Here is a 144,179-nt window from a genome sequence, read left to right on the forward strand (position 1 = left end):
CTCTGTTCTGGCCACTGGCCTTGTTAGCAATGTGATGCACTTTGCCCCTCACTTGTGCTGCTTCTGATGTACCAGCTCTGTTCTGGCCACTGGCCCTGTTAGCAATGTGATGCACTTTGCCCCTCACTTGTGCTGCCTCAGATTTAACTGATCTGTTCTGGCCACAGGCTCTATGGTAACTGTACTGCTTGTTGCCCCCTGGTTGTGCAGCTTCTCATGGACATGCTCTGCACTCTCTCATTAGCCTGCCTGGAACTGTGCTGCTTGTTGCCCCTTGGTTGTGCAGCTTCTCCTGGACATGCTCTGCACTCTCTCATTGGCCTGCCTGGAACTGTGCTGCTTGTTGCCCCTTGGTTGTGCAGCTTCACGTGGACATGCTCTGCACTCTCTCATTGGCCTGCCTGGAACTGCGCTGCGTGTTGCCCCTTGGTTGTGCAGCTTCTCATGGACATGCCCTGCACTCTCTCATTGGCCTGCCTGGAACTGTGCTGCTTGTTGCCCCTTGGTTGTGCAGCTTCTCATGGACATGCTCTGCACTCTCTCATTGGCCTGCCTGGAACTGTGCTGCTTGTTGCCTCTTGGTTGTGCAGCTTCTCATGGACATGCTCTGCACTCTCTCATTGGCCTGCCTGGAACTGTGCTGCTTGTTGCCCCTTGGTTGTGCAGCTTCTCATGGACATGCTCTGCACTCTCTCATTGGCCTGCCTGGACCTGTGCTGCTTGTTGCTCCTTGGTTGTGCAGCTTCCCGTGGACATGCTCTGCACTCTCTCATTGGCCTGCCTGCAACTGTGCTGCTTGTTGCCCCTTGGTTGTACAGCTTCTCATGGACATGCTCTGCAATGTGTACTGGCCACTGGGCTGGCTCCTGGGTACATCAGAGTGCTATCTTTGTGATGTTTAATAAAGGCAGTTACTCATGTTGTGTACTTTGTCAGTGTCCGTGCTTGTTGTGTACTTGCATTGTGGATTTCTTGTGTTTACAACATGCCCTGTCTACCACGGATTAGTTCACAATGGTGATGCACCTGACAACTAGTGAGTCGAGTTTTGATCATGTCCCCTGCACCGCTCAATATACATATATTACTGGTCCGGCCCAGCAAGAGTAAGGGAGTGACACCTCTGATGGGAGGGTGGCAATGAACGCACATTTACTTACAGGAAGGCCTTTCAGGCACCCACTGGGCCGCTGGCGGTCATTTACAAATGCAGGGACTGCCCGGATCGGTCCACCACAGCTGCCCACAACAGCAGCCCTCAGCTGGGACTGGACACCGGCCCCTCGGCCAGTGCCCTAGTGCCCTGGTTGCTAATCCTACGCTGCTGGTGTGAACAGGTATGTTGTGGCGTGGTATGTGTGTATTGCCTACTTGCGTACCTGCGGCGGCGTCCACGATGGTGCATGACTTGCTGGAAGTGAAGTACGAACAGGGCCAGGAGGGCATGTAGGGCTGGGTCTATGGTGGCGTGGTCCGTGCGGTGGGTCTCGAGGGTGATGGTGGTTTTTCCGCTGCGTTGTTCTGGTTTGTTTGTGACTATGTAATATGGAAGACGGTCGGGACGTCATTCCGCACGGCGGTCAGGCTGGATTGGCTCCGTCCGCCGTGGTGTCTGGTGTATTCTCGCGGCGGTTCACGGTTTTCCGCGGCGAACGGTAAATGTGTCCAGTTCGCCTTCCTAATATGATAGACGGAAGGCCCGCTGCTGGCGGACGGTGAGGTGCATTTTCCGCCGCCTCCAGCACTGCGATCATGCATCCGTCCGCCATCCTAATGGACCTCATAGTTTCTGATCTGTTTCCTCATGTGTGGCCACCAGTATCTCTGTTTTAATAATGGCACTGTGGCGGAAACACCTGCGTGTGCAGAGGTGAGCCCTTTATGTGCTGCTAAGATTACTCCTAATCTATGTTCCATGTTTGGAATTACTCTATCCCCCACTCCAGGGATTTGAGCAAAAAGAACATTATTTGCATCAGTTATATATGAGTATTTGAGTGGAAAGCCTTTTGGCAATGTTTTACCACTGTCTTTGCTTGTTGAATTGACAGCTAGCATTATTTCGCCGTCTATTTTCGTTTTTGAATGAGTGATTGCAGCTATGGAAGCCGTTTGCACAGCTACCTTCGCGGCTTCATCAGCCAATGAATTCCCTGCAACTTGAACGCTATCACGTTGATGACTCAGTGTATGTATCATGTGAGCGTTTTGTAGTCCTTGTCGTAACTGAACTACTTGTTCCCAAAGCAATTTATGCTTAAATGTGCCACCTTTTGCATCTTTGTAACCGTTTTGAATCCAGTTCTGCAAGTATTCATTGTAAGATTAAACACAATAATACGAATCGCACACTATGAGTGTGGGGAATTCGCGATCAGTATTTTTAAGCACCATCTTGAATGCTTGTAGTTCAGCTCGCTAAAGTAGTTCTTGGAGAAATCAATATTCAAGCAAGGGCTTAAGCTGATTTTCCAAGAAATCGTTGTGACGTTTGGTGAACGGATGGAAGTAGTCATGCCTGTATTTGGGTAGCATGGGCTATGCCTAAATAAGGGCTGGATTTCTATGCCTATATAAGGGCAACGTGAATTGTACCTTTATAAGGGCATGAATCAGGAAAATTAAATCGGAGCCTAAAACGCCACACAACAGTAGGCCAGCTTGGAGCTGATGGCCCTTGTAAAAAGGTGTTAGAGCGCTAACCACCCGCATCCAGTGGCAGTACTAAAGGAAAGATTCAACATAAGAATAATACCAAACCAAATTAGGAACACAGTATACATTTTTATAAATAAAATTAAACCAAAGCATCAAAAATCCAATCAGTAGAACTAGTGATATAGAATTTCAAAGTTTTAGGTAATCAAAGTGCCTAAAAGCACAAAACGGCTGGTGGTCATATGGTCGTGCTAGACCAGGTGAATTCACAAGTTCAGGTCGATCACGACAGAGCGTGTGTAAGATACAAGGATCAGGTTAGTCCAGCTGAAACATGTATCTTCTCAAAGTCAGGCACAAGCAGTACAGAACTTCAGCATTTGTACTTTTCTTGTAGAAGCATGCCCTCGGATGCAGCCAAGGGACAACGGACAGGGGATGCACCTCCTGGGGATCAGGGACTCACTCGGGTAGAGGCCTGAACCCTGCTTAGGGGGCTATTTAAGTGCGTGGCATAATAAGTGCCACAGGCTCACTAGTAGCATTTAATTTGCAGGTCCTGGGCACATGTAGTTCCATTTGACTAGGGACTTACAAGTAAATTAAAGGCACCACTTGGGTATAAGACAATATTGCCATGTTTTAAGGAGTGAGCACATGCCCTTTAGCCAGGTAAAGTGTGCCGAATCCTCTGGCCAGCAAAAACAAGATCAGCAAAAATGGAGGAGAAAGGCAAAATGTTTGCGCACTGCTGACAGTTACATTTATTCTGAACAAGAACACAAAAGAAAACAAAAGATTAATGTGTTTCGTATTTTCATCCATTTCATTCAACATTTAAAACCCTCTTCAGACTAAGGGCCAGATGTAGGTCGGCAAATACCGGTCGGTAACGGCCGATTTCGGCCGTTACCGACCGGTATTTGCAAATGGAGATGTAGGGGGCCTTAAAATTTACAGATTTGGTATATTTACCGAATCGGTAAAGTTACCGATTCGGTAATATACCGATTCTGTAAATTTACCGAATCTGTAAATCAACATATAGGTGGCCTGCACGCATCGTGGTGCGCATGCGCGTTGTATCAGACGCGCGTAGACTAGCATTCCCAATTGCAGAGCAGCTGTCGGGGATGATGAAAATTGCTCCAATCAGAGCAGGTATTTAACCTCGCGCCTTGCCTCTCGTCGTCGCCTCCCCTTCGGCTTCACATTCAGCCAAGAGGTACCGACGGAGAGGTAAGCAGGAGCGTCGCGCTGCGCTAGAATTGGTGTGGGAGCCTTGTTTAGCAACTAAGCTTTGATGAGTTCGACCTGTTTTAATAACTAGAATTTATAAATGAGTAAGGACCTATAATATGCCTAAACATTGCAAAGAAGTCGTAGTTGCAGACATTGGCTATGGCTGTTTCCTACAGCCCAAAAACCTGTAATTGTATGGTGGATCAGACATCCCACGGTACATTTCCATATGACAATTGTCACTTATGAAGAATATGTCTTCACATAGGATTTTTTCAGTCAGTCTAGTTTTTTGTTATATTAGTCTATTAATTCACCAGCCTTACATTGCTCTCCATGGGACCCATGATCTTGGTGGGCAATTTAACAACCAGTTGTATATATGCACAAACCCTTCAAAACATGTTTTTGACTCAGGACACTATCTTAGCCCTCTGAGTCATCTAGACTTATATATTGATATATGTTTTTTGTGCTTAGAGCGGGGCCTCATTCTCCGAGCCGTTGCCGGGTGAGGTGAGGTTTGACTCCCACATACTGATGGGTAAGTCGTGTTTACATTATTTGTGAATTACATGTAGCAGTGGCTATGGTTTACTCTTCTGGCAACCTAAATAAATGACTGCTCTAATAGGGACTAGTCTTGCTGAGCCCCTTTGGTCCTTATGACACTTAGAATTTGCATAGTGTAATGAACACAAAATAGTTTTGTCTTTTTCTGTTTTCTTTACAGGAGTGTATCCACCTTCGAGATATTGGCACAAGGGGATACGGTAGGATGGTCAATGTGACCACACGAGTAGTTTTGACAGTCTTTTTAGGATTCTAGGTCTGTGTTTTTCACTTTACAAAGAAAAATTAGCGTGTTTTTCATGCAGTAGCAAGAGCTTATCTATAAGGCCCTGAAGAATGCCGGTGGAGTCACACCAGTTGGCAGAAACATGTTGGCCGCCTCTACAACATAGCTAAGCAACAGTGATTTTTTCACACTGTTCTACACTTGTTCTTAATCTGACGTCCTGGTGAATACTAATAAAACTTTTTTTGCCAGGAACGCCATTTTAACATCACTCACTCACTATTTTTATTTGCACTGCACACGACCAGTACCATGTAGTGGCATGGACACTCTCACCGTTCGAACCAGAAGTATGGGCTCTATGGCCAATTCACCTGGGCCTTGACGCACTACCCTGGTTCCAGTTGTCCTATATGACGAAGCTCCGCCTAGTGGGTGGTCGGATAGGATATCGACTACACAGCTAGTGTCATGTGACCACTTGGACTGATCTTGTGCAATCCAATAAGTTTGGCATCTTAGTAAGGATCTTACGGACTCAGCCTCTGGTCTTGTAGACCCTCCAGTTTTTCGTGTTACTTCATAGTCTTAATAGGGGTGTTTGAATTTGGAGGGTCTATAAATATTAATCCCCTTGACCCTTCCCAACTTGTTGTTGTTTTTCGGCACTGAAAGCAGTGCCACAGGCCCTTACCGATTCGTTATTTACCATGTAATACTATTGCATGGTAAATAACGAATACCTGTGTACATGCACATCTGTGCATGTACACCTGTGCATGTACACCTGTGCCCTAAGGCATGTCACATGGCACACAAGCCACAAACAGGGGTGCAACAGGGTGTCAAAGTGACTCCCCGTCCCCCTTGGCAATTCGGTAATTTTACCGATTCTGTAATTACCGAATCGGTATTTGCCATTGAATCCTATGGGCTTCAAGGCCCATAGGAATCAATGACAAATACCGATTCTGTAATTACAGAATCGGTAAAACCGAATCCTACTGATTCGGTATTTTTTACCGAAAAATGACCTACATTAGATTTACCGATTCATGAATACCGAATCGGTAAAATTCTGTATTTATGAATCGGTAAATCTAATTTACCTACATCGGGCCCTTGATTCCCATAGTCTAGCCCATGCACCTTCTGCATGTAGGCTCCTAATCTTCAGTCATCACTAATCATAAACAAGGCCAAGACTTCATAATATTAAGTTAAGAATATTCATGAAAAATAAGCATGCATATAGAAACGTTGTCTGTTTGTTTTATTAATAGTCAAGTCACATATCCAGACAATCCGATCAGATTGCTGTCCTTTGGGCCAGAAGCAAGCATTCTGTACACTTCATTAACAATATCTAATCATTTATATAGTTACAGTCATCACAGAAAAGATCTCTCAATTGCCAAATCTCTTGCACCACTGGTTGCAAACACCGTCATTTTCCTCACAGACTCAACTCATTTTTTTGCTAAACTTTCAACATTAGGACAGCAGCTGCCCAACACAATTCTTGCCACCATTGTCTTTAGTGAACCAGAAACCTAGCTCCTCCACTATTGCTGATAGTGAGAAATGTGATCACTAAGTGCAAACACCACCACAAGTTTACTGTCAAAGACAAACACTTTCTGCACACAGTGTAAAGCATTGTGGGTGCATCCATGGCATCACAATATGTAAACATGTTTATGACTGATACAGGTAAGTAACTTCTAAACAAAAATCTAAATATGTACCAACTCTATAGAGCCTTTAGATAAATAACCACTGCATATAATGTTAATAGTGCAGCACAGGTGCCTACTGCCAGCCAGGTTTACAGGGATAGAAATCCTTATTAGTTTTAATGGACACCACAGAAATATATCAAAATGGTTCTATTGGATATGAACGACTCTAGCCTGATGTTATGAAATAATAAAGGTAGCGATTGGAAAGGAAAAAAGAAATTGGAATATTGGCCCACCCGTCATGGCAGTTAAAGGTACTTTTATGTGGTGGTAAACATGTGATCATGAAAAAGGCCATTATTCACTGTTCAACTGAGCATCTTGCTCAAGTGAAGTGACCCACTTCTCCATGCTGTAGGATCCGATGGGCAGAATTAAATGGTGAGTGACAGTTTAATAAACCAATAGAGAAAGAGGTTGGCAGGACATCTAAAGATGTCTCTATGCAAGACCTAAGCAGGAAACATGAAACATGAAAGCTAGCACCTTCCAGGACCTCTTCAAATTACCGTTTGTCCTTGCCCAGCATTGTATTTGATAGTTTCTCATCTATCAGGTAGACAATCATCAAGTGCATAAAAACTATTTTAAAGCCATATTAGAAACAAAACCTGTTTTAGGATTTAGGGTATTGTCGGGGGATCATGCAGGGTAGTGTTTGAGTGTAGGGAACCGGACTGAGGAAGGGGGAGGGTCATGCTTGGGATAGTGTTATAGGGTTTAGGGTAGTGTTGTGGTGCTTGTGTAGTGTAGGGTAGTGTTTTAGGGTATAGGGTAGTGTTGGGGGTAGTGCCGGGCAGTGTTTGAGTGTAGGGACCGGACTGGGGAAAGCAGGAGGATCGTGCTGGGCTAGTAGTTTAGGGTTTAGGGTAGTGTTGTGGTGTTTGTGTAGTGTAAGGTAGTGTTTTAGCATTTAGGGTAGTGTCGGGGGTGGTGAAGGGTAGTGTTTGAGTGTAGGGACCAGACTGGGGGAAGGGGAGGGTCATGCTGGGGGTAGTGTTTTAGGGTTTGGGGTAGTGTTGTGGTGTTTGTGTACTGTAGGGTAGTGTTTTAGGTATTAGGGTAGTGTTGGGGGTCATGCAGAGTAGTGCTTGAGTGTAGGGACAGGACTGGGGGAAGGGGAAGGGTTTTGCTGGTGGTAGTATTTTAGGGTCGTGTTGTGGTGTTTGTGTAATGGAGCATAGTGTTTTAGGGTTTCTGGTAGTGTCAGGGGGTCGTGCAGGGTAGTGTTTGAGTGTAGGGACCGGACTGGGAAAGGGGGAGGGTCGTGCTTGGGGTAGTGTTTTAGGGTTCAGGGTAGTGTTGTGGTGTTTGTGTAGTGTAGGGTAGTGGTTTAGGGTTTAGGGTAGTGCAGGTTAGTGTTTAAGTGTAGGGACCGGACTGGGGAAAGGGGGAGGGTTGTGCTGGGGTTGTGGTTTAGGGTTTAGGGTAGTGTTGTGGTCTTTGTGTAGTTAGTGTAGGGTAGTGTTTTAGGGTTTAGGGTAGTGTCGGGGGACGCGAAGGGTAGTGTTTGAGTGTAGGGACCGGACTGGGGAAAGGGGGAGGATTATCCTGGGCGTAGGTTTTTAGGGTTTAGGGTAGTGTTGTGGTGTTTGTGTGGTGTAGAGTAGTGGTTTAGGGTAATGTCGGGGGGTCATGCAGGGTAGTGTAGTGTTATTGTAGGGAAAGGACTAGGGGTCAGGGGAGTGTCGTGCAGGGGTACTACATTAGGGTTTAGGGTAGGGCAGGGTAGAGTCACTTACCTAGCAAACTTTTACCTTGAGTATATCTTTACCACGCATGCCTTGCATTGTAATGACATGTGTGGTAAAAAGGCATAGTCACGGTAAAATTTTGCGATGTAATTGCATGTCGTTGTCATTGACATTGTGTAGTAATACCCGTGTTGTAATGGCACACGTGGTATTGGTATGCAATGTAATGAGACATATTCACACCCAAACATCCATGCGCCTGGCACGCAGTGCATGGATATTTACCAAAACATATTTTTTTTAAATTGCGGCTCGTGCTGCAGCCCTTTTCCGGGCCGCAACACAAGCAGCAAATTAAAATGGGATTTTTCTGACCACCTACATGGCGGTCACATCATTATCTGAAGAATCGGACAGCTGACTACTTGTCAGGTGGTCCCAATTCCGATACGATTCGGACGCTCATTTGACCACCATTGTAATGACCCCATACGTTTGTTTTCTCACGCTGCAATGGCGGCTCTCAACATTTTGAACTGCAGGCCATGGCTAGCACAATTTAAGCTGAATCTTAAAAAGTGCCCATTGCACAACACTATGAAAGAAAAACAACCAAAAGACAACAAAATAACTAATTAAACACAACCAACACACAATACGATCAATAAATACATCACTATAAAATAACATGTAAGCAATTAAATCATTGCCAAGAACTTTTTATACACGCCTAAACATTTGTTTAAAATATCTATCTGAGCAGGAAACAAAGCCCTCGTTCGCAGGTCGGGATTAAATCCAGCTTCAGGTGTTTGCGGCAGAATCTGAAATTTGTGGCAATTCTTCATCCCCTGATATTTCCGGTACACATTTACCCAGGTATTTCCTGGAGGAGTTTGTCCTGGGGAATAAAAAGGTCAGAAACGGGGAACACAGAATGTGGCCTTAAGTAGTTTAGTAAACTCTGACTGGGGACGCAGTACGGATATTTATGTTGCCATCTTCTTTGACCTGGTTTAATATTTGATAAACGGACATTTCATTATGCTTTGTTCATGCTATTGTTAGAAATCATTCTTTTTAGTGAGGCAAAATGAGGGTCTTGCGTTCTTCAGCAATACATTGTGGGAAGAAAAACATGAACTTGCAGCTCACTATCTCACATATTGTCAACCATTCTTTAATTTCACTCAGCCTGATTTTTGAAAAATTGTGGATTTGATCTATTCTATCAACAGAAGACGACTTCATGTTTATAAATATTTCGTTTATGATATGTTGTCTTGTGAAATCTGCGCGTAAGAGAATATATTGTCGAACGGTTCTCTTAATTTTCACATAGTTAACAGAAGCATTGCATTTTATTTTCAAAAACGTTGATTTAGACCACTGTTGGTTGTGTAATCCCAATTTACTACCATTGCTTTTTTGCATAATTTATAATCAGCTTGTGGTTCTTGTCTGCAGCTGTTTACTTCAGATGTTTCCAGCCAACACTGGCAACAAAGCTGTGTTTCTCATGTGACAAAGTCACCTGTTACCAGGGTGATTCATAAGAGAAAGCAATACTGACTGCAAGATTTCATCTAAATAAATAATGGTCTTTGTTTCAGTTGCCTCTCAGGTGTCCAAATTGCTAGCTACATCCGGCAGGACAATGATAAATGTCTGCTTCCTTGCATGTTTTTTTGTTTTTACAGTGGGCTGTTCTGCAGGGTCACGTTCATTATCGAAAGAGGCCAGCGGGCTTATTCTGTTCATCTGTTTCACGGTGTCTGGCAGCACAATGGACGTCATTGTTGAATCTGTTTTGCCACAGGACTCAGTTTTTACCACAAAACCACAAATATCTTTGTTTTTACTTCTGAAAATAAAATCAAAGGTCAGCGTTATCTACAAGCAAGTATTCAACTCTACTCTTTATAAAAAAAAGTCTCTAGCAGGCACCAACAGCTTAAATTCCGGTTGTTTCAAGCTCCTTCTCGAAGCTGATTTCTAATGCCATTAACTGTTTGTTATGTTAGATGTTTGTTGGCACCTACTGGTTTGATTTGGCTTAACTTAACCAGCAGAATTTACTTTGTGTGTATGTGTGTGAGAGATATTGTATTGTTTCCTCGTGTAAGTGCGTTTCTCCCTCAAACATGCCCACTGATTAGTCCTTTACTATGAAAACCTTAGCAAAGATTTCATTTACTTACAAAATGCTCAAAAAGTTAATTATACAAACTAACTAATATGAGAAATATGTGAACCCTGGCATGGAAGAATTCAGTGATCTGTGTGTAGGCCATTAATTGGATTCTATGTTGAGTAATAAAAACGTGGGACATTACACAGTTCTGGTCTTCTGAAATCTCATTGGTAAAACAAATGCAAGCCTTTTGGGGAAGTAATCGATATGAGATGTAGTTTAGTTTAGTTTAGTAGAGCTTAGATTGTGAGTGTATAAAGTGTAGCTTGCACGAAATGGGCTCCTGGGCTCATATATATATATATATATATATATATATATATATATATATATATATATATATATATATATATATATATATATATATATATATATATATATATATATATATATATAGGAGCTTGGGAAAGAACACTACCTCGCTCTGCCCTCCGGCTTTTTCATGCAACCTGTTTGCTTTTGTCATGTTGTGGTTCAAGGTGCCTACGCGTTTCAGGGTCAACAACCCCTTCTTCTTGGGCAGTGTAAAATTCACAACAGATTCCTGTTTGCATTATCATTCAAGTGGTTTTATTCCCATCTCTGCCCTACAGGGGCGTGTCTCGATTGCATTGTCCCTTGGTGCATTGTGGGAGATGGGGTCCTTCAAAACAGATAAAATCTCCTTTTAGTAAGTTCTGTCATCAATTTCCAATTGTACAAATGTTCATTACTCTGAGTGAGTCACAATAAAAAGCAGACAGGCTGTCGTTCGCATGTTTGAGCGTGGTGCTGTGAATGTCCAGATTTGTATCTGACTACAGCCTCAGATAGCTGGCAGCTGGCGTTTTTTCCAGGTATCGATGGTTCCTTTCCCCACGGCCGCGGCGGCCGTGTATAAATGTGAAAAGCAAACGCCCAGGAGCTTGGGAAAGAACACGACCTTGCTCTGCCCTCCGGCTTTTTCATGCAACCTGTTTGCTTTTGTCGTGTTGTGGTTCAAGGTGCCTACGCGTTTCAGGGTCAACAGCCCCTTCTTCTTGGGCAGTGTAAAATTCACAACAGATTCCTGTTTGCATTATCATTCAAGTGGTTTTATTCCCATCTCCGCCTTACAGGGGCGTGTCTCGATTGCATTGTCCCTTGGTGCATTGTGGGAGATGGGGTCCTGCAAAACAGATAAAATCTCCTTTTAGAAAGTTCTGTCATCAATTTCCAATTGTACAAATGTTCATTACTCTGAGTGAGTCACGATAAAAAGCAGACAGGCTGTTGTTCGCATGTTTGAGCGTGGTGCTGTGAATGTCCAGATTTGTATCTGACTACAGCCTCAGATAGCTGGCAGCTGGCGTTTTTTCCAGGTATCGATGGTTCCTTTCCCCACGGCCGGGGCGGCCGTGTATAAATGTGAAAAGCAAACGCCCAGGAGCTTGGGAAAGAACACGACCTCGCTCTGCCCTCCGGCTTTTTCATGCAACCTGTTTGCTTTTGTCGTGTTCTGGTTCAAGGTGCCTACGCGTTTCAGGGTCAACAGCCCCTTCTTCTTGGGCAGTGTAAAATTCACAACAGATTCCTGTTTGCATTATCATTCAAGTGGTTTTATTCCCATCTCCGTCCTACAGGGGCGTGTCTCGATTGCATTGTCCCTTGGTGCGTTGTGGGAGATGGGGTCCTGCAAAACAGATAACATCTCCTTTTAGTAAGTTCTGTCACAGAGTCACATGACCTTCCAGACAACACTACCTATTTATAGTGTCCGCTTTTGTCACATTCTGACCCTCTGTATTAGGAGCACCACCGCTGGCTAGCAAGACTGCTTCGTCACCTTGAACCCGCCTTGGAGAGCCGGTAATTGGGGCCACTACCTTTCCTCCAGTTATGTCTCTGCACATGATACCATCACTGTTTTTGCTGCCAGGTTGTGCCATCTTGTCACCGTTAGCTTCACTGTTTATATCCTCACAGGGCTTACATATCTCTCTACTAGCCGTATCATAGTCTTGTGTTACAACTCCGTCTACCATTGCTAACTCCCCCAAATCAATCTGAGGTTGTACTCCAGCGTGCCCCTGTACCTGTCTGCTTGTAGCTGGCCGGTCGCCCAAGGAATCAGTTTCACTCGCTGCCTGGTTCGCTCTCCCAGCCTCCAGTATATCCGTGCTAGTCCCGCTGCTCACCTCTCGGGTATCTTGCATCTTGCGCTCTGTATCCGACACCATCACCTGCGTATCAGCTGTCGGCTCGACACTCGTACTAGCACTGCGTGCTCCGCTATAGTTTCCGGGCGTGCCTGCTGCTTCTGTAACTTCAAGCAGTGGAGGTGAAGAGAGCGGCGGCTGCTGTGCTGGGAGCTGAGAGTGAGCTTGGAACTGCAACTGCCCTGCAACCTCGCTTGTCGTCTTCAGCGACACATTCGAGTCCATGAGGAGATGAGCTGTCGTGTGCAGAAAGGGAAGTTAAGCGGCTTTGGAGGTGAGGCGTCAGTTCCGGTGATGCGATACAGCGTCGAAAAGTTCATGAAGTCGCCCTTGTCGGTCCTTGGCTCTACGATATCTTGATGCTGGCACTGGTGGTGACGGCGATGGTGTGAGCGCTGGCATCGGGAAGGCCAATGACTGCAGGCATCAAAGGGCATCGGAGCTGGGGTGCAGGTGGGGCATGCATCATTCACTTCACGAGCAGTGCCCCCGCCTTGATGTGGGCCACTGCATCACTGGCGGCATCACTGGCAACATGTCTGACAGCATCAGAGTTGTTTTTCTTGCTTTGCAACACCAACCACACAATTCTCATGGCTTAGATACTAGAATTTGCACCCTTTTGAATGCAGGAGTCCACAGGGGAGTCCAGGTGCTAATCAGTGGGTTGCAGATGAAGTCTTTGTGACCCTGAGACTTCAGAACAAGAGGCCAGCACAAACATGCCTTTAGAGATTCTTCTTCAAGCAGGTTCAGAGCAAAGTTCCAGTCTTTGCCCCCTTGGTAGAAGCAGCAACTGCAGGACAACCCAGTAAAGCACACACATCAAAGGGCAGTACTCTTCCTTACAGCTCTCCAGCTCTTATCTTTGACAGAGGTTCCTCTTGAGTCCAGAAGTGATTTAATTCTCTGGGGTTTAAGGTCTAATACTTATACCCTATTTTCTCTTTGTTCTCTCTGTAGTGATGGCAAGGGTCTCTGAGGCCAGACCAAACTAGTTCTGTCCTCAATGGTGCAGCATAACCACAGGAGGTGGAGAGAGCATTGTGCAAAGGAGACACGGCCGTTCAGGTGCAACTCCAAATGCAGCCAAGTTCTATTCTGCTCAGCTAAGAGTTACCCAAGATAGGCAGGACACCACCTTAAACCCCATTGCGGCTGTGTACAGTGAATGCACATCACTCCAAAACCAGACAGTTAATACACAAACAGCAGAGGTACACCGAATGGTTTAACAAGAAAATGCCTACTTTCTAAAAGTGGCATTTTCGAACACACAGGGGCATATTCTCAAGGACGTGTGATAACCATTGCAAAAGTAACTTAACGCAACTTCCAAAATCGCAGTCTATCGCGGGAAAATAACGCTGTGTTAACGAAGCATTCTCAACAGGTCTGCACCATGCGATATTCCCTAGATAACACGTCGACTGACCACATTAAAATCAATGCCAGGCCGCAAAAATGCAAAACACAAACAAAAAAAAAGCTGCGATGAGGCCAATTGCTATACCAAAATCTGTGAAAACCAGCTACAGGCCTGCAATTCACACGCGTCATGTGAGAAAAATCACCATAAAAGTAGAAAAAAAACTGACAAGCAAATGCCAAACAACAGCGAAGCACAATGGATGTTGCCGGAGCAAGTACGGAGGAGGACCAGAACCCGACAAGCCACTCGGAGAACCTGCCTGGGACCTCGGGGTCAGGGAAGGTCAAGGAGAAGAAGAGTAGGAAGAAGCGCTTCAGTTTGCAGGAAAACATGATCCTGATAACGGAGGTGGTCGAACACCATCAACAACTGTTCGTCAACTCCACTGAGTCTTTGGCAACAAAAAATGGAATATGGCAGTCCATCGTGGACAAGGTGAATGCAGTCGTAGTGCTGAAGAGGACAATGGAAGAGGTCAAGAGGCGCTAGAATGATGTCAAGCGCAAAACCAAGCTGAAACTCGCCAACAATCAGAAGGCAGCAATGCAGACTGGAGGTGGGAGTCATGCGCCACAGGAGGACCTGGACGAGATAAAGGAAATGGTGTCCACAGTCATCAGTTGGGAAACTGTGGCAGGAGTTGGGGGTTCTGGACACAGCTCAACATGACCGAACACAACAGCACCAGGGTGAGTAATGACCGAGGACTGGGGGGAAGGGGGAGATGGCCACAATGGCACACATGCACAATTTAGCCGAGCACATCTGTGGACAATCCATCCCCCAGACCCCAACTCAAAACCAAGAGACCAATGTAGCAGAGTATGCAACATTTCAGCACTGAATAAGCACAGAAGTCAAAGGCACTTCGCAGAAAAGGGATGAGGGGCAGCAAAACAGAGCAGCAGGGGCCACGCCCCCAAGATGCAGCACACACACATGCAGAGCACATCAACACTGACAACAATGTGGCACAAACCGGAACACGTCCACAACAGAATACAGGACACAACTGGTGCCAACTGGGTGTAGAAACTGGCCAATCACAGGTGGCATTGCAGGGAAATGTGAGGTGATAATTTACAAGTACAAACACACACACGTCTGTTGTCGAAATGTCCACTGTCCCCCATCAAATAGGCAGCTCCTCCCAAACAGCAACGATGTACAGAGTCATTCAGTCTGTATGTAAACATGCACATTGCGACAACACACATGTGAACACATTGTTAAACTGCATCTCCCCTTCACATTGCAGAGGGACAATCAACACCTCCTGCAGAGCAGTCCGAACCTCTCTTCTTTGATGATGAAGATGACCACCACCGTTTTGACTCCGATGCCCTCCAAGAGTTCATTGACAGTCTCCGCAGCTCACCTCCAGGAACAGAGCAGCCCTGCTGCAATGAGGAAGTTCCACCCCCTGCACAGACCAGAAAGCAGGCAGCCCCCACCACCAGGGCTGCCTCCCAGGACCCCCACGAAGAACACACGGCCTTCCAACGCTGTGCGTTGGGATGCCAGGAGAAGCTGGCTGAACAGGTGTGGGTGGGCTTCATCCGCATGGCAGACAAACTACATGCCATATGTGGGTGTCTAAGTCCCATCAGGGACCACTCACACTGCCTAACAGACACCCACAGTCCACTCCATGCTCTCCAAAGAACCATGGCTGACATCGCCAGAGTCCTGACTCAGAGACAAGAATGACTGTCTAGTCAGAGTGCCTCCAGCGAGCTCGCCCGGGAGATGGGAAACATGCGGAGGCTCATGGAGACATTGGAGCGGGCCAATGCGGAAAGAGCGGCTGCCACAGCTGCACACCAGTGAGTGGTAGCTGGGTTCCTCAATGACCTCAAATCCATCCTCATTGCATTGCAGCCACAAGACCTGGCGCTGATGTATGCTGCTGCTACCACTACATCCACATCTCCACCCCCTGCAGTGTCCGTGCCACACAGTGCGGCAGACATTCCACCTCTAGCCCTTGAGGTGTCACTGTCACACAGTGCTGGAGAAAGGCCAGCACCACCCACACGTGATGCACATGGAACAGCAGAAGATGAATAGGCGGATGAAAGCACCATCGTGGTAAAAAGGACCCACTAGCATTAATCTCTGCCATATGGCCGGTTTCAGCTGGGTTCTGCCCTCTGCATCTTCACCTTCCACTTTCCCCCAATATACTCTGCAACACTCACCTTGGACCTCGCAATGGACTGCCGTATTCTGTTTCATCGCCAATAACACAGCAAACAGACTGCGGACTGAACTCTTCCTCTTCCTTTGGACTTGTCATTCCCTGAAGGACTCTGGCTGGCCCTCCATGGGCCAACATTGTAAAGTGGGTTTGCATGGCCCTGTAATGTTCCAGATGCAACACTCCACTGAATGTGCATTAAGCATTCCGAATCACACAGATGTGTCATGTCTATGGTCTTAAGTGTGGTAGTATTGATGAATGTAGGGTCAGTGATTTCCTCCTACGTCCATGTGGCTCATGTAGTTGGACTTGGGTCACAGGCTGACACATTGCCTAATGTTATCTGGGTGGCGCTGATGCAACAACAGCGACACATGCATTTGTAACTTCCTTTTCCAGCCCCATATGGAACAACACCCAGAGCCCCGGGGTCATTGTTCAAACCCTTACGCTGGACTGCATACGCCAGGCCAGCCCACTATGCTTACGTTCAAGGAGGGGACAACAACGCTACATGTGCAAGGACTTCCCTGTAGTGATCTGCTGCTCACATGTGTAGTTGCCAGCATGCCACAGCCACTCCCTCACAGCTGCTTTACACCCACACCACACCCATACACCACACATGCCACAGCACGTGACCCTGCCAATAAAAAAGGCCGGGAGCACATGCTTGATGCCATTTCCAACCTCACTCGGGGTGTGTTGGACTTGGCCCTTTTTTGCAGGGTCATCCCTGAACTTTTTGCCTTCCTCCTGTATTTTTTCTGACCTATTGTTGGCTGTTTTATGACTCTGGGCACTTTACCACTGCTGATCAGTGATTAAAGTGCATATGCTCTCCCTATTGTAAATTGATGTATGGATTAGTGACTCCATGATTGACTGGTTTGGTTTACTTGTCTGACCCTAGTACAGTGCACTGCGAGTGCCCAGGGCTTGTAAACCAAATGCTGCTGATGGGCTTGCAGCACTGGTTGTGCCACCCACAGAAGCAGCCTGTAAAGTGTGTCTCCCGTCTGTCATTGTAGAGCCTGTGTGCAGTCTGGTACTGCCATGTTGACTGGGCAATTGCACCCACTTGCCAGTCCCTAAACCTTCCCCTTTCTATATTTTAGCCACCCAATTGGTAGGCCCAAGGGTAGGGTGCATTATAGGTAAAAGGTAGGACATGCCCTGAAGTGGGTGGCATGTCCTGATAGTGAATTACAGCCATTTTTGTTTTTTACTATTGCAAGGCTAACTGTTTCGCATAGGCCAGAATGGGCAGTTTGATTATAACATCTTATAATCCTAACTGACTCAGGGAACCAGGTACAAATTCGAGTTTAGTATGCCTGAACTCAGAATGATAACATACATTTTTAGTGAAGGTGGTTTTAACATATTTATTTTTTTTTAACGTCTTTTTATTGAAATTTCAGGTTAAACACATAGTATCAATGGCATCATCACATATAGTCTTTAGTACATATTGGTCACATCTGCACTCATGGTCCTATTAGGCTCAACAGGTTTATGTTACTTATAACAGATCATGGCCGTTATTACTACAACATTTCAAAGGTCAGGCAACCACTCCTAGTACACTTAACAGTTTCTGAATTCCAATGGACCCACATTGCACGTCAATAGTCCGGCTCCCTTCTCATTCCCGACGACACATCTTGTTATGAACAAGTCGGACCTACATGTCATATTCGTTATTTCTTTCCCTTCTTAGGCCCATTTACACTACTTATATCTCTTTCCTGTTATCATTAAGGAGTAGTTATGTTTGCCTGATCTTGGTCTTGTGGGTGTGCTAGTAGGTAACACGTTAAGGGGGCCCAGATATCCCTGGGTCGAGAGGCGCTCGGCAACAGTTCAGCATATGCAGTGAGGCGCTCCTGGCAAGTCTCCAAGTCAGCTATCCAGTCCCTAAATTAGGGTGCCCGCCCCCTCCCCCAGCGGCACGCCACCCGCCTCTTGGCCATCAATAGAGCAAGGGCAACATACTTGCGGTGCACTGCCTGCAGTGGTTTAATATAGCCCAGCAGGGACATCAATGGGGTGGGTTCGACCCATTCATTAATCATTAGTGCCAAGGCGCCAAAAACCTGTCCCCAATATGCGTGCACTCCTGGACATTCCCACGCTACATGCAGAAAACCCACCCCAGAGGCATGACATCTATCACACCTGTCCGATTCCCTTAGGTGGAACCTATGTAGCCTAGCTGGAGTGTAGTACATTCTATGCAGGAATTTATAGTGTATAATACGGAGCCTACTGCTAGCCGACACCCTTTCTGTCTGTAGACAGCAGAATTCCCAGTGACCATCCATTACCTCCTGGTTTTAACATTCTGTGTTTGAAAATACCACTTTTAGAAAGTAGGTATTTTCTTGCCTAACTGTCCACGCCAGCCTCTGCTAGGTTGTGCATTCCTTGTCTGGAGTTTGAGTGACAGGGGCTGGGGGATTCCAGGAGACAGAGGGAGTCAGCACAGGGGTGAATAGAGCTATCTGCATGCAGATGGATGGGAGGAGTTGCACCTGGGACCTGAATATGTCTGTGCCTGCCTTCCACAATGCTGGCTCCACCTCATGTGGTTCATCTGATGCCCCTGGCCCACACTGTCAAAGGAAATAAGAAGTCTTGTCAACAAAGTGCTCTAGGACTGCACAGAACTGGTTTGGACAGGATACATGACCCTCTGCCTTCAGAGGACAAAAGATTTGCTAGTATAAATTTGGGGACCCAGACCCCAGAACTCTAGATCACTTTTGGGAAACAAGGAGAACCTTTGCTGTGGAGAGGAACCAGAGAAAATGAGAAGGAGACTATCCTTAAGCTGAGTGCTGTTTGGGGGATTGGCCTGCAGTGGTTGCCTGACTGCCAAAGAAAGGAGAAAGGACTTTGTGCTAATTTCAAATCAACTTGTGAAGGATCTCCAAGGGCTTGTGATAGAGCCATCTACTGAAGTCTCAGGGACAACATACTTCTCCACCCAGCTTCCCTGTTGATCTGGGCGTTCTGAGAGACGGTGTGTCGATGGGAGCTGGAAGCGCAACTCAAGATGAAGAAGTGTGTCGCTGCTGCAGCCGTTGTCGTCGCATCATCGGAGAAGAGTGTCGCCATCGCAGCAGATGCTGTCGCATCACCAGAGAAGCGTGCTGCAGCTGTCACCATCGCATCACCCGAAGCACCTTGCATCACCGGAGAAGTGTGTCGCCGTTGCAGCAGATGCCGTCGCATCACCTGAGAAGTGTGACGCAGGGCCTGTCACGGCTCAGACGAATCGTTGAGCCGACACACGGCAGTCGGGCGTGCACACATCATTGTTGCATCAAGAAGAAGACGCCATTTTGTTTCATTGCACCGGATCTTCATTGCATCACGGCGCTGCAGGGCACATCGCCATGGAAGCACAGTAAGAAACCGACGCATCACCTCCCCACACGCAGAAGAACCGATGCATCCCCTACGCAGCAGTAGGTACCCGACGCATCACCGTTCTTGCATGTAAGGAACCGTCACATCATCTTCCCTGCAACACTTTTGTTGTATAGCTTTACGCATCTAAAGGTACATTGAACTTAAAATGTCGCATTTTACATCTAAAGAGAACTAAGCTAATTCTACCATTTTTGAAGTACAGTATTGTGGATTTTTGTCATTTGTGGTCTGTGCTAAGTCTATATAAAAATACTTATTTTTATACTACAACTTGTGTGGTGTCCATCTGTAGTGTTGTCACTGGGTTACTGTATGTGTTCACAAATGCTTTACACACTGCCTCTGAGATAAGCCTGCCTGCTTGTGCCAAGCTGCCAAGGGGGTGAGCCGGGGTTATTTTAGGAGTGTACCCCTTTACCCAGACTAGACGCAAGGGTCCCTATTTGGTCAAAGGTACCTACAACTGCCAACTAGAGACCCCCAAACCTAACAGGGTGTATCCGTGTGGTGTGCATGTAGGCGTGGGGGCCCAGGGGCCTGCGACATCACATTCTGCAGGCCCGAAGGTGACATCATGGCGTCCACACGTAGATACCCAATCATAGAGGGTCCATGACTAGCCGGGCATAAACTTGGTGGTACCGGATACACTGCGGCCGGCATAGGCACACCGCTACGGGACGGTGACTCTCGGTGCACTGAAGTAGGGGTACCATAAGTGCTGAACGATGCTGCGGTCTGGACTGCTCAAGCTTTTTGTGCCCTGCTGGACCGCAGTGTAGGCCTGAGACAGCAGACAGTGGGGGCCTACCGCCACGTGGCGTCGCCTCGTGGGTCACAGAGTTAGTGGCACCTCAAGGGCTGAGCGGGTGTGCAGCCTGCGATGATGCCCTGTGCACTGGTATGGCCTCTGCTAAAATGAAATCAAGACCCAGCATCAAAAGTGAGACCTGGTGGCCTGCGGAGTGGAGCTGCATGATGTGGAGGGGGCCATGTCCACGGGCCCAGGGTTGTGGCTTGCAGCAACACGTGGTGGGCCCTCTTTTCTACACGCCAGTGGCGGAAGGTGAGCAGTGAGGCCTGGGTGCGCAGGGGCGGGCATGCACCGCTGGGTGGCGAGAGGGGCTGGGGTGCAGCTGCCTGGGTGTTCAGGGGCAGTCATGTACCACGGGGTGGTGGGAGGGGCTGGGATGCAGCTGCCTGGGTGCTAGGGGCGGACAGGCGATTATGTTGTGTGCAATTGTATGTACTGTGCCATTCATGTATCTGGACTCTGGTTCAGATGACGGGTCTGTCTCAGATGTGGGACCTGGTGAACTGCACTACATACCGGCACATGGTTGGAGACACACCGGTGGCAGCAGGTGAGCAGTGTGGCCTGGGAGCGCAGTGTTGGCATCTCTCTCGCTGTCCCTCTCTTCTTTTCTCTGTGCCTCTCTCCCCCTCTCTGTTCGGCTATGTCTCTCTCCCCCTCTCTGTCCGTCTATCTCTCTCTCCCCCTCTCTGTCCGTCTATCTCTCTCCCCTTCTCTGCCCGACTATCTCTCCCCCACTCTGTCCATCCATCTCTCTCTCCCCCTCTCTCTCGTCTATTTCTCTCTCCCTCTCTTTCTCTCTCTCCCCTTTGCTCTCTCTCTCTCTGTTCCTTGATGCGCAGGACACACTTTCTCATCATGATTTTTGTCTTGCAAGCTGTGACCTACGGATTGTCCCAAGGGGAGCCGCCATGTGTCTTCATTTATTTTCTGTGTTTGTTTTAATACATTTTCATTTGTTCCTTCGAAGGTGAATGTGTGATGCTCATTTTTGTGACAACACATGCACGTAACCAGATGTGATTGTGTGACATCAGGCAGATTATTTTGGTACATGATTCTGTGTAGTTGATGTGGCATGTCTTTGGCCGGGGGGTTGGCCCGAGGAGGGGGGTCCTGTGGGTGGTGGCGGTGGGTGTTGTGGTCATGTTGGGATCTGAGCTGCATGATCAGTGGCTCCATGGCATCTGTTGCCCTTCAGGTGTGGCTCTGGGCTGGGCTCCCTTTTCTGGTGCAGGCTGTGGTCCGACTTTGCACCAGGTCAATGCAGGTGTTAGTTTTCTGCTGCTAACACGCCTTATCGCTTGTTTTGTGGTCGTATTGCTGAACTGGCTGGCCATTAAGAATGTTGCGGAGTGGTGTCGCAGCTTTTTGCTCGGGAACGCCTACTCTGCATCTCATTAGCGATAGTTGCGAGGGTCATCTGTGGCGATTCTTTTTGCGGCTGCTATCATAGGTAAACTGGTGCTATGAGCTGTTAGCACCAGCTTGTGAATGGGGTGATACATTTATCGTGACTTTGGCTGCGGAAAGTGCAATTAACTTGGCGATAGCTCCTTGAGAATATGCCCCACAATTTAAAACCCATTTCCCTAAACAGATTTTTAGTAAATTCTGAGTTCAGAGAGCCTTAACTGCATTTCTCTATTGTGTCCCAATTGAAAGTTATACTTGTAAAGATGTTAAAAAAGGAACTTCCATGTTAGGCTATGGGACAGATAGCCTTTCAATAGTTGTTAGAAATGGGATTTCTGGTTGGCTAGGGCATGCGCCTAAGCCAGGCAGAAACCACCACTCCAGTCAGGGCAAGGGAGTTACACGCTGAAGATAACCCCTGCTCACCCCCTTGGTAGCTTGGCACGAGCAGTAAGGCTTATCCCAGAGGCAATGTGTAAAGCGTTTGCGCAACACACACAGCAGCAACACACTAGGCTCACCACAAAAAGAAACTCCACACAAGGTTATATAAAGAATATTGCCTTTGTATTATCATAAACACATTAGAATCATAATCAAACAATATACACTGTGCCAACTGGCACTAGGCAATATTCACAGGGGATTATATACAGGACCAGGCCAATTGGGCCACGGTCAGAACCATCAGAATGCAGGTAGTAAATATAAAACAAAACCAGTAACTACTGGTACCATAATGACCAAAGCATGATCACATTAGCATTAGACATCATCCTAAAATATCATAGCATGACATATGGCATAAACACATTAGGCCCAAACCTCATTAGCATAAACACATTACGCATTAGGCCTCACCAGCATAAACACATTATGCAATAACATCATAAGCATAAACACTTTATGCAATCAATCAGCAGTGCACCAGAGTACACTGACCAGGTGCATACATGACCTTAGGGCCTTGCGCCCTTTGCCATCACAGAAATGACCACAGGCCAACTAGCCTTTCGCTGGGGCTTAAATGCCCTATTTCCAAAATGTCAGGTCTTTTAGGGCGACCTTCCAAATGGCCCCCTGTCTACCTCGGCAGCCAAACCACAGAGCGCAAATGCGCTGGGGCGTGCGGTGCAACTCACCCCTTCCTAATCAAATGAAATGGCTCGTGCAGGGCAGCTGGAATCAGCACAAACAGGCACTGGCACTCACTGTGCCCAGAGAGCCCCACTGGCACTCTATCAATAATTGACCCCCAAAACAAAAATCAGCATGCAGGTCCAGTCACCGGCAATGTGCCTCAGGGATAACCCTCCCACCGGGGCCCTGCTCGGGACACTATCGGCACAAAGGAAAAGCCTCAATACAACCCCACTTACCAGTGCTCTGCGGCAGGTTCCTTTTGTCTCTGCCACCCTCCTTAGGCACCGCAATGTGCCTCAATAGGGTGCGCCCCCTAGGCCTTTCTGTATGGGCACCCTCGGACGGCAAAGGGTGCCAACACTGCGCTGCTTAGCCCCCCCCCACTCACCGGGACTTCTCTTTTGTGGGGGCGGCTGGAGAATCAAGGAAGATGCAGGCACCAGTCCTCTACTCAGCACGCGGGGCTCTCCTCGAGGTCAAGGGAGCCCAGTCTCCAGCCAGGTGTGAACTTTGCCTGTCTTCCGGCGCCTTCTCCGTTTAGGCTTCCTGGGGCACTACTCTGACCACTGCCAAGCTTCTCCTGGCTTCCGGGGCTCTCCGGACTTCTTCCTTGGGCCCGGTACTCCCTGGGAGGCGAGGTAGGCTCCCGTCCTTCTTCCCGTCTCCAGGCAACGAGAAGGGGGGCAATGACGGAGTGCTTGTCCTGCACCCCAGCACGTCAATCATCAGTAAGCAGAGGGAGAGCATTTCCTTCCTGCAGCTCTCCCCTCCCACTCCCCCTGGACCTTCTTCATGCTGCCCAATGGGCCTCCAACAACTCGCGGGGCTCCCCCTTTGCTCACGGGAGCCCCGCCCACAGTCAGGCACCGACTTGCCTGACTTCTGGTACGCCAGACTCGGCGGCTTCTCCTCTCCTCACCAAAGTGCGGGGTAGGCTCCCACCTTCGAATAAGCGCAATTGCAGGGTGGGCACCCACTTTCCCCACAGGCATCAATGCTCGGATTCCCACGTCGGGATTACCTCTAAACAAGTCATGGCTCCACGCTGCGAAGATCCAGTGCTCTTCTAGGAACAAAATGTCAGCGCTCATGAGGCGCTAGAGTCCTCAGCTTCAACCAACAAAGTTCCTGGGGCACAAGGCTGGGCCAGGGTAGGCCAGCTCACAGGGCCCTTCAGCAGGGAGGCAGTCCCTTGTGGTGGTTCCTCCTGGAGCCCAGCAGCAGCTGGAGAACAGCTCACCAAACATGGGGGTACAGCCCCAGTATTTATACCATATTTCTTTTTGTCTGTAAAGCACAGAGCTTGGGGAAACCAGTTCCAACAGGTTCAGGAGCACTCTGTTTAAAGTGCTCACACCCTTCTTTGGGAGATGGGGGCGCTGCCATTAGACACACAACAGGGGGGCGGAGCCAGTATTGACCTAGGCATGCACAATCCTATTCAGGGTCAGGGGACTACTCTTCCCACTACTCCAAATGCAGATGCCCTATTCAGCCTAGCGCTGACTCACCCTGCCCCTCCTAGAGTGACACACACCTCACCAGCCCCTGTCACTCCATTTTTTTTTTTTGTGATCTCTTGAGAGAGCAAGATGGAATCTACGTGAGCTCTCTGCCGCTCGGCCGTCCACGCCGGAAGCGTAGCACTCGGCCAGCCGCCCTGCGCAGACCTGACAGATGCCAGAGCGATGCGTTGGCAGATTCTGACCCGGCGAGGTCGGACGCGCATTCAACTTTTGAAACTCCTGACTCGAAGGAGGTACTGGATGATAACAATCCCGAACATGACTCTTCATACTTTGAAGACCCTCAGCGCAGCTTTGGAAGCACTACAATCACGAGCAATCCTGCGAGGGATGTTGATAGCCAGCGCTTTCCTCCTCAGCGTTAACCCCGTTGAACCCTTGGCTGGAAGCAGAGATTACTGCGGACCGATTCAGCAGATTTTCCCGCACAGGATAAGTGCCAGAGGGGCGCGGAAAGGCCCCAAAACGAAAACTCCGGTCACTATCACCGACCCACAAAATTCCAAGAGCTCAGCAACGCCGCCACTGCAGGAGGAGCCCCGGGAGGTGCAGCCAGCCACAGAACTGAGGTCAGTGCTGGGTACAAATCACAGGGGAAGACGGTGATCAAACCGGGGGGGGGGAACGGGGGGTAAGGACCCTAAAAACTCTGATTTAACTCAGCCTCCCCCGGCGAAAATATTTCTGGGACTAACAAAGATGGGCAACCCCTCTATAACTGCCAAACCTCGCACAGTGGCTCAGACAGAGGGGGATGTTACAGTAGAGAGTCTCAGGGAAACTCCCGTACTCTGCCTAGAAGAGGCTGCAGGCGGCGCTGCATCCCCAGCTCCGGTTCTAGCACACACATTAGTGGTTCCTGAAGGCACATAAAAACCCTCTTTACTAGAGCAACCCTCCAGCGAGTGTCCCAACGAGCAATCATCCTGTGCTCCTAGTCCAGTGATGGCTAACGACGCTGCAGAGTTTATATATATATATATAAATAACAAGGTTATCCAAAACCTGGTGGCGCCCTCTAGCTCTCAACCCCCCTGGACACCTGAAGCTGGCCTAGAGCACTTTTACTCCGTCTCCGACGGCACCCCCTCCTCTTCAAGCGAGGATGTGACTGAAGGGGCCAGCGAAGGAGACAGCGAGGTCTCGCATAAAGACATAGACACTGTTCAGAGACCCAAAAAGCCCAGTAGTAGGAATAAGCGGCGCAGCCAGCTAAAGTGGGACTACTCTGACTCCCAAATGTCTTATCCAGCTGAGGAGGATGACCACAATTCTACGCCGTGGGGGAGCTCTAAAAACTTACTGGCTGAGCCCTCTGAACCCTCGCTAGCTTCCATATTAGCCTCGATAAAGGAGTTCCACGAGGAGGTTAGGATTGATAACCGTGCGGTAAAAAACGCTGCTAAGAAGCTGCAACGGGGGTTAAGGCGCCTAAATAAAACCTGCTCTGAGATTACCGAACGTGTGACAATGGTTGAGGCTCGTACCGAGCATCTAGAGACAGAAAGCCTGGCCGCTAAGCAGCTTGGAGAGTCTAATACTGCCTGTATGGTAGACCTAATGACCAAGATGGAGGACCAGGAAAATCGCCAGCGTCGCAACAACCTGCGCTTACTGGGTATTCCTGAAGGGAAGGAGGGGGATGACCCCAAGCGCTTCATTGTTAAACTTCTTCAGGAGTCCTTTCCCGATGAGACTGACTGGGACTGGAATCATGAGATACAGAGGGCCCATCGCTTCCCCTTCCATCTGAAGAGACAACTTAATCCTGGAGGGCACCCAAGAGTGTTTCTGGTATACTTCGGAAATTTTCTCCTTAGGGAAATGATCTACGACAAAGCCCGTTTCAATTCTAAAAAAGGCGCCAACGGAATATCTTTCTTTGCCAAGCCAGACTTTTGCCACCAAACAGTGGAACGTAGATGGTGCCTAAGACAGTTAATCCTACCCTTCCAACAGCAAGGTGCAGATGTGAACCTGTTGAACCCCGCTAGGCTCAAAGTCATTCACAAGGGGACCACCAAGATCTTCTTATCTGAAATAAAAGCTGGGGAATACCTGACCGAGATGAAGTCCAAAGGCAGCAACAGATGAATTAAGCTTTGACTGACAATGCCCGTTGTTTTTTCTTTACTACCGGCCGATTAGAGCAAAGATCTAAATTGGGCCTATGTCTTTCTCTTTTTTTTTCCTTTTCTCTTCTCTCTATCTTTTTCTCTCTCACTCTGGCGTGGCTGATGGCTGGGGCTTATGTAGATTACCATCATTCAGGGTTTACCTGATTGCTCAGAAGGGGGGGAGGGAGTGGGGGGGGCTCAATCCTCTTTTTGCCACTGGGAAAATGGGCTCAGACATCCGTCGCAATGTCTCTCTTTGTATCAGTATTTATACATGCTAATTGAATGTATTTTCCTTTTCTTTCTTTTTTGGCACGGAAGGCTACTACAAGCCCTTTTTTTGGCTAATTCTGACATCCTAAGAATTGTCTGTGTGAATGTCTGTGGACTGAATGATCGCTCTAAAAGGCAAAAAGTTTCTCAGGGTCTTAGATCCCTGAGGGGGGACATATATTGCTTACAGGAGACACACATTGAAGGCTCACAGAAACAACTGCTGGACTCCCTAGGGTTTAAAGTCTTGGGAGCAACCACCCAAGGCTCTAAAACTAGAGGAGTTGGCATCTTCTCAGAAAAAAGACTCCCTCTTAATACCCCTCGGTCTAAAGCAGATCCTCTAGGCAGATGGGTTATAACTGAAAGCCTTCTTCCCGGCAGCACTCCGTACACATTATGCTCAATCTACGGCAGTAATACCGACGACCCTGGTGTTATCAACCATGTTTCAGGGGAATTAGCTCACTGGCCCACTCCTATAATTCTCTGTGGCGACCTCAATTTACACCTGCCCCGCAACTGGACAACTGACAACAACTGAAGGTACACTGGCAGGAAACCACTGGTATTTCAGGCCCTGACTAACCTGGCTGAAACGCATGGCTTAAAAGACGCATTGGCTTGCTTAAATCCTTCACTCCCCTGTCACACCTTCTTTTCCGCCCCCCACCGCACCCTCGTCAGGCTAGACTACTTTTTTATCTCTTCTGCTCTCATTAACAATAGCTCTATTGAGACCGCCCCGCGCTTCTTGTCCGACCACAACCCCCTTATTCTTAACATCAAGGGGTTGGGAAACCCAAGAACGCCTTCCTCCTGGAGCTTTGAGAAAGCTTTACTCCAGGATACAGCGTACCAAACACACATGCGGGCCTGGTTACAGGACTTTCTAGATATTAACCTGGGGTCTGCCTCTTCGGCAGTTGTTTGGGACACACTAAAAGCAGGCATTAGGGGGGAGACTCTGGGCTTCTCAGCAGGTAGAAATAAGAAGGAGAGGCTCACTATAACCAATCTTCAGGAAAAGCTTAAGGAGGCTGAAATCAAGCTAACCCAAGCCATTCAAACAGGGCTAAATATCGAGAATATTCAAGAAGAGGTTGTTCTAGCCAGATCCAAAATAGGAGCAATTTTTTCCGAAAAAGCAGCTGCCAAATGGGCAAGCATACGGCAAGAAAACTATGAATGCAGTGATCGTATTGGGCACAATTTGGCAGTTAGGACACGACAACAGGCCGCATATAATGAAATACACACAATTAAGCTCCAATCGGGAGAAGAGACGAATAACTTTGATCGGATAAGAAAGGGCTTCCAGGATTACTATGCCAATCTTTTACTCAGAGAATCAAGACCCGACTGAGACACTTAAAAATGACATCACTAGATATCTTGCCGGGATCAATTTAGAAACACTCTCCATTGATTCCAGCAAGACTCTAGATCTAACCCCTACCTGGGAGGAGATACGGGTATCCCTTAACTCTCTCCCTGACGGGAAAGCGGCTGGGGTGGATTGTATCCCCATAGAATTTTATAAGGTCTTTGCGCCTCAACTCCAAAAAATACTGACAGAATTAGTGACATCTATATTCAGTGGGGCTGCACCACCACCATCCTGGTCGAATGCCAGGATAGCAATCTTCCTTAAAAAAGATAAATCCCCACTAGACATGAGCTCATACAGGCCAATAACACTCATCCATACTGACTCCAAGCTCTTCTCCAAAATACTGGCAAACCGTATCTCCTCGGTAGTTGAATCTCTTGTCTCAAAACATCAGCACGGGTTCATCCCGAAAAAGGGCACAACTGAGCACGTCAGGAGAGCCATCACTCTGTTTGACGCCGCCCAGGTCTCAGGGGATCCCATGTCTTTAATACTACTCGACACCGAAAAGGCCTTCGACCGGGTCTCCTGGAGATATCTATGGGCGGTCATGAAGAGGATGGGCTTTGGGACAAAACTGATACGAGCTGTTCAAACACTCTATATAAAACTCTCCGCTTGTGTCACAATAAATGGACAATTAACCGGGCAATTTGAGATTTCCCGCGGTACAAGGCAGGGGTGTCCCTGCTCCCCTCTGCTATTTTCCCTATACCTGGACCCTTTTATCAAACAGATCGAAAACAACCATCACATCCTACCAGTTAATTTTCTAGGTTGCACCACGAAAATCCTAGCTTACGCGGATGACTTGGCCATAACCTCACCTGATCCCCTAAACGCCATAGCAGGCCTGGAACTAGAAGCAAGTAAATTCAGGAAAATATCTGGCTATGCGCTTAATAAAAACAAGACTCAGATAATAACAAACAACCAAATCTCCTGGGTCGATCATAGAGTAGTTCCTAAAGCTAAATATCTAGGAGTTTACATATCCTCTAATCTTGACGAAGTTGTTCCCAACAACCTACTACCGCTCGCCACACATACTAAAAAAGCACTGAAGCGTATAAACAACCTGCACTTCACTTTAGTTGGCAGATGTAATGTCATAAAAATGACCTTTTTCTCCAAACTTTTATATTTTTTCCGCACAATCCCTCTAGAGTTTAACAAAGCTAGCCTCATGAAATTTCAGCAAATATACACACAATTTATCTGGGCATACTCACAACCCAGGAGGGCACTCAGACAACTATGCCTACCAAAAGACCGGGGTGGTTGGGCCTTCCCCAATATTACTTTTTACTATTGGGCCTCCGTCATGCAATATAGCTCTGAACTATTTAAAGAACCACCCGACTCCTATTCTACAGCACTGCCCTCTCCCTTTCAAATGTTGGTGGGGGAGGACTCCTGGGGATGTCTGCTACGTGAAACTACCTTTGGATACTTTAAACGGGCTAGATTCAAGACCCTCCTTAGCTCATTTAAGGTCTTCCGAAATATCCGTAGAAGCTTTGGGATAGGCAGGTTCAATTATTATTCTCCCATCTTAAATAACTCCAACCTCCCCGACATCTTTGGAAAGGCCTACTTCTCTGACTGGTATAGAGCAGGTATTACAAAACTGGGTGACTTAATTACCAATGAGGGAGTCATTCCCTTCTCTGACCTCTTAGCTAAGTACAGCCTCAAGAGAGAAGATGCTTTTAAATATCTGTCTATTCATAATTTTCTCTCTCGAAAGGTCGGAGGCGCCTCAGGATTCATGGAGGTTGAACTCCTTAATGTATTGCGGAAACCACTGACTCCTCGAATCGGCCTTCTATATAGTATTACAAATAGACAGACCCCGGATGACCTTCAAAACATCGCAGACAAATGGCATGGCAAACTTGGCACATCTGGAAACGTGTTCTTTAACTCACTCACTCTGTCACAAAACATCCTACTCTCTGCAAAATTACAAGCTCAGCACTTTAAAACAATTTTCTTCTTGTACATCACTCCCAACAAAATTTCAAAATGGGGGGCAGGGCAAGGTACTCTATGCCCTAGATGCGCTGAATTTGGGGCTGACTCTGTGTATATCTTTGCCTCCTGTCCAAAGCTTATACCCACTCTGAACAGAATACAGGGGTTCTTAAGAGAAGTCTCCTCTCAACAAATCATCCTGAATCCCACCATCATCATGCTTGGAACGCAAGCAGAAACACCACACTTCCAAAGGGAGGGTCTAATTTTCCTAGCTATGATCGTCTGGAGAATTTGCGTTGCTACAGCTTGGCTAGACCCAAAGCCTCCATCTTACTCTCAATGGCTCGCAAGATACATAGCTACATACCACCTGGAAAAAAAGTCTACTCTAAAAAGGGACTTAAGGGTCGGAAGAAGGGCTTGGATGTCTGGGGCAAACTCACTGACTGGTTTATTCCGTCAGAGTAGAATGTGTATAACTGCTTTTGTTCATTCAATGCCAATGGTCTGAGCACACCATTTACAGGAAGGTACATTTACTCTTGGTTACATCATATATTTCTTTTTCTCCTATTTATTTGATTTTTCTTTTTTATTGCTTATCTGTGCCCTTTTTTCCAATTTCTTAAATGGAATTTCTCTATTGTGGGAGGGGGGGGGGGGTTCATCTCCGGATTTTTTATGCTTAGCTATGTTTGTACGAATTTTGCAATTTGAAAATATATATATTTTTTTTTTAAAAGCCCCTGTCACTCCAAAGCCAGACATACAATCCACATCAGGCAGGCAGACACATAGCACACGGAAATGGCAACTTCTAAAAGTGGCCTTTCTAAAATAGTTATAATAAATCTGCGAACACCATTGCGTATCATTTATTATTACTATTGCAAACATACCAAACCTGACCACGTTGCTCCTCTCATTTCAGGAATTACCACTGAAACACTTATCAGGGAATCCCCAATGCATTCCTATGGAAGGGCAGCTCCATAGCTGTGAGAATCCAAAATGGCTGTTTGTCACTACCAAGACATGTCACACACTTAAGGTGTATGTCCTACCTTTTACCTTCATAGCACCCTGCCCATAGGGCTAGCTAGAGCCTACCTTAGGGGTGACTGACATGCATTAATAGGGGGGGGGCACAGACCTGGCACACACTTTAGGTGCCACGTCACAGCAGCAGTAACACTGTGCGCACAGGCCCTGCAATGGCAGAGGCCTGGGATAGGTTTGAAAGACTACTTTGGTGGGTGGCGCAATCAGCGCTGCAAGCCGACCGGTAGCATTTAATTTACCAACCCTGGATATATGAGATACCATGTTACAAGGGACTAACAGGCAAATTAAATAGGCAAAACAGGTGTAGACCAATCTTACCATGTTCACCACAGAGAGCACATGCAATTTATACTGGACAGCAGTGCTAAAGTGCCCAGAGTCCTACAACCACCAACACCATGTCAGAAAAAAGGTTAGGAGAAAGGCAAAAAGTTTAGGGATGAACCTGCAAAAAGGCCCAAGTACAACAATAGCGATAAACGAAATTGGAAGTATTACATGTAAAACACACCAGCACAGGTCCTACCTTTTACACACACTGCACCCTGCCTATGGGGGTACCGTGGGCCCACCTGAGGGGCACCTTACAAGTAAGAAAAGGGAAGGTTGGGGCCTGGCAAGAGGGTGCACTTGCCATATCGACATTGCAGTTTAAAACTGTGCGCGCAGACACTGCAATGGCAGGTCTGAGATACATTTGCAGGCCTACTCATGTGGGTGGCACAATCAGTGCTGCAGGCCACTAGTCACATTTGATTTACAGGCCCTGGGCACACTCAGTGGACTTTACTAGTGACTCATCAGTAACTCAAATATGGATCACCAATCATAATAACAATTTCCGTAGGGAGCACTTGCACTTTGATACTGATCAGCAGTGGCAAAGTGCCCAAAACATCTAAGCCAGCAAAAATGAAATCCATCACACAGTCAAAAATGCAGGAGGTAGAGGCAAAAAGTCAGGAGAAACCACGCCAAGTATGCCAAGTCTAACACATGGTACAAAAGGGGGTGGTGATGGACGGAGCATCTGAACCAATCAAACACTCACACCCAGTCAACAGATCTGGGTTTAATCCATCACCGTTCTTTAGCCCACTCTGCCACCCCAGTTCAGACATGGCCATATGCAAATCAGTCTGACCCTGTGCCTCATGGGAACAGTCCAGCCCGAACTGCCAAGCCATGCCTTCCCTGGACCGGACACAAGCTTCCGAGGACCGGTTTCTGGCATTTCAGCCATCTTCAGCCCGGCTTGCTTGAATCCAGTGGCAAAGTGAGCAAGGGACTCACGTCCCGGTCCTCTCACAGGATGCTCATACTGCAATTCATAGTGACTGAACCCAAGGATTTCTGTGGTACCTCTCTGTAAGCGAACCAAAGGCATGTAAGAAGGTCCCCCACTTATGCCTCATGGGTTCAGTAAGACCCTTAATCATACCTTTCAGGGTTAGGTTGAATCTCTCAACCAATCCATTTCCTTGGGAGTGGTAAGGAGTGTTGAACATTTGTACATTGCAACACACTGCTCTCATAAAGACATCAAATACCTGAACATGAAGTTGGTACGCCGGTCAGATATCACCTCTCTGGGTACCCCTAAATGGAAAAATATCCCCATCAATGCACAACTCACCACAGGGCCGTGGTTGTCCTGAGAGGGACAGCTGCAAGGTACTGGGTGGCATGGTCCATCAAGACCAAGATATACTTGGCTGTCTTGGGTTCCAGTGGCCCCACAATATCAATTCCCACTTGCTCGAAAGGGGTACTTACCACAGTGAAATTTGGAGGGGAGCCTTCCACTTCCTCCCACTCTTGCCATTTGCCTGGCAAGTCTGACAAGAACTACAATGAGTATCAGTGCACCTTCGCATTTGAGGCCAAAAGAAGTGGGTGACAAGCCTGTAAAAGTTCTTGTTGCACCTCAAATGTCCGGCCAAAGGCACATCATGAGCTAGACCCAGTAGTAAGGTCCTGAAACGCTCAAGTACAATGAGCACACTGGCCGATCCTGGCGCAGCAATCTTAAGCTCATTATAGAGGAAACCATTCTCCCAATAAATCCTATGTGATCCAGACTGATGACCTGCTGCCTGGTCTGCAGCTTGTTGCCGCTAACAAACAAGAGTAGGGCACTCCATCTGTACCTTGCAGAACTCCTTCCTGGTGGGACCACCTTCCTGGTGCCAATGGGTGAGTTCAGGTAGGTCTCCCAGTTTGGCCATTTGCTCCCCTGTAGGTTCCAGAGCAGCCCCCTCAAGGACTGCTTCCTCCTGGACCATTGGAGCTTCGTGGCAGGTTTCCCACACCCCCTGTCCCTCCTCTTTCTGGCAGGCTTCTGGGCCCTGTTTCAGGCTCCAGGTCCTCTTGATTACCCCTACTGGCTGCCATTGACCCAGTAGTCACACACGTCCTCTCAGGCAGACCCAGCATCTCCAAATGAGTCTGGTGTTCCACCTCCTTCCAGGGTGAACTCTCCAGGTCAGTGTGAAGCAGACAGTCGACAGGCATGGATGGACTCGCAACAACCTTCAAGGGATCTGAGACCCCCCCTCTCAAAGGGAGCCCATGCCACCTTACGCAGGTGCTCAGAGTTGTCTGCAGCAACTACAGGGTGAAGTACATTGGGGATTTCTTGCTCTTCAGACACCAACTGACACCTCACAGATTTTGCACTGGCTCCAATGTCTCTCAGAGCTTCCACCCTCCTCCCATTGATGGTCACCGACTGCAGGTACTTCTTAGTGTTGTCAGGCACACATGTTTTCCTTGACCATCTCACTATCTCCTTGCAAGATAAGGGTCATCACAGCTGGCTCCCCCCTTCACTAGGAATCAGCTCCTCCTCCAGCACTACACTTACTAACCCCAGTGACTGTGCACCAGTGGGTGCCTGTGTGGCCTTGTTTTACCTGGGAACCCCTCTCATGTGACCCTCCTGATCACATAGGAAACACATTTGGGTTCCCCTATTGCCTGGCTTACCTCTAGGAGGCCATGGCTTATTGACACTGCTTTTCGTTACCCTTCTCTACCCCATTCATCTGCTGGGGACACTGCCCACCCTTGGCTGGGTTTCCCATATACCCCTTGTGGACCCTGGTTCTCATCCAGCAGTCCGCCTCCAGAGCAAAATTTCTGGGATCAGTGAGCTTCCTATCCATCAGATGATGTAGCAGCTCTGGAACACAAAGACTATACAAGTGCTCACATGCAATTAACTCATACAACCCCTTGTAGTCAGTTACCTTGCTACCCTTTATCCAACTGTCCAGTGCTCTGCAAAAGAAATTTACATATTCAACCCAAGTTTTAGACTCAAACTTCTTAAAAGACTTGAATTTCTCCCAGAAGTGCTCAGGTGTGAGCCCATACCTGAGGCATAAAGCCTCCTTCATATTGGGATAAGTGAGAGTACCCGTCTCTTCTAAATGTGTCAGGGTGTTCCTCCCATTGGCCTCAAAGTGTTTACACAGTCCTGCCCCACAATGTTTCTCTGGGACCTCATTCATGTGAAGTGCTGCCTCATAGGATGCAAACCAAGCATAAGGATCCTCCCCTTCTGGAAATTCTCACTAGATCTTTAAGAATGTAGACCTTTCCCCCATCCTGTACTGGCTGTACACTGCCACCATTTGCACTGGTCTCTGCCTGTTTGGCCTTAATGTTCAGTTCCCATATGCTCAACTCATAGGACAAAAGAAGTTTCTGTTCTTCCAAGGCATGAGCGTTCTCAGTCTCAATTTCTAGTTTCTTCATCTGGAGCTTCATAACCTCCAACTCATGACTCCTGACCCTCTGCCTTTAGTTTTCTCCATCCCTTCTGGAGACAAATTTCAGGAAAACACACTCTTGCCAGACCCAGCGGGTGCTCTTCCTACAGGCAGATCCTGAGTTTCAAACCCCCCTTCTGCATATCCATATCCACATTTGTATCTTCTGTCTGACCAGCTTCTCTGACCTTCTGCAGCTCCTCTTTCTTAGCGGAGCTCCTCATGGTACATCAAATGTTTTTACATAATTGTTTGAATTGATCCACTTTGTATGCATGCAACATTCCAATATCAAACTCCAATTCTGCAACCTCACTTGCTGGTTTACCACTGAGAGACATGGTGCATGGATACTTCAAGGGTTAATCAAAAATAGAAGCAAAAACACAGCATGTGATTGTGTAGTGGTCTACACTAGATTAGTGATGTACACCCACTACTAAGGGTCAAGTATACATACAAGTTCAATCCTCACCGCTGACCCCCAATGTTAGACATGGAGATCTCTAGTTGGCAGAGGTATGCACCTTTGTCCAAGTAAGGACCCTTCCTTGTAGTCAGGGTAAGGGAGTTGCACAATTTAGCTAACCTCTGCTCACTCCCTTGGTAGCTTGGCATGAGCAGACAAGCTTATCCCAAAGGCAATGTGTAAAGTATTTGGAACCAAACACACAGTAACACAGTAAAAACACCACAAATGGACACCACACTAGTTTAAAAAAAGAAGTATCTTTATCTAAACCAAAATGACAAAAATCGGCCAGTAAAGCGCCTCCTGCCTCTACCGGCTCTAGCAAAAACCTGGTTGGTAAAAACTCTTTAGAGGGATTGTTGTGCTTTGTCTAGAGATAAAAAGCAGTAACATATTTACTCAGTTCCTTAATGAAAGAGTCGCCGAACAAAAGATCATCAGCTTAGAGACAAGTTTGGCGAGTTTGAGGTCGAGTTTTAGTTAAAAAAAATCAGAGAGAAGCAACTCTGTGGAATTAGGGTGATGGATGAGTTTGGGATCGAATATGGTGTGACTATCGGTCTCTTAAATTGGTTTGGAATGAAAAGGATCATGAGGAGTTAATGACGTTTTAGATTACTTTGCTGGATGCCCAGGTCAGAAGTCTGAATCATTCAACGCATTGGGATCATTATCAGTATTAAAATCCCCCATGTCGTCATCAGTGTCTTGGATATTCGAAACAGCAGTTTTGGTATTACTGTTCTCTTTTTTTGATACATTTGTATGCTTAACGCCAGTAGCAGAAGAATCCCACTCCTTACAAGGATGCCTTGGAGGAGCATCCTCGAACCCATGGGAGGAATCCTCACCAGTCAATTGCACAGAAAAATCTTTAGAATTGTTCTTAGCTGACTGAGCAGATGTTTGGGTCATCGGGGCCTTGGGCTTTCTGCTTTCCCCCACAGATAGGGCCAAATTGGATTTTGACATCCAATTGCGAGCAGTAATTTCAAGCTTTTTTGTAGTAACTCTAACGGCTTGTGCCACAGATGAATGAATAAAATCATTTAAAGTACGTTGAAACTCCTCTTCATTGTCATTATTTTCCTGAAAGGAGAAATAATTGTTTAAATCCATGGAGAAAAAGAAGTTATATAAATATTTTAAGTTGTCAAGAACACAAAAATGTCAGTATTAACAGTGAAAAAAGCAAGGGAAATGAATGAAGTACGAAAGGTTTCATTCCTTTGTAAATTCTAGTCACAAAAGACCTCCCCGAAGGAGGAAACACAATGTGGCAGAGTCTATCAGAGGCAGAGTAAGGGCAACGCCGTGCCCCCAAGGAGGGTCCTGCAAAGGAGTTTGCTAGAAACAGAGCCTGACTGGCAACGAAGGGCCCCAAATTAACGGAGCGTCACAAGAGAAGGCCGAAGGGAATTTGTGGTGCATCACGAGAACAGCGGTCGCAACCACAAGAACAAGTGGCAAAAAGACACGCAAGAGCGCGCATGTGGAGGAGACGAAAAAATGAATAATAACAGTAGAAGAGGTATCAATGGCACAAGCATTTTAATTGAATTTCAATAATAAATGTCAATGCACATAACAAACAACTGTAAAATGAAGTACTATAAAAGCTAATAGAATTATAATTATCTAGACTGCGAGCAGCAAGAAAAAATAAGTTAGGCATGGTAGTCTGACCCTCATTCCTGATTGGTCTTGGTACTCTAATTTTCTATATCACTATTGGCCTTTTGTTACTTGGCCTCATGGGACATGTACTTTCCTAGTTGTCTTGCCTGTTGCTATTCATTAAAGCAAGTTAGGAGACAGCATAATATGAGTCTCGGGTCTTGCCATAAAATGTCCAGTCTACTCTCTTCTGCTCTTAGACACAATGTCCACTGCGCAGATATTTTTTCATGGACAAGTATCTCCTTCAAACATCACACAGTGCACTGTCATGGGGAAATCTCTTGTGCTCTTGACCCCTGATATTTTCCATGTAGCTGTCATGTCAATGCCAATGTCAACAAATCTCTTTTCCAAAGAAGGAGACTAGGATGAGATCGGAAGCCTGTCTTCCTTTCTAAATTAGCTGAGCATCAGTTCCTCAGGCAAGAAAGAACAAGCTACTGAGGGCCACAACAGCTGCATGTATGTGAAGGGCAAGTTGGCCCTACTGTGTTCGAATGTCTGAGCCCCTCACATGCACAGAAATACGGAAATACTCGGGTTACTTCCCGGTAATCTTCATTAATCCGATTCCTGCTTCCTTGTCCAATTACTTACTGTATGCTTTATGTGGGGCAAGGCGTCACTATTGTCACACCTCCCGAACACACTCTCCCTTTTACTATATAAAACAAGCATTTGCAATGCAATAGGTCTCGCATTTACGCGAGTTTGAGCTATTGGCATTGCAAATAATAATGCCTTTTTTTTAAAACACATAAATAAAAGGTATTGTTATTTACAATGCCAATAGCTGAAAGTTGCATAACTGCGAGACCTATTGCATTGCAAACCAATACAACATTTGTGGAAATGCAAAACAGCAGCTGCGCTGAAGGCCCTTTCAGTCCAGCTGTTTGTTTGTAATTGTAATGGAAGCTTTTACCGGAACGGGCAAAAGCGCAGCATGTGGTCTACGAACCGGGGTCTGCTTTTAGCAGCTAATTGAGTGCGGACAATAGGTGGTGTGGTAGATTAGGGGAAGGGACTTTTCTTGGAGACAGTAAACAGTGCTGCAGGGCATGTGTCTGCTATGAGGAAGTATGTTGTTAGCTAAATGTTTATCAGCTAGTGCATTCGAAATTACGGAGTGCAGTGAAGGGGCTTAAGATGTATTCATTATGGCACAACTTCCTCGGCTGTGGTTTAATTAAAGTACATTAATGGAATGCAAGTGCGCGTAACTGTGCTTGTCTGTATATAGTGACAAGCATTCTATGTAAATGTGTATGCTCATAATACACTACACACAATAATCATGTATGACTACCCACAGCTCAAGGCGAATCGCATGAACCTCTCCTGTTTGTTAGTTCACCTGCTCGACCTCTTTTTTCAACTTCGTTGTACCTCGCTGCTTCCTCCCTTGTTGTTGAGGTTTAGCCCTGCATTGGACCTTGCGGTTTTGCTGACACTTTTGGAATCCAGAGACGAAAGGAGGGGGGCCCACACCGGAAGACAGGGCTGCGGGCCGTGTCGAGGCACTTCCCGCTGGACTCCTGCTTTAATACGGCACTACGTGGGTGAAAAGGGGTAGCACAGGCCGGCGCACTCTCTGCCAGAAGTTACCCAGAGAAGGTGCTCATGCACAATATGTGACTGTGTGTATCATGAAAAACATGTGGAAGACTCCCCCACAGACACCTGCCGAGTGCTGTACACCCCCTCCCTTCCGTACCTCAACTCTTAAAACGAAGGTGTGCCAAATCCTCTGAACTCCTGTTACTATACAAGTAATAAACAAGCATTTAAGAAATCTGTGAGCGAAACCAAAACCTGTTGTGGGGCGGGACTTCCGACTTCTGAAGCCCGCGCCCACGGAGTGGCTGCCCCAGAGAGGACCAGTGTTGACGTGGGGCTCCCATGCCCGAGGGAGAGCCCCGCGGAGGCTGCAGAGTCCGGAGTGGCACCGATGCGGTGAGTGGGGTTAGTTGTACGGAGGGGGGGTGTCTCTGTATGTGTGCGTGTGTGTGCTCGTGTGTCTGCGGGGGCGGCGGCGGTGGGGGGGTGTCTGTCTGAATGTGTGCGTGTATGCGCTGTGTGTGTGTGTGTGCGGGGGCAGCGGTGGCAGGGAGGGTGTCTCTCTGTATGTGTGCATGTATGCGCTCGTGTGTGTGTGGGGGCGGGGCGGCGGTGGCGGCGGGGGGGTGTGGTGTGTGTCTCTGTATGTGTGCGCTCGTGTGTGTGCGTGTAGGTGCGCTCGTGTGTGTGTGTCTCTGTGTGTGTCTGTCTGCGGGTGCATGTGTGAAAGCAGGGGGAGATGTGCCTGTGTGTGTTGCAGGCTTGCAAGGGAGACAGGAGATGGTGAACGGGCGCACAACCTGATCCGATTACGGCATGCTGCGCGTGCCCATCTCTTGTCTCCTCTTCCCTCGTTGTAAGCAAGCGGACAGCTATAGGTCTCGCTGCGACATCGCCTCGCGATGTGTCGCAGGGCGAGACCTAAAAACAAACCAGACACCCCGCCCTGTTTGCTACTAAAAGAAGACAGGGAAAGGTAAAATACCGAACATCCACTGCCACTCCACACTAATTGAAAGTGAGCAAAAGAGGGAACCTAAGTAATCAGAGGAGGAATTGGGAATCGAAGTAATGAAGACTGCCAGTAAGTAATCGAAGCATTACTGCCACATCCATTCCTAGTTCCATTTCTTATGGTACGCAAGCATACCCAAGCATAAACAGAAATCAGAAAAAAGCAGAATTCATACTTGCAAAATCTTTAATAAGCATCAACTCACAAAGAAACATGAATCTGTCAAAGAAAAATAACAACAACTTCATACAGACTTAAATTCTAAAACTGTTGTACCAAAACGCAATTCTGATCCTTGAGCTAGAGTCAGCCTGTGGTGATCCACAAAGGTTGAATGAGAAGCCCAAGTAACAGCTGCACAACAAGCAAGAAGAAGGTAAACAAATATAAATTTATTTAAAAGTACTCTGAAAGTCAGACATAACCTGACAAGTAAAAATACACAGGCCTTGCAGGGTGCCAGTGAGTGTGCAGGGAAGCACACATAAAAATGAATAGGAAGTATATTTTCCTTGTCTACCTTTAGTAGTAAATTGGGGAGGGCTTTGGGGTTTATTTTTTTATATTGTTAAAGGTGGAGTGTGTTTGGGAGTTGTGATAATAGTGAGGCCTTGCCTCGTGAACTGCAGACATTATGAAACAAAACCTGACCAGCCTGATACGTCAATTCTGCATCTGCCTGATAGGCCATAACCAATGAGTGGTGAGTTGCTTTTCCTTGGTAAAACAGCTTTGTTGATTTTATCACTGCTATGTACCACTGTCTTGGTCAATACTTCTACCCTTCAGGATTAAATATTTGGCAGCTTTAACTGATTACGTTTTAATTTGTAACCTGAACAGTTCTTACCAAAACGATCTGTTCTGTGAGACTCTAGTGTGGCATTGGGTATCTTTAGGAGATGAGACTTTTTACTGATCTTCCTTGTGTTACTGGGTGGTGTTTATTTTTTTATTCTTGATTGTTTTTTAATTAATAAGAAACTGCAATTGCTGTGTGTGGAATGTGCTTGTCCGAAGGAAAAAAAACTGCCCGCTGGTTTCTTTGCCTAGTCCACAGACCATATTGATTATTGGTATTTCTAGTGTACTTATTGAAAACCACAAGCATGACTGCTATGTGATGATGGACTTATGGTACATGCAAAGTTTGTTAAGCCAGCACACTAATTTCACTCTGGTTTTACCCATTAAACACATTATATCAATTGTCCACTGAGGAACAATTGCTGAATCAGTGAGTAATTCACAATAGAACATTATCTTCTTCCCTTCACATACAATGAGTGCTTGAATATTCAATTTTAAGGCTTGGCTATAGTTTCATTATTCACTATATTTTTCTTTGTATGACCCTATATTATCTGGGTGATTATGATGCTGGGCTTGGTGAACAAAAGAGGCTGGATGTAGCTTATGGTTTGTATTGTGCTGGCACCAATCTCTCCCTGTGGTGTGCAAGGGATATTTAAAGCCCCCATACTAGAATATGTCTTTTCACAAAAAAAGTTGCAAATTGGCCACATTGTGCAAATTAACAGGGTTGGAATTGGATTGTGAGTCCATGGTAAAAGTAATCAATGTTTGGAATGGAGGACTAGGTAGCCAATAGACCCAGTGGTGGCAGCCACAAATAAAGGATGGTGAGTCGGGGTGGGGGGGTCGCATGGGAGGGGGTAGAAATAATAGACTTAATTTAAAAAACACTTACCTGAAGCCTGAGGACGCCTCCAGTATTGCGTTCACCGCCTCTCCTCTTCCCTTGGAATGACTCCCATCCAATCCCCATGCTGCAGAGCAGTGTGTGGATTGGCTGAGTGGGCTGAAAAGACGCCCTGCTCAAATCAGAGAGTCTGTGGAGTTTCTCCAGCCCAGGTGCTCAATGCAGCTTGGCTGGAGAAAACCTAAGTGCACGTGTGTTTTGGGCCGCCTGAGACAGCTAGCCAAACACACATGAGCACTTAAGAAGTGGAGTGCACTTAGCTCTCCACCTCCCATGCCTAGGCCCCGCCCCTCCCTAAAGCACTGGCTAAGAGCCGGTAAATCCAAAATAAAACGATGTAAGAACATCATTTTACTTTACATTTGCTGGCTCTGAACCAGGCAGTGGGGCCAAGCTCCACCGCCATTGCGGAGGAGCCGTCACTGAATAGACCTCAACCGTAGCATTCCTTTCATGAAAATGACTGCATTGTGACCCACGGTCATACAGGCGGATCACAATGCCACAAACAATGTTATATTGTGAATGTGATGACCACGAGTGCATGAGGTTACCCACCGGATCATTGCCAGTACTTCATGATGTCTGCAGTCTGCAAATGTAGAGTGAATTTGACAGTTGACAGTTTAACTTTTATAGGATGGTTCCCACCTGCCCTCACCAAGAGCTAACTTTTTTATGCTTAGCGGCCACAAAAAGGTCATAAAACATTGTTGCATTCCCATGCAAATCCGGATGGTGGGCCACCACTTGGCCACGCCCTATCTTTTGCCAGCCACGTGTGTCACCATTACAGTTTGTAATGCTCGTTATGAATTGCATTTGCAAAGTCAGTTGCACTGATTTACCAAGTGCAAGGTCTGTTGTGCATCCGGCCTGTTTTTTAAATTCAAGTAAACACTTTTCATCAAAATAATGTAGAAGCTAAAATCCACCTCTTTCATGCCGTATATAATTGCTAAATAAAAAAACACGCCCTATACCCTAACACAGTAAAAAAAAAAATGACCCTACATAGTTCACATCGTGAGAAGCAATAAGCAAACTGGGTGGATGTGTTGGTATACATATGGGGGGACATCCTTTACAATCTCTCCCTGTGGTGTGCAAGGGATATTTAAAGCCCCCATACTAGAATATGTCTTTTCACAAAAAAAGTTGCAAATTGGCCACATTGTGCAAATTAACAGGGTTGGAATTGGATTGTGAGTCCATGGTAAAAGTAATCAATGTTTGGAATGGAGGACTAGGTAGCCAATAGACCCAGTGGTGGCAGCCACAAATAAAGGATGGTGAGTCGGGGTGGGGGGGTCGCATGGGAGGGGGTAGAAATAATAGACTTAATTTAAAAAACACTTACCTGAAGCCTGAGGACGCCTCTAGTATTGCGTTCACCGCCTCTCCTCTTCCCTTGGAATGACTCCCATCCAATCCCCATGCTGCAGAGCAGTGCGAGGATTGGCTGAGCGGGCTGAAAAGACGCCCTGCTCAAATCAGAGAGTCTGTGGAGTTTCTCCAGCCCAGCTGCTCAATGCAGCTTGGCTGGAGAAAACCTAAGTGCACGTGTGTTTTGGGCGGCCTGAGACAGCTAGCCAAACACACATGAGCACTTAAGAAGTGGAGTGCACGTAGCTCTCCACCTCCCATGCCTAGGCCCCGCCCCTCCCTAAAGCACTGGCTAAGAGCCGGTAAATCCAAAATAAAATGATGTAAGAACATCATTTTACTTTACATTTGCTGGCTCTGAACCAGGCAGTGGGGCAACGCTCCTCCGCCATTGCGGAGGAGCCGTCACTGAATAGACCTCAGCCGTAGCATTCCTTTCATGAAAATGACTGCATTGTGACCCACGGTGATACAGGCGGATCACAATGCCACAAACAATGTTATATTGTGAATGTGATGACCACGAGTGCATGAGGTTACCCACGGGATCATTGCCAGTACTTCATGATGTCTGCAGTCTGCAAATGTAGAGTGAATTTGACAGTTGACAGTTTAACTTTTATAGGATGATTCCCACCTGCCCTCACCAAGAGCTAACTTTTTTATGCTTTGCGGCCACAAAAAGGTCACAAAACATTGTTGCCTTCCCATGCAAATCCGGATGGGGGGCCACCACTTGGCCACGCCCTATCTTTTGCCAGCCACGTGTGTCACCATTACAGTTTGTAATGCTCGCTATGAATTGCATTTGCAAAGTCAGTTGCACTGATTTACCGAGGGCAAGGTCTGTTGTGCCTCCGGCCTGTTTTTTAAATTCAAGTAAATTCAAAACACTTTTCATCAAAATAATGTAGAAGCTAAAACCCACCTGTTTCATGCCGTCTATAATTGCTAAATAAAAAAACACGCCCTATACCCTAACACAGTAAAAAAAAGAAATGACCCTACATAGTTCACATCGTGAGAAGCAATAAGCAAACTGGGTGGATGTGTTGGTATACATATGGGGAACATCCTTTACAACGCGGATGTTACCCCACAGTGCAGTTACAACGCATCTTTTACAACGCAAGTCGTAACCACGACTTGCGCTGGAGGGTGCTCGAGGATAAGGAACAGTAGATTTACTATCCAACACCTTCCCTACTGTACGTAGGCTGGTGTTGGAATAGTAAATTTAACTATTCCTAAGTCCAGCACCCCTACAGCGCAAGTCGTGGTAACGACTTGCGTTGTAAAAGACGCGTTGTAATGTACCGCGATGTAATACATCGCGTGGTAACAACGTACATCCATACATATGACTACACATTAATTTTCTAACTATGGCCGAAAACTGTGCTCTCCTCAATGGCTTTATTTTATATCTGATTTTATATATGTCATGTGAGGTGTGCAAGTCAGGCTTCCATTAATGTAAGGATTACAAAGTTCCCTTGAATAGCTTGTAAAATGAAACGTGTGTGGAATGCGTAGGCCCCATATTTTATAGGGAACAGTGTTTTCTCAGTGTTTTATAGAGCGTAAACTATATACATAACTCTGGAGCTTCGGATCCAATTATAGAGGACACAGTGTTCTCCTGAACGGTAATGTATAGATTGGCATGCGGTCTGTCCAAAGTAGCCTGCTTGTTTTTATGGAGAATAGTTTGCTTAACGGTGTCTTAAATATTTTATAAAATGTATGGTTTAATGTGTGAATTGTTAAAGTTAGTCCCTCTAAACGCAACTGTGCAAAATGTTCTTTTAAATGTCTAATTTAGGGTTGATGTGTGAATCGTTAAGGTAGTGCCCATATGTTATCGGAATGTTAACCTAAATACAGACCATATGGTTGAAGTGTGAACTCTTCGCATTAGGGAAATGTATTATGGGAATGTTCTGCTAAATACTGTGTGGGTATGATAGGAGCAGTTGTATGCATTAAAATAGTTTATGAGCTGAACTGCAGCTCCGTTAAACTTCTCTTCTTTCTTGTCTTATATTTATCCTCCATTTTAGAAATCTCTGCGCTTCCATCTTTTCCAGGATGAGAAGAACGGGAAAACGAAATCACTTTTACCTCTCTAGAGACTAAATAAATAATTAGGGCCATGTCAGTGTAGCAACGATGCTTGCCTATAGTAAAAACGGGGATGGTGCAATAAGGAGCATACTTTGTCTGATGCCCGTTAGTCTTTTTCTTAGTGGTCATCAGTTTGTCACTTTCCTTTAGTACCCTGGCCTTCAGTGCCAGTGGCTGCAGAGATGCTCCCTTATCATCTGAACCATGCATTCATACCTCTATGTCACCCTGGGGTCAATTATCAAACACCGGATGCTCCCCACCGGTAGATGGAGGAATCCCAATTGAAGACTGTCACACTAGTTTGGTGAGGGTTCCACTAAATGTGTGACAGACAAAGATAGATGACCACATTCACGAGTGCCTAATTGATAATATATATATATTTTTTTTTGTGCAGATTTATATAGTGTGAACTCGACCCAAAGGTATTGGAGCGCTTTACATGAGCACCAGTTACGTTACACAAGAACACATTTATATTTATTTTGTTGCTAGGCAAGGGGAGATTGAGTGATTTGCCCAGAATCACAGGATGTTAAGTCTACCCCGAGGTTCGTCGAGGCTCGAACCTTGGTTTCCCAGCTCCAAAGTCGGCAGTCTAGCCGTGAGACCACATTCTCTCCCCGTATTCTCCATTTTTAAGTAATAGATAATCCAGACTAGGGGTGGCTGTCACTGGTGGATCTTACTCTGCTCGATTCGGTGGAGTGACCTAAAAACTTCACAAGATTCGGCAAAGTTCTGCGAACTGCGAAATTCTGGTCCATCGCGCTTGTCCCGCACTGTAAAACCAGCACGATTGGCATCACATGGCTTGCTGGTGCTGGTTTTTTTTGCAGCTCGGATAGACTTTCTACTCAAGCGGTAGCTTTTGATCATGGAGTCACAACTTTCTCAACGCAAGTGGTAGCAACCCGGCACAACCGCCTGCATTGAGCTATCTCTCCGGGAGGCAGTCTAGCTCTCGTTTTTTTCCTCGCAAGCGCTCGCCTACTTAACGTTGCTGAGGCACACGTGACAAGCTATGCCACATGGCAGTTGGCAGAGTGTTTTCCGAACTTCGCGCTCCAAGTAGAGCACGGAGTGGGCAAAACTCCACCGGCGGCGCTTAGTTTAGCACCCACCCCTAGTCCAGAGTACTCCAGATGGCCCTATCATCTTCTACAGTGACATAGTGCACCACAGAGGAAATTACTCAAATAACTTTGTCACCACAAACAATTACCACGTAAATAGTCCACTAGATCCAGGCAAGAACGCATTTGAAAATCCCTATTTCGTGTCAGTCAAGTTAAGTGACAAGGGACTCACCTATTAAGTGTTCTTTTAGAAAAACTGAAATAAATGAGGCAATACTGAGAAAACGTATAAAAGTGAGGAGTTGGACACATTTACAATATAGTTGTGCAGTTGAGAAGCATGACATTGACACGCCTCTGATCTAAGATATCTAATTGTGTGTATGTCTTTTCATGTGTGTTTGTCTCTTTCTTTTTACAGGTGCATTTCATTTTTGTGTGGTCTCCAAAACTGCGAGTACCTATCATCGTTTGCACTTCTTTTTGACAGTATTTTTAATTTTTACTTTAACGTCCCTTGGTAGGGTGGGCCTTAGCGCGTCCATACCGCCGGGGTTTATTACACCATAGGTCCTGACGAATTCCAGGTAAATTAACACCGACATTGGCAGAAACATGTTGACCAGCACATAAATCTAGAGGAAACAAGCCACCTAATTTATCTGGCTGAGTTTTCCCACACATATTTTTAATATATCTTATTGATCAGGTAATAAAGATATTTTTGATGCAATTAAGGCATTTTTAATCTCACCACCTACACTTTTTCTAGTCACTCACACAACCACTTAGCCACTCACGACTTCACATTACCCGCTCTGCAGTAATTCTGGCGTTGAAGCACACTGGGGTGGCATTCGGCCACTCCCAGTGGGGCCCGATGATGAAGCATGTCACCGACCAGGTCGGTGAGTGAGGGCTTTCTGTAAACACCAAGAGGGTGTCCCTATTTTCTTGTCTTTGTGCTCTGAAACCCGTCCTTCCCGACGTGCTTGAACACTCTTGTGTTGTTATTTATGATGATTAGTGGGGAATAAGAGTGTTCCCTTATCCCTACCTCTCTCCTTGTTGACACGTTGAGCAGCATGACCCAAGTTCCAATAGGCAGTCTAACCAAACACAAAAGAAAGCTGACCCAGGACCATTTTTCTTCTAACTATGGATATGCATTATAATGTATTTTTTTTTTTTTTAGAAAACACAAATGGCTGTTGCGACAGTAAAATATGTCTCCAGCCCAGACCCACAATAACAGACCCACCCAGTAGCAATCAAGTAGATAATAGTCTAATTACATCACTCGGACTCCACTAAGAAAGAGACAGGAAATGATTTTACACATATGTCATTCAGGTCTCACAGTCCCTGGCACTAAAGGCAGTGGCAGTAATAGTCGTCAGGTTGCACATATTTTCATTAATCTTACAGTTTCAAATATATAAGCGGAGATGTCATGAAACATATTACTCCTAAATGTTGAAATATTTGCTTGTGGAAGCCAAATATACCTTGTGGGTTATTGCAGGATGGCCACCATCCACATGTGGGACACAAACTAAGGGGCTGATTATGATATCGGTTTTTCGGCATCCTCCGGGCCGGCGGAAGCCACCGCCGGCCCGGAGGATGCCGGAAAACCGCTGCGGACTGAAAAAAGACCCCCCGCCAGATTAGGATGGCTGGGGGATCTTTTTTCCGTCCGCAGCTTTTCCGCCGCGGTCGCCTCCCGTCCGCGGCGGAAAAGCACTAACATGGCTGGCGGTGTCTATCAGACACCGCCAGCCATATTAGGATGTCTGGAGTACTATGCCTTTACACGGCGGCATTTCCGCCGTTCAAAGGCCTTCGGATTTTTGTTTGGGGGCCCGTTGCGGGCGCCCCCAGGCGTGAAGGGGGGGTGGGGGGTGCACATGGGGGGTACCTAAGGTACCCCCTGCATTTGCGTGCACAAAGCGGCAGGCACCGCGCAGTGCCTGCTGCTTTGTACATGCAAATGCACAACTTTCATTTTTAACAATGTTAAATATACAGGATGTGACCGCCAGGGTGGCGGTCACATCCTAATTTGCACGGAGGGACCGCCGCTGCCCCTGCGGACGGTCCCTCCTACTCTGGGGTGGCGGACGGACTCAGGTCCATCCGCCATCATAATCGGCCCCTAAGTACATAGGATGAGAAACATTCTAGCTTAGATTGCAGTATTGGAATGTCTAGTATATAAATATGACATTAGGTAAGAGGGTCTAAGTGTGCCTTGAAGCAGCATGGTCCAGATGCCTGTGTTTATATTTAAAACGTGTAAACTGTGGGTTACACGAATCCCAGCTTGTTTTCTTTCCAAGAAAGCCCTGTCCTCCCACACCACCCTAGATTTCCCCTGGTCACTTGGTTTCAGAAATTTCCAGGGTTTGTAGAGGCCTCTGGGCACCAGCTGACCCAGTGTCTGAGTACTGCAGCCATCCCCCATGCCAAGTGTTTTGACATTCACAGGACATTTTGGGTAACTACACGTGCTGGGATCAATGCAAGCCAAATCACTGTGGGTTCCCCCGAGTCTGTAGTTTTCAGAAAAGAACAGGAAAAGTATGGGGTTGTGGGTTTTGCAGCCATCCCCCGTGGATAAAGGGAGAAAATTGGGAGATTTTAGCTCAATTATTATTATATATCAAACGTATTCAGGCTAAGAAATAGTAGTGGGATCCACACTAGACCCACCCATCTGGATTTATGTGGGTGTCTATATTACAGAAATATCTGGGGTTATTAGGTTCTTCTGGTTCCCAGATGACCTTGGGCCCATACACTGCAGTTGCCCACATCCCCAGAAGGATTGAGATTCAAAGGTAAAATCTCTATGTTTCAATGTTTGAGACTTTCTAGTTACACACATTAGATTTACCTACACAAGTGGGGCACTGTTTTCATTGGAAGAAGTGTGGTAGGACCTTTGTCATCCCTGCAGGTTTCAGAGCTTTTCCACAGATGAATGTGAAAACAATCTGTGATGTTTGCAAATTCTGATGTTTCCTAAACATCCTGGGTAAGAAAACATAGTGGGGTCTATGCATGCCCCACCACCCTCGTTTCTGCTGGTTGTCTAGTTTGCAGAAATGCCTTGGTAGGTTTCTCTAGGTTCTTAGACATAGTGCAAAAATGCTGCAACTACCCAGAAACCCAGAGTGATTGAGATTCAAATGAAATATTTAGATAGTTCTATTTTGTTTTCCTTTTTAAAGGTCCACCCACACAACTGGGTACTATTATTATTATTGGAAGAGGTGTAGGAAGACTAGAATGTAGAACGGTTGCCATTTCCTGTAGGTTTCAAAACCATCCGTCACAAAAATGGGAAGAATGTTTGAGATTTTAGTCTGAGTTTTAATTTGCAAGAAAACGTAGTTCAATCCACACAAGAGATGCCATTCTGGAACGCCTCTCTAGCTCTTCAGAAATGGCTGAGGTTGGTATTTTTCCCTGGGTGTTTGCCAAGCAAGGACCTAAACAACCACAGCTATCCACACACAGGAATGATTGAAATTCAGAGGAAATGTTTGAAGTTTCCATGATATCTAACCACAAGTACAAATATTGCAGCTACTCTCATACTAGGATTTAATATAATTCAAATAAAAAATCTTGAAGATGCCATGGTGTTTCTTTGTGCCATTCCTTCCCCACGTGATATGATCACTCATATGCTGGGTGTTATTTTTAAATGTAATTTTGTGTGCAAAATTGTCACATTTTATAACTCACCCTCCGAATCACATGATATCATGGGTAACCCCAAAGTCAGAGTGGCAGCAGTAACCCTCTGTTCTTAAATTCACAGGCAAAGTCCTTCCTGCCAATTTTACATTCATTAGATTTTCCCATATGAATTAACGCATAGTCAGAACAGATTGAAAATTCATTTGAAGCTGCAGCTCAGATGATGGCTTGATGTATTACATGTTTTTGTACAATTGACAAACATTGCCTTTCTATGTGACCAGAAGAGTCTGAGAGATACAATGGAAAGCAAACTAAACCTATTTTTCCTTCCTAGTTTAATTATTTTATGATTTTAACAATTAGCTTATTTGGAACATCAATGAGGGGCACCAATGACTTCTCCCTGAATTCAGCATTGTGTCTACTTGCTAAAAATCTATAGCTTTCATGGTTCACACATGGGTTTCACCCTACCAGCCCCGCACCCCCACCGAACCCAAGCCACCCCCACCCATCCCCCAGCCACCCTGCCACCACTGCAACCTCAAAAATGGGAAATATGGGGCTATATGTATCAAGCCAAATTGCGATTGCAAATGCAGAAATTTGCAGAATTTCAGAGTTTGCGATCGCAATTTAGCAGTGTGCAATGTATCACACAGAAATTCACTCGCAAAATAAGGAATCGCAATATTTGTGATCCCCTATTTCCAAATGCATTTAAGAAATTGCAAACTGAGATTCCTTAAATGCAATGTAGGAAGCACCCAAGTTGTGAGATTTTGGCTTAAGGAATCGCAAATTTTTGGCAATTTCTTTGAACAATGCACTTTTTTGCATTTTCCAAAGTGCCATGTGGCGCACTGCACCCATGCTTATTTCAGGGGTGCAACAGGGTGTCTTTTTGACACCCTTGCATCCTTGAAATTGCACGCGAATTTTGTGAGTACCTAATGGGTACTCGCAAATTGAGACTGTCTCTCCATTCAGTCCTATGGGCCTATAGGCTCATAGGAATGAATGGGGAAGTATTCCTTAATTGCGAATCGCAATTTTCGATTCGCAATTAAAGAATATGCAGGATCCACAAAAGGTTTTACAAATCCTACATACATCGCGTTTTGCAATTCTTAAATTGTGATTCTCAAAAAAACCCTATTTGAGAATCACAGAATAACATTCTAATGCATATGGCCCATGGACCAAAACTTAGAAAATTGTAAAAACGTATTTAAGTTCTCTGGCTGTTCTGAAGGCTTGTAGGAAGGCAATCTGGCTAGAGCAAATATTTTATGGATATCATTGTTAGAAAAATAAACCACATTTTCTTGCACAGAACTTTCATCCAAGTTTATGAAAATAACGACATTTTGCCACATTTTGGCTATTTTCACAGTTTTTTTTAGGGAAAATCACAATTCATGGGTGCATTCTGAATCCCATAATGTAGGGGGAAAGGCAACAAATGACCAGGATATCTTTTTGTGGAAAATAAACATATGAAGGCCTAAGCACAAACCTTTATTTGGAATTAAGTCCAGACCTGGTGCATTTAGGCAATCCAGGTTATAAGTTTCATGCTAATATTAGACATGTCTCACCTGTAAAAGTAGATTGAGATTATTTCACATGTTTGCACCTGAGTGCGCTTAAAGATTAACAAATGACATACACATCTGTTTGGAGCCCTTGTTTCTTCACACATTTTTTACTCATATTGCTCACCTTGGTTCAGCAGCTGCCTGTACAAGAAACTCATACTTAGGCATGAATGGGGAAGAAGATTGTTCCAAATATTTCTGGGGTGATTTGTGCTTCTAAATTGCACTTTGTGGTTGATGCTGTTGTTTCAGCTGAGTTTGCAGCTGTGGCTAATTATGGCAGATGTGGTCATTGCGTCTGTTTGTCCTGATGTGGTAGAAGCCCCTGCTGCCCTGGTGGCAGCTGTGGTGACTGCTCTTGTCCTTGCTGTGGTTCCCACTGTCGCCACTGCTCTGGTTTCTAGCATGGTGGTAGTGTTACCACCATGGTTGCTGCTCTGGGTTTACCCATCACAGCAGTTTTGATCCTTGCTCTTGTGGCAGTTGGTGTTACAGCTATGATCAATGCTGTTGGGCCTATTGTGCTTGCAGAGTGGCAGCTATTGTTGTGCTGTGGTTGTGGCTGATACGGCAGCCGCTATGGTTGCTATGGGGTTTGCTATTTTTTGCTGTTGCTTTCCTTACTGTGGTCACAGCTGTGGTTCATTATGTAGTTTCTATTTGTTTTCCACCTGCAATATATGCTGTTTTCCCTTTGGTTACATCTGTGGTTACAGATTTCATATTTGCCTTGCCAACAGCTATAGTTGCTTTTATCACTGCTATGTTAGCAGCTGTGGTCACTGCTGGGTCACTACTACTCCAGTAGCTTTGAATGCTTCAGTCGTGACAGCTATTGCTGTTACTGTCCTTCCTCTGGTGGCATGCATGGTCCTTGCTGTGGTTACAGCTGTCATTGCCGCCATGGTCCCTGACATTGTGAGTTATTGCTGTTGTGTTGACAGCTGCAATTGCTGATGAGATCCTGGCTATGGTGGCAGCCGTTTCTTTTGTGGTAGCACCACTGAAGTGGCTGTTCTTGTCTCTGTCATTGTATCAGCTGTGGGCACTGCTTTGATCCCTGCTTTGATGCAGCTCTGGTAGAAGCTGGTCACTTCTGTGTTGCTTTTATGTCGGCAGCTTTTATTGCAGCTGCTGTCATTAATGTGGTGGTGGCCATGATCATAAGTGTTGTGGCCACTTCTGGTACGGGTAAGCTCTGTTAAAGAGGCTAGTCGGAATTCTAAAGACCCCTCTCTGTATAAAATTACTACTCTTTAATAAATATAAAGTAAACACTATATATGTGACACCATTTGTCTTAGAAAATACAGCCATGCGTTCCCTCAAATCACTAACCTATGCCCATTTCTATTGAGTTTGCTTAAGCTGATCTTGCCTCAAATACACCATTAAGCTACGTGTTGTTATGTTAAGAAGTAGCTCAGGTGATGCTATTTTATATGCAGCCACACTGCAGAGATTGAGCATGGCATACCCGTGGACTATTTTTTGGGGGCTTCGGGAGATATTTACCAGAATAGTGGCTCAGGGCTGGTAGGGAAAGGCCAGCAATGCAACATATTTATCCAATACAGTGCATTTCTGCCCTTTCCCCCTTCGCTGGCACCTTTCCGCCCCTAGCGCCAACGCAGGCTTCCTTAACGTCATGTTGCAAGGGTGCCTATGTTGTAAGCAGGATTGTTTTTTTGTGCAGGTTTCCACAGAGACATTTTCCTCTTTCTATGTGTTCTGCACAATGTGTCACGTATAGAGGAATAAATGAGGAGAAATTAAGATATTCACGCAATGTGGCTTTGCTTGGCGCTTTGTCTCGTGCATTTACCATGTTGTGAGGTGCAATCATGATGCAAGGCCCTGGTTAATATGCCCCATTGTGTCTGAAAAGCAGCTGTTCCAGGGGGCAGTAGCTTTTGATATGTTCACAGCTGTGGAGAAGAAATATCAGAAGGCAGGCGTAATAATCTAAAAAATACAAACCTATTAAGGATGTTTCCTTTAAAATATCAATAAGAAAAAGTCTGTTCTAGCTATATCACAACGTTCTGGCAATTTGCCTCGCTCGCCAAATATAGCTTGACTTTAGCAAAATAACCTTAATGGCAACTTTGCACAACTGTATGCAATTCAAAAATCATTATTATTTTGTTCATAGTGCATCTATCTTACTTTGCATGTTATAGTCATAAAGGAACCAACCTTTTTCCAAGTTGTTGGGTTGCATTAAAAACGTGCTGTTACATAATCAACCCAAGTAATTGAAACCTTGAGAAGATTCTTGGCTAAACTCTGCCATCTGCTGGGCGATCTAGAGTTCCAAACTTGTGAAATCTTGTTTGAGCAATGGCTTAATATGCATACAGACCATCATCAACTTTAATGTTAGAGTGACTTACAAATCCTTTGGGCCATACTTATGGCATGGTGACAAAATGCAGCACAGCAAGTCACCTTGCTGAGGTAAACATCCTTTACAACGCAACTTTTACCACGCAGTGCCTTTACGACGCAACTTTTACAATGCAAACTATTACAACGCATAGCGCTGGGGGGCGCTCTAGGATAGGGAATAGGTTTAATGTACTATCCAACACCTTCCCTACTATCCACTGGGACTGGAGTTGGAATAGTAAATTAAACTATTCACTAGCCAGCGCCTAAAAGCACTATGCGTTGTAAAGGTATGCGTTGTAAAACTTGCGATGTAAAGGTAGGCGTTGTAAAAGTATGCGTTGTAACGTCATACATCCCCTTGCTGAGCTGCATTTTCAGGGAAAGTGCAGCAGTACGCAGTATTTAAAATTATAGGCTGTTTTCCTATCCTTTCCTGCCGCCCTGCACACGGTGGGCTGCCTATGGCAGACTCAGGCACCTTTGTACCATAGTGCAAGGGTACCTCCGTCACATGCAGGACTGTTTTGTGCAAAAAGGGGTGCCTCCCTCTACAAAGACTATCCCCTGAGGCATAGTCCTCTTTCTGTGTGTGCTGCAGAATGCAACACACATAGAAAAAGAAAGTAACAAGGAGAAATAAAGATATTTCGTCTCGCTATGCCTCCCCTGGGAAGACGTAGCATTTGGTGCATTCCCAGACTTTCCAGTTCTGGTGAATGTGGGTAATGAGTCAAAATCCATGGGAGTTGCATGGGAACACCCATGCAACACCTTCCCAGGGAAGAGTTAGGCAACACAGCGATTTGACCTGCGTTGCGTAACTTCAGATTGTTGAAACCACTCAGGGCCACGCAATATGGCCTTGTGGGACTTCATAAATCTCATTTTTGAGCTGTGTCGTGCATGTACCACGTTGTGTAATGCAAGAGCGACTCATCTAGCTTTATAAATATGGCCCGTTGTTTGTAGATGGGGTAGGAGTAACACCAAGTAAAAGCTAGTATTGGTGTAACCAGGCTAAAACTATGGGGTATATTTATGACATTGTCATGCAGTGCTGCGCAGCAGGTCAACTTGCTGTGCTGTACTGCATGACAGGGAAACAGCAGGAATATGCAGCATTTAAAAGAATGCAGCACATTCCTGCCTTTTCCCTGCATTGCAATGTTTTGACTGCCTAGTGCCAAGGCAGGCACCCTTACACCATAGTACAACAGTGTCTTTGTTGCATGCAGGATTGATTTTGTGCAGAAAGGGGCACCTTTACCTGAGAGGCATATTCCGGTATCTGTGTGCTGCAGAATTCAGCACACATAGAAAAAGGAAGTAACAAGGAAAAATAAAGATATTTATCCTTGTTGCTCATCCCATGGGGAGGCGTAGCATTTTGGGGCCTTCTCAGGTCTACCAGTTTGGTAAATCTGGAAATGCAATGGGAAATAGGTGGGAACACCCATGCAATGCCCATGGAATGCCTCATAGGTAAGAGTAATGCAACACAGCGATTTGCACTGTGTTGTGTTACTGCAGATTTATGAAGCCACTCAGGGCAACGCAACGTGGCTTTAAATTAGGGAGAGGAGTTGGCCTAACGGCTAGGGCAGTTAACCTCAAATCTGGGGAACCGGGTACGAGTCTCGGCAAGGACTCAACATTCTGTGATTCTGAGCAAATCACTTAGGGGCAGATTTATGATGGGAATACGCCACGTTTGCGTCGCGCAACTGCGGCGTAAACGGGGCGCATCCCTACGACCCATTTACAATGTGACGCATCTAGGCAGATGCATCACGCTGTAAAGCCCTGCGCCACTTGTGGGCGTTCCGGCGCAGGGTGGGCGTTCCGGGGCAGGTGCGCCTCGCAAAAGTGGCTGAGTGAAATCTATAAGATTTCACACAGTCACTTTCAGGCCAATGCTGCGTCAAAACCCTGTGCCTGCTTGAAGCAGGCGTAGGTCTTGACGCAGCATTGTATAGATGGGGCATCCCCGAACCTTGCTGGAGCTGCGTCACGCTTGCGACGCAACTCCAGCAATGCGCCACCTTTACGGCACAGATGCGTCACGCATCTGTGCCGTTTTTGCCCCATGGTGCGCCGCATTGTAAATGCGGCGTACCATGGGTGGCGGAGCAGTGGCGCAAAATAACTGGCGCATCCCTGGGGATGTGCCAGTTATCATAAATCTGCCCCTTAATCTCCCTGTGCCGAACAAAAATGAATGTGTCCTCATGTAACACAACTGGTGCTTGTGTAAAGCGCTCTGAAACCCGATACCTTCGGATTAAGTTTGCGCTATATAAAACTCTGTTAAAAAAAGTATGTGATTTTTAAATTGAGTCGCTCTAGCACCACGTTACGTGGTACAAGTGAAACCAACAGGGCTCATAAATATGCCCCTAAGATTACTGGAAAAAGCAATTCGATTAAGATGAATCCCTTTATGCAGTGTACATACGCCTGTCAGAAATACCTCACTGACAACCAAAAGCAGCCCTGGAAATTTGTATCATACCTGCATCATAAAATGTTGACCAAGAAACTGAACTCCACCCATGCAAATGGGCATTTGAAGGGTTCGTCCTCAAAGTAATTTCTGAAAAAAAGTATTTTGCATCATGTGTTTTAGCATTTATTATGCTGATCACTGTGCCGTGAGTCTGTGACAAAATATCAAAAACAGACCTTTTGATTTATTTGTTTGGAGCAGCGAAGTCAGGACATTGAGGTAACAGCATGCATGATATCACCTCAGACAAGACATCACACATTCTAAGAATGTTGTCCCACACTGCAGAAAGGTGATATGCTACCACTAGAAACATGCCCCGGGGGAGTATGGCACGATATCTCCTCATACATAGCCTCACTATCAGATCGAACTATAATTATAAGTCCGGGGCAAGGATAATATATCATTCACTAATGACTGTGACATGGCATCTCCAAGGATAACATATCAGTCACTGGGCAAATGTTGCTTGGTATCCCTGTGACAAGACATTATCCACAGCCATCTCCACTATCTGGCGCGCTTCCTCCACATTATAGGCGCTTTCGGATGCGTCCGGTCGTGACTACTTCAGTTATCACTTGTGCATCAGGAAACGAGAGCTAGCAGTGCTGTGGCACCCTGCTGCGCCTCTGCCTGAGGAGGGAGGGTGGGATGACGCAGCAGCAGGGATTCACTGTGTGCTAATACTGACCACGAGGGGAGAGCAGGAACTCACGGAGGCTCTTACAGAACAGTGAATGAGAAATGATACAGCTGCGGGGAAAACCTGCGTGTCTGCTACAGAGCAGGAGGTGAGGGCTGGTACTTCTACAGAAAGTCCCTGTGTCTTCCTGGGCCTTCTTCAGTTCTGAGTGAAAGATGGCAGCTGTAGTGACCCCCTTGTGCTTCCTACTTCCTACGGGGGGGAGGGTAGAGCTGGGACAGCTGATGGAGGGAGTGATCTTTAGACACCCTGGGCCCGATTCACAGAACTAACTTAAGACAAAATCCTAAACTTACAACCATTTTGGTATTCACAGATGGCACTTACTCATTTTGGTATTCACCAGCAGCGGCCGACGGTGGGAGTACCTACGGGCGGTGACGTGGGGAGGGGGAGGGGCAGGGTGGGGGGTAGTAATGTATGGATTACAGAGTTTAACAGGTAAGTAAACAGATAAATAAATAAAACAAAATTTGTTGAGTGCACTGCATCGCATTTGGTGATGCAGTGCACGCAACGAAATTCCTTTTATTCATATATATGTTAACTTACCTGTTAAACTCCGTAATCCATACATTACTACCCCCCACCCTGCCCCTCCCCCTCCCCATGTCACCGCCCGCAGGTACTCTCATCACCGGCCGCGGCTGGTATTCACAGAAGGCGCTTACTCATTTCTGTATTCACAGAAGTTAGGAGTCCTAACTTTAGGACTCCTAAATGCCTTCTGTGAATAACGAAAGTCTTAAAGTTAGGATGCTCCTCAATTTAGGAGTAGTAAAGTTAAGACTCCTAACTTTAGGTCTCCTAAATGCCTTCTGTGAATACCGAAAGTCTTAAAATTAGGATGCTCCTCAGTTTAGTAGTAGTAAAGTTAGGACTCCTAACTTTAGGACTCCTAAATGCCTTCTGTGAATACCGAAAGTCTTAAAATTAGAATTTTCTCAGTTTAGGAGTCCTAAAGTTAGGAGTCCTAACTTTACTACTCTTAAACTGAGAAAAATCCTAATTTTAAGACTTTCGGTTTTCACAGAAGGCATTTAGGAGTCCTAAAGTTAGGACTCCTAACTTCTGTGTATACCGAAATGAGTAAGTGCCTTCTGTGAATACCAAAATGAGTCAGTGTCTTCTGTGAATACCAAAATGATAGTAAGTTTAGGATTTTGTCTTAAGTTAGTTCTGTGAATCGGGCCCTCTGAGGCTTATTTATTAGCACCCTGCGCTGCAGGGGTGTCACGTTTTGTGACGTTCAGGCAGTGCAGATTACTAAATCATATCTATTTTATTTGATTTGTTTATTTATTTATTTGAAAGGTTTTATATAGCACTGGCAAGACCCGGAGGTATCAGAGAGCTTTACATGAGTATCATACCATAGTTGCAGGTTACATTGTTACAAAGGTTACACAGTAATTAGAGCATAGCTACATAGTTACATGTTAGGTCGAGACAATCAATAAGGACATAAACGTAAGGGAAAAAGCAGGCAAGGGGAGAGATTCAGGGGAGAGGGGTAGGAGCAGGGGAGGTAGAAGTAGACAAGGGAAATAGAAGTAGACAGCGAATGAAGGAGGGAAAGGGGAGGCGGAGGGTGAGAGACACAGCATGAAAGAAGAGGGGGAGGGTGACGGGGGAACAAGTAATTCCTGCATTCAAAGTCCAGTGAGCTGTGATCCCAGGGGAAGTGGTATCATTCCCCCAACTCCATTGCGAGAGGCTCCCTTTAGGCAGGGGACTATCTCAGAGGGGTTTCTGAGACTCCAAGGCCTACCTACTGGATCCTTCCCCAAAAAGGGGAGAGGGAGTGCTTTGGCAAGGGGCGCCTTACCATACCTCAACTGTGAGTGGCTCCCTTAGTGCTGTGGACTCTCTCAGAGGGATCACTGAGACTCCAGAGTATGAATATTGGATCTTTCCCCAACAAGGGGAGAAGCAGTGCTTAGTCAAAGGGCAACAAGGGACAGGGGGCTGGGAGGTGGGTCAGAACTGGCAGGTCAACAGAGGGGGAACAAACGGCAAAAGACAAAAGGAAAAATCTCATTAATTACAGAAAAATAACACATTCAATACCAGAGTAAATTAGTGATCCAGAAAAAGACAGGATCCACTAAAGGCAAGGGTCAGGGAGGACAAAAGGAGGGAGTCATCGAGTTGAAGAGTTCCACAAGGAAGAGATACAGATAGCAGAAAAGGACATGTATACGTTGTAGATTCATTAAGGAGAGAGATGCAAACGGGAAGCTCAGAATCACAAAATAGTGATATTAAGTACAAAGAACTACTACATATACTAGTGGTTAGAGTTGTAACTATGCAAATAGTAAATTCACTGAGATTCCAGAGTATAAATAATTGGATCTTTCCCCATCAAGGGGAGAAGGAGTGCTTAGTTATAGGGCACAAGGGACAGGGAGCTAGGCGGCGTAGCAGGCAAGGGGAGAGATTCAGGGGAGAGAGGATAGGAGCAGAGGAAGTAGACAAAGAATGAAAGAGGGAAAGCGTTGTGGGAGGGTGAGAGACAGAGCATGAAAGAGGGGGGAGGGTGAAGGGGGCACAAACCGGTAAACGGATAAAAGCTGCGTCCAAGGTCCGGTAAACTGTAATCCCAGGGGAAGTGGTGTCATTCCCACATCTCCACTGTGTGAGGTTCCATTTATGCAGTTGACTCTCTCAGAGGGGTGTCTGAGACTCCAAGGCCTACCTACTGGATCTTTTCCCAACAAGGGGAGAGGGAGTGCTTTGGTAAGGGGAGCCATACCATACCTCAACTGTGCGTGGCTTCCTTGACACTGTGGACTCTCTCAGAGGGGTCACTGTGCCTCCAGAGTATGAATATTGGATCTTTCCCCAACAAGGGGAGAAGGAGTGCTTAGTCAAAGGGCAACAAAGGACAGGGAGCTAGGAGGCGGGTCAGAACTGGCAGGTCAACAGAGGGGGAACAAATGGCAAAAAAAATATTCTTTTTAATTACAGAAAGAAAACACATTCAATACCAGGGTAAATTAGCGATCCAGAAAAAGACAGGATCCACTAAAGGCTAGGGTCAGGGAGGACAAAGGGAAGGAGTCAGCGAGTTGAAGAGTACCACAAGGAAGAGATATAAATAGCAGAAAAGGACATGTTTACGTTGTAGATTCTCTCAGGAGAGAGATGCAAACAGGAAAGCTCAGAATCACAAAATAGTGATATTAATTACAAAGAACTACTACATATACTAGTGGTTAGTTGTAACTATGCAAATAGTAAATTCACTCAGGGTTCCACTTTCATAACGATTAGGTCAAAAACTATTATATATTATTTTTCAACAGAGTGAACGGAGAAATACAACATCCAAGAGGGAGGGGAGGGAGTTGAGATAGGTGATAGGAGAGACAGGGGCCTAAGGGGGGGGAAGAGATAAGGCCGTCCAGCCGAGGAGCAATGTCTGAGGGTCAGCAGGATGAGGTCCAACGGACCGAGGGAGAGGACAAGAAACAACAAAATGGTGGCTCTGTTCCCGATCCGCCATTTTGCGCCATCAGTTCCCAGACACATCAAAGTTATCATTATCAGAATTGAGACTTACTGTCTCCACCATCTATTTATGTGCTGTCGCGCAGTGACAATCCCCAAGAAGGACTTGTAAAAATATTTCTTGCCGGCTCAGGCTCCTGAAAAGGCCTGGACCAGGAAGAATCTGGGGCTGCTGCACAGACCGGTGCACTGGGGGCTCCTGGGGCTGCAATGTGGACCTCGATGTTGCCGTGGTCAAATGGTGCATGGGGGCTCACCTCGTTGTCATGGAAGGTCTTCAGGATGGTCCAGCGTCCATGTCTCAGCATCGGCCCTGTCAGGAAAACAAGAGGATCAAACAGAGGGTCCAACTCAGCCAGGCCGGTGGGAGACAGCAACTCAACCTGTGGGCAGCGCCATTGAGAGGCGTACTCATCAAGAGATTCTACGGCAGAGCAGGGTGCAGACCCAAGATCCCAGGAAGCTGGGTGGAAAACATGAAAGGGCCACAAACATGGCCAAAACATTGTTCGACTATAGCCTCACTGAGGAATCGGGAGCAGATTTAGAGTGGCCATCGAGGATGGGGGCTGTGCGGAGGCAGGGAGCGGCACCGGCCCTATATCACAAGAGACCGCTCAGGTGGAAAACAAGGATTGCCTTAGATGTGACCAAAAACAGCGCTGTGGTCTCACCAGGAAGCCGGGTCATCGCCATTTTGTGGAGCCAAAAACCTCCGGAGAACTAGCTGAGCGAGCAGGATAGGCAGCCAGCAAGCCAGCGAGGCCGGGGGCAACCCGCAAATCTGGTCCAGGTGCTCCGGCGGTAAATAAAGCAGATTTAGGGAGGCTCATCGATCAATCAACAACAGGATCACCTGAGGGCGTGGGCAAGGGCTGAGTGGTGGGGGGGCACAGATCCGGCCCCCGATGTCCTGTGACGGCTCAAACCGAAAGGTTTCCCACACGGCAAGCCAGCGAGCAGTCCCATTGGTGGGGGGCCAGGATGAAAACAACAGTTTGGGCTTCCTCAGTGTCTGCGCCAATGAGGAGAAGGCGACGAAGCAGGAACACACCTAATTTAGAGGAAAATTCGTCCAGCAATGGAGTGGCTTGTCCGACGGTAGAACAGCCCTGATTTAATGCAACAACGGCTTGGAAGGCTTGATCCTGTGGAAGAGCGGCGAGGCGGGCAGGGTGAAGAGGAATGTCGAGTCCCTGGTTTTCATCCCTGAAGGTAAGCCACGTTGTTATACCATGTTCGATGCAAAAGGGAGTTACAAGTAAGTAGATTGGCTGTGGATGGACGGGTAAACAAAGAGATTTTTACCGATTTGGTAGTCCCTGACCCAAGAGCTCCCGGGAGGAGCTCCTACCCGGCAGCCATCTTGTTCCATCTTCACTATGAGTGGCTTTAAATGGCCTAATAGATAAGGCAAGGCAGCACAAATCGCTGTGTTTGCGTACTCTGTGCTAGGAAGGCGTTCCATGGACATAGTGGTGGGATTTCACACACAACACCCATGGATTTTGATGCTGCCCCAGATTTACAAGATCATGTAAACCTGGGAAAGCGTCAAATCTTTACGCCTCCCGAAGTGAGGCATAAAAAGGGGAAATATCTTTATTGCTCCTCGTGTTTTCCTCACATAGAAAGAGGAAAATACCTCTTAGGATTGTTTTTGTGCAGAAAGGTACCCTCTTCCAGTACAAAAACAATCTTACCGACAACACATGCACCCTTGCACCAGGGTGCAAAAGTGCCTGCTTTGGCGCCAGGCAGCCAAAATGGTGCCAGCGCTTGGAGAAAGGACAGGAATGCACCATATTGAATAAATACAGTGCATTCCTGCCCTTTCACTTTGGTTATGGCAGCCCAACAAGATGACCTGCTGCACTGCCCTATGCCAAATCCCTATAAATAAGTGCCTCTGTGGGCCTCCCACAACAGAGGATGTCAGAACTGAGACCGCTGAAGAACTTCGCTGAGTGTCTCTAGTGAAGCCAGTGAGAGCTTTCTAGCTGCATGTGGGTCCTGTATGCCTCTGGGCCAGGTTTCAGAGCTGACCCAGATGCAGAATGCGACTTTAGAAGAGGAGCAAAGCTGACTAAGCTGTAGGAATCCCCTTTGTGCCATGGCACCGGGAGTGGGGACTGGCTGTGCTGCAAGAAAACCCTGATGTGGATTGGGAGAAGGCTGGTCTACACTATCCATGGTATGTCTCCACAGCAGGAGTGAACGCTGGCTCAGTTGCAGTAGTTCCCTCTATACCACTCGAGCAGGAGAGCTTGCACCACAACTGCAGGATCCCAGTGTATAGCTTGTAGGCCCCATAGAACGTTCCCAAGCAATGTCTGGTACTAAAAACCCCAAGCAAAGGTTGAGAAGAAAAAACGCTCTTTCGGATCAAAGACAGATGGGCTTCCATTATTAGACTGATAGACAAACTTAACATACTTCTGTACCAGGCCCATTGACTGGCTTTGTAGGCCATGAGAACCATATCATATGGTAGAATACATGGAAGAGTATTTCATATGTCAATAAATTGAATACTGTTGAATAATAGGAGTACAATTCATTTACAGCGCTTAGAAAAGGCAAAAAATGTGACATGAAATACTATACAAAATGCAAGTTATGACTATATGTGGTACAGGGCTGACAGAAAATCCAGGACCTGCTGTCCGTCTTGTATTTGAAACTCCTGCACATAGCTCTGAGAGAGGTTTTATCCCCATTGTGTTAGCAAAAGTGTTAGAAGCCGGCGTTCCCGCGTGCACCGTTGTTGTCAAGTGTGCACCCGCTCCCACGTTAGGCCAAGAAAGGACACTGTCCAAGACAGCCATGCTCACCCCCTTAGTAGCTTGACACGAGCAGCCAGGCTTATCTCCCGGGCACGAGTGTTCAGTATGTGCAACCACGCCCATAGCAATCTCTATGATGTCACCACCAATGGACTCCACACGGGTTTGTATAAAATGAGTACACTTTATATAGAAAGATATACGAAATTACCACACACTACAACTTCCACACATATACAATGGGTAATATTGATTCCGATGGGTTAGGCGGTTCTAATCCCCAACCACTGCTTCTAACCAACAGTTACGCTGACTTTTAACCATTCTCAACTGGTTAGGTACGTCGTATCACTAGAATCACACACGTTGAAAAATACAAGAAATACTGCACTACTTAGCGATGGGTTCCTGTACCGTGCCACAGTGAAACAATCAATGCGTAGCATCACGATCATGTACTGAGTCAACACAAGATAATGCCAGTCAGTTCGCTACCAGCATACCCTGTTTAAGGAAGAAATACAGCAATGCGTCACACTGCAATTACGTACAGTGCGATAGGAAGACAATGCAATGCATATCACCACCAGCATGCCCTGTGCAAGTAAGGAATAAGGTAATGCATCACAGTGCAATTCAGTACAGTGCAGTAAACAACCAATGTAGTGCGCTACGCTAGGATCCTGTATCCTGCAAGAGAAACATACCTTCGTGCGTAGCGCACTAACCCTTGAGTTTGTTAAGCACCACTAGCGTCAGACGTTGTTCAATAGTTCGATAGTTCGTTAGCAGCATAAGACTGTTTTTAGAAGTTATGCGACCAGTTGCCCCCAACATGGATCAATGATGACACCCAAGTTTCACTCTGGCCCTGGCCCCTGTACTACCCTGTCCGGGACCAGCACTGGCCGAGATCTGGGCCGAAGCAACAGGCGCACACAGCTGCCAGCAGCGAGAGGCCGAGAGAGTGTCCCTCCGAGCCCGCACCCCGTCCCAGGCGATGATCCACTTTACCTGGGGGGGGGTGGCAACCCCACTCTCCTCTCCTGCAGCAGCGGGTTGGCCTCACTCCAGAACCTTGTCACTACGGGCAAGGCACGCTCGGGCCGGTAGTTCAGCTCCTGCGGGGCTGCCGGTCCAGGCCGCCAGCATTCAGCAGAAATTCCTTCCACAAAGCCTTCCACACAACGCTGGTTCCACACCACGTTGCCTTTGAGGGCCTGACCACTTGGCCCTTCTCTCCAGCGCTGTTAGGACTTCTTCGCTCCCGGTGCTCACCGATCCCCGGTACTCCTCACCAACATCTCTGGTGGCACCTTCCACAAACGCACCCCCGGCGCAGTTGGAGACTCACTCCTCTTCCGGCCTCCGATGACCAGGCGCACCTCACTATGCCTCGGCTGGTACCTTGACACGCACCCTGCACGTCTGAGTCTCGCTCCGCCTCCGGGTGCACACGATCTTCAAGCACTCTCCTCTAGCGCCGCAACTGCACCCCCAAATGCACCCTACGTGCTGGAGACCCACCTCATTTCTTGGTGCACACGATAATCCAGGCGCTCTCCACTAACACCCTGGTTGCACCACAACACACACACTGCGCACCTGAGTCTCACCTCTCCTCCTGTTGCAGACGAGGTAACAGGCGCTCTCCACTAATGCCCTGGCTGCACCAACACACGCCAACCCGTGTGTCGGAGACTCCCTCCTTCTTAGTGCCCATGATGTCCCGGCACTCTTCACTACTGCCTGGACTGCGGCATGCACCCCCTGCACGTACCGAATCTCAGCTCGCTCCCACAATGCTCACAACGCACAGGTGCTCCAACACCTGTAGCCGCACCAAGATACGCATCCTGCGCGTCAGAGTCTTGATTCGCTCTGGGTGCTCATGATCACCTTAGGCACCCCTTCGGAGGTCTCAGGCTGCCACGACACAGTCCCACCACTGCGCCACTTGAGACTTCCTGGAAACATTTATGTTCCTGTGTTTCTGAACAGGGAGCCAGCTCACCTCGGGCCCTTGGGGTACAGGACGCATCACACAGCAAAGTCCTGCTCAGGAAGAAGGGGGGACACGACCCACTGCAGTGCCTCTTCAGTCTCTCCTTGGTCAATAGCTACAAACTGCCCACAAGCCCCAGATCATGAAGCAAGGGTCAAGTGTCTCCAGCAGCCTATTCAGAAACTCTTCCTGAGGCAGAGGTTTTCTTCCCAATCAAGGACAGGTCAAAGCCGCCAGAGACTCAACCAGTCCATGGCATCTTCAAAGCGCTCTCAGCATTCTCTTAACGATAACGAGACCATTCTCGATGACATCATCAACATAACCAAAGTTTTGAGGTTACAGTTCTTTCAGTTATAACCCTCATTGTCTTTGAAGTTTCCTTGTGCTCAGGGGTCCCAGACCACTCCCTAAAGCAGTCTTGCCTATCACCCCCAGTGTCACAGTCCTCTCTTTGATACTGGGGGCCTAGATCTTTACTCACTCAGAGGGAGATAGGTCTATTGTTTTATGACTCTGACACAGGCCTCTTCACCTCGCAAAGCCTCTCCATCTCCCTGCTCCAGGTGCAGGGCAGCCTGGCGCCGTCTCCACCCCTCCCCTGGGGCACGGCCTCCCTCAGCCTTTCTCACCTCTCCCAGATCGAAGCAGGCAATTCGCATTCTACTGAGACACACAAAAAGGTCTAAAGCACAAACTCGGCCATTTCAGCGGTTTCTGGACACACAGCGACACAATCATCTTCCAAAAAAGATGGTTTATGATGCTGTGAGTTCAGACATACCAAACTTCAAAGTTCTATTTCCAGTTCTTGGGAAACTAGGCTAACAATACTACAACCACCCTCCCCTATTCTGTCCTATGGGCAGAATGGCCTTTCACCAGGGAAAATGAAATGGAGTATTTTCCACTGTCAGGGCCTAGCACCCACACTGGCACCGGTCCTGCCTTTAACCTACACTGCACCCTGCCTAGGGGTTACCCAGCGGTGCCCCATGTGTATGCAAAAGAGAAAGCCATTCCTGACAAGTGGTGGCACTTGTCAGGACAACATGCTAATTTGGCATAATGTGCGCAGGCCCTACACTGAAGACCTATGTTCCCTCTCTGAGCATTTCTTTAGTACTAGCCCTGGCACACACAGTGCACATTACTTAGGGATCTTGCTCGTAAGGCAAACATACCAACCAGAGACAACTAATCACTACTACAATTTATACAGGGAACATCTGTACTTGCACACTGATTAGCAGGGGCAAGTACCTACAGCATCTAACTTCACAGGAGGCAAAGGCAAAAAGTCAGGGGTAATCACGCTAAGCTATGCCAGGTCTAACAAAAAGCCTGTTTCAACAGTTTCAATTCATAAACGCGCTGAAAGCATGATGACCTTGAAAAGTCTGTATACAATAGGTTGTCAAAAAAAGTGCTTTCATGATATGGGTTGGTAAAGATGGGGCCTTTGAGAAAAACTCCCCCTCCCCCTCTCCTGGTCCTGGCATGTGTGAAGTCCTCTTCATCATTGTCTCCTCTAATTCTGCCTCTTTGTATCCAGATCATTGACTGCGGGGCAATGCAGTGGTTTGTTTCTACTGATTTCTTTGAATTGTACATGGCAAGAGTGAAGGATCTGGGCACCTTGCTATCTGTGGGGCTCCACATTTCCATCATTCCCAGGGTTGAATTCGTCCCCAATTGAGGTATGCTTAAGTCACACATCTCTCACTTGATTGTTATGGTAAAAGCAAACTGGGTCAGTCTAAATTTTGCTAAATGTTTTTAAATCATATTGATATTAAGGCAACTTAGTTTCTGTTAGAAATATAGAAGTTGAATCCCACCAATAAAACACCTATATGAGAAAGTGGTCATGCAAGGGTTGGCTCAGGTGTCTACTTCACAGAGATTAATGGCTTTCCCCAGGGCTTTCTTGGATTATATTTTGTAGCTAGTCCAGAACAGCAGAATAGTTTTCAATGGTAATGTGTGAAGTGTTATTTGTAGGGTTATAACCAAAGAAAAGTACCAGAGCAGTGTTACAAGATCTACAAAGGTGTAAGCAAACAGAACAAATATAGAGGGCAAACATAGGTGACTAAGGTGATTGGGTCTAAAAAATTGTGATTTCAAAATGTAAAAATGAGCTGAAAGAGTCCAGAGATATTCAATGGTGCAAATTAGCCCCCCATCCCCCTCCCACAAACACAGCAGTCCTTAGACACCAGTCTTTTGGTTTGGAGGTGACATCTTACTTGCAGCTTATTTTGAGTCAGTTACATGTCTCTTGAGGCGGTTCACTGACAGATTATCGAGGCCACTAACATCGACCTACAAAATTATCGGCAAAAAAATATCGACCACAAAAATATTAACATTCTATAATTAAAATGTAAATGAAAAAAATATTGAAACAAAATTATCAATGTCACTAATATATTTGTCAAAAATATTGTTTTTTATAGATAGAAAAACTTAAATCTTAAACAATAAATATATTTAAATGTAATAGTACTATAATAAAAAGTACATGTATTTTATTCATTTAGGAATTATTAAAAAAACTAACACACATATATCTTAATACATACATTTAATTATATATCTTTAATTTTATAATAATATTAAACTAATAATTTTAATTTAAATGTTAATATAAGATGTTTTTATATAACAATATAACAAATAAAATACATATATACACACACACACACACACACCCACACACACACAGAAACATATATATGTGCACTCCTTAAAGAAAGACCAATGTTAATTGTGGGTATAGTGTAGCAAGAAATGGTCTACTACAGAGGGATTGTGCTATCAGGTTAAACACACCCTACTTTCAAAGGTATGACTTACACACTGGATCCTAGTGGGTGTGATTATGATGTTGGCGAGACTGACACTGACCTGCCTTCGGTGTCAGTCCTACCAACATCTAAAACCGCAGTCAGACCCCTGCATTACGATGCGTCCGGTTGGACCGCATTACCCCAGAGACCGACTGAAACCTTCAGACATGCTCCTCACAATGGAGGTGGTACCTTCTCAGGCACTACCGTGGGGATTATGATCCATCTTTCTGCCAGCCATTTCACGTTGGTTCTTCCGACATGAAAAGGCTGGCGGAAAGGCTTATTTGGGGCCCCTAGCAGGGCACCTGCCCCCCATGGCCCTTCCTTTGCACCCTAGGGAGCACAAAAGGTGTCCCCCTAAACATCCCTTCATCGTGTGGAAGGTATTGCATGATGCCTGCCACAGGGTGCCGGGATGTTTACAAACATGCCCTTTGGCATTGGGGCTTGTGCTGCGGCCCCTTTCCTCAATGCGAAGAGGCATGTTTCAGACAGCCTCCACGGCGGTGGGATTGTAATTTGGCAGACAGGACCACCTACTACTTGTCGACCAGTCCCGATCCTGCAACGATGGTGGTCAGACGCTCGTCAGACCACCATCAGCCGCTATGGATTTAATGTTGCAAAGAGTGGCTGGAGTGGGAATAGTAAATGTTACCCCTCGGTAATCCAACACTTTCTCTACTGTTGCACTGACTGGAGTGAGAATAATACATTTTATTCCTTCACAACCCAAAGCTTTTCCTACTGTTGCATTGACTGGAGTGAGAATAGTAAAATGTACCCCTCTGCAATCCAACACTTTCCCTACTGTTGAACTGACTGGGGTAGGAATAGTACATTTTACCTCTCCACCATCCAACACTTTCCCTACTGTTGTTATGTCTTGAGTGGGAATAGTAACTTTAGCCCCTCCACATTCCAACCTTTTCCCTACTGTTACAATGACTGGAGTGGGAATAGTAAACTTTACCTCTGTATAATCTAACTCTTTCTCTGATGCACTTTTTGGAGTATGAATAGTAAATTTAACCCCTCAGAAGTCCTACTCTTTCCCTACTTTTGCACTGACTGAAGTGGGAATAGTAATTTTTACCCATCCACAATCCATCACTTTCCCCACAGTTACACTGAGTGGAGTGCTAATAGTAAATTGTGTCCATGTGCAATTTAATGCTTTCCCTGCTGTTGCATTTACTGTAGGGGGAATAGTATTTTGTCGTTTTCCTGACTTTTTTGTCCCATTTTATAAATTGTGGCTATACTAAGGCCCTAATTTGGATGTTGGTCAGAGTTGCCTCTGACCGACATCCCTGCGGTTTTGGAACCAACCGACCTCGGGTCGGCGGTGTGAAACTGCAATTAAAATGAGACTGCACATGGTGCAATCGCAGACTTCATTTCTCTATGGGAGCTTATGCGGCAGTCGGACACCGGCTGCAGAACAGGCTCCCAAAGAGAAATGGTAGTCACTGTAAATCCCTGCACCATGTGGCAGGCACCGTGAGGTGCTTGCCACAGAATACAGGGATTTACAGGAGGCCCCTTGTCCCACACCTGGAACCCACAGAAGAAGAGGGACCCTGCGAGGGTCCCCCAAAGTCACTTTCTCACAGGCTTTCAATGTTGGAAAGCCTGAGATGGAAAGCCAATCGGAAACCAACATCGTAATCCCGACTGCGGGAAACACCGTCCTCAGGGATCATGTTTAGGCCTCCGACTGGCCAACGGGCTCCCTGAGCCTGTCAGAATCCAGCTGGAATAAACAGCCTGTTCCATTACAAGGGCCTCCATTGTTATTAGGCGTTCTGAATTAAAAACTGAGATGTCGGTCGGAAAGCCTTTGACCGACATCATAATAGGACCCATAGTAGTTCACTTTAAAAAATGTAAACATTTTAACAACATTATTAAATAACAACATTATTTCAGAATTAAATAGAAAAAATATATATATAATTTGATTTTAAAAATAAACAAATTATATATTGTGCTTGGCTCCACTATTGGGATTATCATGGCGCTTTTTAACAGCCTTTTCATGTCGACCTTTCCGTCATGGAAAGGCTGTCTGAAAGTGTCTTTGGGGCCCCCAGCAGGTGCCCCCCTACATCTCCCTGCGTCGTGTGGCAGGCACTGCCTGGTGCCTGCCACACGGTGCAGGGATGTTTTTAAACATCCATTCTACGGTGGCAGCATTTGCAGCGGCCCTTTTCCACCCACCGCACCAGCTGTCATTTGGGGAATGGGTGTTTCCAACTGCCCATAGAGCAGTCGCACGCAAATCTGGCAGTCTAAATCGCCGACCTATGGTCAGTCGGTTCCAGACCGCAACCAACATCATAATTAGGCCCAAAATGATGGATGGAGTGTTAAAGCTTTTCAAACACTCACCCCCAGTCAAAGATCTGAGCTTAGAAAGATTGTCCAACAGAAGAGATTCTATTATGCTTTACATTTTTCAATGCTTTTGTGCCTATCATGGCATTAACCCCTTCCATGCTGGTGACGGAACCGTTCCGTCATCAGTCACGGCTGAGCTGTGCTGATGACAGAACGGTTCCGTCACGACCGCGCCCTGTTCTGGAATGTCCAGCACAGGGGCGGAATCGGCGCCGCGGTCAAGGTGTTAATATATTCCTTCCTTATATATACCTGTTCTTTATAGCATTGCGCAAAATTATTACATAGTGTGTTGTTTCGACACTGCAACAAAGGTTTTTGTGCTTATATGTATATTAATAGTGTCATTTATGGTTTAGGTTAATGTGCAAAATAATCTATATGCTGTGTACATTTTCGTGTAAGACACCACAGGGTTTGATCTTTTTCATAATAAGTATTTAAGTTTGATGCAAAGGCAACTCAGCTGACAGAAGATCATTTGATTTTCCAGGAAAAATGGGACCACTACATGGTGTAGACACCTAAGCTAAACGCTGCAGCATGGCCTTGTCATATTTATCTGTGCTTTCATAGCACAAAACACCATAACAGAGCCAAGCTATGACCCCGAAGAACGGAAAACAACTTCGATGCATCAGAGGTATGTTTGTTAAAGCCAGTTAAGAAAGTCGTACAGCACTTTGGTGCTGAACAGGTTCAACAAGTTTGTAGCAAAAGAGAGTTCCAACATATTGAATTTCATCAATGTTTCTTGTTCAAATATTTGTATTGATATTTTATTTACACACTTTTTTATTGATATTTTATTTACACACAATAAGACATAGAAGATATATAAACCAGAAAATATTATGTGCTGTAGCATCAAACTAATTACCTGAGAAAATAATTGAAAAACTCACATGGACTTATGAGGATATTAGCAGTGAAATATGCAAAATATAAAATATCAATTAAGTATTATTTTAAATATAATCTTCAAAAGGTTTCTACAACAATATTTGAGAACTAGGAGGTTTCAATATTTTGGGTAAGGATATTTCAAAACCTTTTCTATGACAAACAATCCAGAACCACCATGTACATACCGTTAAATTATTAGCTTGTTTCCAATTTGAGGTAATAATTTCAGCTGCAGGAGAAATAAGGAAATGTAGAATTTTAGATAAACGAGAGGAACTTATCTGTACCTTCCAAATTATCATGGTGTGAGGAATGTCATCAGAAATGGGGACTTAATTACAGTCTAATCCTTGTCTCTAAATTGTGATATAAGGGGACATTCAAACAACATATGAGATAATGAGAAAGTAACTCTGGAACAATGCAAACATCAGGATAAATCAGTCAATTTATATTTATATAGTTTAAGAGATTCAAAAGCCCTTACATAAAATCCAGTTATTGGATTGACAGACAGCCACAAGAAATGTCCTTGCTATGTTATCTAACCATATTTTCTGCCATGTTTTTACAGAAAGGTTAGTAGATAATTCTTCATTCCATCTAGGAAATTCAGATTGTAATAAAAGTAAATGAAGAGAGTACATTTTAATAATACATTTTTGGGTTGCTAGAGGCCCAATGTAAAGGAAACTGTGTGAAAAAGTATGGATTTTAAAATATTATTCTTGGGTGTCCTCAAAGGGAATGTACTTAATACATAATTACTCAAAAGTTCATATTTATATAAATAATTCAAAAAAAGATTATAACGTCACTGAAATTCTTCAAATGAGTAGAGAACATAATTGTGGCAAATTTCATATTGGAAAAAAATACCTGCTTTAATCCATGCTTTCCAAAATAATATATAATTCACAAAGTTAAGATGCTGATTGCGCCAAAGTAAGATTTTGTCACGAAGAAAAAATATTAATATGAATGAGAGAATGTCAAATTGCAAAGAAGCTTTTTTCTTTGTGCTAATAATAGGTGAAGAAAGAATTTTATTCCTGTATTAGAGAAAGAAAATAAATCTGTTAGTGGAAAAGGGACAACCAGACTTCTTTAAAAAGAAAGTCATTTAAGTTCTTACTCATCACCAATATCATGTAATTGAAGAGTGGCTGTAGCAGCAACAAGATACATTATATGTGGAGAAATCTGGTAGGCCCACACCACCATTTATTTTAGCTCTTTGAATTTTTTGGTAACAAACTCTAGGTTTTTATTATTCTGTATACATTTTGAAAGAATTTTATCTAGTTGTGAGAAAACTGTGGTTGAAAATTAAATCAGTAACATAGATAACATATATATCACTTGTGGCATTAGAATCATTTTCATAGCTTCTATTCTACTGCACCATGAAAAAAATAAATGTGACCATATTTTTATCCTATCACTAATCTTTTTCATGATAGCATCTTTTTTTGTCAATAGTATCTTTAATAGTTCAAAAGAAAGTAATAGCCAAACATTTCTATGAATAACTACACCATTTAATAGCAGAGTTGGCAGTCATTTCTGAGGAAAAGAGAACATTTAAGAGGAAGAGTTTTAGAAATCTTAAGTGTATAATCAAATACTAGTGAATACATTTGAATGATTTCTAAAATATATGGTAAGGTGATGGCAGGATGATCAACAAATAATATAACATTGTCGGAATAAGCCAATGCATTTAGATTTAGATTTGCAATAGTGATTCTTTTGCTAAAAGAACATTTATAAATCCGGCATAAAAGAGGTATAATAGCTAGCAAAAATAAAAGTGGAGAAAGAGGGCAACCTTGTTTTGTTCCTGTATACAATTTAAAAGGATCTGGTGTAAACCTGTTTACATATAATCTAGTTCTAGGATCAACATAAAGAACTTTAACCATATTACCAAAATCTAAATATTTTAAGGATTTGAATAAAAATTGCCAATGAACTTTATCAAGGGCTTCTTTACCATCTAAAGTAATAAGCCCAATGGGAAAAGTAGATTTAATAGATTTGAAAGCACATGGCAAATTATCCTAGTGTTATAAAATGATAACCTTCCCTTCCTAAATCTGGTTTAACCTCTATGAATAATTGATGGCAGAATTGTTAAAGTTAATTTGCTAATATTCTTGCATGCATTTTACAATCATAATTAAGAAAAAAATTAGGCCTGTAATTAGTAACATATAAAGGGTCTATCAGGTTTAGGGAGAACAGCTATTAATGCATTCCTAAATGACCTAACAATTGTAGCTGTGTCAGAGAAAATCTTATATTAGGACATCGAAATTGGGATAATAACAGTGGAAACGTCCTTAGAAAATTCTGCTGGAATACCATCAGGACCTGGTGATATGCCAAACTTTAAAAAGTTGAGATAGGTAATAAATTCTTGAATAGAACACAGCACTCATATTGATAATTTATCTTGGTCAAAATTGCAGGTAAACCACAGGATTTTAAAACATTGTCAATGTTTTGATCAAAAGAGGAATTAGTATACAGACAATTGTTTGCAAAATGATAATATTTAATTGGCAATACATTTAGCTAATAAATAGTGTCCCATTGGTGGACCTTATTGCATGAATTTGGCTTTTTGCATGTTTAATACTCAAATAATTAGCCAATAATTTACCTTAGCAAGAGGAGGAGATGCCATCTATTTTTGCAGATTGGTAATATTTAGATTCAGGTATTATGGCAAATTTTGCAATGAAATATAAAGTAAAAGAATCAGGTAAAAAATTCTCAAGGCTTCACAAAATTGTGGTAATTATAGTCAATGGATTCAACATTTTCACACTTGCAAAGTAAAATACCTCAAAACGCTGCAATACGGTTAAAATAGCCTGTTTCTTATAATAGTAAAGTAATATTGCAAGAGAAAGTCTGTGCAGCAGCTATAATGGACTGTAGGTGGTGTTTCAGTGGAGGCCACACCTCACCTCTTGACACATTGTGAAAATAGCAGGGCCAGCTTGCTGTGACAAGATGTCTTCCAGGAGCTGATGAGGTATGTCGTTTTACGTTGGAGTCTACAAATAGACTCGAAAGACCGGAGGCCACCAGACAAGCATTAGGAAGAAAGGACGCCACCTTCCAAAATTGAGATACGTCCCAAGACACTACAGGACCAGTCTCCCTCCAGAATTTAACAATCAATTTTGCAAGTTAGTTTCAACAAAGAGGTGCCGTCTTGGTGCGCTGGTGCTCTTAATCCATATTCCATCAATGTTCCATCATATTGTTTTATCACTTTTTCAAAAATAACCATTATGCCTATTACTGCTACAACATTCACTCATACAATCTGTAGTAGAATAAGGCCTTAATTATCAGTAAAGCTGGGGGCACCAGAGTCTAGGACTGCAAGATGGATTTAGTGAGGCTCTTCCGGTCACAGCCATAATCCTTTCTTGATCCATCTATCAGAGAACATATTGCTTCTTCAATTAGCATATCTGCAAAGGCTGCACTTGGGACAATTGAATGAGCAGTCTTTATTTTCCTGCTTTTGATGTTTTCTGCTGTGACACTGTGCAGGTCAGGGATGCTTGCTGCATTACTGCAGCCTGGTATGCAATTTGCCTGCCAGGAGTGTGATAGTTGAAGCCTGAGGAGAACACGCCGTAAAAGGCGCTTCAAGAACTAGTGCTGGTGACACACTGCTTTCTACGTGACCAATGGCAAAGCCTGGGCATTCAGGGTTTCCCATTTATTGGGCTTGGTTTTTGCACTGCCTGTGGTCCTGGTCTGCAACATTTGCCAACTGAGATTCCTCTTCAGAAGATTGCAGAGGACACAAGGGTGACCTGTAGAGTGGATGAGCAATCCGGACTTACCAAACCATTGTACATGAGAGTGTCAGTGCATGCCCCCCGCTTCTCCTGCCCCCAGGGCTTTGACCAGAGATCTCTTTGGTGGATGCGGGGACCTTACAATATTTTCCTTCAGACTGTTCCAAGCTCCTCTCAGCTGTGGAACAATGCTATGTCAGAGCTTGTGACTGGACTGCGCTTAACATGTATTTGTGGCAATACCTCATGACACCTGTGAGAACCTCCTTGCAAGCTACAATTTGCATTGAGGAGGTCACTCAGATTATTCATAGTTTATAAAGCAAGACCCCTGAGATCAACAGTTCGACTACCCAATTACACAAGCAATATGAATGTCTTATAGCCCTCTCTGTCTTGACACTTTTTACTGCGTTTCTAGCTGTGCTCCACTCCATGGTCAACCAAGACCATAAAATAACAAAGTTGGCATTTGAATATATGAGATCGATGATGCCCACTGGTTAGAAGTCCTCATGTAAGAGCTGCCAAACTGAATCCCCTCAAGACTAATCAGCTTCAACAAAAGCTTTGCATGCTCCTGTTTGACATGAACTACAGCCTGGAAACAATTGATTCTAAAATCCACAGCTCAGCGGATAGACTAGCCAGATTGAAAGAACACCTCAACAAACATGATGATTGCTTAGACCACATTTAGCAGCATGTCTCGATCTCTGCTGGGATGGGAAAAACTTGGAAATAGAGAGAGCACTGATTACTATGGAAGTTAAATATGGACCTGTAAATACTCTATCAAGAAGAAATAACTGTGTATCCTAGCCATCCCAGAATCCACTCCAATGAACAAAATAGATGAGTACGAGGAGGCAATGCTGAAAAGCATATTCAACAGTGCTACTTTCTCTTCTGTGTTTTCTGTGTGTAGTGTAGTTCCTACATTCCCAATAGGCCCTGCGCATTGGAATAATATATCCTGTAGTTTAGACGTAGGACTGAGGTCGACTAGGTCTCTATCGGATATATTAAACTTAATTGTGAGTGCCAGCTAGCTCAGAGGTCAATAGAAACTTTCTCGAATTCACAAGAAGGGATTAGTTTCTGGCAACCGCATAAACATGACAACTTTGTTTCCCAAGAATAAGAAATCAATCTCTAGAGTCGCGGAAACAATAGATAGCTATTTTACTCAGTCAATCTTACATGCTTCGTTTCACCAGAGGTGCTGAGAAATAGAGAGACGGGTGTTTTCAATAAAAAGTATTTATTGAACAGTCTTCTTTCTCAAGCATAAGAAATGTACTGCTACAATCGTAATACTGGTTATAAAGTACAATGCGCCCAGCACGAAGAGTATTATAAAATAATACTGTAAAAGCATGATGTGGTTTCTAAGCCATAAAACACCTAAAATACATAAAATACATACAGTGATAAATAAAGACTAAAAGTACTCAACTGGTGCTTCTAAAATACGCCTACCCCGGTGTACCTAACCTAAGTCTAGTACAAGGGAAGAAGTAAGTGAAGTGTAGCTTAAGTTTAGTATTCTTTGCCAAGAATCTATTCCAAGAATTCTCTAAGGGTCTAATCAGCTCCGTACCTTGGTTTTAGAATGAAGGAGGTCTTGTATCTCTCTCTCAGGACTCTATTTCCCAGCAACCCGCAAGGGTAGCCTGGAAACACTGTAACTGGATTTCTCGGCAAGAGAAAAGACAGCGTCTCTCAGTGCGTCAGCTGGAGGGTCGGCTTCCTTCGGTACTTGCTGCTGCAGGGCGCGTCGGGCAAGTAGATAGTCGAACTGCTCCAAACCACCGTGTGTTTGTCTGGGCAAATGTAGGCATATTTATACCCTGAAGGTGCCAAGTTTGACATATGATTGGACATAATAACGTCATCAAAGACTCAGTTCTTTGAAAACTCCATGATTTTCGATGATAAATTAGTATTCAGGCAAGGGGAAGTCACTTGCTGCTGAAGGCGGGTTTTTCTAAGAAATCGTTGTTGATTCTCGGAACTTAGTGGAAGTAGCCATGCCGTATTTGGGCTGCATAGGCTCAGTCTAAATATGGTAATGATTTCTTTGCCTATATAAGGATCGGGTAATTTATACCTATATATGGGCATAAATCTGGAAAATTACACTAGGGTCCTAGATTCCTACACAACAAGTGGAGCGGGGACATAGATAATTAGGAACATGCTCTCCCCAGGATGATGACCAATTACTGCCAGGCTAATGAACATTAAAGACTGTGATGGAAACAGCATCTCAGTTTATCATGAATTCACTACATCAGTACAGGTGGCAAGATCTACAAAAAGTTAGTATCCAATTGCACATTTTTATTCTGCCAAGCTACAGATCATACTCAAACAACCTGTGTTTACTAACCTAAAGCAGGCCTCCAGCTTCCTCCAAAAGACACTCTGGCAATCGCAAAACCATAAGGATGCCCAGCCAATCTCAGCAAAAATGACTGTGCAACCTAAGCCCTACCTACCATCTATCATAGAGACAAACATTACTTAAGTCATGCTTCACTCTTGCTTTCATATATCACATAAGGTATGCACAAGTTCCACTCACCAAAAATACTACAGAGCATTCTGTCCTACATCAATTGATCCCAGTATTCACTCCGTAATCCATCCACTCTGTGCCGCCCATGTACACAAGTAGGAATTTTCTCAAGCTCCCTTGTCAATATTTTGTATTTTTGATAAATTGATTATGTTGTTTCTTTGACGTCACTATTCTAAGTTAATTTTCCTATGTATCCTTCACACCATTTTCCCTGATATCTGTTATCCCGGAGACGAGGGGGGAGAGGAGGTTTTTCACATCTTTGATGAAGGGGTTGCATCAGAATGGGAAAGGGGAGTGTTTAATGGAGAGTGCTGAAGTGCTGATTCTATTAAATATGCACACATCTCGGTCTATTGGATCTGTATTAATCTAATGATGATGAAACTCTGCCTTTTTGTTGCTTTAGAAAATCAATGAGTGTAATACAACGCTATGAATAGGCTTTTAACATTGAATCTACATGGAATGTATTGGGTATGAATGGCCAATGTAAGTAATAACATTGATAATGGCCTTTTGCAGGAAACACACCACACTAGCCACTCAACAGCCCAGCTTTGTGCCCGGTCAACTTGCTGTAGTAGGGGCCTCCTACTCCTCATATGTCAGGGGCCTCGCCATCATTGCCAAGAAATGTGTTCCTTTGCGACCTCATACACTAATGCAGAATAATGAGGGTAGATACATTATATTGCATCGTAACCTTGTGGGTAAACTCATTACAATAATTCGCACCTACTGACAAAACGTAGATGACTCTAAGATTTTCGATCAAATATGGCTGAATTTAACAAAGAAACATGGAAGCTTTAATTTGGGATGTGGACTTTAATGTGGTAGTGATCTTCCTCTTGATTGCACTAGTACAACCTGTAACCCAGATCCTTATGCTGCGTCTCAAGTACATGAAATTATCATGTGGTGATTAAGATATCCAGAATCCCCATGGGATTGGTGAAGGATTGACTAGTGGTTTAATTGCAAAGATGTGAGTACATGGGTCACAGACAAGAACCCTAGCCAACCATGTCCCAGTTATGCTGGAAATGGCCTATCCAGTCAAGCAGCATATGCATGTATCTGGAAACTAATGCCCCACAGGATTGCAAATTTAAGGTGGAGATAAGTACTGCAACAATAGAATACATTGCACTTAACAAACAGTCCGTAGACAGCACTGGCCTTCTCTGTCATTAGAGGTGCTTGTTTGTTAACACAATCCAGACAACCTAAAGATATTAGAGGTCAACTCACCCAATTAAAAATAGATATACATGATCTAAAAAAGGAAATACTGCATCTCCTGAGATGGTAATGTTCTGACTATTGTACACACCAAGCTCAAGGAGTATAAAGAAGCAGCTGCTCAGGAACTCAATTACTTCAGCAAGAAAGCAAGGGATAGAGTATATGGTGAAGGTGAACAACTGAGTAGATCTCACATCCACGTTCTAAAATAACCACGGGCAGGTTCAGACATTATCAAAATTACTTATGATGACAGCTGTTCAATACACAAGGCTGACTTGATCCTCCAGAAATTTGATACTTTCTACACTGACCTTCATTGCTCCAAAAGAGCTCCTACCAGAGGCTATGTCACCTAATTCTTTGGCACAATAGCGCTCACATGGCTTGACGATGTCCATCGTCAATATTCAGATTAACCCATATCCATTAAGAAGGCCACTCTGAATATTGGTTTAATTGCAAGCAGACAAGCCCCTGATGCCAATGGATTAGTTGCCCAATTCTACAAAAAATAGGTTCAGATACTAGTGTTGAACAAAGTAAGACTCTGGCTTAGGTCTACAAGGTTTGCTTCCTGTACATGGATGCCTGAACTTATTTCAGTCCACCAACACCTAAATGTCAAAGTACAGTTCATTGTAGCCCTACAGAACCCCACTCAGTACATAATTGATGTGGTGCCCTTGCTTTCTGGGACACTAACATTCCCCAAGAAAGGGGTCAGGGACACACTAGTAATTCAAACCCAATTTAGTTAATTAGAATATCACACACAAGTACTGCACTAAGATAAAGACACTTTATGCTTTAAAGTGTTTTCTTTCAATAGTCTCATTCTGTTGCTTTGCACATGTAAAATAATAACACAGAATAATATTAAAAGAGCACTAACCTGTGTTGCTACAACAAAAATACCATGAACATTTCTTCCATGGTGGAAATGTCATCTGGCAACGCAACACCTTAAAGCTTACTTTTAAGAGCTACACTGTGAGATCATGGAGTAGCTTAACTTTCATCTAAAGTTTCTTAGGTGGACTCAGCACACTGCATACCTGTTCCCAGCAAGAAGTTATAATTATCAGTAGAAATGAGAGAGTGCTCCCTCGAAGGGTAAACAAACATCAGCTGGGCTCAGCTTATCTCCTTTCATACTAGGTGTGGTATCAGCTCTGCACATAAAAACAGGATGATGTGTCAAGATCTTCTAACAATACTTTGCCCGATAATGTAGTGCGAAGGTCGTTTCTAATTCAATGGCCACTTGATGAGTCTTTTATACTACTGGTCATCGAACTTATCTTAAACTGGGAATTTTATACGAATTTTTGACATAACTTGTGTGTATCAAGATTATAGTCTAAGACATATTAGTATAAACAAATATGGTAAACGTGTCAATTCATACTACATTGTTTATATTATTATCGTTAGCTGACCTTGAAATATGGATAACAAGGTACCTGCCCCAGACTGATGTTGCGTTAGGTGTTCTTATCGATATCATTGTCTGAATGACTTGACACCCTCACGGTTTCTTAGAAAGATAAGTACACACAGAATTTGTGCTAAAGGTAGATATGCCAATGTTCAAGCAGAAAATTGAGTCTTGGCCTGTTCAAAAGGGGCTCTGGCCTTAGTGTCTTTACGTCACTTACACCCCATTTTCTGGCAATGTATGAAGAGACACTCTACCACTGTCACGTCTTGAGACAACAATTGATACAAACATTAATCATAACATATCGCCCAAATGATTTCACTCATCAATTATAGAAATTGAAATCAAAATACTGACCAAACTTTTGGCAAATAGAATACTACCTCTATTACTCCAATTAATTAAGCGCGATCAATCAGCATTTTTAGCAGAACAATCCATGTCTCACAATCTTCGTACTCTCTTTGCTTTATTCCACCAACTACTTCTAAAGATACATGCTGTCACTGCTTTCTTGATGCCACAAAGGCATTTTAGTTCTTTTGAATAGCATTTTTTGTTCCTGACATTAGAACACATTGGTTTCAGTAATAACTTTATTGGTTGAATTAAACATTTATATGAAAAGCCCACTGCTCATATTCAACAAAATGGCTTGTCCCCCGCACATATATTCAAGGGAACAAACGCATAGCAGTCTCTGCTCTCCTATACTGCTACTATCACAGTGTACCTGTTGCTGCCAGGCTTCAACAACATCACAGACTCGCACTCGAGCACTCGGCGTGAAGACAGAGGACGTGAGACAGGCGCCTGTCATCATAGAATAAGATTTTGGAAGCCTGGCTATTGGCCATTAAATAATATTTCCTGCACCTTTGGGGACTTTTAAAGTTTAAGCTCACGCCACGGGACCATGTGGCCTGGAATTATCGCCATATGAGAGAAGTTGTTAATGATCATACGTACAGCCGCAAACAAGTCGCATGTTCTAAATTGTACAAGATGCGACGAAACACGTGTTGGCTTGGCTTGGAAAAAACGTGAAACCCGAACTTCGGGAAGACTGATTAAAGAGAAGAAAGGAATTGATATAATCCATCAATTGTGTTGTGTAATTTACTAATTTCTGAAAAGATTGTACTTTGATTATCACGTGAGCCAGGGTATCCCAATTGCATTGTTCTATTGGTTTTCCACAGAGTTTTAGGGAGGCAGGTGGTTCTCCCGATCCCTGTAGCACCGTCACAAATAGAACCACTTGCACAAAGAATCTAGAGTGAATATCTATCTACGAAGAAACGTAATTTAGGAGCCACTAAAGTGGGCAGACAATGGTCGAAGCTCCTGAAACAATCTTCTCTCCCCACTCTGCTCTCAGATGGTTTTATGTTGGGTGATAATGTGGATGCCAGCTATGAGTCTCTTACTCAACGAATACTAACATCTTTGGACTCACTGGCTCCCTTACGAAAAACTAGAAACAGGATAAATCATGCAATGCCATGGTTCTCAGATGAACTCCACCAGCTCAAGCACCATTGTAAACGGGCTGAGCGGAACTGGAGGAAGTTATACCTTGAGTCAGACAGAGCTCTTTTTAAACAGGCTCTGGCCACTTACAAAGCCAAAATTAAATAGGCCAAGGCTAGTTTCCTAGAGGAATCACTTCTGGCAGCGGAGAACAAGTCCCAGACCTTATTTAGAATCGTGAAAGATTTGGCATCTCCCGCTAGCACTGGCAAGAACATTCCCGCCACCCAAACATTATGTGATTCACTGGCCTCGGCCTTTGAGGACAAGATTACAACAATCCTGAATAATCTTGCCACGTCGCCAGGCTCCACCGCCCACACCTTGGACCTTTCTATTTTCATGCCTGTTTCTAGGATAGAGGCCAACTCTGTGCAACTGAATAGTTTCCCCTCGCCGTCCTTTTTGTGCACTGGCAGTTGGAGTATCCTCTGGTTCGCCTCTAGACCCCTCCCACCTAAATTCTGGAAACTTTTCCGGGAAGAGCTCTTCCCTCCGCTCTTCTCCATCTGCTGTCAGTCTCTTGAGTCGGCACGGGTTCCGGACTGTTGGAAGCTGGCAGTGGTATCCCCTCTCCTGAAAAAGGACACTCTGGATCCCACTTGTCCAGCTAACTATAGACCCATCTCGTTGCTCCCATTCCCAATTAAAATCTTGGAGAAACTGGTGACTAAACATCTTTCCAGTTTCATGGAGAGCAACGCATGTCTGGACGTGGCCCAGTTTGGTTTTAGACCTGCCCATGGGACGGAGTCTGCATTGGTGATGGTGCTAGATGACCTTCGAACGCGTGCCGACCAAGGTCGAGCTGCTTTTCTAGTACTACTTGACATGTCGACCGCGTTCGACACGGTCAGCCACACGATCCTGATCAGGAGACTGGAGGAAATAGGGGTATCGGGAATGGCCCGGGACTGGCTGGTGTCTTATCTTGACAACCAACACCAAATGGTTGCCCTGCCGCCCTTTAAATCGAACATCAGAAAAGTGGGGCAGGAAGTACCCCAGGGATCGGCCATTAGCCCGATCCTGTTCAATCTCTACCTCCGTCCCCTGATCCAGTTGATAAAATCTTATGGCATAGCAGTCACCAACTATGCTGATGACACCCAACTTGTCTTCGCGTTTGAGGGCAAGGAGGCAGTGTCGCAAGAGACTTTCCATCAGTGCATGTCTACGACGGCGGAATGGTTGAGTCGGAATTCTTTGCAATTCAACGGCTCCAAAACGGAGGTGCTGCATTGCTCCATGGACCGTTCCCCTGAGCCCCTGCCATCGAATTTCTGGCCTCCAACCTTCCAGGATACCAGTATGCCGGCTCAATCAGTCAGAAACTTGGGGATGATGTTCGACTCTAGCCTGCAGCTAGATGTGTCGGTAAATAAAACAGTAGCCACTTCTATGGCTCTCCTGCGAATGTTGCGGAAAATATTACCGATGCTCCCGAGACAATCCAGGCCAGAAGTAGTGAGAAGTATCATCTTAAGTAGACTTGACTACTGTAACTCACTACTTCTAGGGACACCAAAGACCCTGGTGGCAAAATTGCAACGTGTGCAAAACCTCGCCGCCAAGCTGGCTCTCTCACGCAGTCGTTTCGACTCCTCAACAAAAGCACTTAGGGAGCTCCACTGGCTTCCAATCCCTCAGAGGATTGAGTTTTAAGCCCTCTGCTTGGTACATAAGGCCCTTCATGGTCAGGGTCCTTCCTCCTTGCAAAACCTGTTCTCCTGGTATGTACCTTCTAGACCCCTCCGCTCAGCCTCAGCATGTACAGTGACAGTCCCCAAGATTCTGAGGATGAGGTTGGGAGGCCGATCCTTTAGATTCACAGCGGCAAAATTGTGGAACTCGATACCACTTGGCCTACGCCGCACTGATGATTTTATTTCTTTTAAGAAGGCTCTGAAAACGTACTTATTTCCCAAAATCTGTTAAAGCCCCTTCCGCAAGCTATGCAACGGTCTAAGCACTGTGTATGTATTATCTAAGTCTAAGCGCCAGGATACCCGATGGGTGACAGTCATTGCGCTATACAAAAGCACCAATACATACATACATACATACATACAATATCCCACCAGCGCCTATAGACCTATCATCCATACCACCATCCCTTTTCTAAAGATCACAGAGAGGGGCTCAACTTCATGGTCAGGCACCTCATCGTGTCACTGGAAGGGCTCTATCATTTCTCCGATTTTTAAATCTGGGGACGAGTCTCTACCCCAAAATTATAGATTGATTGCCCTTATGGACAACGAGGCAAAGTATTTGGCTGGGATACTTTTAGAGGAACTGCAGGCTTGGGCCGCAGAGAAATCCCTAATTCCGGTTAACCAGACTGGTTTTGCTAAATCGGTTGGGACAACTACCAATATTTTAACCATGGGCCTGCTAATTGACAAGGCCAAAACAACTAAAGTGCCCATCCACTTTAGCTCTATCGATTATAAGGCTGCTTTCTACCACATTAATCGGAACCTTTTAAGGTCCAAATTGAAGAGGTGGGGGATATCGAGGCCACTGTTAGATCTGCTGATTAACTTGCACACTGAGACATGGATTCAGGTAAACCTGGGTGACGGTTCCCACCTGTCAAGGCATATTCCAACCAATAAAGGTCTCAAACAGGGTTGTGTTTTGGCTCCCACGCTTTTCAACTTGTTTTTAGGTGACCATATACCGATCCTCAATAGTTGCAACTCTCACGCACCCAAATTAGGAGGGCTAACATTGCCAAGTCTACTGTATGCGGATGACATAGTCCTAATGAGCCATACAAAAGTAGGGCTGCAACACCTTGTGGATGCTACACAGAGATATTCAGATGCAAATTAACTGACAATAAATCTGGAGAAAACTCAGACAATGTCAATCAACAAGAAAAGGAAAAATTCCTACACCTGGTTTTGGAACCATATCCGTATTGAGGACACGTCAGTGTATAAATACCTTGGAGTCAAAATTGACAATGGCCGCCAGTTTACTATTCAGAAAGCTAGCATTAGAGGTAAAGGCATTGCTGTAGCAATTTCTTTAAAAGCACTAAATATTAAACTTACCAGCCCATCTCTCCTTCCCCTGTCACAAGTAATTCGAGCCAAGCGCCTGCCAACAATTACTTATGGGAGTGAAGTACAGAGAGGCAGAGATGCAATGATTTTGGACAATACAGGTACAGCTGCATATAGGATTATTTTTAGCCTGCCCAAACACACCTCCCCAAATTAGGCTTGAGTTTGGTGGCCAGAAATAGTTCTGGCAAGACAGGGGGCGTACATAACCGTTTGGGACAAAGTCCGAAAAGCCAAAAAGGAACCGTAAATGATTATTTATGGTTGGAACTAGAGCGAAACCCAGCCTCACGATCCTCTAAGTATCTGAAAGACAGCCTGGTGAATCGCGGCTTACAACAGCTCTGGAATACCCCTACCAACCATATAACGGTTAAAAAATTGGTAAAGAAAACAATTAAACATCTCTCGAGGACTGAAGACAAAGCATCTCTTGCGAAAAGGTCTCATGGATGGTTGATCTTAAACTCCTATTCCGCACAAGCACAACAGAGCTATCTTGACTTGGGCTACTCAAAAACTACTAAGTTGAAATTCTTAAAGTATAGATTGGGCCTGTTACCTTGTATCTGCCATTTTCCACACTGGCTTAAGGATAAGGCGGGATCCCTCTGTCGCTTAATGTGGCATGGCGCCTGAGGATATAATGCATCTGTTGTGTTCCTGCGATAAGTTGCTGGAGGAACGAAAACGGTTGCTAAAATCTCAATTTAACCAGCGAGGAATACGCTCACGAAGACAGGCAGTTTTTGCCTGTTTTGCACCCTACGACCCGCATTCGAACTGTAGTTTTGTGAAGTTTATGAGGGTGGTGGAAAAGAAAATGTCAAAACCTGACTCTTAATTGTCTCTCAGATAACATTGTAATATAAGTAATATCTCATTCTAATAATGATCGTCTAAAAAATTGCCATTTTATGACTTTAAAAGAAAAATTTAAACAGAATATATACCATTTTATGTATGCAGATGAAATGTTAATGTTTGTAGTGATATACGTTCTTGCGTGTAGACGTAATTTTAATGGTTGCATTGCAATGGTTTAAATTAACTATGCAAATAAAAATTACCTACTTACTTACTCATCGTGTCACTCTACGTAGACAATATCGTCCATTTTGTCAGACATCCTGATAGCAATAGTTTGCCATTGACTAAAGAGTGCATCAAGTTCGACTTCCTGTTGGTCATATCAAATGATTATCATATTTCTACTTACCGCATCATTACGTGAATGCCATATTGAATATCTTTTGACATGGTGTGTCTCCTTTGCAAATTATCTTGAATCACTGTCAGCAGAGACATTGAGACTCATCTGTGAGAAAACTACAGCTATAACTGTATTAGAAGAATAGGTTTCTAGTTGCCTTTGACATAGCGGGTAGAATTGCCTTAGCGCTTGGCCCTATTTCTATATATTCCCCCATACCTCTCACGAGTCACTTTTTCAATAAGCTCAGAGTCTGGATGGTTAAATTAGTATGATTTGGCAAGCAGCCTATTCTTAAATGGTACTTTCTGGACCTGTGATACTAAAGAAGAAGGACTGTTCTGCTACTCTGCTCCTAGCTGGTTTGCTAATCTGTTGCACTGTTACTCTGATGCCATGCTGCCTGCTGCCTACTTGCTGAGAAGGAAGACTGGACCTGCACGCTTCATCCCAGGCTGAAGTGACTCACACCCACAAGAATATAACAAGCTCCAGAGGCCACCCTGCATCTGCCCAGTTGACCTACTGCTTGGACCTTCATCTGGAACTGCCTGGGCCCTGCTGGTCTCTGCTGGAGAAAGTTCCTGGTCCTCGAGAGGTGGCCCTCAGATCCTGGACCATTGGTGTGGCATTGGTGGAGCTCTCTCCCCAAGAAAAGGAGAAATCCTGAAGTTTTGGGCACTTCATAACAGTCTGGTAAGTTCGCACCAAGAAATGACCTCCCGCGCTGCACACCACCTGGAAGCACCGGTGAACCCAATTCTTCATGCCACTGCAACACCCAGCAACTCCCCACAATACGAGATCTGCACTTTGAGCTACATCATCAACAGCCTGCCGGGATTGCCAACACAAAGCTCCAGCAACAACTGTGTGGGACACTTGACAGGATCTTTGCACTACAGCGACGGCCATCTGCGACACCCGGCTGCTCCTCACACTAAATTGACGGCCATATGCAACGCTCTCTCTGCTCCTCGCAGACCCCTCCACTGCGAACAGAGCTTTTTCCATTGGAATTTTGAAGGAAACTCTTTCAGGAGGACTAACATGATCCCTGTATCCAGTCCACGCTTCATCATGGTCGTCCCGAATTTGTGACTTTCACTCATCACGCATGACCAGATAACGCAGTGCTTTATGCTTTTAGGCACTATACTTACCTTGAATCTTTAAAATTGCATTTCTCCAGTTCTACTGATTGGATTTTTGTCTTTATGGTCTCAAATAATGTATTACATTTTCCTCTATTTTTTTCTAAATTGGTGTGGGATTTTTCTTGTCTTGTGTTTTCACTTTATTACTGTGCTGCATTACATTTTTACACATTACCTCTAAGTTAAGTCTGACACCTTCATGCCGAGCTACCAAAGGGTTAAGGCTAGGTTAATTTGAGGTTTGCTTGTAACTCACCATGACAGACAGGATTTTACCCACAACCAGTTTTAAAAGGTCAAACCTAACTGCTCAATTAGAAATATGCCTGTTCTCATTTCCTATCTTACCAACCATCAGAACATTGACTTTGATGAGGCTAGAAGAATACTTAAAAGGGAATCCTTAATGGGGCTTATCTTCTTTCAATGTTGTCTGTATAGTCACTAGAGTGTCGGCGTCAGCCATATTTTGAGATTGGGTTTGAGCAGGTTTGCACTACTGTCTTTGCAGCTAAATCAATTACATAGTTCCTTTTATCATGAATCCTTTTAGTTTTATGGGTCATTGTATGCTATACATAAACCATTGGTAGCTGATCCTGTAAGATGCCAGTTGTCCACAAAGGTGATTAGCTTCTATTAAATTTCCATTAGTAATTCTGAATCCCATTAAACACTAACGGGTAGGTGTGCATTGTATCCATGTACACATAGTCCTGAATCCAACACGATAATTGTGGTAACCAACGGATCAGCTTTACTTAGGACCAGGAGGAGGGCTTGAATCTCAGCTATTTGTGCAGTTGAATCGCCAAATGTTTTAGTGTGTTTATAGCGCCTTGCAGGCAGTACAAGCCGCTGACTATTTTTATTTAGTAACAACCTCAGGTTGTGCTGAACGCCCTGTAAGGGACCTGCTCTTATTCCCATATATGGATAGGATGTGAGGAGGCTGGGGCATCTCCTATTGATATTGTAACATTTCTTAGGACCTGGATGTGGTATCATTTCAATTTGATACCAAGGCTCATTGTACCCAGCACAACTGTAATGTGCGCCCATTAAAGATGTACTGATGTGTACCTCTGATCCTGAGTATAAATGTGATTTGTGAGGTGTGGACATCATCTGTCTCTTATTGTATATAAGTCAAACCTAAAGGTCTAGAAATAATTCTGACAAAAAGGTTTTTCTTATTGTCCCATGTGTGGAGATATTTTGTTTCAAACATGTAAGCTTGCACGCCATATAGAATAGCTGTATGTGTTTCCGTCCAATTCTTTTAAGAAAACATGAGCATCATTAAATCATAAACAGGCTTCACTCACTCAGCATAATATGGAAAGACAGCTTTTCCAAATTTGAAAAGCCACCTAGGGGCTTGTAATTTTCTACATTTATTTGGAGGCTCTAAGGAAGCACATTTCTATAGGACATCTGGAGCCAATCCTTTACCTTTAAAACTAGATAATGTATATCCCACAGAGACCACATTAAAAAGTGCAATGTTTGATTTGTGAAAATGTATTTTATATCCATGCCAGGTCACAATAATCACTATTCTGTTAACTCTCTCTAAATGCTCATGCGAGTCACTATCAGTAATGATTATGTCATCTATATACAAGAAACCATGAGGATTGTATTGCAGAATTTCCATTATTCATGCTGTGAACAGCCTTGGCCTACTTTATATGCCTGAGATAATCTTGTAAATGCATACTAGATACGACATAAATGTAAAGTAAGTTGAATACTATAATACATGTGGTATATTTTAGATAAGGAAATGTGAGAAAGTGGGTTGTTGGTTGACTGGGATATGAACTCTGGTCAAGCAACAGCCATAATCCCTGGCAGGGTGAATCACTAAAAGTCACTATATTAATCTGTGCATAATTCTGTGTAACATGGCACAAAAAGCAGTCACTGAACTTAGAGGCAATATGTAAATTATTTATGCAGCATACACACATTAGTAAAGTGAAAATACAACACAATAAAAATACCACACCAAGTAAGAGAAATAGAGAATAATTTAATAAATTATTTGACACAAAAATGACATAAATCTAATCAGTAGAACCAGGGTTATGAATTTTTTAAAGATTTAAGTGAAAATAGCACCAAAACCACAAAGCGCTATTCATGTAATCTAATGAACACGGAAGGATTGGTTCTGTGCTCTCTCTGGACTAGACCACTTTTAAATTGTAATAACATACACAGTGTCCCGATACAATGTTTCTTAATGAATCATATAAGACTTTAGTGCTTTGTTCTAAAGCTCGGGTGTGTTTTTATTTAACTTCTTTTTGTACTTTCTTCAAACAAGATTAGACTATTATTCTCATGTCTTCTGGTTGGGCCACACATATTTTTAAAAGAAATATTAAATATTCAAAACATTAACCAGTAATGCAACACCACAAAATGCTAAATTCAAAAACACATTACATATAACATTGCATAAACAGTATAAATGCAAGTAACCAGTCCGTGAGTTTCAAATACATCTGGCGTGTTCTCACGGGATAAACAGCTGAGTGTGCCACAAGGGAATGCATACATCTTTTTGTCCCCCTATAGACAACACCCTTTGAAATAAGTATTGTCTGTGCGTTACACACAGGCTGGACAAAAGGGAGGAGCCTTTACAATTATCTTTGAGGGTCCGCCAGGTGTATTTGAAAAGGGCCCAAAACATATTGAGGAGACATCAAAATGACCTATCAGTCAGTCAAAACTACTTTATTCGGTTATCATTAAAAACCATAAAAGCATTTTACATAAAATCATCCTTGATTAAAATATAATCACAGATCCATATATGCATATATCATTATAAAAAGCATACAATATAAAAACATTTCATATACAAAAGGTCAAAAATACATAAATACATAAAATCCGGTCACATATACCTGCTTCACTCACTATTTCCTTTTTTTCCTTGCTCTAACTGCTGCTACTAGAAAGCTAGCAATGCTGAAATTTTCCCAAGGGTTACTCAACATCTGAAGGTACAAAAGAGCTGGCCTAGCCTGCAGAAAGCCTTTGTTCTTTAAAATTGGAAGGATATAACGCCTGTGTATAGACAGATACAAATCGCAGAACAGGGCAAAATGTATAGTGTCCAGCCTTGAGAAACAATCGCATGAGCAGGGACTCAGGTCGTCAATCTTAACCCAGCCTAAAGGATCAGCTAACAAAAAATGTAAATAATTAAACCTAAATCTCATCAAAAGAGAGCGGTGTTGGGGCTTGGTGACAATATCCAGGTAAGGCTCCATAGAATAAGAGGTTTTTAGGAGCTGGTGAGCCCGGACAGTAGGTTTCAATAATTCCGAAGCCTCCCTTTCTAGTGATGATATGCGCAGAAATGAGGTCATGGCCCACACAAGATCTTTTCTACATATATTTTCTGGGCTGTCGAACAAGGTTGGGTGACCTAACAACTCAGCTGTGCTTTTCAAATGTCTCAACCACTGTATATTACTAGCCCTATCAAGAGCCATGCAATCTTGTATGATCTCTTTGTTTAACCTATCACAAAACAGCCTGATTTTGCAAGGGGAGTCACCTGGGTTTTTGGCCAGGGGCTTGGCGGCCATTCTGGGAAACCTACCAAACGCACACATTTCTGAAAACTAGACACCCGGGGAGTCCAGCGAGGTATGGCTTGTGTGGGTCCTCAAATGTTTTCCTACTCAGAATCCATGAAAAACCTCAAATTTAGCTGAAAAATCACTTTTTTTATCAAATGTCTGTGTGGGAAAGTTCGAAATTTACGAAGATCCACAAATTTCCTACCACCCAGTGTTCCCCCAGGTCTCCTGATACAAATGGTACCTCACTTGTGCGGGTGGGTCAAGTGCCTGCGACAGGCAAGGGCCCAAAACGTATTGAGGAGACATCAAAGTGACCTATCACAAAACAACCTAGTTTTGCAAGGGGAGTGACCTGGGTTTTTGGCCCCGGTTTCGGCGGTCATCTTGGGAAAACTACTAAACTCACACATTTCTGAAAGCTAGGCACCCGGGGGAGTCCAGCGAGGTATGGCTTGCATGGGTCCCCCCACATTTTCCTATCCATAATCCCCAGCAAACCTCAAATTTAGCACAAAATTACACTAGTTTTCCAAAATTTCTCTTAAATAGTTTTGCCTACACTAGTTAGAACGTGCCAAAAGCATCCTCGTGTGAGGAAGCTACGTTCAGGACAAGACTGCCCTCCAGTGGGGATCAACGTAAAAGAGCATGTCTAAATCTCAATCTAAACAAGGGAGCGAGGCAGATTTCATGCATTCGCTCGAGAAAGACGAAGTTGGTGGTGATACACCTAACAGAGTCTATCTGTTTCTAAACAAAAAAGCAAGACCAATCCATTACATTCGCTCACAGGGTGTTAAATATATTTAAAAAATCACATAAAGGGCCAAAGTTGAAGTAGGCCTGTGTGTTCGATGAAAAGCATTGTCTGTATCAGTCGATGATAACGAAGATATTCATGATTGCCATACTACCACAAATTTACAGTGTACCTTTTGCATTTAATCCATATCTTCTGAATTATTACCATTACACATATTGTAATTCATGCGTATAGTGTGTAGTCACATACATGTAATAATTTTCACATTCTTGTGCATAATGGAGTATCTCCTATCGTGAAGTTGTCATAAAAATTATATTTATATGCAGTCCATTTTAATTTGATGTGGGCACATACATATTATATTCAACACATTATATCAAATCATATTCTGCTGTGATGTATCACATATTAGGCAATCTATATACATGTCTCTTGATGTACAATGAAACGCACAGATCCCTGTTATGCATAGAACTGTCATGTGTGTCATGAATAAGACAGACCCCTGTCATATAAATCCATTTTATATGCTTGCTCTATCACTCATAGAGGTAGTATGTGTCTTTATGCACTTGTGGAGATGTTATACATAACATTAGAAGTAACAATCATGTAAATTTGGCGGAACAACAGCTCATTGTTACACATTCAGACTAATCATGCTAAGTAGAGAAATCTGTCTAGATATTTCGTCCTGTTCATTCATACCCCCTTCCACTGAGTTAAGTAAATTAATCCATTTATACTCCCATAGGTTCATGGTAGCTCATAGTGAACCACCTCTGGGATTAGGCATTATTTTCTAAAGTACCCACAACTCCAGGTTGTTACTTGTATGTCTTTTGTCACCAAAGTGTTCGACTAAGGCGGCACTTTGCAGCGCATGCGTGAACAATGTTGCAGAATTATTGTCTTTATTATTTGTTTTGTCTGTCCCACATAGACCTTTCGGCATGGACACCTGATTAGATAAATGACGTCCTGTGTGTCACAGTTAGTATGATGACGTAAACTGTATCTTTTGCCATTGTGTATGAATTCTTTTTGTTCTACAGTAAGCTCACACGCTTTGCAGCATCCCCATTTGAACTGCCCTTGTAGTGGGGGTAACATTAGAAGTGATCCCCACTGGAGGGCAGTCTTGTCTTGAATGTAGCTTCCCCACACGAGGACGCTTTTGACACGTTCTAACTAGTGTAGGGAAAACTATTTAACCCCTCCCCTGCGGGGCTGTTTCCCCCGCTGTGCTAGGGGGTAAGGGGCGGGCGCGTACAGCGCCCCCATGCTCATGACGAGGTCAGCTCGTCATGAGCCAGGGCGCTCCAGTGCTCATGACGAGCTGAGCTCGTCATGGCCACTCCCGTTCCCATGGAACGCTCAGCACAGCAGGGGAATCAGCCCAGCGTGCGAGCGCTCCACGGAACGGGCCCTGTCATGACGAGCTCAGCTCGTCATGAGCACCGGAGCGCCGTGGCTCATGACGAGCCGACCTCGTCATGAGCACCCAAGGAGTTAAGAGGAGGGTTCACTCGTGACGAGAGAATCCTGGATCTCAGAAGGAACATTCACAGGCCGTAGGTAAGATGCTGATTCATTTGGCTCCACCGCGCTAAGATTTTTAAACACACAAGTTATGCAGAGCTTTGAACTAATGGAAGCGTCCATTCTTGATCTATTTTTAGACTATTCAAAGGCAAGTACTTAGCCGTGGATCCTCGTTTGAAGCAGTTTTCTGTAGGCTGAAGGCTCCGAAAAACACGTTTTGTATATATAGAGAGACTCATATTTGGAACCCCGAGCGGCAGACACTGGAGGTTAGTGTTGTTGTTTTTTTCACCAATAGATATTTAAGTCACTTTTCTCATGTGATATAGATGGAGACATGTATTTAACAATTAATCATCATCCCAATGTAGGTATATAAGCACGATGTGCCTTGGACTAATCTCACCTACAGATTGAGAAGATTAACGTTGGATACAGGTACAGTCCCTGTAAGGGCGTGTTATAATGGAGTTTTTGCCAAAGTTTTCCCTCTGAATTTTGGTGGGGACAGGCTTAATTTATTTTTGATAGGTCATCCGTTGTGAACAAGCTGCCATGCTGTCATAGGAGTCAGGGTGTAACTTCCTAGAAGGTGAGCAGAGACAAACTGTCTCTCCACTTCTGACCAATTGTCCAAACCTTGTCCAAACACTAAAGTACCTTCATTTTTCTTAAACAGGCCACACACAGATTCTTTTTTAGTCATAAAGAAGACCCCTCTCAGACGAACACACCTTCACAATATTTCCAGGGGTTGAAACGTCGACGCTAATTATCAAGTGCAAATGATCACCCAGAATAATTGGGAATAACTAGAATAATATCTAAACTGGGATGATACATATTCAAAACACTTCACACTTTGATTTTTGGATTTATATTGATGTGTCATTTGTATATTTTGTTGTGATATATATGTTTATTGTGTTGTGTTTACTTCATGTCATTTAATTTGAATGTAATTGTATAGTGTTTATCTGTGTGTGCATATACTTTTCATTTTGAATACATGATTTACATACATTTTCTAGAAATCTTAAGAAACACAGGATTCCTTTTTTTTTTGTTTGGATGTAATTAAGAGACACAAATATTTTTATTAAATGTTAGTCCTATTAAAAGAGAGGGACACTAATTGATATAAGTTTTATGTTCATTTGAAACTATTAAGTGGCAGAACCACTGTTCCCTTAAAGCACAATAACTGGGTTACTCCATTATCCCATATTGACACGCTGCGTTTTGGGCCGTTTCCTGTTGCGGGCACTAGGCCTAACAACAGAAGTGAGGTACCATTTTTCTCTGAAGACTTTGTGGAATGTGGGGTGGGAGGAATTTGTGGATTCACACAGATTCCAGAACTTTCCACCACAGAAATGTGAGGAAAATGTGTTTTGTTTTTACAAAGTTTGAAGTTTGCAAGGGATTCTGGGTAACAGAACGTGGTGTGAGCCAGACATGTCACCCCATCCTGGATTCCCCTGCCTGTTTGCTTTTCAAAAATGTATAGTTTTTCTTGGTTTCCCTATGTGCCGGCAGAGCTAGGGTTCAAAATCTACAGCTAGGCCCTTTGCAAAAAAGGGTCAGTTTTCACTATGAAAATGTGGTGTGTCACGTTGTATTTTGGTCCATTTCCTGTTGCGGTGCGGGCACTAGGCCTACCCACACAAGTACGGTACCATTTTTCTCGGAAGACTTTGGGAAATGCTGGATGCGTGGAATGTTGTGGATCCACACATATTCCAGAATTTTTCACTACAAAAATGTGAGGAAAAATTGTTTTTTAAACAAAGTTTGAGGTTTTCAAGGGATTCTTGGTAACAGAACCTGGTGAGAGCAGGACAAGTCACCCTATCCTGGATTTCCCTGGGTGTCTAGTTTTCAAAAGGTATAGGATTGCTATGTTTCCCTTGGTGCTGGCAGAGCTAAGGTCCAAAATCTACAGCTAGGCACTTTGCAAAAAAAGGGTCCGTTTTCACTGTGAAAATGTGGTGTGTCCACGTTGCGTTTTGGGCATTTCCTACCGCCTGCATTATGCCTACCCATAGAAGTGAGGTAACAATTTTATCAGAAGACTTTAGGAATTGCGGAGTGGGTGGAATTTTGTGAATCCACGCAGGTTCCAGAACTTTCCACCACAGAAATGTGAGGAAAATGTGGGGGGTTTTTACAACGTTTGAGGTTTGCAAGGGATTCTGGATAACAGAACCTGGTGAGAGGCAGTCAAGTTACCCCATCCTCGATTTCCCTGGGTGTCAAGTTTTCAAAAATGTACAGGTTTGCTAGGTTTCCCTAGGTGCCGGCAGAGCTAGGGTTCAAAATCTACAGCTAGGCACTTTGCAAAAAAGGGTCAGTTATCACTGTGAAAATGTGGTGTGTCCACGTTGAGTTTTGGGCATTTCCTGTTGCTTGCATTACGCCTACCTACAGAAGTGAGGTAACGATTTTATCGGAAGACTTTGGGGAATGCGGAGTAAGTAGAATTTTGTGGACCTACGCAGGTTCCAGAACTTTCCACCACAGAAATGTGAGGGAAATATGTTCGGGGTTTTTACAACGTTTACAAAGTTTGAGGTTTGCAAGGTGTAGTAATGAAGGTCCAAACGTGGTGATATTCAAGAACATTTATTCAGTTCCATTTAACATAGGTGCTCCCAGCTTGACAGGATCGTGAGACTACGCTAACATTCTATCGCTGCCTTCAGGGTGACAGCACGGGCGATACCATGGGGAAAGAGAGGAGAGGGGAAAACGGAAGGGGAAGGAAAGGACCAGGAGGAAAGTCACAACACATCATCCTCCCTAGGGAAACCACGGTAGGTGGGGAAAGAGGGGTAAGAGAGAGAGAGAGGGAGAAAGAGAGAGAGAGAGAGAGAGAGAGAGAGAGAGAGAGAGATAGAGAGAGATAGTGGGAGGGAGGAAAACTGGGGAACAGAGGAAGGGTGGAGACAACACATGCGCAAAGGAAAACAACAGTGAGCCTTGGGAAAAGACTCTAACCATATTCAATACAGGGGTTGACCTAAAGGAAGAGGCCCATAACCAGGACCCAAAGTGGCGAGGAGTCCCCGGATTCCTATTATGCAGACAATGCCAGGACAGTTTAGAGTGACAATGTAACCAGAGTCCTTCCATGGAAAACGAAGGATGAAAAGAGCCACGAAACCAAAAGTGACCTGGGATTATTTTGGGCTGTTTCCTGTCGCGAGCACTAGGTCTACTCACACAAGTGAGGTACCAGTTTTATCGGTAGGCTTAGGGTAACACATAAATGTAGAACAACTGATATTACCTATTGACTTTCGATGCATTTCTTCCTTCCAAATGAAAGATAATGTATAAAAAAGAAGTCACTTTGAAAAATGTCCTTCATTCTCATGCTAGTATGGGTACTCACAATTTCAGAAATGTGCAAATAGCTACTGTTTCTACACTCTACATTATGTTCCAATTTCAGAAATACATAGGTGTCTTTCATACTGATTTTTCCCTGCATATATTTCCCCAAATTAATTGCTATATACCGGGTATATAATAAAAAACCATTGGAAGATGCTTCTCAGTTATTGGCTCTGGGTTCTTCGGGTTCTTTGTGAACCTTCAAGTCCTATATACCCCCACAACCAGAAAGGTCCAGCTGATGTAATGGTATACTGCTTTCAAACAGCTGTCATAATTAGAAGAAGTTACAGGTGAAAACATTTGCACAAATGGCAGTTTATTTCAACTCATTTCCAATTTTTCTAATATGCAACTGTTAGTTTCTATAAAGAAACCTTGAAGGATCCACACAAATGACCCGTTGCTGAGTTCAAAATGTTGTCTACTTTTTAAAAATGTATAGCTTTCCAGGATCCATTATTTATTTCCTACCCATTTATACCATTAACTGGAAGAAGGTTGAAAGCACAAAAAAAGCGAAAATAGGCTATGTCCCAGTAAAATGCCAAAACTGTGTAAAAAATGTTGGTTTTCTGACAAAAGTCTGTCAGTCCCTAAACACTGGGAAGATTGTGATTTCAGCCCCACAAACCCTTTGTTGATACCATTTGCAGGGAAAAAACAGACACTTTCATTTGCAGCACTTTTTTCCCAAACAAAACAAAATGTAGCTGTATTTTGGCTAATTTCTGGGTCCCCTCCAGAGGAATCCACAAACCCTGGGTACCTTTAGAATCCCCATGATGTTGGAAGAAAAGGACACAAATTTGGCGTGAATACCTTATGTGGTCAAAAGGTTACAGGGGCCTAAGTGTGAACCACCCCAAATATCCCAAAAAAGGCTTAGCACAGGGAGAGGCCTAGCAGCGAAGGGGTTAATTATATGTGCTAATATTGTTTGTATAATTGTTAATAATATTTTTTAATATAGTTTGTAATTTTAAGTGATAAGTGATTTATAATTCTTTATTTGATTGCTAATAGTAATTAATAGTGTCTAGTGGGTTGCTAGATTTGTAGAGGTATAGGCTGGGAAGTTAATTAAGCAATAATTAACAATTAATTGTTAACGTGCCTTGACAAGGCAACCCACTGCTGCGCGTAACGCTTTGCATTAAAGCGCTGTGTTGTATTTTAAATGCCCCGTTTTTGTATTTTAGTTAAAATCTTACTTTGATTGTCCGCCCTGTTTTTAATTGACTTCCACTCTCTCGCACCTTAATTGTGCCCACACCGCGGTTTCAGCGGCTCTCCTGCGCGCTCCCCGGCAGTCTACACGCCACCTTGGGGGTCTGAAAGGGACGCCGGACGCCAGTGTAGGTTAGCGCTCTAGCTGTCAGGCTGACTGGCTAGAGGCGAGTGCGAAGTGTATATAAAGGCAGAACGAAGGGTAGGTCAGCCTTGACAAGGCAACCCACTGCTGCGCGTAACGCTTTGCATTAAAGCGCTGTGTTGTATTTTAAATGCCCCGTTTTTGTATTTTAGTTAAAATCTTACTTTGATTGTCCGCCCTGTTTTTAATTGACTTCCACTTTCTTGCACCTTAATTGTGCCCACACCGCGGTTTCAGCGGCTCTCCTGCGTGCTCCCCGGCAGTCTACACACCACCTTGGGGGTCTGAAAGGGATGCCAGACGCCATTGTAGGTTAGCGCTCAAGTAGTCAGGCTGACTGGCTAGAGCCCTACTTAAACATGAGTATGCAAGCGCACGACGCATGCGCACGGCGTGTGTGCCGTTGCAACGCCGGAGTCACGCCAGAGTCCAGCCCGTCTGCGCCCGTCCGCGCTAAGGACGAGCTGGACGAGGGGGCGCTCAGCTCTACAGAGAGTGGACGCAGTTGTATCAGGTACTCCCATCAGGTCCTGTTGGATCTTAAACCTTCTTGGTTACCGTGCCACCACTCGCTTACCCCCGAGGCTCTCCAAAACTCGCCCGTCTGTAGATGTTTCAGGTCATGTTGCACAGGAGTTGCGTTACCTCCTCGACCCTCAAATGTAGGCTCCTTAGATAAATCTTTAACCTGCATAAGTAGAGACCATGGTTTTCTGATGAATGCGAGATCCCTAATTAAGAATAACGTCTCCTTTAAGGACTTCGTTCTGGATAGTAGACCCTCTTGGGTCTTCATCACTGAAACATGGGCTAAAGAATCTTCGGGACCTGATTTGGTAGAGGCAGTGCCAGAGGGTTATACCCTAGTTAGGCAGGATAGAGTGGGACGTATAGGTGGAGGGCTGGGCATTTTGTATAGGGACTCTCACACGTGTCGCATTACCCCTCTATCAGCCCCCCACGATGCCTTTCAGGCCCTACATTTTTCTATCAATGCATCCTATGCTGTCCCATTTATGGGCATTCTTATATACAGACCACCTGGGCCCAGAGTAGATTTTGGACAGCATTTGTTTAGTATCTTAGAACCGTACTTTGGCTTCGAGTATGTTACGGTTTTGGGAGATATGAATTTCCATTTAGAAAATCTAGAGGCAAACAAAACTCTTTCTCTCCTTGATACCCTATCGACCTGCGGCCTGCAGCAATTAGTTAAGGGTGCTACCCACCAGGCGGGCCATACGCTGGATGGGGTCTTCTCGAATGATAGGCGCCTGACCACCGATGCCCCTATCCCGCTCACCTGGTCAGACCACTCGGCAGTCCCGTTGAAATTGGACACTACTCCCATTAACAATATTCCGAAGGGCCCTAGTAAAATGGAATCTAGGCGAAACCTGAGGAGGATAACCAATGATTTATTGGCTCCCCTAATTCCCACCATGGCGATCTCTATGGATGAGGATGTGGTTTCAGCGGTATGTAAGTTTGAAAACGCCACCACAGCTGCCATGGATGAGTTAGCACCTGCCTCCCTACACTACACTGCTAGAAAAAGGCCGTCGCCCCCCTGGTATTCGGAGTCGTTAAGACATCTAAGACAGGGCTGCAGAAAGCAGGAACGACTCTGGAGGGCTAGCTGGAACACACAGGATAGGGAAACCCATAAAATTCTTCTGAGGGAATATAGGGCTGAGGTCATAAGAGCTAAGCAGGAATACTTTTCGAATCTCACTACTGCTCTTACCTCGCCGAAAGAGCTGGATTCATTGACCACCTTGCAGACCCCGGACCCCGTTACCTGCACTCAACAGCTGTGTGACGATATCGCCCTATACTTCCATACCAAAATTGCTGATATTGTTTCGGCCCTAGAGCTACAAAGGTCTTCAATATCTTTTTCCATCTCTCAGGGTTCTCCCTCCCCAGTGTCTGTTAGACCTGCTAATCCGGTCCTTCTGTCTAGTTTTCCCCTTCTTTCCTTGCAGGAATTGGATGTCCTCTTGGCTAAGACCAGGTCGGGCTCTCCCCTCGACCCTTGCCCTCTCAAACTCCTTAAACAATGTAAGGATACTCTTCTACCCCCCTACTCCAGATCATGAACAGGGCCATGAGGAATGGCATTTTTCCTTCCCAATGGAAGAAAGCGGTGGTGAAAACCCTCTTGAAAAAGCCTACCCTAGACCCGGAGGTTCTCAAAAACTTTCGCCCCATTTCGTTGCTCCCAGCCCCAGCAAAGATGATGGAAATCCATCTTAACCAGCATCTTGCATCCTTTCTGGAAACCTCTGGTCTCTTGGATCATTCGCAGCACGGATTTCGAAAGGGTCATAGCACGGAGTCGGCCCTCACTGTGGTGCTTGATAACATCTGCACCACAGTTGATAAGGGTTTGAGTACCCTGCTGATCCTGTTAGATCTCACGGCTGCGTTTGATACCCTGTCTCCCTTCGTCTTAACATCTCGACTGAGGGAGGTAGGGGTGGAGGGGCCTGCTTTAAGTCTGTTGGCCTCCTTCCTGGACCAGAGGGGACAGAGAGTGAAGCTGGGGGAGTTCCTATCTCCATCCCTGCCGGTGAAGTGTGGGGTCCCACAGGGGTCGGCGTTAAGTCCGACCCTGTTTAACATCTATGTGACCCCACTGGCCAGGCTCATTAGATCGTTCGGGATGGAGGTAGTTTCCTACGTCGATGACACCCAGATCTTGCTGTCTCTCGCCCAGCCTGCTAGCTCTTCTGCCTCCAAGTTTAGACACTGTATGGAAGCAGTTGCTCAATGGATGATTGACAATTCATTGAGGCTAAATGGCGAAAAAACGGAGATCCTTGTGTTCAGCGGGAAGGAAGACATCTGGTTGACGGAATGGTGGCCCCTATCTCTGGGGACTTGCCCGGTTCCTTCCCTCTTAGCACGAAACTTGGGGGTCATGATCGATCCGGCCCTTGCTATGGGTCAGCAAGTCAACAGGACCATCTCTACTTGCTGGGGCATTATTAAGATCTTGCGTAAGATTAAGCACTATCTGTCGGTACAAGCCCGGAAGCAAATTGTGGTTGCATTGATAGCCTCTCGGATTGATTATTGCAATGCCCTATATGCTGGAGTAAATAAATGCTTGTTACAAAGACTTCAAACTGTGCAAAATGCCGTGGCGAAGTTTGTACTGGACTTGCTTAGGAGGTCATCAGCAACTCTCGCCAGGAAATCCTTGCACTGGCTTCCAATCAATGCCAGGATTTCTTTTAAAGTTCTCTGTTTGGTTTACGGAGCCTTGAACAGAAAAGAGACAGGAGCAGTAAAAGATCTCTTGATTCTCTATGCCCCCCTAAAAACCTCCGCTCTTCAAAGAAGTTTCTTCTATCAGTCCCCCGAGTTCGAAGAGCCAAGTGGGGAGGTAGAGCCTTTTCCAGCCTTGCTCCTAGATGGTGGAATACTGTTCCCCATGAAATTAGGACTCTGCCTTCGATGCAAACTTTTAGAAAGGCCCTGAAGACATGGCTTTTTGCCAAAGCTTACCCGTAGTTTTCTGGTTTTGCCTTTTATGATTTTTTATAGGCGCCTTGACGCCTCCGGGCAAAGTCGCGCGTTATAAGTTTCATTTTCATTTCATTTCACGTATTATTAATTATGTTATTGGTTATTATTATTTATTTAAATTGTGTAATATATTTTTTTGTTATATATTAGGTGCAGGCTGCAGGGTGTGTAGGAGTTTGAGGTTAATTACATATTATTCAATTAAAATTAATTGTTAAAGTATTTGTAACTAATTGATTATTAGGTGTGTAAATTGTGTAATAACTTTATATATTAGTTATATTTTAGATGTGGGTTTTTAGGGATATAAAGTGGGTAGTCAATCAAGTAGTAATTAATTATCAATAAGGTATTTGTTATAAATTATTTAATTGATTATCAATTATGTACATTATGTACTATTAATTTATTTTAGTGCTACTCAGGTCGCAGGTTGCTTGGTTTGTAGGGGTATAGGGTGGGATGTTAAGTTATAGTTAATTAACAAATAATGAACAGTTAATTAAATATAATTGCGCATCAATTATGCAAATTGTGTCTTACTTTTTCATTGTAGTCACATTCTAAGTGTAGGCTTCTAGGTTTGTAGGGGTATAATGTGGAAAGATACGCAATAACTAAATTAAAAAATGTAATAGATAATGAATTATTAAATTTTTAATAATCATGTCAATTGTTTCATTGTGTTTTCTTTTGTATAGATTACATTTTTTGGGCTAATTAATAATGTTCCTATTAAGAGTTTTAACTTGTTTGAAGTGAAGTACTTTCCCTACTGTTCCACACACTGGAGTGATGAAAAGTAAATGTAACCACTCAAGTCCATGCTTTCCCTACTGTAGCACAGACTGGAGTGGGAATAGTAAGTGTAACCCCTCCAAAGTCCAACGCTTTCCGTACGTTGCACAGACTATAGTGGGAATAGTAAATTGAATCCCTCCGAAGTTCATCACTTTCCCCACTGTTGCACAGACTGGAGAGGGAATAGAAAATCTTACCCTCCGAATTCCAAAGCACAGATTGGGGTGGGAATGGTAAATGCTTTTACTACTGTTGCACAGACTTGAGTGGGAATAGTAAAGTGTAATCCCTCCTAAGTCCAGCGCGTTTCCTACTGTTGCACACACTCGAGTGTGAATAGGAAATTTAACCTCTCTCAAAGTCTATGGGTTCACTACTGTTGCATAAACTGGAGTTGGAATAGTATATATTTTCCCCAGACTTCTATATTTTTCTTATTATTGGTTAAATATATCTATTAATATTATTTGTATATTTTTTACATGTTATATCATACGTATATATCTATATATATATCTCTACCTCTCTCTCTCTCTCTATATATATATATATATATTCACTGAAAAAACCATAGGTTATAGACCATATATAGTTAGGAATTAGCATTTACAAAACCTTATTTTACTCACACAAAACCATTGAAATTCCATATATAGTTAGTTGCACTAACTATATATCGCGCACCCGCAATCCACTGCTGATGATGTCACATATTACATCATTCATGACATGGTCAGTGACATCACTGATGACATCACTGATGACATCTCAAATGACATCACTGATGACATCACTGATGACATCTCAAATGACATCACTGATGACATCACTGATGACAACATCCAGTGACTGTATGTTTCTGTAAAGTTAAAATATGTCTTACATATTGAAGAATGAGTGGATGTATAAGTGTCTGGATGAAGGATTTAGTAGGTGCATGACTGACTGTATAAGTGACTGATTAAATGTGTCTCACTGAGTGCATGGGTTAGTGACTAAACTGTTTTAAATTGTGCATCATTGTGTCTGTTGTTTTGTAATCTGATGCATGTGTTGATCATTAGCTATATGACTAACTATATGGGTTATTGATTAGTTGCCCAAGTATTTGTATGGGAGACTGAGTGTGTGTGTGGGTGTCTGGGAGGTGTATGACTCTGTGCATAGATGTGTGAGCAGTTGATTCACTAGATGTATGGGTTCAAAAGTGCATGTGGAAACAGCTGTATGGGCGGTTGACTGTGTGCATGAGTGTATTGGTGAGTGAATGGATATCTCAGTGCTACATGTCAAAGTAAGTACATATGTAAAACACAGTACATGTGATAGTTGACATATATAAATAACTGTGCATAAGAGCCAGTGAATGTGTGAGTGGCTGTATGGATTATTGTGAACTTGTATCAGGGATTGTATAACAGAGTAAATATGTGTTATTATATGTTCCAATAAGTAAGGTGTGTATAACTATATAGTTGAGGAAATGGAGGTGTGATTGATTCTTTGCAAGACTGACTAGGTGTGTGAGTAACTCCATGGATGAGTGACAGTCTGTGAGTGTCTGTTTACACTGAGTGTATCTAAGGTTATATTAGAGTCTGAAGAGGTTCATCGTATCATCACATGAATGATGTCATCAGTGATGTGATCAGTAATGTCAAATGAGATGTCATCAGTGATGTCATCAGTGATGTCATTTGAGATGTCATCAGTGATGTCATCAGTGATGTCACTGACCATGTCATGAATGATGTAATATGTGACATCATCAGCAGTGGATTGCGGGTGCGCGATATATAGTTAGTGCAACTAACTATATATGGAATTTCAATGGTTTTGTGTGAGTAAAATAAGGTTTTGTAAATGCTAATTCCTAACTATATATGGTCTATAACCTATGGTTTTTTCAGTGAATTTTCAAGGTTTTGTAAATGCTAATTCCTAACTATATATGGTCTATAACCTATGGTTTTTTCAGTGAATTTCATTGGTTTTTTAACAGCTAATATCTGTAGCTGTAAAATGTATTCTTCTTTAAATCCAAAAATATATTTTATATGTTTATTAATAACTTTTTTTTTAAATATTTTTTTTTCTTCGTTCCCACTTCGCGAATCGGGAAGCTTCCCGTTAGCTGACCTTGATGCCGCGAAATAGACCGCGAGCCGGTAAACGTTTCTTTACCGCAACTGCCGCGTTAGAAAACAACATCGTGACGCCTCCCGTCCGCATGACGTTTCGCGTTGTCGCGTGATACGTCATATGACGTGCTACGTTAGCGAACTCGTACGCTTACCGAGTCGCAAAGCACAGGTTTCTGGAAGCAAACCGGGAGGCCCTGCAAAGCGCGTAACGCAAACACAGCAGGTCATGTGACTTGGTAATAACACTTTTCATTGGTTCATTTCACTTTCGGTTTCCTAATGATGTAAGACTAGGTCATATGATCTAAAATGAACACTTTTCATTGGTTGAGAACTATTTTTTTTCCCAAATGGTGAAAATCCCTCCTTCTTTCCTCACTCTGACTTTCATCATTGTGAGAGAAAGACCCTTTGTTACCAGTGAGCAATGGCTTCTTTACTAGCTTCAGCTGGTGCTTCCCCACCACCTCCACCACATCCAAGGAAGAGTGGACCACCTGCTAAAGTTATAGTTCAGCAAGAAGAGGAAGAAGAGGAACAGGACGACCTAGATAATCTCCCTATTATGGCCAGAAGATCTGTTGTACCGGAAGTAACGGGACCAGAGGGCAGGGAGATGGTGCCAAATATACAAACGAGATTTCGTGAAGTAAAACAAGTCTGCGTACATTGCAGTGGATTCATTTGCTACGGAGAAAGTAGCATCACTCTGATCAACAGAGCTATTGACAATCATGCTCATGTTTGTCCGAAACTCCCCAAACAATAAATTCTTTTTTTTTGTTTTCTTGCTCCTGTTGAGCCCTTTACAATGAATCGTTTTCGTTGCCCCCTCCGAAAAAAAAAAAAAAAATATATAAAACTGTTCAGAAAAATTCAAAAAAAGTAAAAAAATGTTCAGAAAAATAATAAAAAAAATATAAAACAAAAACAATTTTAAAAAAAGTTCTTTTCAGAACTACCTCCCCGTTATTAAAAAATTGGTACAATATTTGCAACTGTGCCAACCTCTATTTCTCTTAGTTCGCTTCCCAGTTCGCTCCCCGGTACGCGAACTGTAAGTATAAGGGAAGGAAACAGACAGTTATGTTAAAAGAAAGACAGCTATAGGGGAGTAAACTAGAGATACTATTACCCGTAATCCACTGCTGATGATGTCACATATTACATCATTCATGACATGCTCAGTGACATCATCAGCAGAGGATTGCGGGTAACAGTATCCCCAGTTTATTCCCTATAGCTGTGTTTCTTTTAACATAACTGTCTGTTTCCTTCCCTTATACTTACTGTTCTTTTAAAAAAAAAAAATTTAGATCAGTCAGAAACAGTGAAAGTAATGAAATATAAAAGACTACGTAGAATATGAGCACTGTATGCAACAACTTTGACACTTACAGAAGCCTCACCTTCTCCATGCCTCCTACACAGTTCTACATGTACATCATAAATGCAAACAGAACAGAATTAATTATACATGTTAAATGGTTTATTTTTGCTGTTCTCAGAATGTATCAAATTTCACTAAAACAGTGACTTGAAGGTATTCATCATATAACAGCGGGGAAAAAAAAACACAATCAAAATGATTGTGTTTAAAAAACCCATACAACATTACAAATCAGAATTCAGAACTCCTTAAAGTTAACTTACTTTCCATGACGGCCAAGGATGTCCTATGAACAGCTTACACTCTGTTGTGCTGTTATTACTTTCAACCCGCCACTTTCTGAAAGAAAACCTCCATCGTTTTCAAAAACATGTTACATACAATAAATGACTTCCTGCTCTCTACCACAAGTATCCACAAGGCCAAATCTTGTCAGAGCCATGTATAACTCTTGGATTTCTTGTTAGCCAATCCCGTCTTTTCGCATTTCCGCAACTTTCAGAATTAAAATGTTGAAGATCATTTACACAATCCTGGACTAGTAATATCTTCCCCTTCTTGCTCAATCATGTTCTACATTTCCTATCACACTGATACTGCTTACTATGAAGCAGACTTACACTACCTTTATGACTAGTACAATTATTTAATTCTCTACATCACTTTTAATCACAAAGCAATGTAAAACAGTAGACAGCATTGCAGACTTACATTCCCTCTACTCCATGTTTTGATTGGCTGCTTCAATTAGCTTATAAAAATAAATAGTTTTTCTGAACTCATTCAAAGTGCACGTATTTCTCAATAACGTCCAGTGTTATGGTAAAAAGTTATGTCTCTGTACTACACTTATCCTCAAGGCCAAATAGTGTAGGAGCCATGAGAACTTCTTGAAATTCCTCAGAGCACATCCCGAGATTCTTTCCCTAAAATTTTGGTTTTAAAAACACCAGGTAAGAGTTTTTAAGGTCATATGGCAATTTTGTTTTGAAAATTAAAACAGAATCATTGCAGAATGACCAGCCATTTCTACACTTTAAATAAGCTGTATAATGTCCTGATGTTATTGAAGGACCATCATGATATATAATTGCTACAGTTACAAAAGTCCTTCCTGATATTGACAACTGTGAAGCCACAAAATTTTTAATTAAAGTTGTCAATTTTGTTCCATCAGGCCTACATCGTTGGAACATTAAAATGACATACTGGCCATATGTTCGTATAAATAATGTGGACATCATTTCAGATTTACATTGCCTACACTCCATATTGTGATCAGCTGCTTTTACTAGCTTATTAAAAGAGACTGATTTACTGTCTGGCAAAGTTAAATATATAAATCTTTCTGAGTCTACACTAGTACTACTTGATACCCTACAGTTCTCGCAGTCATGCTGCCATTGATAAGAAAGCCCAAACAGGTGATCTACATCTACACCTTCAGCATGCAATACATCAAGCATATGCATTAACAACTCCTGACAATCTTGCTGACTATTTTGAGAGAATTGTGTTTGGCCTGAACATCTGTCTAACAGATTTCGAATTTCAGACACACTTTCTATGTTTGTTCTATCAGTGCTACATTTCTCTAACACAGAATTTAACAAACTGCAAAATCTTTGATCAGAATTGACCACAATCTCTTCTTTTACATTTTGTAGAGAAAACAAAACATTAACCACTACATTAGCATAGCAGTTGACACCAGAACTGTTTTCAAATTGAAAACCAACAACATCTTCAACAGAATCCTTTTTGTTTCTGCTTATAATTTCAGGTTCATCGACTTTTCGTCTTTTTGCTACAACCTCCCCAGTATTGGTCACATTTCTTCGTTTCCGGCCTACCACACGTTTCTCAAACAAAGGATACTGAGGCAAATGTGGCGCATACTCTCTTCTCAACCTATTGTATTCCTTAACACAATCTAGATCCGCACAAATGTTTGTGACATCACACTCAATCAAGTACAATCCCGATAAAGTCCTAACTCGTGACAATGCCACATATGCCATACCCTCCTTGAACACAGAACTGCCAATATTCACCAATGCACAGTCTACACTTAAACCTTGCGATTTATGGATTGTCACCGCATATGCCAAGCAAACAGGAAACTGCTTACGACGAACATATAAGTCTTTTACAAGCAAAAATCTAGCAGAACAACGAGCAATTAGCTGTACTTCCTCAATGCCATCAAATTTAATTTTTAAAAATTCAATTCCATCTCTATTTCTGTATTTCACAAAATCAACAACATTACCCATTGATCCATTTACCAGACCTCTTTCAACATGTAAATTCCTTCTTAAAATTATACGGCAGTTCAAGCACACATTCAGAGTCTTCTCAAAACCCGCAGTTTTAGATATACTCTTCTCTAATGAATCCAATTTTGTTTTCAGATTCTCAGACAAAATAATTGTTGATCCCATATGCTCTACTCTGTCAATAGCTTCCAATTTCACAATCTCTTGCTTTTCTAAATGCAACATTTTGTTGTTGAATTTGGCACATTCTGCAAGAGTTGGCATCAAACATATTCCAGATTTTTTCTCAGTAACTTTCTGAAAAATATTCTCAGGCACAACATCTTCGTCTGGATATAAATTTGTCAGTAATCGTGCATGTAAAGCTTCTTTCCCATGCTCGATCACTTTTCCAATTCTAACATCTTGTAGAATAGTCTTGTAAACTTCATCCTTTGCCTGACGCATATTTTCATGCAGTTCAGCATAATTGAAGTTTAACCATATATTGACGTTGCCAATACTCCCTAAGCACTTCCTGGTATCTTCATGCGTGAGCATTTTGAACACAGGTTGCCCTTTCACTGGTGTCAGCTGCAGAAGATCTCCGAAAACAATGATGTGTTTGCCACCAAATAACACATCATACTCTGTTTTGAGAACTTCTTGCATTCTCAAATGCACAAAGGCAAGCATGACATTGGAAACCATGCTTACTTCGTCAATGATAAGAAGTTTCATTTTCCTCAAGACTCTTGAAACTTCAAAACAAGCATCTCCAGATAGCTTGTGATATTCTAATTTGTTGTCATGCTCCACTGGCAGCATCAGTAAACGATGTAAAGTAATCCCTTTAATGTTATGTGCTGCCAGTCCAGTTGGAGCGGTGACAACACAAGACAGCGATGACTCTGTCCTTTCCTGCAAATAACATGAAATTGCTTTAATAAGGAAACTTTTTCCAGTTCCCGCTTCTCCACTCACGTACAGTCGGACAGGCTTCAACGACGTACATGAGCACTCTTTCTTGTCATGACTTAATCCATGATCAATTTGCATGGTAAGTTCGTCATATATTTTCCTCTGCTCAACGTTGAGTTGTCTTTCCAACTCTTCTAAGTTAACCGCATCCTCCTGAGCATGTGCCATGGCTCTTTCCACTTCATTCATAGCAGTGGCAGCTTCATTTTCGATAAGAGGTCCTCCTAGTGGATCCTGACTCAATGAAGCAGAACTCTGACTGTCCTGAGAACTGTCTCTGGCAATCTCGGCTGCAATCGTTGCTTCCTGCTCAATTTCCACATTCAACATTTCTACATATTTGGGAAAAGCAGGACATTCTATGGTCTCCTTGGCAGCATTGAATGAGTCTTCGTAACAAAGGAAATCTCCAAGCAGTTCCTCTTCTGCACGCCAAGGCTTAAAAAGTTGCAAAAGTGCTAAATAGAAAAACTCCTTTTTTGCAGGAGATTCGCCACTCAATTTTCGATGGTTTATCAAGTGGCATTTTCTTTGCTTGACCAGACATCCCTCACTTCCTATTACAGCATACACTCCTTTCTCAGTATCTTCTTTGATGTTCCTCTTGAATATGTAATTTTGCAGAACCTCATACAGACAAACATTCTCGAGGTGACTGCTTCGATTTGGATAATATGTATCCAACATGTTGCTCTTCAAAATGTCGGTACTGTTTGGCTCCTTTTCCGCCAAATACTCAATTTCCCGCACAGGTTTCAGAACTCGATTACGCGTTGCAGCAAGACCAACACTCGCCCAAACAATACTCCTGGACTTGGCATAGAGACTTGCTGAAGACAACCGGTCAGAACATTCGTAAGCTCCGATTTCTCGATGCGACAACATCTTCAGACTGAAACTGTACAACTTCTTGCTGAGGCTCTTTTCATGGGAAATGTCCTCCCACATATCCTTCAATTCTGTCTTCTCTTTTTTGGTGATGTAAGATGTCACATACCGAGCCACAGCCATACAGTTATCAGCCACAAACTGTATATCCATGTTAGCATTCCACATGGACAAAATCACCGGGTTGTAGTCGTTGATGTACTTAGACTCTTCGTTCCTCTTCAAATTGTATGTGTTTTTAGGTGATTTCTTCATCACATTATGTCGCAGCGAAGACATCAAACTGTTCACTCTTCCTTTAGAAATCACCGATCGTGGAAAGCCGAAACGACATTTGGTGTAGAACTTGTCTTTGTTCCGGAATTTACGACGACAGTACTTTCCACATCGATGGCTTTGGAAACGTAGAACTTTTTCTCTTAGGCTTTTTTTCTCCTTTGCGTTTGGAACAGCACACGTAGAATACTGTTCTATGAAACTCATCACTGAGTCGTCTGCATCCGTTCCAAATTTAGGTGCATCCTTGATCCACAGCAACATATGTATATGAGGAGCACCTCTTGCTTGGTACTCCTTCCTCCAGAAGAAATCCAACACCTCTCCAAGAGGTGGATTCTTCTTATTCATGATGAAAGACATCATACCTTCAAATCTATGATTGAAGTACCTACATACATTGACTGGATCCAAAGAGCACAGTTCTCCGGGTGTCTTGAATTCGATGTTTTCTACGTTAGCATTTGCCTCTCGTAGAAATTCAAGTAAGTCTTCCCAGCCATACTCAGCACAGCTCAAAGTGAGGAACCATGTGGGAGTTCCTAAGTTCCTCAGCATACATTTTAAATCACCATGACGACGGTACCAGTACTCATTAGTACCACGCTGACACGCCATGAGATTAATCAGGTGAGAATCCAAAATACTGTCTTGGACATTGACTTTATCCATAAAGTCACTTGCCGAGATGTTTTGCATGTGTATACTGATGGAGCGAGATAGAAAACAAAATTTTGTTTAAACTCGCGAAGTCACATTTCCATAACATGAATAAAATTATTAATGATTTGTGATATGTCGTGCTAATACAACTTAGATTAAACTTTACACGTGGGGGGACTAACATGTGTGCTCATAAACGTGCATAAATGTTGCATCTTTTTGTTCGTGCAAAATAATAAAATAATTTATTGTTTTCGTTTTTGTCATTACTAATTGCTGCAAATTTAAAAGAAGCATGTGCTTGTTTTGCTTTTCCTTGTCTGTGTGATGTCATTTCTACTATTCTAGGTGCATATGGGTCTCATAGAAATACGGAGACTGGTAAATATAAACGCTGCTTTATTTGTTTGCAATGGCTAGGTAACATTTTGATTAATCGGGTTGGTTAATTAATTAGTAAACCATGGGGTGGATACAGAATCTACTTTATTTCTTACATTAATACTTTTCTTGTGTTTGTTTTATACTAGAAAACATAAGTTGCCTGCTTTTGGGCCTAGTCATTTGAACCGCAGAAAAAGAGCTGACATATAATTCTGCAGAAAGTCACGAGACGCCCATTCTGAATTAAAACGTTTATTGAAGCTGCATTCACAAAGCAAAAACTGATGAGCTGACATCATTCTGTCGGACATGGCCAAGGTCGAAAGTGAACATTTTGTCAGTCCTTAACTTGGCATCCGCGGAAGTGTAATGAAAGTCTATGGAAGCTGCGAGGATGACTTAATACATAGTTGCAAACGCAGGAAGCTTCTGGCTTCACGTGGAAGAGACAATGGTCTTTATGAAATATGATTTAGTGGAACTTTTTGAGAATCGGGTGACATGTCACTTGTCACTCTCAGCCAATGGGACGTCGAGGATTTCTGAAAACTTTCCTTTGCTAGTTTAGTTAGCGTAGAAAGGTATAAAAAGTCATGCCCTTAGGGTTGGGCTGGCTGCTGCTTTCTGACTTTCCGATGAGGGTGATGTGCTACTGGACTTTGCGTGGAGCACGTAAGAATCCTCAAAGAACTTTACTTTAATTTCTATATATTTAGCTCAGTTAGGGAATTAGGTTTTAGAAATGCTAAACTTTATATATTTTCTTTAAATTTGTTTCAATTGCTTAAATTGTGTTTTTCCATATTTCATTATAATCATGCTTGCTTTATTGCTAATAAACTTCATTTATAAAACTTTCAACTTATATACCATAATTTAGAAAATAAAATCTTACTTTTGACAAACAAGCTGGTCTTGGTTATTCAGAAGTGTAGGTTACTATTAGCTAGATCACATCGCCTATGGTGGTCATTTAAATGGTTGGGTTTTATTCTAATGACAATATTCTTTCTGCAAATGTATAAAAATGTATATAGTTTGTAGATAATGTGTATATAGATTTATTCTGACCACCTGATTCAGTAGGCCCAAAATATATCAGGTTTATAAATGGGTCCATATTTAGTTTAGAATTTTGTTTATAGGTTATGAAGTTGGGTAGCGTTGTTTATGATATATTTTCTATAGCCCGCTGGATCAATTCTCTGGTAGGAGAAATTTATGGTTGCTAAGAGGTAACCAAGGTAATATGTTGGTTGCTAGGGGTTACGTAATGGTATGGAAATAGGATCGATGTTTTAACACATGTTGAGTTCGTTTTTCGTGCTATCTGTAAGCTATACCGGTATAGATTGTGTGGCGAGAAATTAGTCACGCAAGCCATCTGTTCTGTTTGTAGTGATATCGCCGAGTATCACAAGAGGTATCGCCGTGTACCATAGTGTTGTCGCCGAGCAGCACAGTTTTAGGGCTAGGTCTGAATCTTGTATAGTGAGGGTTTTCTAAGAAATCAAAGCAGCATGAGAATAGGGACAAAGCGCCTTCCATAAAACTCACTGTGATGAGAGTATTAGTTATATCCGAGCTTGAGTGAAGGGTAAAATTAACGTCGGTGCATGATTATCTATAAACAGGTTAGAGTCCTGTACGGGTACATGTTTCATATCTATAAACAGGTGAGAGCCCTGTACGGATAACGTCGTTATTTTGCTAACGGTGCATGATTTCTATAAACAGGTGAGAGTCCTGTACGGATTTCATGTGTGTTTGAAATTAGGGAATTTTCCGTGTAAAAGTGCGAGTTTGAATTGTATTTTATGTTCAAGTGGAACTCTTAGAACTTTCACTTCGCGGTGGGTTCAGAGCAAAGCGAGTTCATAATTATACGTGTTAGAAGGGTGGGGTAAGGTTACTCTACTGACAATTGAATATTATCCTTAGTGTGAATAGCGCCGTCTATTCCGAAGTGTGGATACTTGAATGTATGAAAACTATCCTAAATAGTGAAACGAACAGATGTTGTCTTTATAGTCATTGTTAAGAATTAATTTACACTGAAAAGTGTCCTTAAAATGGCGCTGTGAAAAGATTTTGTGAAGGAGGGGTAAGCGCCAGGAGTGAGAAGCGAGAAACCGCAGCTGGTGTGTACGTCACAGAGCCGCGCTGGGATTGGGTGACCTACGTCACAAGCTGTATTCTGATTGGCTCTTAAGTCTCTGACGGCCTGTGAGCTGATTGGTCGTTCGGAAAAATTCTAAAATTATTGGTTGAGCAGAAAAGTGACGTAGCTCAACTGTCATTGGTTTGTTGGTGTGTTTCGCGCACGGATTGGTTGTTTTGCGGAACATCCCGGAAATATTTTACGAACGATTTTGTGAATTAAATTTAACTTTTAAAAATGAGTTATCATTTTAAACATGTTGAGAAAAAGACAACATTATTTCAGAAATTCAAAAATTTATTTTCACCTGACAAGAAAATAGAAACGCGAGGTGGTAAACTACTTCATAAGTATAAAACACCTGCAGCGTACATGGAAGGTGAATACGGATATCATACTGTCTTATGGTTCGACAGTTGGAAACGCTATACTAAAAACGACGGTGTTTTAGCTTGGCCTGATGATGGTTCATTTAATGTAAGAGTTTTAAGAAACTTACGAGAGAAAATGAATGCTCTTGTTCCAAAACCGAGACCAACTCAATTTGAAGCTTTAGTTGAGTGGGAAGACGAGATGTATCAGTTACAAAGAGAAGCTAGTGGAATTAAAAGACCTTCTAAAAATCCATCTTGGAAAAGAGAAACTCATGAAGATAGATTGCGAATGTGGAGACAGGGAAACATGAGTGAAGGATTGTATTTAATTCATGAAATGGTAATGGGTTCTCCTACAGGGAAATCTATGGAAAGTGAATCTGAGGATGCAGTTATGGAAGAAATATATACAACTACTAGAAAGAATCAGCCTAATCAGCCTTTGAGACCTCCTAGATCATGGTCTACTCCGGTGGTTTCTACTGAAACTTCACCGAGTGCACCTCCAATTAGTGAAGCTCCTAAACTTTATCCAAATAATTGTGAAATCACTGAAACTCCTAGAAGATCAGAATTCGAGAATGCTCGAAATGAAGGTAGACATTTTACAATGACTCCAAGAGCAAGGGAACCTCCAAAAGATTATGCAAGAGAAACCAGAAATGTTGAAGACGTTGATTATAACGAATATTTAAGATCTAAAGAAAAATTAATTAAAAGAATGACAAAAGGCATGGAAGCTGTCACAGTTCCAGTAACAATTGGTCCTGTTCAGCCTGTATTTGATCAAAAGAATACAAACAAAAATGGATTAACTATTCCTTTAAATACAGAAATTCAAAAGGCTGCTGAAAAATTTTATTCAGATTTAACGGAATTAAACACTTCTAAATCAAGAATGCCTGATTTAACTTTTAATGAGGATTTATCTCCAAAAACACCAATGGGTGCTATGTCAGATATAGGGAGTCCTGAAGTCAGGGTAACCACACCAAAACTTGATGTGGCCAAATTAAAAGCGAATATCGAAGAATTAATAATTGGAACAATTGGCCCAGATAGTTTAAATTACTATCGGGATGATGAACTACTATTCATTTGCAAAAGCATTCAGTGGAAAACGAAAAATAAATATGATCAATTAGAGGATCTAGCTGCAGAACTTGAAATCGATGTGAGTAAACAAAAGAATTTTGCAAAGCATTACAGATTAGACTTTTCAGAAAGTGACATTGAGAGTTTGAACTCAATGGGAAGAATAGTTCACATTAAAGATTTGATTGTCTATATCAAAAAGCTAGGAGAACTGAATAAATGGAGAGTAAAATGGACGAAAAAGAAGGAAGATGAAAGATTGGATAAATTGTCAAAACAATTTCCAATGAGAGAAGTTGCAGGTGGAGGATATGTTCATATCCCGTGGTCGAGACAGGACATTCTGTTATTTACAAATGACTTTCCAAAATTGAGGGAAAAACCAGTCGAGTGGTACAGGCAAGTTGATAGATTTATCAAAGTGTCAAAAGTTCTATGGATTGATTTAGATGGATTTTTTGACATTGTAGTTCCATCTGATCTTTGGACAGAATGTAAAATATCTATTAGTTGGCCAAAAGCAGAACCTGAAAGAATCAAAGAAACAGGTGCTCCAAATCCACTTGTAATGGATTTTTATGAGAAAGTAATTGTTTGGATGAAAAACAAAATTCCACCCAAAGAAGTTGATTGGGTTAAAATAGAAAGAACAGAACAGGAAACAAAAGAATCAGTTCATTCTTTTTATGAAAGACTATTGTTAATCTTTAAACAATACAGTGGTTATGAAAAATTAGATGAAAAAGACATGAGTCATTTTGTCTATAGATTTGTTTATGGACTAAAACCTGAAATTGGAGAAATGATCAGAACTAATATTGTCGGATGGCAATCACTATCTGTAGATGATATTCTAAGAAAAGCAAAATATTGTAGCGATGAAATAGAAGTAAAACAGAAGAAGCTGAAGGAGAAAGCCATGTGGGCTCAGGTAAAGGTGGCTGAGCAACAGATTGCCAGCATGGGAAATAAGAACACTAATTTTGTTCAAACTGGAAATACAAACCAGATACAAGGAAAGTTTAAAGGTAATAATTTCCCAAAGAAATTTAGCCCAAAGATAGAAGAGCTGAAACAAAGATTACCTTGTTTTAATTGTGGCGAAATTGGACATTGGAGGGACAAGTGTCCTCATCCTCCTAAAAACTTAAAGAATCCCTTATTGAATCCACAGATGCAGAATGGTGTTAACCTGCAGCAACAGCTACAGATGCAACAGGGGTTAAACGAATTTAACATTCAGCGACAGTTACAACAACAGCAACAACAACAGGTGAATAATCGTCAAGACCAATTGCCACAACCACCTTTTCCGAATTGTGGGGGAGTTCAAAAATATAATCCAAACGTGGGATTTCAGGGAAGTGAACAGGTAATAAAACCACAAAAACAGCAAAAGCAGCAAAGGGTTCAAATGCAAAATGCTTCACAACAATTTTTATTAGCAGAAAGTCAAGACAGTGATTCTGATGATTATTGCTGACGGTGCCCGAGAGAGGAGGAAGAGTGTGTTGTTGGAGCCACTCTTGAGGTTGACCAGTCTGGTCCTTATGTAAACGGGAAAGTTAATGATGTAGACATCACTTTTCTAGTGGACACTGGTGCTACCCGTTCTACTGTTAGATCAGTGGAAATTGAAAACCTACCTCTCTCTGGGGATACCATCCAAGTTGTAGGAGTAAGTAATCAGCAAATTAAAACAGACTTAACTGATCCAGTACCAGTTGAAATTGGAAATTACAGAGACAAACACAGATTTGTGGTTTGTAATAGTAGTCCAGTAAATCTATTAGGCAGAGACATCCTATGTAAAATGAATTGCAGAATATATTGTTCTCCTGATGGAGTTGAGTTACAAACTATGGAAGAAGATGGTTTATACAGGATGACAATGATGATGATAGAAGCAGAAGAAACAAAATTGTTTCCTGCATTTGAAGAAAAGGATTTACCTGAAGAGCTAAAAGAAACAGTGAAATCTGAAATATGGGATTTTACTGGGAATGAGATGGGTCTAATGAAAAACGTAGATCCTGTAAAAATTGCATTGAAACAGGGAATAGAATTTCCAAACACTCCACAATATAAAATGAAAACAGAGACAATTGAAGGTATTACACCAATAATTGAAAAATTAATCAAGCAAGGTGTATTAAAGGAAATGAAGAGTAGCTCTTGTAATTTACCAATTATGGGAGTTAAAAAGTCTAACGGAACATTTAGGATCGTACAAGATTTGAGAAAGGTTAATCAAATTGTCGTTCCATGTTGTCCTGTGGTTCCAAATCCAGCAGTAATTCTATTTCAGATTCCACATGATGCTGAATGGTACACAGTCATTGACCTTTGCAATGCATTCTTTACTGTTCCCTTACATCCAGACAGTTATGAAATCTTTGCTTTCAGATTCCAAGGTAAGACCCTTGGATGGACAAGAATCCCTCAGGGCTATACAGAAAGTCCTTCAATCTTTAATGAATTGTTAAAAAGATCATTAGAAGATTTAGATTTACCAGGTAGGTCTACGTTGGTGCAGTATATTGATGATTTGTTAATAGCTGCAAAGACAAGAGAAAATTGTGTAACAGACACAATAATTCTGTTAAATCGCCTTGCAGAAGAAGGACATAAAGTGTCCCCAGCAAAACTACAGTTTTGCAAACAAGAAGTAAAATATCTTGGTCACAGAATTGCAAAAGGAAAAAGACAAGTAACAATAGAGAGAATAAAAATGATTCAAGCAATGTTACCGCCAAGAACACAAAGACAGGTCAGAATGTTCCTGGGAATGGTAGGTTACTGTCGACAATGGATAAGTGGATTTTCAGTAATTGCAAAACCACTACAAAGATTGACAAAGTCAGATGTAAAAGATCCAATTATTCTCAATGATGCTGAGATGGAATCTTTTGAAAACCTGAAAAAGAGCTTATGCCAAGCTCCTGCTTTAGGTATGCCAAATTATGAGAAAGATTTTGAACTGTATTGCAGTGAGAGAGAAGGATGTGCATTATCTGTGTTAATTCAGAGACATGGAAATTTAAAGAAACCTATTGCATACTTCTCTGCAGTTCTTGATCCAATTGCAAAAGCATTACCAGGTTGTTTGAAAGCAGTTGCAGCTACAAGTATCAGCCTCGAACAAAGTGAAGGAATCATTATGGGATTTCCTGTGAAAGTTTTTGTGCCTCATTCAGTTGAAATATTACTGACAAGAGGTAAGACTCAACATTTAACAAGTAGCAGATTGACAAAGTATGAGAAAATCATACTGGGAGCAGATAATGTTTCAATTTCAAGATGTTTGAATCTGAATCCTTCTACATTACTGCCTGATTCTGAAATTGTTGATGACATTGAGACAGAACATGAATGTTTAGATGTCATGGAATTCTGCACTAAACCAAGAAAAGACATCAAAGACAGACCTTTGTCTGAATCGGATTTTGTCTACTTTGTAGATGGCTCATGCTTAAGATCCGAAGGAGGTGTCTTGAAAGCTTCATACTCAGTTTGTACAGTTGTAGATGTTGAAGAAGCATCATGTCTTGAAGGAGTTCGTTCAGCACAAGTGGCTGAATTGATTGCTTTAATTCGTGCATGTGAAATATCAAAGGATATAAGAGTTACCATCATTACTGATAGTCAGTATGGGTACGGAGTTGTGCATGATTATGGACAACTCTGGTCACAGAGAGGATACATGACATCAACAGGATCACCAATTAAAAATGCAGTTTTCATTAGAAGATTAATTGAAGCAATACAATTGCCAAAAGAAATTGCCATTGTCAAATGTGCAGCGCACACTAGAGGAACTGATTATATTTCCAAGGGAAATGCCTTCGCAGATGAAACAGCAAAGTACTGCGCAAGGAAAAATTATTCATACAATCGGGAGAGGAGTAAAGAAACTGATTCAAATTCATTAATGCTAACAACTGTTGTAGAAACATGGCATGAGATTAGAGAATTACAAAATGAAGCAGATGATGAAGAAAAAGACCTATGGTTAAGATCAGATTGTAGACCACGTGAAGAAGATGGAGTGTGGGTTTACAAAGATGAGCAGAAAATACACTGTGCATACAGACCAGAGGCATCAGGTGTAGTTGAACAAATAAATGGAACAATCAAAAATAGAATTGGAAAAATGTGTCTTGAAACAGGTGTTAAGTGGACTGATGCTCTTCCACTTGTTTTGATGTCATTAAGAAGTACACCAGATAAAAAGACAGGTTTGAGTCCTCATGAAATTTTAATGGGAAGAGTTATGAGGCAAGCTTTTGTACCTGTAGGTAAACTGTTGAGCATAAATGACAGTGCAATTTTGGATTACTGTAAAAGGTTATCTGATATGGTAACTTCTGTGTCTAATCAGGTGGGAACTGAAGCTCAATCAAATGAAAAAGTTTTGACTCATGATCTGAGACCTGGCGATTGGGTCAGAACGAAAGTACATCGGAGAAGGAATTGTCTAGCTCCTAGATGGCAGAAACCTAGGCAGATAATCTTGATCACTACTAATGCTGTAAAGTGCAGAGGTTTGAAACGTTGGATACATCCAAGTCATACTATTCCAGTACCAACTCCTGAGAGTTCTGATGTTGAAAGTGATACCACAGATGATTCTGATTCTGAAGCAGAAGACAGAACAGAAGGTGAAGTAATTCCAGATTCTGAAGATCGACAAGAAAGTCGACATCTGGAAACTGTGCCAGTGAATGGAAATCTGACAAGAAAAGACTTAGAAATAATTGAAATAGATTCTGAAGGTGAAGAGAATGTGTTAAAAGGAAAGATAACTGAGGATTCGGTTGTGTCTATTGAAGACAAAGAAGCTGAACCAAAAGAAGTTTCAGACCAGGAGAGTATCGAAAGGCAGAGAACAAACTCTGAAGTAAGGAACAAAAATCCGAAATCTGGGAAGTTAGAGGTAATTGAGGAAGAGGAGGAGAACGAATTACCGAGTACCAGTGATGGAAGACAAAGTGAAGTTCCTGAAGGAGTGAAATTGCCGAATAGAGAAGTTCCTGAGTCAATTGAAATTTCAGACTACGAAACTGAAGAAAGTGACGTGGAAGGTGGAAGTGAAAACGAAAAGAAAAGGACTTAGAAGTCAGAATCAAATAATTCTGAACCAAAGAAGAAGTACGTGAGAAAAGCAGACTACTGGCCAGGTGGAAGATTGAGAGTAAGATTGATCAAAAAGCCAATAGAACAAGTAGAGGAAATAAGCAGTCAAAAGAGTCCAGGAAAAGAAGTTGGAGTCGGAAGAAAAATTGAAGTGATATCGAGAAAAGGGAAGAGAATAATAAGACCAAACCAGAAATACAAGTCTCCTGAGTGGACTTACTTAGTAATTCCACCTGTTATTGACATATATGATAGTAGTGAAGAAGAAAACGAAATACAAGAAATTAGTGACAATGATTGAAGTACAGAATTATTAAATTGGCAAAAGGCTGAAGAAAATCTGTTAGTTGACACAAGGTCGAAGAAAAACTGTTTAGTAGAAGAAAACTTATGTATGACATAAGGTCGAAGAAATCTTGTTTAGGGTTATAAAAGAAAAATATATTTTAAAAGGGGGGTGTATATAAATTTTAAAATTTATTTTTATTTTTGAGGCTAAAACTAACCTAAAAATGCCTTACGTTAAGGAGAGCACTTCAAAATGTTCTGTTTTTAAAAGATGCTGTAAGATGACTCTGGTATGTCTGCTCATTTTAGTTCTGCTCTGGTTAGTACTAGCTGTGATTATCCCTTTAGAAATGAATAGAGAATTACACAAAGTTAACATAACAAGCAAAGCTCTGGTTAGCCAAACTAAACATAGTACATCTGCAAAAGTTATTGATCATCAGCCTAACATTCATCAAGATAAATCAATAGGTGATTTTTCAAGTAATACATTCACAAAGCTATTGAGTGAATATGTAAAGGTAATGGATGCAAAAGACTGCTATGTCTGTGTTAAGTTACCTGCTTCTGTTTCTGAGGGAGTAACATATAATATGCTTCCTCTCACTTATGCTGTAACATGTAGTGTATTAACTAGTTTATTTTATCAAACTGGTCGTTTAGAATATTACTATTCAAATTATGATGAAATTTTTGCTAATGTTAAGATTGATAATGCTTTAAATAAGCATAAGAAAGCAAAACAATTGAGAGAATATTTCCTTGTTACTAACGAACTCACTTACGAGTATGCTTACAAGAATAATCTAACATGTAAATTAAGTGCTGAAGGAAAGAAATTTTTGAATATGGTTGAGGAGAGAAGAGCAATTTATAAGAGAAATGAATTAGTCAAGCAAACTAAGTCAGCCTTCTGGCAAAAAGAGGATGAGAAATTAAATGGCAAAATGCTTGAAAATATTGCAATTCACATAGACAAACCAGTTAGTGGAAAGCTTTGCATTAGAAGAGATAATACACTTTTTGATAATTATTTTGTAGGTGCAAGTAACTGTGAAGATACTTATCAGATTATGGGAGGTTGGGGATTTAAAGGTGGGAAAGACCCTATCTTTCCTGGAATTTATTTTGTTTGTGGTGACAAAGCCTACTACAACCTTCCAGACCATTGGTATGGAACTTGTTATGTGGGAATTGTTTTTCCTAAAGTGTTTCATGTTGACAGAGATTCAGAAGGATTGTTTAAAATTCATAATTATGTAAATAGAGCTAAAAGAGAAACTTTTACCGAAGTTCTGGGAGATATTTTTCAAGCTGTAATTCCTTTTGTTGGTATAACCCTAAATGCGGGGAGAATCAGAAAATTGTCCACTATAGTTGATAGGTTATCAACTGACACTGCTGATGGATTTCAATTAGTGAATGTTGAAGTTATTGCAATTAGATCCATGGTAATTCAAGATCGTCTTGCTTTAGACATACTCCTAGCAAAAGAGGGAGGAGTCTGTGGCATTTTACATGTCCAACATTGCTGTACATATATACCTGATGAAAGTAAGAATATTGAAATGTATATTAAGAATATTACACAAATGCATTCAGAGATAATTCCTTTAGAAGAAGAAGATTTTACAGGGAAACTTTCAAAAAGGTTTCAAGCAATTAAAAACTGGTTTCATAATATCGGAAGTTCAATTCTTGGCAAGATTCTGGCACCTTTGATTATAATAGTATTCATTTTTATTTTGACCAAATTAGGTTGCTTGTTACATAAAAGAAAGAAACAGTTGAAAGAAAAGAAAAGAATCTATAAACTCAGAAAAGAAGAAGAAAGGGAGATCGAATTACAGGAGTTACATAGAGAGCGTCATGTTAATTGCAAAGATTATGCAGAAACAGACTTTTAGGTTTACTGATACAAATGAATTTGAATCGATTTCTTAAAAATTTAATTTACCAAAATTTTGAGTGCTGGTGTGGTGATTTGTTAATCACCAGATGAGGGAGTTGATGGAGCGAGATAGAAAACAAAATTTTGTTTAAACTCGCGAAGTCACATTTCCATAACATGAATAAAATTATTAATGATTTGTGATATGTCGTGCTAATACAACTTAGATTAAACTTTACACGTGGGGGGACTAACATGTGTGCTCATAAACGTGCATAAATGTTGCATCTTTTTGTTCGTGCAAAATAATAAAATAATTTATTGTTTTCGTTTTTGTCATTACTAATTGCTGCAAATTTAAAAGAAGCATGTGCTTGTTTTGCTTTTCCTTGTCTGTGTGATGTCATTTCTACTATTCTAGGTGCATATGGGTCTCATAGAAATACGGAGACTGGTAAATATAAACGCTGCTTTATTTGTTTGCAATGGCTAGGTAACATTTTGATTAATCGGGTGGGTTAATTAATTAGTAAACCATGGGGTGGATACAGAATCTACTTTATTTCTTACATTAATACTTTTCTTGTGTTTGTTTTATACTAGAAAACATAAGTTGCCTGCTTTTGGGCCTAGTCATTTGAACCGCAGAAAAAGAGCTGACATATAATTCTGCAGAAAGTCACGAGACGCCCATTCTGAATTAAAACGTTTATTGAAGCTGCATTCACAAAGCAAAAACTGATGAGCTGACATCATTCTGTCGGACATGGCCAAGGTCGAAAGTGAACATTTTGTCAGTCCTTAACTTGGCATCCGCGGAAGTGTAATGAAAGTCTATGGAAGCTGCGAGGATGACTTAATACATAGTTGCAAACGCAGGAAGCTTCTGGCTTCACGTGGAAGAGACAATGGTCTTTATGAAATATGATTTAGTGGAACTTTTTGAGAATCGGGTGACATGTCACTTGTCACTCTCAGCCAATGGGACGTCGAGGATTTCTGAAAACTTTCCTTTGCTAGTTTAGTTAGCGTAGAAAGGTATAAAAAGTCATGCCCTTAGGGTTGGGCTGGCTGCTGCTTTCTGACTTTCCGATGAGGGTGATGTGCTACTGGACTTTGCGTGGAGCACGTAAGAATCCTCAAAGAACTTTACTTTAATTTCTATATATTTAGCTCAGTTAGGGAATTAGGTTTTAGAAATGCTAAACTTTATATATTTTCTTTAAATTTGTTTCAATTGCTTAAATTGTGTTTTTCCATATTTCATTATAATCATGCTTGCTTTATTGCTAATAAACTTCATTTATAAAACTTTCAACTTATATACCATAATTTAGAAAATAAAATCTTACTTTTGACAAACAAGCTGGTCTTGGTTATTCAGAAGTGTAGGTTACTATTAGCTAGATCACATCGCCTATGGTGGTCATTTAAATGGTTGGGTTTTATTCTAATGACAATATTCTTTCTGCAAATGTATAAAAATGTATATAGTTTGTAGATAATGTGTATATAGATTTATTCTGACCACCTGATTCAGTAGGCCCAAAATATATCAGGTTTATAAATGGGTCCATATTTAGTTTAGAATTTTGTTTATAGGTTATGAAGTTGGGTAGCGTTGTTTATGATATATTTTCTATAGCCCGCTGGATCAATACCACTTTTCAAGATGTGGTTCACTGCATATGACAGTCCAGACAGATCGCTTTCAAACAGGAGATGAAACAAATAAGGAATGCATTGTCGAAACCTAGGATCTCCTGCATACAATCGCAAAGTCCGGTATTCAGAAGCAGGAATTTGATGAGGTCGCTCATCATATCTTCCTCCCTGACCTGTTGGAAAAAGCTGTGGGAAACACCGAGCTTCCAAACTTTCCTCCCAAACACTAATGGGACTCCCTTTCGCTTGTTTCATTTGAAACAACTCAATAGCATTCCCCATGACTTCCTTGGAATGCAAAGGATGAACACTATAATGTTCATATATTTCTTCACTAGTACAGGGTTCTACTTTCTCAATTTGACCAGCACACAAATCGCTATCCTCTTCCTCACTTACTTCCTCTTCTGCAACATATACATTTTTATAGTATTTATTATATTTTTTCAAATACAATGTTGCCCTTTTGACTTTCCTAACATCTACTAAATCTTGCCATATTTTCTTATTCTTTGTCGGAACCCCATTAACTAAGATAACAAGAGGTTCCTCTTCCACTTTTTCTACTCCAATTGTGTTAATGTTTTTCTTCAAATCTAGAGGCAAATAAACAACTCTTCCCTTTAATCCTCTCTGTAAATCTGATGGAGGCAATTTCCCTGTCTTTGGCTCCATTCTTACAATAGCCTGAAAGGGATGGATACTTTGAATCAAAATAGATTCATAAGTATTTAAATCCTTCGATTCAGAAGGAATCTCAACCAATTCCAGATTATTATGAACTGCTCTAGCAGGCATCTGGTTTTGATTTAATTTGTTACAACAATAAGTACACACACGTTGATCCAATCCCAAATCAAAACAATTTTCTACCATCAAGTATGTTGTAAAATCCTTCCATTCACTATTATTTTCCCTTTCACTTTTTCCATATAAATCCACTAACTTAGTCTGATTCTTATAATAAGTGCGTCGACAACACACACAAGTGAAATTTGGCCTCTCACTTGATTTCACCTCAAACGTCGCAATTTCCCTCTGGAAATTATCTGTACTGGAAACCTGTACACTATCTTCCACATTACTCTCTTCTTCTTGGTCAATTTCAACATTCTCCTCTTTACTTCCAAAGTAACAAAACTCAATTTCTTCACATATATTCTTCACATCTATTTCAGAACCATGCAAAAGAGCAGCGCATAATTGTTTAAGCATAATTGCTGGACTCTTAGCATAATACAACATTCTAACTAATTTCCTCACTTTATTATGATGCACTGCTAGCATCCTGAAATGATGAAAAACACTCTGGCATACTCTCCTGGAAAGACAAGCCAGTGAATGACCATGCAAACCTATCACTTCTCTCACTCTGCAAGGATCTAATTCTTGCAACAACTTCATTTTCTGCTTCAAACTTTTCTTACTAAATGACCGTATAAAATCACAAAGCAAATTGATGGAATCCTGTCGTACACTGCAAATACTACTACACTTCCAGGTGTACACAGGACCCTTAGGACGTCTCCCTAAAACCTCATTACCTAACACCTCTTCTATCTCTGTTCTCACAAGTTTTTCTTTTTCAACTGGACAACCATCTTTCACTTCATAAGCTCGACCACTGGTGTCAACTGCATGCACCAAATCATTATCCTGGAAATAACTCTCCTCATTAAAAAATGCCTCAGAGCTTGAACTATGCATCCATTCTCCAGAAAAAACTTCACAAAAATTACTACGATTAACTATTCTCTTCCATCTACTATTTCTTTTGAAATCATAAATTACCTTGTTTAGCTTCCTAATTCTATTGATTGTCAAAATAAATAACTTACGTTTAATTTCAAATGCCTGATCAATAACTTTCTCAACTATTTTTTTTCTCTTATAAAAAACCACTTTCTGCTGACCTTTCTTAATATTTTTTAACAAATTCCCAATTATCCTGTTGCGGAACATTCGTTTACGAATATCCCTAAACTGTTGTTTCCTTCTACTTTCATGCATAGAGTTATCTCTTACTCTAGCAGTAACATTTCTCATTGGCCTTTCCTTACCATTTGAATTCTTTCTCCTTTTCTGGACTGAAACATTTTCTGTAGTAATATTTTTTTTACTACACATATTTCTTATGACTGTTTTTCGACTCTTACCCGGTGCTTTCTTGGTGACTTGACAAATCTTTTTGTTAGAGGACTGCTGCATTATTCCATGGTCCTGCTGTCTTTGACGTTTTGCAGCCTTTCTTACTCTTTCTTTGCTAGGCATCCTAAAATCTTGAAATAATCTGCAGTTGAATCTGTGGTAAAATATAATAAAAAATGTTATTAACCACTATTACCCAACAGTAAATTAATAACAGTCATCAAAAACTTAACACACTACTTAAGTATATAATATACTGAAGCCTATCTCCAATTTTTCACTGAAAAGGACTCATCTCTTCTTAACCTTGGATAAACCTCACCTACTCTGTGTCCCCTGCACATAATTAAATGTAAAGGGGCAGATTTATATTAACTAGCACATCCCCAGGGATGCACCAGTTAACGTGCACCGCTGCTCTGCCACCCACGGTGTGCCGCATTTACAATCAGATAGGACAAAGCTACATCAAAACCCTGCGCCTGCTTGAAGCAGGCATAGATCTTGACGCAGGTAGGCTGAAAGCTAAAGCAACAACTAAGTGTCGTCTGCAGAAGTTACAAAAAAGGAAAAATGGCGTTTAAACCAGTAATGAGACCATGCTAACGTAATACAGAGTAAAAATATCCAGGATCTACATCAGTTTGGGGTTCACGAACCTGGCAGGTACAAGGCACTGAGGCTTTCCACCGTGCATGTCTCATCCCAAAACATATGTTGTTTGTGAATGAAACAATTTCCCAGACCAAATGCTTTGGATTGGCTACTTCTAAAAAATTAAACACCCCTACTATCCCGGAGTTAGAGGAATATGATGGTTGGAGTAATTTTACTCGTTGTCTATTAAAGATTTACAGGCCCTACTCCGTAATTCTTCCTTTAACATTTCCAGTATAAATCCAAAAGGTTGACTGCTTTGGCAACGTGCCTTATCCACGGTTTAATAACGCTGCCTTTTGCTTTATATAAGTTTTCAAATTGTATGAAATATATACCAATAGGTCGTTATTAACCTTTAGGTAGTGGTTTTCTTCATGAAGTCTGGTCGCTTCCATACACATACAGATTTTCAAAGATGATCAAGAACTTTATCTGAATGGAGAGGAATGCACTGAGACGCCAGATCATTCACTAATGTGTAGGCACATACAGTTACACGGTTCATGCAACAAACACCGACCAAATATGGCTTGCGTGTTGCAAGGCACACCAGTTCCTGCTATCATCCCCACGTTCAAGTTCTTGGAAAATGGTAGTTATTTGATGCTCAATAATGAAGATTGTTCTGGGTTAATTAAAAGTATTCATTTTATCGTAACAGTAAATGAACGGGTTATTTGCTGCAGAAATGTTCTATTTCCTCCCACACATGAACATAGGGAGTTTTCAATCTGGCCACAAATACCAACCTTGGGAGCACATTTCAACGGCATGGCAAGAATAAGAGCTATTTTGTCTCAGAGAGAGGTGGCCTTGAGTTCGGCCCGTGAAACTTTCGTGCTTCACACAGCGAACACCCGTACAGAGGTGCAGACCCTTTTAAATACAGATTCGCCTTTCCATTTCAGCAAGATGGTTCGGACTATCTCTAACGCGTCCTCCACAAAGGGCCTGGCGCACTTTTTTAAAGTTGTTACCAGTGGTCTCGTGACTTCATTTGAGAAAATCTTTGGAGTCATCCCTGCTTTCTTACATTCTATTTTTTCCACTCTGCTTCGTGGATTCCCATTTTTACTTGCATTACCAGCGGACGCTCTTGTGCTTTTTTACATTTTTAAATATGGATGTCCCTCCTGTGCAAGCTCCCGCCCTGCAGCTGCTGACACTGTTCCGCAATCGCATGCTAGAATATTATGGCACAATGCCGTTGGCGATATTAAGCACGGCATATGGATTATCTTTTCTATGCTGATGTGATTCCTTCAAATCTAAGACACTAAAGTATCGGCACGCCCTAAACCAACACAAAGAGACCTTCTTAGCAAATAATATATTATGTGTATTAGGGAGGGTGAGATATAAGCAGCCGCGGGCCGTGGAGGGAGTTACGGTGGGGCAGGGATGCGGGGAGGGGGAGGGGCAGGGTGGAGCCCTCTCCACCCTGCCCCTCCCCCTCCCCGCCTCCCTGCCCCACCGTAACTCCCTCCACGGCCCGCGGCTGCTTATAAGTGTTGCTAACTCTTATTCATTTACAGCATGTTAACATACTGTCACCATTCGCTTTTTATGTACTATTGACTATGCTGGTAATTTTGCTACTGATAATATGTGTACTTGTATAATCTAAGATACTACGCCTGAGAAGACGGCATTAGTAAATAAACATTTCAAATACACATGTGTTCTTCTTAACTCCATGTTCTCGTTTCTAAGAAATATATAACGACCGACTGTTCATGAGTTCCACGTATCCTGAGGTACTATAAGTTCATATTCTGGAATGTCTAAACATTGAGAGTTTGTTATATCCAATGTGACACTGTACCTAGCTTGCTAAGGGGTTTTGATTACTAAGGTGAGTTTTGGGACACCCTAATTCGCCGAGGTTCCAATCCTCTGTCCACAGTTCTGTGTCAGAACAGAAACCCTGCGACAGGGGCACCCCTCAACCTTACTGGAGCTTCATCACACTTGCGATACAACTCCAGCAATGCGCCAACTTTACGGCACAAATACGTCACGCATCTGTGCTGTTTTTGCCCCATGATGCGCCGCATTGTAAATGCAGCACACCATGGATGTCGGAACAGCGGCACAGAATGACTAACACATCCCTGGTGATGCGCCAGTCATCATAAATCTATCCCTATGCTTCTTATCTTGTTAGAGATAAACCGCCATATGTATCATCAAAGTTTTTTGCATTTCCTAAATAGCGAACTTTAAGGAATAAATAGCGATTCTTTACCATTCCTAGTTTGCGATGACCTATTTGCTAATTACAAATTACCCATTCATTTCTATGCAGCAGGAGGCCCATAGGAATGAAGGTGCAATTTGCGATTAGCAATTACCTCATCGCAAATTACAAATTTTTCCGACGGTGCAGGGGTGTCTCAAGAACACCCTGCTGCACCCCTGAAAAAGAAATTTGGGGTCATATGGCGCACATAAATTTTGAAAACATTCCTTTACCTCAAAAACGATTTTCAACTCATAATTTGAAAACACTGCACATGGGGAAATGACTTAAAATGTCCTTAAGACACATAAAAGCAATTTTTGATTGCCTTTGCAGCATGTTTCAGTCACCTTTAACATGCCTATGTAACGGAAACATTCAAAATCTAAATTTGCCATGCACAGGTGGGAGCATATTTACAAGCAATTTGCTCCACAGACAAACTTCTTACATTGAAATGGGAAAAATAACATCAGAGACTCTCAATTACCTTATAAAGAAGCAGACACCATTATGTCCTTCTCATCAATATTAAAATCATTGCTTTTTCTCAAAAACGATTTACAAGTCATAATTTGAAAACACTCCACAGCTCCTATGCACATAAAAGCCCTGTCAGTACTAATACTTCACATTTTCTCCAATTACAATTTCTCAAAGAAACAAAATCTATTTGTGAAACACTTGAGACAAAGCAACATTTGAAAAACACAACTTTCTTCATAATTTTCTCCTTAAAGCACACTATTTTCTATCTAAATTAAAGAAATCTTTTCTCACCTTAGCAAATACTTTGAGTTTCAAAACAGTCTCAGAAACACACCAATTTGTCTTCAGCAGAGCAAAAGGTATGCACTCCAGAGTCTGCAGCTATCAAAAGCACAGAAATGCTGTAATTCCTCACACATATCTCTCATGTCACCCAATCAAAACTCTTCCCTCACTTTTTTTCAAAGCAAAACCCTTCCCCCCTCTGCCCCCTCTCTGCTTTTTCTGCATAGCAACCACCTCTTGCAAGACCTCTCACACAACAATGTTGCAATTGAACTCTGAACTCTCAGTGCACCTGCATATCCAGAGCATTCTTTCATTTAATGATTTTTTCTTCGCCACTCAAAATACATCTTTCAACGAACTCATCCATGCACACTAACTTTCTGTTTTCAGCAATCAAAATCCACCAATCACTCTTACTGCTTCATTAACACAGAAACTCCTCAGTTTTTTTCATTTTACACTCTCATTTTTTCAACTGCCATTTCATTGCCACACTTCATCTGACTGCAGCAGAACCTTCTCTCACCATGTTTTCTGTCTGGATTGTTGGACATAGTTACATCTATTGGGCTCAAAGGTACGCTGAAAACAGGAATTTACCTAACCTCAATTTACAAGATGTGGAAATTAAGTGGTTTGGCCACAGAGGATTAAAATGTCACCAATTGATACCATTGGTGAAAACCTTTATGCATTTGCCAAAACCTGACCTGTTAATTGTGCACTGTGGAGGTAATGATTTGGGCACTTTGACTGGGGTAGGTCTGGAAATGCTTTTAAAGGACACCTTTGAGCAATTGATGGCACTTTTTCCTCAGACTGCCTTGGTATATTCAAATATATGCCAAAGACAGAAATGGAGGTGGTCGAACCAATTTTGTCCACAAATTGAGAAATCGAGGAAGCATGTAAACAAATCTGTTTCAGCTTACATGAGAGACCATGGAATGGGCTCCCTGTACAACAATAACTTGCGTTACTACATGCAAGATATCTACAGAGGAGATGGAGTTCACTTCTCATATGAGGGCAACAGAGTTTTCACTCTGAATTTAAGACTGTGCATTGGTACCTACTTATAAGTACCTAAATGTACCATAAACCCAAAAGCTCTTCTCAGAGCTACCCTACATCTGATCACTCACAATTATTATTTTACTCTAACTTTTTTCACTAATTTTCAAGAAAGTACGCTCCCCAGAACGCTTCCCGGTTCGCGAACCGGGCGCACTCCACGCAAAAAAACTAAAAAAACTGTATATTTTTTTTTGCCCTGCGAGACCCTTTCAAAGCCTCCACATCAAACCTAGGGGGTCAGGGACGATCTACTATGCCCCCTTATGGTCATTTGCCCCTTCGCTTTGGCCTCCTCTTGTCTCTCGATCCTACCGAGAGACAAGATGGCGGCCGCTACGGACTGTTTGGAATGTTTACAGACGCCGAAAAACCAATCAGCTTCGCAAACCTCCGTAACGCGAAAAGTACGCGAAGCGGAGCGCTGTTACAGATATATATCTTTTTTTGAACGTTAATTTCTCAAAATCCACTGGAGCACATATATTGAGACCTAGCAAAGGCACATCGGGCTACCAGTCCCTACAATTTTGCCAAGTTTCGTGCAAATCCATTCAGCCGTTCGATTATTATTATTTTATTTTTTTTTGCCCCGCGGGGCCCTTTTAAAACCTCCACATCAAACGTAGGGGGTCAGCGAGGATCTACTATTCCCCCTTATGGTCATTTGCCCCTTCGCTTTGGCCTCCTCTTGTCTCTCGATCCTACCGAGAGACAAGATGGCGGCCGCTACGGACTGTTTGGAATGTTGACAGACGCCGGAGAACCAATCAGCTTCGCTTCACAAAGCTCCGTTGCGCGAAAAGTACGCGTCCTGGGACGCTGCCCGGTCCGCTGTTACAGATATATATCTTTTTTTAAACGTTAATTTCTCAAAATCCACTGGAGCACATATATTGAGACCTACAAAAGGCACATCGGGCTACCAGTCCCTACAATTTTGCCAAGTTTCGTGCAAATCCATTCAGCCGTTCGGGCTAAAAGTGAGGCCAACCGCCCTATGGAAATTAACATGGGAAAAACGCGTTTTGGGACCCCCCTTTTTTCTCGGCCCCCCCTTGACGAACCCCCCCAAAATTTTCAGGGGCTGCTCAGAAACAAAATGTGCCATTTTCCTGAAAATTTCAGCCAATTCCGTCCACAAACGCCAAAGTTATTAGACATAGAATTTTCAAAAATCCCATAGAGAAAAAATCCTAACTATATATACCTACTGGCGACCGCCAGTAGGTAATATATTTATATACATATATTGCAACGCCAACTCTCCCTCACTCAAATACTCTTTCTTACTCCAAACCAGAACATTTCCTCCTTTATTAGAACATCTGATAACAATAGACTGATCATTCTTCAAATCTTGAATTGCTTTAAATTGTTCATCATTCAACGGAAAGACGGCTGTGGTGGAAAAAGAAACAAAACAGGAGGAACGGATAACTCCTCATGCTTCAGTATCTTAGACTGTGTGAGTCAAACATTTCGTCCATGGGCCACTGTGTTCCTGGTTGAGGACTCAACCAGGAACACAGTGACCCGTGTTTTGTTCCTTTTTCCCCCACGACGTCCACCGGGACTAACTACCACACACTGTTGTCGGCCATACCACAGCCGTCTTTCCGTACTCACCCCAGCAATACCTGTGGCTTTTCCTTCGATTGTCGGAGAGTTTTAATTAACCTCACGTTGATTTCCCTGATACAACCTAGAACCTCCGATTCCCTGCTCGATATTGGTAGCTGACCACTTGTCTCGGGCCCGGCTGGGTCAGAATTATCACCTGCTGAGCGACAATCCATCGATTTAATACTCCTAGTATACAGCCCTGAGGAAGTCACAAAAAGATTGTTCCAAATGCGACAAAACACGTGTCGGCTGGCTTGTTTTGAAAATTAAAGACTCAACAAATTCAAACTCATCAAGAAATAATCTCCGTATTTGTTGGCTTGCATAATGTGTTTTTCATGTCTCCAGTAACAGAACATTATATCCATTTAATGCGTGCCTAGGCTTGTACTTGAATTATATATATGTATTGTCATACCAGTAAATTAAAAGAAATAACCCAAAATATTCAACTTAATGTAAAATATAATTTTTTAATATTAGTGTTACATTATATATATTTATATATACATATATGAACATTCACACATATGTGTGTTTAAAAAAATATATTTATATATAGCATTAAATATTGTTTAAATGGATTAACTCCTCAGGAGTTGGGGAAAAGGCAGATCACTGGCTCTAGACAAGGGTGTGACAAAAAGAAAGGGGTTGCATAGCTCTCCCAAGAAAAAGATGGTGACCAGTCGAAAAACAAAAATTAAGAATCTTCTCAAGGCCCCCAAAAGCCTGTTAAGGAGACGGGCCTGAGCCAATATACAATCTAAGGCTGGGTACCAGGGTAAGAACTGGGATCCCAAAAAGGCTTGGTGCTCTAATTGCAAGGCTAATGGGCATCACACCAAAGACCCTAGCTGTCCCAATACAAAGAGTCCCCCTAGCATACCTGCAGTGAATGCAATGGTAAGTCTCCAGATGGGATCCCAGGTGAGCTCTGACCACGACAGAGAACTACCCAAAGAAACTTTAGTCTCAGAGAGTGGGGTGGATATAGCTGCTATGGCTTTCTGGTCCATTAACATGTCAATTAGGCTAAATGGAGATGGTGGTATCCTCAGAAATTCCTGTATAATGTCTGCTAGGCAATGATCTGGAGTTGTCCGCTTGGGCTGAGTATGAAAGAAATACCTATGTAGCAATGCTGGGTGCACCCGAATGGGTGTGTGTGAAAACAAGAGCACAAAGAAAAATCCAGGATGAAAAGGGGGAGTTGGAGCTTGGAAGAATGGACCAACACTGCAAGAGAAAAGGCAGGAAGACTGGAAACCCAGCTTTGAATCAGCCATAGGCTCAAGTCCCCTCTCCTCAAGGAAAAGACCTGTCAGCACCAGAGGGAACTGAATCCAAGGAATTTGAGCCTTACACAGCAGATGTCCTAGCCCCGGGCAGCCCGCTAGGGATGAGCTGTGCCAGGGGCAGAGGACCTGTCCCACTCTTGAAAGCCTGAGACAGAAAGCTGCTGATCTGGAAAAGTGTGACGTCAGTGGCTCCCACAGGACCTATTGGGAGGAAGGGCTCCTTTATACTGAAGCCGGATACCCCAAACCTGGTGCCACTAGGACAGTGTATAGAAAGTTCTTTGTCACTTTGCCCCATGACATCCACATATCTGGGCATCTTAGCCAGGCTAACACTTGGAGTTGATTAGTCTCCCGCTTCTGCTGGCCAGGGCTGTCCCAAAAGGTGAAGGAGTTTTGTTGCTACTTTGTTACCTGCCAAGCCAGTGGGAAAACTGGTAGCCACCCAAAGATCCACTTAATTTGTGTTCCCGTGGTTGGGATTCCCTTTGTAAGGGTAGGGGTCGGCCCCCTAGACCCTCCAACATCATCATGGAACAGAGCTATACTGGTGGTGATGGATCATGCCACCGGACAGCCTAAAGCAATACCCCTTAGGACTATTACTGCTACCACAGTGGCTAGGGCAATTATTGGTATCTTTACCAGGGTGGATTTTCCGAAGAGATGGTGTCAGACCAAGGTACAAACTTCATGTCTAGCTACCTCAAACACATGTGGGCTGAAAGTGGAGTACCCAAGTTGCCCACCCCATATCAACCACAAATATATGGTTTAGTTGAGAGATTCAACAAAACCATGAAAGGCATGATCATGGGACTCCTCGAAAAACTCAGAAGGAGATGGGATGTCTTACAGCCAGGCCTGCTTTTTGCCTACAGAGAGTTGCCACAGGCTTCCCCTTTGAACTTCCGTTTGGTCATCTTGTCAGGGGACCATTATGTCTAGTGATGGAAGGCTGGGAGAGACCTCTCAAAGAGCCTAAGCAAGACGTGGTGAACTATGTACTTGACCTTTCTTTCCCAAATGGGTGAATACATGGAAAAAGCATCATCATCATCATCATCCCTTTATTTGATCTAAAAAAATAAAGACCAGAAAAGTACAATTAATAAAAGTGATACAATAAAATACATTTTGGTTCCCAAAGTGTCATAGTAAGGAATTAATAACAAAATACTATCCTGTCTCGCCCTTCCCCATTTCATAGTGTCCACATGACAACATTGTGAAGACAGAAAAGGATGGCAAAAACCACAACTAATGGTCCGCTAAGCGCTTCTTCCTACTTAATTATAATTTCTACTGATCTGTCTTTCTTTCTATTAATCTTTGGGAAACATCCATTACAATGCGGTCATTCCAACACACTACCTTTACAACGCAGCTGTTACAACGTGACTGCATTTACATTGCATGCCATTACAACACAGATATTACAACGCATGTCACTACAATGCATGTCATTACAATCCATACCTTTACAACGCATGCCATTGCAACACATACCATTATAACGCATGCCATTACAACGCATTATAAGGTAGGTAATGGGGATTTTTTTTTTCTTCTATGGTGGGCATGGGTTTGGGGTACATGGGAATAGTAATTTTTACCCCTACAATATCAAAAACTTACCCTACTGTTGCACTCACTGGAGTGGGAATAGTAATTTTTACCCCAACACTATTCAACACTTACCCCACTGTTGCACTCACTGGAGTGGGAATATTAATTTCAACCCCTACACTATACAACACTTACCCTGCTGTTACCCTACAAATATTATGCATTGTAATGGTATGCGTTGTAATGGTATTCTTTTAATGGAATGCGTTGTAAAAGAAGTTTCTAAATATGTGTTAAAAAGGCATGTGTTGTAAAATCATGCAATGTAATGGTTGTTGCAATGTAAAAACCGCATTGTAAAACCATGTGTTGCAATTGTTTGCAATGGAACTAGATATATTTCCTAATATCCAGTGCATTTTAACAACAAATGTACAGTAAAACCATTCATGTTACATTAAAAACAGATGTGCTATGATATATTAGATAAATAGGCTAATAAAAGCATAAAATCATTTAAGTTAACATAAGAAGAGAAAATGCGAGTGCAGCGGTCTGATTGCCATCACAGTAAACACTAAAAAGATTAGTATTTCACCCTGTGATCTACAGTTGGGATCTCCTGTTCTTTAGTGAGAGCAATAGGAAGGATGCTAAACACTGACATTCAAACGATCGGCAACATTTGTAAAAAATATAGTGCTGGGTGGCATTGCCTAAATTTGTATTTGTGGACAAGGGGTAGAATGAATCTTTTCCTCTGGTCCAAATTAAATTTGCAAGAAAGACGATACGCAAGTCTGTTTGGAAAGATGTTCAGGCCGGCAAGGCTTGAATATAATAGATGCCCACGAGGGGCCCCATCATAATCGGAATGTGATTTAGTCGGAACCTTACTAGAATATATCGATGACGGGGAGTTGACACAAAAGTTAAGCATGAATTTACATCAAAAGTAACTGTAGAGCCATCAGATACAATTTTACCATAGGTTTGTTACAATTATTTTCTAATGTCTCTCGCTACATCTTTCTTAAAAATATCAATTTTATTCTCATTTTAGAGATTGTCAAGCAGTTAGCCAAGTTGTCAAACAGAGCCTGCAAACCGGTATAGCTCAGGGTAATATTTACATATTGTAGCCATGTAAGCTTGTACGCATAATCAAGGTTTAGGCAATCCCTCATAATGCGCTGTTATATTTTATATCAGTACCCTAATATAGGTCTAGGGAACATCATACACCTTCCCTACATCATCTCTCCTTCATTTCATAAGAACGAGCCTAATAAAGTCATAACTTCTAATAAGCACATACTGCCTTATAGAGACTGAACACCTTATAGGAATGGACGCCTTTTATGGACTAAACCTTTCACCTACTTCCATGCTGAGGGAGGGTTCTTCCTGATCGATATTGCTAAGGTGTCATTCTTAGCGCATATGAATAATTTATGAGAACGATACGCGGGGGTATACTTCACCTCTCCTATCCACGCACAAGGTTTAATCCCCAACGGCATCCTCATACTAAACAACAGCTAACAAACGCGCATGGACTGAATAAATACCTCACCTCTTGCTATCAATAAAGAGGAGGGATCAAGACTTCATGCCGTCACACTGACCAGAGATGCTGCGGCTCCGTCATGCAATCGCTCCAGCTGACAGTTGTCTGACTATCTCTTGCCTGGTGACCAAATCGAATCCAGGACGAAATCCCACACTCTCACTATTTCAGGTAATGGGTTTCGACTAAATCGTAGCGGGATTCTTGGCTCTTAGGCTCTTAGGCTTAGGCTCTTTCGCACCTACTCAAATGCTAGGTACACTTAGGTACATCCAGAAAGGCATTGTAGGAGTATGCATTATCTTTTAAAAATGCATTTTATATTCATGTATATGTTCATGACTATTGCAAAATGGTAGAACTGTACCATTCCTTTTTATTCACTGCACTGCTCATCCTATACCTCCGCTACTGTGCAACAGTTGCAGCAGCACATATATTTTACATGAGAAGAACAACAGTACAATTAATTCTTATTGTGAACACGCTCAAGTGTTTCTTCTGTGTATCTCTCTGAGAGAAAATGAGCAAGCACGAGTCACTGGGTGAAAAGTAGTATATTATTTCCACGAGTCTGAGGAATCAGGGTTTGTTGTGTTCTGAGGTTGCCAAAAACTAATCTCTCTGATAACATACGTTGTGGGGGTGCACAGAATCAGTTTACCACCCGACCCACAGTGTATGTTATCCAAAAGCGCAGGTCCTGCATGAGGGTACTATAGGACCTACTCTCCACACTGAGTGCCATTGTAATACAGGGGCTAAGTGCTCAGAATCTGTTATATATGGTACATCTAGCGCAGTGTGACAATTAAAATTTGAGCAGTTTCTGGGGAGGGCAACCAGCTTCTTGAGGAAAATATCCTCAATACGTTGGAGAGCAGCTACATCCGTCATGCTCCACACACCTGCTCCATATGTGCCTACTGAGATGGCTTTGGCCATGTACATCTTTTTTATTGTCTCAAGTGGTTTGGACCCCAGCTTTTTAATGAAGGTAAATATGGCCACAATGCTTTTTTAACAATTGGAGACCTCTATTGACTACCATGTGATCCCATGTATGTATTCTGTCAAATTAGACCCCTAAGTAGGAAAAGGTTTCCATCAGGTCCAATTTGTGGACCAGCTATATGGAAGACTGAAAGTTTCTTCAGATGCTACCCTGCTACTAATATAATGGATTTTACCTTGTTAACCAGAAGGTCTGGGTTTTTCATAAATTTTACATACTCCTTTATGAGTTTCTGTAGCACCAACCCGGTCCGGTTTATTAGCACTGCATCGTCTGCGTAGAGGTGTATTGGGACACATGCTGAGTTCACCTGGGTACCGTCTAGAGTGGAACCTAATAGGGCTGCCTCCACACCATTTGTGTAAATTTAGAACTGGCAGGGCGCACAAACACACCCTTGCCTGTGTCCCCTTTCAATGTGGAATTGCCTCGTACCTTTCCTGTGATTTCCATACCGGACACAAGCTGAAGCTTGAGAGTATAGTTGTTCGATGAAAGTTATTATTGTTTCCTCTACGCCCATCTCTTCCATAACTCTCCAGAAACGGGAAATGGGAGACGCAGTCAAAGGCTGCTGATAAATCCATGAAAGCCATGTAACCTTTGCCTTTTTTTACCACCGTGTATTTTTCTATTATCATGCTCAAATTTAGGCATTAATTCAGTGTCCCTCTCCACTTCTTGCAACCGTACTGTACAGTTATTAGAATATTCCTCTTGTTGGCACACTCCTCTAATCTATTCAATAATAATCGCCCCATCAATCTAGCTGTCCCATCTAAAAGGGATACAGGTCTGTAGTTTTTTGGCAACGACATAACCCCTTTTTTGTAAAAAGTGATTATAATTGTCATGTTCCAGGAGTCTCGAGGTCCCACCTTAGCTCATATCTGACCTCGGCCACTTCCAAGGTAATGTTACCTTTTAGCTCTAACGTTCTATCAATCAATGGAAGTTCCCTAGACTCAGGTGGGAACCCGAATATTTCACAGAAGGTGTCCACCCATATATCCACATTCACATGAATATCTAAGTTAGGATCTGTAACATCTTTCAAGAACGGGCCTTTAATTACAGATCAGAATTCCCTAGCATCTTTTGAAATCGCTGCCTAACACAGGTTATCCCCACCTCCTCCTTTAGGGAATTAAACCTTCCATGCTTCTTTATATTGATATTGTGAGTTCATGACTAGGGGGCTGATTCACAGAACGAATCTGAGACAAAATCATAAACGTACTACTTCTGGTATTCACAGAAGGCACTTACGATTTTCGGTATTCACAAAAATCACTTATGACTCCTAACTTTACATACGCAGTCAGGCCGTAACCTCTGCACCGAGAAAGTACTCTCTGCACCCGGAATGTACTCTCCGGCTTGGGGCGTACTCTCCCGCTCGAGCCATAATCTCCGGCTCAGGCCAGATAAAGTGTAATCAATGGGTTGGAATGCAACTTTAACAAAAAGGAACATTAGGAATGCGTTATAAATGGTAGGGGGGTCATGAAAAATAGTCTGGGAAGGGAAAAGGGTATGTCCAGACACTACATAATAACCCAAGTTTGCTCCTTTGCATCATGGTACAATTTGCACTTCCATTAGTGTTGACTGCGGTGTCAACACCACAGTCAACACTAAAGGGAGCGAGCGCCCTTAGTGTTGACTGTGGTGTTGATACTGTACCGTAAGGTTTTAATACTCTGGTCATCAATGGTTTCTGTCTTCCTTCCCAGTGCAGTTGGCAAGATAAGGCTGCATGATCACTAAAGGCAAAACATTTTGTTTCAATATTAGTGAAATTATCTTTTTGGGCTGCAGATACAATTATATAATCAATGGTGGAGCCCTAGGTACTAGTACCAAATGTTTTCAGTAACAATCCCTTGTGGGCATCGGCTTCATTATTATTTCTAAGTTTCTTATAATGAGCAGTCTGTTGAGTGCATTACCATATTCATTAAGCAAGCAATGATGGGTTACTTCCCATCCATAAGATATTAAAGCTATTAAGATGTGCTATAGCAATAGACGCCATTGCATGCTCAAGTGAAGCCGCCACCTGTGACATCTTGCCACCAAAATTATTGTTATAGTAATTGATTAAAAGCAAATCATTTACCCCATATCCTTTTCACGCCAAAATGTGATAATATGGGGACTTTATAAAATCCAATAACTTTGAGGCTTAGTGTGTTTCTAATCAAAGGCAGGATGCCCCCTCTTGCTCTGCCTGCTCTCAAGGGAAAGGTTGATGTATGGAAAGTACAAAAAAAATATATGGCTTGTATCTGTTTCCTAGGTTTCCTGTAAACATATTAGATCATAGGCGGCTACATACGTAACTCAGTCTAGGTCAACCCACTTCAACTTTAACCCTACTATGTTACAAGTAATTATTTTTAGAGTATCATTGCCTTTGTTATTTATAGTTAGGATCTTCTTTTGAGTTAATAACGCAGCTTGTGCATACTGGAACGGTAAAATCTTTCCCCAGTCAGTCACATACCTCAAGAACTTCCAGTGGAGCAAATTGGTTGTTTGTATATATTGGCACACTATCTGTTTCTTTAATAGACTGGCGGGTGGTTTGGTTGGTTATGAAACTGCCCAAGCCCTGTGGCCTTAGATTTGGCCTTAAGGGTTTGTAGAAAAAACCCAATGGAAGTGCGTAAATCTGGGTGTCACATGAGGGATAGTTAGGTAGTTTGTTCAGCAGATCCCCCACAAAGTGGCGATTATTGAGGTTGACCACTATACAATCCCCACTTGCTGTTTTGGGGGAATGTTCCAGCCATACCACTCTCCTAGCCATAGTATTATAGAAAGGTTGTGACCCCTTGATCATCCAGTGTAAGGCTTTGGACATTAATAGTTCTGTGGACTCTGTCTGAGTTTTGCCCAGTTCCTGGGTATTTACCAAGATTTTATAATATGGGCAGGCTGCTGGATGGAAGGTCTAATCTTGTGTGGGCTTTGGCCCCATATGACTTCTGAATATTTCCATCCTCCCATATCTCATTCAATCTCATCCGCCCCACATCATGCTCATCAACTACTCTAGATGATTCAGGTGCCCTCAATACTCATACAACTAGGGTGTCCACTGGTATACTATAGATCCTTTGTGAGGAGTGGGTGGATTGTAGGGGTTGTGCATGCTGGCTAAAGGTTGGTGCTGCCCTTAGACTGCTCCTTATCAACGGTTGAGGGTTGGAATTAGAGTAACCCTCCCTCCCCTTGGTCACCCTATGGGTAGTTACCCACTATTGTGGGATTTCAGAGATACCAGCTATACCTGGGATCCGGGAAGCAGAAGGCTCATAGACCTTTGGCAGTGCCTGTGGGATCCCAATTGCTAAATTTCCTGCATCTCTTGTCTCCACCTCTCGGTATATACCTTTTTATAAATTTGTGTTATACTTTGATACAATTTATAGTGACCCCAAAAAAAAATTGTATCGAAACTGAGAGATTCCAATCTAGGTTTCTTTGCAAAAGAAATGTGATATATTTGTCTCTCCTTTGTAATTGTTTTTATGAGTATATGAGTCTAACATGAATTTATAAAAAAAAGTATATGAAAATGCAGAAAACTAAAAAATATATTTTTGATAAATAAAACTGGAAAGAATTTAATTTCTGTGCTGAGATTTTATCTCTCTTGGGGAAATGCCTACTTTAAGTAATTCCATTGTATAAATTAGATAGGCCAGATAAGAGGTTGTTTGTATTGCATGGCTGTGAGAGCACCTTTACTGATTTTGTCAATTGGCTCAATACGCACCGCTGTGGATTGAAATTCTCACTGTCTCAAAGAGGGTCTTTCTACTTCCTTATTCTGAATACCCTTCTTTCTTACACGAGTCATCACACCTGGACCCTTAGGAATTCTTCACCCTTTTCACAATTCCTCTGTCTTCGACGAAATTGTTCCCTTAAACAGGATTTCTTGTCTGAAATCAAAATTCTATGTACCAAACTACAAGCAATGGGCTATCCACATAAACTGGTTAGACAGTCAATTAAACGGCCTGGTATTAACCCATGGAAGCACTCTTGACACCCAAAACTAAGAAAAACAATGACCGTATGGTTTGCGTAACCATGTTCTCTCCCGTTGCTTAATCAGGTTAAGAAGTGCATACTTAACACTGGCCAGTACTTAATGAGGGAGGGTGAATTAAACTGTTTGTATTCCATGAGCACAGAAGTATTAAAGATCACTTTAGGCCATATGTATCAAGCATATTTGCGATTGCAAATGCCGAAATTCACAGAATTTTGGTGTTTGCGATCGCAATTTTGCTTAGTGGTATGTATGAGGAAAATCTGCATGCAAAATAAGGAATCACAAAATTTGCGATTCCTTATTTTGCAATTGCATTTAAGGATTTGCAAATTTTGCGATTCCTTAAATGCAATGTAAGAAGCACCCAAAAAGTGCAATTTAGCCTCAAGGAATTGCAAATTAGTTGGTGGTAATTTGCGATTTCTTTGAAAGTGCAATGTGAATGCTTATTTCAGGGGTGCAACAGGGTGTCCTTTTGACACCCTTGCACCTTTGAAATTGCATTCTCAATTTGCGATTCTCTAATTGCAAATCGCAAATTGAGAATGTCTTCCCATTCATTCCTATTGGCCTCAAGGCCCATAGGGATGAATGGGGAGGTATTCCTTAATTGCGAATCGCAATTTGAGATGTGCAATTAAGGAATATGTAGGATTCGCAAAATTTATTGCAAATCCTGCATACATAACCCTTTGCGATTCTCAAATAGCGATTCGCAAAAAATCGCTATTTGAGAATCGCAAATGAGGGTAGGACTCCTTACTACTAAACTTACCCCAACCTTACCAGAAATTTGAGGGTTGGCCCCCCAGTTGGGACATTTACAAATGTGGAAATTGTAGCGTCTGTTCGTTCACAATTGAGACAAAAATATTTTCGCACAATAATATGAACATTGTACTGAATATATTTTCTAACTGCAATACCATGAATGTTATAATGTTATATATGCCATTATTTACCCCTATGATTTGATCTATATAGGGCAAACAACACAAAAGTTCGCATTTGAATCTGTCAACACAGGTGCCACATATGATGCAAAGTGAGCAATGTACCACTGGTGGAGCACTTCGAACTCAAAGGCCATACAGAAAATGATTTGCAGTGACAAGTGCTCACAGTGATCAAACCCCCACCCAGTGACCTCTCTGGGTGTGGGTTTGCGAGAGGGTGGCCCAGCCCAGCCTCTTCCAGGCTCCAAAGTGCGTGGACGGTGCCGACCTTGGCCCAGGCACTCCAAAGTGTGCGTCCCACGCTGCGGGTCAGCATCACACTTATAAGCGCATGTGGCATTGTAGGAATGATGGGGATTGTAGTTTTCCCAGCGGTACAATAAAAAAGCAAACCAGACGGGTACATCTTCTCCCCTTTCACCGTAAAGCGGCTACAGTTGCTGCGGGTTGGTGTCACGCTTATATGTGTGTGTGACATTGGAGGAATGATGGGGATTGTAGTTTCCCCCAGCGGTGTGATAAAACAGCGAACCAGACGGGCACAGCTTCTCCCCTTTCACAGTAGAGCATCCAAAAACCTCGAGATGAGCTAAGAGCTCCAGAAGCTCTGGTATGACCAAAATGCTGCACTGGTGAAGTTCCAACAAGGGCATAAAGTGTGGTTTTGAAACCTGTCTCGCTGATATGTGCATGTGGCGTTGTGGGGATGATGAGGATTTTAGTTTCCCCCAGCAGTGCAATGAAACAGCAAACAAGATGGGCACAGCTTCTCCCCTTTCACAGTAGAGCAGCTACAGCTGCTGCGGGTTGGTGTCACGCTTATATGTGTGTGTGACATTGTAGGAATGATGGAGATTGTAGTTTCCCCCAGCGGTGTGATGAAACAGTAAACCAGACGGGCACAGCTTCTCCCCTTTCACA

The sequence above is a fragment of the Lissotriton helveticus genome, chromosome 4_1, assembly GCF_964261635.1.
Source record: "Lissotriton helveticus chromosome 4_1, aLisHel1.1, whole genome shotgun sequence".
In the NCBI taxonomy this organism is placed as follows: Eukaryota; Metazoa; Chordata; class Amphibia; order Caudata; family Salamandridae; genus Lissotriton; species Lissotriton helveticus.